Here is a 134,765-nt window from a genome sequence, read left to right on the forward strand (position 1 = left end):
CCGGCTGCTGTCTGGATCAGTGTGACTGTCTACTCTGACTTTGATAGAGCGCTGTTTGACTGGCTGTATCAAAAAAAGTGAATACCGGAAACTTAGCCCTTATTTATATCATTAGGTCCTAAAAGATTTAAAATGCCGAATCCACGGTTATTCTCCTTCCACCGTTCATGTGAATGAGCCCGAGAACGAGGCTGGACCGATGGTTAGGAGGCGGGGTTAAAGGAAATGCAAGTTCACTTGCTCTATGGACCCCATGGATGCGGATGATAGCTGTAAGATTCAGGTAATTTTATACTCAGAAGTCACATTTTTTTTGGTTCCATGCATCATTGAGCTACTTTGATAGGAATAAATGTGGCTCTGCCTCAGACCCTGTAACTTGTTGTCCTTTTACATCCATGTGGCACCATCATGAAACCCCAAAAATAGTAAATATAAATTTCTGCTTGAGCAAATACTCCCTGTAGCTATGTAGCTTCACAGACTTACAGTGTCAGCTCCACTTTTAAGGAGATACATAAGCTCAAAACAATGTTATGATGATGTCATTAACACAACAACTAATGAGCTGCCTTTTTGCTTCTGCTTCTATGTTATGAAACTGTTTATCTACAGAAAGAAACACCACTCTGTTGTTGTTTTTTAACAATAAAACGACACAGCCCCTCCACAATTTAAACCAAAAAACATAAATCTTGTACAGTGTTGTACCATTTTTGGTAAAGCTCAATACAGATATGCATATAGGCCTTTTTCACAGAAGACATTTTGACACGTCGCAGTAACAGAAGCAGACTTGTAAATATAAATAAGAAATGACTGAGTTCTATACAGCTTCTTCAGTTTCAGGGTCCTGGTTTTGTGCATGCTGGCTCGCTGTCATGGTTTACTGGGACACGTGAACAGAGCCATCGTTAGTGTTATTAGTAGCCCATGTTCTTTTCCTACTAATTACAACACAACACAACACGCCGGCAGTAAAAAAAAAGGCTCATTAACCCCAAACAGCCAAGACCACAACAGTTGTCATTAAGGCCTGTCACCAACACTTTCACCTCCTTGATTATGTCATTTTGTAAATAAAATTACAGCTCTTACATAGCAATTCTATTCAAGATATAATTAATTGTTTAGACAAAAATAGGATGTGATTTTGGCATTAATCTCACAGCCTCTTTAACTATTATGTTCTCTGGAACAAACCTTATTTACACTGACACAGATGTGAATACAGCAGAAGGTTTAGGCTTCAAACTGTAGACAAGCCAGAGTTGGAGAAAGAGCCAGAGTCATAGTAATGGTTCACAGTTTTATCTGTTACTATTATTGTTATTAGTAATTCTTTCAGAAGCAACCCTCCATTGTTTCAGTCTTCTTAGCCTTTCTCCCTCCCATCTAAAACATTATATACCAACGATAAATCTCAGTGCATATACATCATCTTATATCCTATGCATTATTCAGCTGAGGTCAAAGTCTGTTTATGACCGTCAATCACGCCTGCACGTCTCCTTTTTCCGATCAAGAATATCGAAGATGCAGACTATAAAAAGACCTCAGTATCCCTTTCATTTCACTTTATGCAACAGTATCAGATGCTCGGAGCATATTACAAAAATACATTAGCTTATTTTCTCTTACACTGCTGTGGACCATCACAAGAAGTGCATGAGTGTAAGTCAAAGCATGAATAATAGATGGAAGAAATTATCTTCTTCATAATGCAGTGTTTTCTTTTTTTACTTGGAGCTATTTTTGTGTGATAAAAAAAACAATACTGTGAAGGCTGTGAAGAAGAGAATCTGAAATTTGTGGTTAAACTGGGTGAACTCAACTGGGATTATAGCTATCATTTATTCAATACAGACTGATGGCTCCTCTATTTGTCTTCTAATGCAAAGCAGCTGCCAGTGTGTTCGTCACTGTGGAGGATTGATTCCTTCCAACAGTGTCATTGGGTAGACGTGTGTGTGTGTGTGTGTGTGTGTGTGTGTGTGTGTGTGTGTGTGTGTGTGTGTGTGTGTGTGTGTGTGTGTGTGTGTGTGTGTGTGTGTGTGTGTGTGTGTGTGTGTGTGTGTGTTGCTTTTAAGTGTGTGACCTGATATCACAGTTAAATAGTCCTTGAGCTGAAAGTACACACTGTTTTGGTGAGATCCATGATGCAGAGCTCTGGTTTGCACGGTGGCTTTAATTTTCCACTTAGTCTGTCCAAATAAAGCAAAGGAAATACACAACAAGGTTTCAAGGGAGGGTTGGGATTCGTCCATGACCACAATGTATTTTTCCGGGCTTTGAAAAGGAGTCATAGACCTGATTACATATAATTCAGCTTTTTTTTTTAAAAGTAAAATCTTTTTGTGTTCACCAAGGTCAGTACCTTCCAAAGACCTGTTACTGTTCCAAACATCTTTTTTTTTCAGTATGTTGGTTTGGTTGTCTGTTTGTCAGCAGGATTATGGAAAAACTACTGGCCTGATTTTCATGAAACTTGGTGGAAGGTTGTAGCCTGGACAAAGGAAGAACCCATTCAGCCGATCCAAAACATAGGTTGGATACACACTTTAGTTTTCACTAATGGAAATGGCCTCGGCGGAGGTCTGCGCCCACGAGGAGGGACTTGGTCTCTGTGAAGGATCTGCACTCTCCAAGTGCGCTTCTAGTTATTAATTTATCCCTAGTTGTTTGCAAAATTTATGTACAAATGTTTTTTAACTCACCTTGAACTCTGAAGCGGATACATACATTTATTTAATCAAATGTGATTTGAGGTGACTAAGTAACCACACCCATCAAATAAAACCACACTTGACATGTAGCTAGCAGAAAAAGATCATAGAAGGAGTTTGTTTGGATTTGGATTTCAGCCGGTAAAATCTTCCCTTCATTTTCAAAGGATGTGGTTGAGGTCTAATTTATCGATTCTTCCCTTACCCTCCCCCTCCTGGTCTAACAACGTGGGAGAGGGAGGTGTGTGTGGAGGCCATCAGCTCTCGGCAGCTTTGTATCTCTCCACACCTCCATATTGTTCTGTATTCATTAAGCTATTCACACTTTAGGGCTTTCCTGCGCAACGGAAACACAATGTTACGCTACTTCCTTGTGGTTGTTAAGTGTTATGTTTCTCTTGTAAATAAAGTTCTAAAGAACAAACAAGTAACAAATATTTTTGGGGGTCTGAGAGAGTAAAATCTATACTATTTAATGTTAGTAAGCACTGAGATTTTTACTGGTATACGTTCACTGAAAACAAACCGGTGGTAATGCTACTTATAATTTTGGACTAAAGGGCATTTTGGAGCAAATACAAATTGTATTTGTTGATGAAATCTTTTTGTAAAATACCCGTAGAAGAACAGACGAACAGCAGATTATGCCATTTTTAAGTTGAGTAGCATTTTCTACACCCAGCTTCCAGACTTTTTTGAGTGTAGTGTTACATACTTCATCACATAACCTGTGGGTGCACGATGAGGTATGTAACAGTTGGCTGATGGGTGCAGACTTAAAGTGGCAAACACTCAAACAGGAGTGACAGAGAGAGTAGAAAAGAGAGATTACAAAACGGAGTGATGAATGTGAGGGGGGAGTGCAGGTTATGACATGGATGGCTGTATGAGAGATGAGAGAATGGTTTGACAGCAGGGTACAGGATGTTTCCATTAGATGAATATATTTTCTCTGGATAGACAGGAGGCTGCGCAGACGCCGTATAACTCATTTTATTCATCCCCTGTTTTCAAGGCACATCAGGGAAAAATTGCATTCCATATACAAGTCGTTTATCTTACCTGAGTTGAAACAGGCCACTGAAAACTGTCCATGGTTATGTATGTGTGCCTGTTCTGTGCCTGTACCTTTGCATGTGTGTGTGTGTGTGTGTGTGTGTGTGTGTGTGTGTGTGTGTGTGTGTGTGTGTGTGTGTGTGTGTGTGTGTGTGTGTGTGTGTGTGTGTGTGTGTGTGTGTGTGTGTGTGTCTGGGACAGGATGTGGCGTTACAGCAGCAACAGTGGTTAGTAGCATTAAGCTTCTAGGATCATCATAATCAGTGTGGGAAATTAAAACCAGGCAGTAGCCAAAAGCTGCTGAATTTGCAAATTGAATTTGTCCTCCAGCTTCTTAAGAGGATAACAAGGCTCCATATATACATATATATGTGTGTGTGTGTGTGTGTGTGTGTGTGTGTGTGTGTGTGTGTGTGTGTGTGTGTGTGTGTGTGTGTGTGTGTGTGTGTGTGTGTGTGTGTGTGTGTGTGTGTGTCTGTAAGGGATAATGCCTGTTAGGTACACGGAGGATGGTTCTGGCCTCCTCCACGTCTATTCATTCCTCATAATGCACACCTCAATGGGCATTATCCCACTTATACTAAAGTCACTGCAATTTTTTTCGACCAGCAGCTACATTTTTTAAACAAGCCATTCACTACATTTCTCTGGTAACACCCAGAGGATTTGCGAATTACTCGAACAATCATCACCACCCCATAAGGTTCGTATACAATGGAAATAATGTCAACTTAGATACGACTTGGCAACATGATATTTTTCTTGTCAGCTCAGCTCATAGAACTCTTTGGCTCAACTACGAGAACATTTTGCCAGCTCGATTTAAAGTCAATAACATTGCGTATGTTTGACAAGCAGTAAATATAAAACAACAGTATGTTTAACAACACATAAGCTAGATATTCTGCCATGTCATTGATATATACATATATATATATATATATATATATATATATAGAGCCCTATTAAAATCGCATTACATCAATAGAAAGTGAGTACAAATATGCTTGTATCAGTGTGTGGCCCATTTGAGCCCTTTTTCAGCAGTCAGGTGTCTCGGCTGCAGGGTATTTTTCTGCACACACTCACAAACATACTCACATGCACAACACAATAACTTTTGTAGATATATGATGCAATAAAGAGAAAGCTGCACATGAAATCAGCGGGCTATATCTGACTGAGACCACAGCTATGCTCTGTCTTTAGCCTCCCCTAGGGGCAGCACTAATACATTTATTATTGAACGTGTTACAAAAATCAAAAGACAAGCATGTTGTATGTGATATGAATATGTTTTCAGTATTGATTTAATAGTCATGTCAGTTCCAGTGCTGAACAGAATAAAAAAACAATATTATAGTAAGAAAAAAGAACAAACTGTCCGTAAGAATGATATGTGTGATTGTGAGCATGACTATGTGTGTGTCTGTGTGTGATGTATTGGGGCGTGTGTACATATCTGCATATATACTATCTATGAAGTTATAATGGAGTTATTTTGATTTTAGCAGCATGATCAACCATAAGAATATGCTACATTTGAAAGAAATGCTGTTTGTATGCTGGGAGTGGGGCATGTTTATCATATGTATGCGACACAATGTTAAAATGAAAAATAAAAAAATAAAGAACTAAAAGGGCACTCGTGGGCGCAGACCTCCGCCGAGGCCATTTCCATTAGTGAAAAATAATGTGTGTATCCAACCTATGTTTTGGATCCGCTCCAAAATTGAATGGGTTTTTCCTTAGCCCATGCTACACCCTTCCACCAAGTTTCATGAAAATAGGGCCAGTAGTACTAAATAGAGAAATTCTGCTGTTATCACTTTTACTATAAACAAATATTTGGTAGATTAATTACTGTATATAAGTTGATTTTACAGGGTGTTGTTAGTTTCAGTTACAGTGCTCCCGCAAAGCAAAATGCTATCACTACTATTAAATCTACTGATGCTACTGTTACTACCATTAATACTACCACTTTTCTTGGAAAGTAACTAAGTATGTTTACTCAAGTACTGTGCTTCAGTAGAGTTTTGAAGTTCTTGAATTGTACTTGAATATTTCCGTTTTATACTACTTTATATTTCAGAGGGAAATATTACACTTTTTACACCACTACTTTTATCTAACAGCTACTACTGTTACTATTTACTTTTCTTCAAAGCATACTGTATGATCAGTTTATAAAATATGAGGCATTGTTAAAAATATGGCCCAGTACAATAAATACAGTAAAGCAGTAAAAATGAGCTTCACTGACTAAAATATCTTAGTAATTCTTCCACAAGTGATGTCTACTATAATAACAATAATCATAATAGTTAAAGTAATGAATACAAAAAGCCACATTTACAGAGTTGCATAAAGTATAGGAATAGCATAGAGAAGTAAAGGCCATGGTTTAAATTCCCGTTTACACTGTGTGCGTTTCACTTGTTACTTTATGTTACTTTTCCAGCTCATAGTGATTGATCACTTGTACGGGTTCATGCCTTGCTTCCTGAACGGCAGATGAAGCCACTCATTAATTTCAGTCACCATTAACCAGCAGAAAATCTATAGGCTGTAACTTTCAGGTTCCCTATGGCTTTGATTTTGATCGCAGTGATTCATTAGCTGTTTAAAGACACGCGGCCCTCTGCGTAATGACAAGCTCCCTATCCCTCACGTTAGCTCATCACCATGCATCTCTGATGACAGGCAGGAAGGGCACGCAGGATCAATGTTGGTTCTACAGATGAAGCCATGATCTATGACATCCACAGCAGCAGCCTGTAAGTGAGGAAGCCTCATTTTACACAGGGTCGTATGGAACAGTTCACATGACAATAAATTAAATGAATCAATCACTCTTGGTTTGTAGGGGGTGTGTGCGTGCTGTGTGTGAGGTCTTAGCTGATGGGATGCCCGGCTGCATACATTGCAGGAAGTGTGTCTTCATATTAGTATGTTTGGTGGTCCTCTGTCCTCTGTGTGATATTGATTGGTCACATTAGTGAGTCTGCAGGTCAGCATTTTTCAAACAGGGGCAGAAGAAGGGGGCAGTTAAGAGGCATGGACGAATAACTGGAGGGTACGAGCAGGTAGGATGAGAAATGAAACAACAAGGGGAGATTGGAGGGACGGAAAATGAAAGAGAGCATAATGATGGGAAAACTAATTGAAGGAAAGTAGCAGTATTGGTGTTATTTAGCTCACAGGCCACAAGCTAAGCCCCCCCCCCCCTTCCCTGCTCCATAGTATTGATTAAACGTGCCTCGGCTGGTTAAAGGTTAAAGATGACCTATTGTTCTCGCCCTTTATGCCTTTTGTTTACGTGTTTGTTTGCAGTATATTAATACTCATTTTTTGCTTACCACCACGATGGTAGCTGTCAATATTGAATGAATAACATTAAGTAGCGCACTTGCCCTGCGATGTTTACTTAACTGAGCAGTGGAATTCATTTTATTGATCAAAGTTGACCCGATTACTGTAGCTCCGTGTTGCTTTCCCGGAATATACATCACCAAATGTATGCAGTTTATTTATAGCATGTAAGTCTCTTGTTAGACATTTCACAGACATGTTCTAGCCCTTAGTGACTGACAGTGTTTCCTCAGTGACTTTCAGTAGTTCTAGTTTTTTGATGTAATTTTAACTTTGCTTTCACACAAATCTCTGTTTTTGTCCCAGCTCCATTTCTAGCTCAGGTCTCAGTGCTGTAATGTTTTTCTCTGAATAATTTATAACAGTTAAAAGCAATTACGACACCTTGAAGTGTGGAGGTTTGTTTTTTTTGTTATTTTATTTTTGGCTGTGGTTTGTGCACTGTGACGGAAACCTTGTTGTGTCAGTTGTGAACATTACAGTCGTCGGCTCATGCATACGTTGTGAAGACTGGGTTCATTTATGACTTTGGCGCTCATCTGCCACGTGGCGGCAGCAGCCTCGTCTAACGAGATGGGATGGATTCTCAGCAGCTCTGAATTTAGGCCCTCTCCTTTGTTTCCATGGCAACACAATCACTGGGTGTGGGAGGTGAGGCTGATAGGCTCATAGGTTAAAGTGATGTGAATCGCCGGTTTTATGTTGAGACGGCAGGGAGAAAAAACAGGCTGTAATGTGTGGTGATGTCAAAAAAGATTATTTCAGTGAATCTGTTTTTTAAAAGTCTAATTTTATTGTAGCTCTAGAGGAGAGTTTATTTTCTGCTCTACAATTAATTATTCTAGATATTACCATCTGTTTTTAGCCACTTTGTTATAGTCATATGTAACTGTTTACCAATATTTTGTTGGTTTCATTCAACTCACTTAAGATTCTCAATGAGATTAGTGTTTAGCATTCATATCAGCAGAGAGAAATGGTGTAAAAGTAATCAGAACACACAATGTAAGCATTAAGTTAATTTAAAAAGCAACATTTAAACCATTACATTCACCATGTGAAAAAACATTGTAGAGCAACAGGCAATGAAGGAGTCAAACTGCAAAGACCCAAGACAATCGTATCTTCATTAATGAATTCATAAATCACTGGGTCTCAGAAAACACAGAATACAAGTTGGACAGTTCCTTTTAAGATATTCCTATTCTTCTCCAATATTTTTGTTGATAAATGTGACTATGTTTTTTTTGACCAGGTGCATTTTTCAAGTGTTTTTAGTACCTCTAATATTCTTCTCATCACTATTCACCATCTAAAGAAGCATTAAATTTGCCATTTTACTATCAAAGTCTTTGTCTTCAGCAGCTCATGAAGCAGCATCCCGAATTCCACTTCAGAGATTTAGCTGAAAGTATGTTGAGGAAATATTTTATTCTCTCTGTGGCAGTCTTCCTAGGCAGATAAATCTTTAAAATAATACAATCAAATTTTAAACAGAATATACTTCATACTCATCTGATGTATTTTTCCAGTGGAAGTGCAGACTCAAGTGTCACCCCTGTCCCTGTACTTTATTTTATCACCTGTGTACTTTACCCTCTTTCAACAATCTCAGTCTCCTTGGTTCTGCAGGTGTACACAAAGATCTCCTCCTCTCTCTCTTTTTCTCTCTCTCTCTCGCTCTAACCTTTCCCTCTGTGCATGCACCTCCGGGGGCTCTCATTTCATGTTTGACTTTTATTTTCCCTCTCAACTAAATTGACCACCAGAAATGTGAAACTTTGTAAAGTGAGACGCCGCCGGGGGGGAAGCCATGATGCCAACCTGCAATCTGGCTTTGTGGCGTCTGTCTGCAGAGAGAGTAGAGCAAATGGTGAAAGAAGGAAAAACTGAGAACCCAAGAGGAAATGGGTTAATGAGAGCTGACGGGTGCATGGAGATATGTGTGTGTCTTTCTGTCTGTCACTGCATGTGTGTGTCCGTGTCGGCCTGTGTGTGTGTGTTCATGCCTCAGGAGGACTACTTGCCCGGGGACAGGGGGGCTCTCAGGATGGATTCGTCAGATACCAGGGGCAATGCTGTGCACCATTAGGATCAAGTTTGCTATTTCAGGATGCTACCTGCTGAGGGATGTACTCTGCTCCCAGTTTTGATGGCCGCTCCGCCCATGTCCATTAAGCAAGGCAGAGATGGCCTGTGCTGCTGCTGGGTACCCATTTTCAAGAAACTGACCAGTTATTTTCATTCAGATATTTATATCCTTACGACATCAGTAGCCAAATATTTTAATTTGTAAGAATCATTGGGGTTTTCTCTTCATATATATACCTTATCAGTGATCTCCAACCGGGCTGATTACAACACTGACACGCTTTTGGTACAATTTGTCCCAAAAGCTAAACTCGGATGTCTTTATTGTAGGTTTGGCAACAGAAACAGCACAGAAAGTGAAGGTATATTCTCTTGTGCTAATGTTAATAGTGAGATTAAAGAAAACAGTGTTTGTCTGTGTGTGTGTGTGTGTGTGTGTGTGTGTGTGTGTGTGTGTGTGTGTGTGTGTGTGTGTGTGTGTGTGTGTGTGTGTGTGTGTGTGTGTGTGTGTGTTTGTGTGTCAGAGGGAGAAAGAGAGAGAGATCGTGAGGAAAATGAGTCAGCATTCTTTGCCGATTGACTTCCACAGCACAGAGACACAAAGTGACCTCTGGGGACTTCGGGGTTAAAGGTCTCCTCTAGCTTTACATTTGCTGAGGATTTATATGTGTGTATTAGCAGGCATGAAATTGTTTGTATCATTGCTTTAGATTATTCAAGTTTTACTTATAGGAGACGTGTGCATTCATCCTAAATACTTGCGTTTGATTTTCTTGATTTTCTTTTTACTAGATAAAGATGTACTGCCCTCTTAAACGTGGAGTCAGCGATTCTGGAGAAATATTGTTCACTCAACTCCCAAAACATACTGCCGTCAAGCTTTTCTGTCCGTCTCGCACTGCCTGTCTCTTTATACATCTTTGGCCTTTCCCATGTGCTGTGCATGAGCACCAACGCCCCCTGTTGCTGATTGACTGAAATAGTGTTGTGTGACTCGGCCCGGACCACTTTTTGTATTTCTCATTTACAGTTGCAGGACTGATAATGAACACCAAAAAATGTAAACCTTTTTTCATGCACACACAGAATGGGCTGCTAGTGGGCCGTGTGGAGATATTCACTGAATTTGACAAAAGTGTGCCGGATTGGAATTGTTGACTGCACCCTTAAACGTGTTTTTGAGCTGTAAACTAAATGATATGACTGCACTGTGATGTAACACAACAATGCTGGTGTTAAAATTCAATTTGCAAATTCAACATTATATTATTTTATGTTTAAACCCATTTCAGAGGTTGAAAAACACGTCATCTGCTCTTTTTAATCAGCACTCGGAGACTGCCCCGATTCCCCCACTAAGCCCCATGCCCATTTTTTCAGCATTTTCAAAATGATGCAGTGTGTTGAGTTAGGGGGTTGAACCTGGGGGAAACACTTAAAGCCCCCCTATTAAGCAGTAAACATGTAAATAATATAAATTCTAAAGTAGTTTTAACCATATATACTGACATTTACAAGTGTCTATTAATGTACAATATTACCAACAATTAAAGCCTCTCCTATGAAGACATGTTATATTACATTACATTACATTACATTACAGTCATTTAGCAGACGCTTTTATCCAAAGCGACTTACAATAAGTATTTATATAATTTTACTAGAGTAATACTGTGTTTTACTATATAGTCATTCATTATATTTATACAGGTATATTGATCAGACTACTACAAGAGCAACCAGGGACTAGCTATAGAATAAGGCAGAGGAGATTATTTTGGTTGATTGAAAGACAGAAATATTAGTAACACTCAGAAAACCTTTTCTGTGTTACTAGTTTCAAACCACTGTAATGCTCTTTCTGTGGAAATGTGGAACATAAAGGTGCTTTTCAGCATCTTAATAGTGTTATTTTCACATTCACTTATGAATCAAAAAAAGGAACTCCAGGCCTTGGTAGACTTCAGTATCTATCTCTCCGCTCTATTCATTGTTTTTTAACAACTATGTATCAGATGAAAACAAGAACTATTTACTGTTTCTCTAACACAACTCCGCAGTACACCTTTGTGACCACTAATGGTGCTGTTGCTACACTGACAGGATTAACAGAGCGCTGAAGCTCCCCTCCAGTCAAAATGTCTGAAAACAGGTTAAGGAGAGCTTTCATCCTGCAGAGGGCAGAGTTTCACCACTAACCATCCTGACACCGCCGGTGAGCGGACCACTGACCTCCTCAGCTCTGGTCTCCATTTTAACTGTCTGAATGACACAGGATGCTTTTGCTCTTCAGCATAAGTGGATATATTTCATATTTTACACACACATCTTTACACTCTTACACACTTTTCACGTATGTAACATATATTTCAAATCATTTTAAAGCAGTATATGTACTGATATTCAGGTGTGGAGAGAGACAAAAACATGGATTGTAAAGATGAGTGGACATTTGACCAGTCAAAAGCAGGTGTACATTTTAATGGACATTTGACCATGCGGTGTGAATTTCTGCAGTCGCTGAATTTAAAATATTCATCGACACTATTTCCACATGCGGACTAAATACATATATATCACTTAGTGTGAAACTCATGGTGATGAGCTAACTCTTCTGCAGATGCCTGTACGATTGCGGCTCCCACTGTGACTCCATGGGCAAAGCAGAAGCCAGAAAATGTAATTAACTGAAATCGACATTCCAGAAAGGCTCACCAGGGATCTCACTGCCAAGCATAGTGGCAGATCTGTGTCTCATCAGAGAGAGAAAACAGAGAGATGGGCACACATTCTTCTACACTTTGGTGTTCTCTTATATCTTTGCCAATATAGCAATTTGAACATCATATCTTATCTCCCAGCTGATGAGAATGAGTTAGAAGGTCTGTTTTTAGCATTACATTAAACATCTGTGGTTGGCTTAAATCCGAATGTCGTTGTCGGAGCCAAGCATCAGCGTGACCCCTTGAAATGAAAGTGTTTAGAGATGTTTGTGCAGGGAGCGGCAGAAGACTGCGTGGACGACGAGTACAAAATGTTCCGATGTTTTGTTCTTGTTGATGAAACAGAATAGGGAGATATGAGACTCCCCAGCACGTCTGCTCATATTTACGAGGTGATGTCGGGTCTTAGCTGGAGATATTTCATTAAGGATAAGAGAGGGGGGCAGAGAGGAGGGCAGCGGGGGATGACTGATCAGTCAGGTGATAGGGATTTTGTCATCCACGGGTCAGCGCCTTTTCTTGGAGCCTGAAGAGAGTTCTAAGACAAAAACAATCCTCTACTCCTTTCTATTCTGTCTTATTCTATCCTATTATAATGTATTATAGCCTAACAGAATGTAGTCTGCCTGGTGCCATCCGTTTAAGTGGGGCAGCAAAGGATAAAAGTGGTGTTTTATTTCTAGCCTCAACCAATGACCCTCTTTGTAGGAGTCCTGTTCAGTGAGGTACCATCAGACAACATATATTTCTGGCTTGTTTTCAGTGGAAGCTCCCTCAGAGCCCCGGTGTTGTTGCCAGCAGATTAACTGTCCTCATATCTCTGCATCCCGAGTCATTTCTCCTGCTTGTTTTCTTTTAATAAGGCTGGCTGGCCTCCGTAGTCCTGAAGCCGGGCTGGCAGACAGACAAGGAGCCGGGCAGGTGGGCGGCAATAACAGGTAGAGATGGCGTGGTGGGAGACAAACTGGGCAGAGAGGGAGATACTTGTCAAGGTGCTGGAAAAAAAGGTTGAAGGAGAGGTCGCGGCACTACAAACCCCCACTCTTTGGAGCAGTCAGAGCGAACGTGACAGCTCCGTGACGTTGTCGCTTCTGATTGTCGCTTCTCTGTGTGAGGAGCTGCATTCTTGTCAGTGACACTGGCAGCCAGACACACTCACACGAGTGGGCACATACACAAGCACACATGCACACTGAGAGTCAGAGCGGGAAACATCACCTGCCTTTGACTTCCTCAATACCGAATCACAAATGCACACTTTAAGACCACGGAGGAATTGGGAAGCCTGGTTGCAGCAGCCTTAAAATTCAAGTGCGCAACCTTAAACGTCGTTAGCTCATGTGATTCTCAAGGGAGGCAGCTGGACGTATTGGTGACAGCAACTCAGTCATCATAGCAGCTGATGGTTTATACCTAATGGTGACCCATAAATAAAGCAGCAACCAATGGAGAGAATTGATTTCCAGAAGCGCTGAGGAGTGGTGGAGATTTATGCTCCGAGTCGGACTCCGCTGCAGCGCCGTATATCATCACTCGTTCTGATATGTTTTGCCCTTCATCTTTTTTTCCAGCTCATCACTCTGCCTCTGACTGTAACACCGAGAACAGAGTGTTCCCTCATATATTTTTTTTAGATCATAACATTTGCTAAATCTCTTTCTTTTTCCCTTTGATCTTGTTTTGTGCTCTGCTCACCTGGCCTGTAGCAGCTTTACTTTTCTCTCTGCTCTTGATCCCCCTGTCTCTCTCTGTCTCTCTTTCTCACACACCTTTAAGTTGTCCGAGGGGAAGTTGACTCTAACGGACTAGCCTCTGACTTTCTGGAATTTGCTCATTTTGCTGATTTTCTGTTTGAGCGGCTCAGGCTACAGATCAGAGTATTCTCAGAGTAGAGCTTCCTACTTCAGGTTATGCATCTAGAATCGTGGTAACAGCACTGTACATCATTAGAAAGATCATGTCACAGAAAAGACTGTCCTAAACACTATTTCAAAGTAAAACATTCTCATGACACACAAACTTTATTCTTTATTTTATTGGTGGCATTCTCAGAAATTCATTCATATGATCGTGCCTGATCTTCAAGTCGAAGACAAGAGATCCCATCATTTCCTGTAATCCAACCCTCTGTTTCAGTTATATAGTTAATCCAACTACAAAGCTACATATGGATAGGCTTGCTCCAGATTTGCACATTGTATGGCAGATGTTCTCCCTGCTATTCTGTGTGTATCAGAGTGTGTTTGTGTGACTGTGTGTGTGTGTGTGTGTGTGTGTGTGTGTGTGTGTGTGTGTGTGTGTGTGTGTGTGTGTGTGTGTGTGTGTGTGTGTGTGTGTGTGTGTGCATGCATGTGTGCCTGTCCATCCTGCAGTGGATATGCAGATGCTTCGAGCACCAGCAGCCATAACAGACCTGAGTTTATTAATGTTGTTCATTTCCTCTCGTCTGTTCACCTCCAGTCGCCTGGCTGCTCGGCTCTCCAGCCCAACATTCCACACACTCTGCTGGAATTAAGGGAGAGGCCTGCGGCAAGGCAGGGAAGGAGCTCAGGAATGTCTGTGTTATCACAGGGAGAGAGGATGGAGGGAGGCAGGGGACAGGAGGTCAGGCCAGAGGGCCTCGCGTTGTTAGGCTGACTTTAGTCAGGACTGCTGGAGTTGTAGGGTTTCCCCCTCAAAGCTTTGATCACTTCTCACATCGCTGCCCAGAGGCTCATATTGCCACCAAAGTGCGTGCCTCTGGCCCAATCGGAACACATAGGAATCTAATTTTAGAGCTGCCGCTTTTTAAATCAATATCTCCACTCCTATCAGTGGCAGTGTCATGTAGATTATCTCACGGCCTTCACAGATGTCACACCAGGTTGGCTCTGCTCTCAGTCCACAGTGTGAGCTGCTGAGGATCACCACACACTCACTCACTTGCATGCTGCTCGTGCATGCGGAGGGACACATACACAGGCTAAAGCATCCCTCTGGGTCAAGCATAGCTGGAGTGAGACTGCGTGCCGGCATATGCTCGCATGTGTGGTGAGTGAACAAGAACGAATGTATGATAAGTACTGAGTTAATTAAATACCAATTTTTGAATGGTTAGCGTTAAGCTGGTTTTATGTTGCAGGCTTGATTTATTACAGTATTTGTGGTTGTTTGATGTTAATATGTTTCATTTATGCTGGTTAGGTCTAAATGTTTGGTCCTCTGCAGAAAGATGAAAAGAGATGTTTTTTGAACGTCGATATTTATTGCAACATCAAGGGATATTTATTTTTGGTTGCTCATTATCTGCTATGAACAAGTATTACAAAAAGGGCTGTCAGTGTTCTGTATCTCTATAATTGTAACTTTAAATCAGTATGTCATTTTGTGTGCTGACTGATTTGCATCATCTTTAAATCATTGTTTCTGTGTTGGGGGATTTGGTGATGGCAGTGATTTAGATTTGTGTAGAATCGGAACTTATAAAAAGTTACATTTTCAACTGACAAAAATCTAAATCTAAAAAAATAAACCTAATGGTTTCCTGTTGGACCTTTACCACTGAGATGTTAACAGGTTTTTTTTCTTTTTTGATTCAAGAAAAAGCATCACTTCACATAACTATAATGCAGAATGTGTGTTTTTCTCAATGGCAGTTCTTTCCTATACAAATGCTCACAGTTAACTGATTTCATTTGAACTTCCTATGAAGGGATTTCAGAGTGAAATCCATTTAATCTTGTCCATGCATAATGTCGTGCCGCCTATATATAAATACAAAGGGGATTATTTTCATCCGTTTACTATTCCTGTTGTAGATTTTAGACAAGGCTTGCCACGTAACATGTCAGTCCGAGACACCTAAATATGATCTGCTGGCAGCAATCCTTTTCTTCAAAGACGATAACCAAACAGTGTGCTAAATCTGGCTGGATTTACTAAAAAAAACAATGAAGTGTAGGTGAAGATTAATGATTAATGTTACATAAAACTATGACAAGAGCTAGGTCAGGTTTATACCTATGTTTTTCCCTCTCTGAGTCCAGGGTTAACTGCAGTGATTCAGACACATTCTGGTCTAGTGTGTCATACGGTCTGACCTTCCCTCGGGACTGCTGCTCTTGCACATTACACACTGACTAACAGCATGACAACAGAACTAATCACAGCCTTGTAGCTGTGGTTTGCATAATGTTCACTCAGATACACTCTGTAATTAAATAAATGCATGTTCCATTAGTTGTATAGAGAGGATGGAAAGCAACGAGTCCAAATGCTTATTTAGGTAATGTTTAATATTTGATTTTTGTCTCAAAAAAACAAAGATCAAAACAGTCATAAAATCTAAAATGAAAGGTCAAGATCTATGTTCATATAGCTTACATATACTATTTACTTTTTAGAACAAGTTTATTCAAAAATGATATGTATTTAATCTTCTTAAGTGAAGATTCTGTCATCTAAATAAATCAGGATGTACTTAATTAAAGGCAACTGCAGCACATAACTAACAGTATTTTTTAGATGAATATTCATTCATTTTTGAGATGAATATTCATATTCATTAACAATATTTTGCATACATTAAAACCTTACATTCCTAGCAGCTACTTACTAGCTACTGTGTGTACTCAGCTGCAGTTACCCAGCTTCTCACTATGGTTTTTAACATGGCTGCGATACCTGTAATCATATCTAAATATGCCAAGCTTCGTCAGCTTTGTCCTGTGTGGTTGACTTTGGCTCGGCTCAGCAGGGTATATAACCTGTAATATAAATGGCAGCACGACTACACTGCCTTAACTGCCTGGTATAACCATAAGTAGAGCTGTAGTGCAGCGTGAGATTGTTTTTCATTTTACTGTGTTCCCTGGTGTTCTTATCCCAGCAGTGTTGCTTCCATATGCTGTTTGCTGTACATGTCACATGGTTAAACCAGTGGCACTAGTTCAACTGAGGGGGCCCCAGGTGATACAAGAGCTGTAGGCAAACACAGGCAGATAACATCTCTACACAACACTCTGCTCCCTGTTGGTGGTGCAGCAAAGGCAAATACAACATACCCACTCTGCATTTACATGTTTTCTCTGTTGTGTCAATCTTTTTTATTTTTTTACTGTTATTATGCAGTTAATATTAATACACAAACTGACATTACAGCTTAATCTAAATTTTGGATGTGCATGTAGCACGGTTTGTGCCTCAGCCAACTAGGGACATCCTGTTTGCCACCATAATAATGGTACTACCATGAGTCATTAAACAAATGAAGCAACTTCAGTTTGCCTTTCATTTTGCTTTTGTCACCTTTGTGGTTAGATTAATGTTATACAACCTCTAGATTTTCTGCTATTGTGTGGATTGAACTCCATATATAGTAGCCTATTTTAATTCTATCACTACTCTCCATAAGCGTAGATTTAAGTAGGGATGAAAGGAATACTTCTGTTTAGTCCTTAAAGACAAACTAAAAATGTAATGGTTTGAAAGTGAGTAGTTTGGAAGGATCTGCTGCAATTTTTTTGTCTTATGTTACAGTAAACTGCATTTATTTGGGTCTCATATCGTTCATCAGAAAAAAATATATTCAAAGAAGGAAGCTGTAATTGTGAGAATTTATTTTAGTTTTATTTTAGTACTTCCTGAATTTTTTGTAGACCAAGGAATTAATCCCAAAAAGAATCGTCAAATGAATCAGTTACAAAAATAATGTTAAGTTGCAGCCATAACATTGTTGTACATATATATCTCAACATACCTTTGTTACAACCTTTTTGGTAGTTTACAGCAAGCCATCTAAATTGTTTACAAGTCATAACCAAACCACCATGTTCTCTGACCTTCCTGCCTCCTTGACATTTTCTCATTCAACCTTCTGTCACCCCCAACTTTAGAATCAAACCTACACCATTGCATCTCTGTGCCCGGCATGCAGAAAAGGTCTGCATGTGCACATTCACTGTCTCCTCACGTATCAGCTCACAGGAAATATACTGTAGAATAGGGCGCTATAAATCCCTGCCCACCGCTCCAGCTCAGTCCGGACCCAGCTCAGGCCCCACAGTGCCCACACTGAGAGAGGCGGCTTAGACTGGCTTTTGGGTCCACTCACTTTCCGCTGAGTTCATCAGGCTGGTCCTTTGAGCAGGGAGCCAGCCCACAGCCTTGTGGCTCTTTCTTTCTTTTCAGGCAACAAATGTGCTAAAACAGCACTCCGTAATCACTTGGCATTAGGGGCCGTTGTATTGGGCATTAGTGGTTAGAATTGACCAGTGGGACGTTATAAAAATGAGTCTGACAAGAGAACACCAAAGCTGATGAGTCTGGATCCTGGCACTGGACGGCTATAGGATTAGTCAGCTAACACACTGGCTGGGGCTTCTGCGGGGTCGGGTCCCATCGCATCTCATCACCACCAGGCTTGAGGCAGCCCCTTTGGCTGCCGTGTCTCCATCCGCCACTCTGGCTGGCTCTGGTTCCCATCCTCCACCGCTTCTCCTTCCTCCGTTCTACCCAAAAACGCAACATCACCTCCTCTTGTAGGGTTGTGTTTTCATGGGAAGAGCATATGATGTCATTCACTCAGGACAGGGTGGGTTGAGTTGCCTAATTCGGGACCCAATTCAGTGGCGTTCAAAGAAGTGTTCATGCAGTGAAACATATCAGACACATGCATTTATCTACATATTTTCAACATAATTTCAGCTGCATACATGTTGTCTGTCTACTGGAACTCACACTGACTTGACATTGTTTGATGACTGTATACACAACAAGCTGTTCAGTTCCTATTTCCTTGATCCACTGTGTCACATTAAACAGTGCAAAAATCCAATTGAATATAGAGAGAGCACAAGAGGTGTTTTCACTGACTGACCCCTCTCTGATCTTATTGCAGGTATTGTATACCAGCAACAGTTGCCAGTAAAACATTTACCTCATTATTGCTGACCTATTAAAGAACATTAACTGCACAGCAAATGAACTATGCTTTTGCTTTTGGAATTAATATGATATATAATGTGATTTACAGAACTACAGTTGCTTTGGTCTGACATTTCTCAGCCTGAGCTGTTCAACCTCCCTGTTTATGTGGAAGCTGTTCCCACTCCTTGGCCCAGTGAGAGCAGCTTCATACTGTTGGTATTTAGCGGTAACAGGCAGTACCATGGGAAGAGTCACTGACACAGGGGGGGGGGGGGGGGCTGACACTGAATTGAAACAACTTAGTGAAACAATATACTGTAGTTTAGCTCATCCCTCTTTACCCTTCGTCTCTCTTCCTTTCCTCTGCTCTGCTCTTTTTTCCTCTTCCTGTTTTTTTATTCACTGTTTTCCCTCTGTTCTTCTTTTGTCATCTCCTTTGCTCCTCTAGTTACATCTCTGCATAACTTTTACATCACCGTGCTGTGGAGGATGGAGACTGTCCTGACCTCTGTACTGTTATTTTGTTGCTATTGACTTTTAAATCTACACCTTTGGGGTTTTAGATCTGCCTCTAAACACATCAGTGGGCAAAATATTTAAATCTGTTAAATACTATACAAGGCTTTTGTCTATTTTATTGAGATCTGTAATGCACTATTCAAAAACCCTGTAATGTAAATGGGATCTGCAAGGCCGTTTTCAGTTATCTCAACCAGAGTTACACACTGTACGAGAAAGAAAACATTTATCACTTCATGAAAAATTATTGAGTCTGCTATTTCTCCTACGTTATACTTTGTATCTTGTCCTTGGATAACAAGGACAACAGCACAAACAAAAACCTCTTGTTCCTTTTTGGATATAATGGAGCTTTGATTTGTAATGCTGTTTGTCCTCAAGATCAAGAGAGAAGATTGATGTGTCACACACATGGTGTAGAGTTTTAGGTTGAGTTTTCGGGAGTGTTCACATTCACATTGACTGAACGGTGTAGGACTCCTAGCCCTTTTTAGACATAGTGTTTTCCAGTTTTAGGATATTCAGCATGAATAAAAATCCTTTATATTTATAGGTTTCTGAAACACGCTGGATGTGAAGATGGCTTCAGTAGACAGTTACCAGAGAAGTTACGAAGTGTCTGCTGGTGACTTATGGTCGCACACACTAGCCAGTCATTGACTGCGAAGGGTTTTCAACCAACTGATAAACATGATGGCATTAGTTAAAGTGGCCCTATTATGCTTTTCCACTTTTTCCCTCTTCTTTAGTGTGTTATATATATTATTTTTTTTACATGTAAAAGGTCCGTAGAGTGTAAAACCTGAAGTCCACGCCTAAAAGGAGTTCCCCTCCCCCTCAGAGTCACTGCTCCTGAGCTGCCTGAAACGGCTCCATTGAATTCTCTCCTTCACTTCCGTAACTTTATGAGGTCATAATGTTACAGAAGTCACGTAAAACTCTCCGGACAGTTTAGCCCTCAAACAACAAAAGAGAGAGACGGAGCTGAAGCTCACATCTACCATGGTGAAGTGGTTATCAAAGCAGTCTGTCACCCAGGAGACCTGGATTTGAATCCCACTGGGATCTGTCACTCATTTGTCATTCTCTGGAGGGAGAGTTTTTGAAATGTGAAAAGTTGACCAATCACAACAGAGCAGGCTAGCTGATCAGAGCACACTTTGCTTTCTGGAGGGAGGAGCAAGCGCTACAACGGAGCATTTCAGAGAGAGGGTGAGAAGAGGTGCTGCAGGACAGCCAGGATGAGAAAAACAAGGAGGATTATGAGCATTAACGCATGTAAACATGTTGTAACTGTAACTTGAGATAAAAATATGCACCTGGAAAATAGCATAATAGGGCTTGTTTAAGTTAATTTGTTGTGTTTATTTTTATTTGTTTCCCCTACAATTGACAGCGATGGGTCATGTGTACAAAGGAAAAAAGAAATCCTACTGTTTGTCTCCATGAAAGTGAGGACCCATTGTAGTTATTTCATCTCCAATCTTATGTGCTGGACTTGTAATAATAATAAATCATCTCACTGTCCTCCTTTCTGACTTAACTTTATATCTATGTATTTCCACAACACATAAATGATTCATAGTGATTCATAAGATATGCTTCAAAGTTTCCTCAGCAAACTTTCATAGATAGTGTTTCTGCACTGTTATGATTATGTAGCCTCAGGTATACTCTAGGCTATAATATTGCATCTGCTGCCAGAGAGTTTAACTGCTGCTTTTATTACACTCTCTTACTCTGTCTGAGATGCAACATTAACCTGTGAGAAGTTACAGTGCGGTTTAATTACTGTATATTTATATGGGCCTGGCTGATAAGTGACTGATAATGTGTCTTTGCCATCTGTGTCAGTGTTCAGTTGTTTTAGTTATTATGACTTTGCACTGGACAAAGAGTGACTGAAGGAATTCTTTTTTGGGGTTGTACATACATACATACATACATACATACATACATACATACATACATACATACATACATACATACATACATACATACATACATACATACATACATACATACATACAAAAGTAAAAGCAGCGCTGAAATGACTGCAATAGAAACTTATCAAAGACTTGATATTTTCCTTTGTATTCATGTCTGCTAAACTTGTTTTCACTGTTTTTTACCACATTGCTTACCTCCTAACAAGTGCAGTAAGGCAACGCAGCAGGTTGGAAAAAATCCTATAGCATATTTGCTAAATATTTCCATGCACCCACCAGTCACTTAATGGCACCTTGGTGTATTTGGATGATACAAATCACATATAAGTGCAGCCTGGGTGCAAGTTATTTAACACATCCCTGCAACAACAACAGAGTTTCCCCTTTTTCTTACAGCTACAAATCCCTAATTTCTTTATTGCATGACAATGATAATTGTTGTCTGTCTGTTGACCATTATCAGAAAAACATATTTGTTTATGAAAGTTTGGAGAACAGTTTGTTCCGGCACAGTACAGACACACTGTAATACATGTATCTTTATAAACAAGTAGGACTAGGCAGTGCCAAATGGTTCCTTGAAGTTACATTTGTATTGCGTGCTTTGCTATCACAACGATGCAGGGAAAAGGTAGAATTGTTTTTCATGAAGTATTTACTGGTGAAACACACACACACACATGCAAACACTAGATTGGGCTAAGTGCCTTGTGGATTGTATCTTGGGATTTGCGATATTTTTAATTTACAGTCTCATTCTGCAGCAAACAATGGGGTCGTCACGTGGATGGAAAGAATGATGTAATGGCTAGTTTTTCCTCACCAGTTTTACACAGTATGTAGACTGTTTATGGGTGCAGGTCTTAAAATACACATAAAATAGTGATTAAATATTCAGTATTCAGCTTGGTTCAATGGAATAAAGTACTTACTGCATTTTCTTAAATGAGAAATAATCACAGAAGTAGGAAAGTGAAAATAATTTTAAGTAGACCTGCTCTGGTGCTCTCTGTAACTCTCTGTGGGCCATTCCTTGTCAAGCTACTTGAGATACCGCTGAGACGTAGAGTGGAGTCAACCAGGTTCACTGCAGCCTCTATTCTCTGGCTAAAAAGGGCTCAGCAATCCTTGTCTGTTGAGGAGAGAATGAAAAAAGAGAGAGGCAGAGACAGAGGAAAATGAGAGATTTGTTTGGTTGGTTGATCACAGGCTCCTTCTTGGAGTAAACATCTTCAGAAGATTAAAAGTAGCCTAGTTCACTATCAGTGACTGAAAACCCTCTATGGTAAATTTAGTACTCCAAAAGCTTTTTTCTTTATCAAGAGAATTCAGTGGAATTAAGTGTCTCTCCAAATAACAGCACTTGAGACTATTCTTACACACATTTCTGTGGCTACTAAATTAGGGAAGAACAAAGCAGACAGTAGCAAGATGACCAACTCCAATAACAATAAACTGCTTTTAACTTTTAAAAAAATATTATTTTTTATATATTTTCAATATTTTCATGAAACATTTTGCATAGTGCTTCTTGGCCCGCTCCCCACAGCTATATAGTTTGACATGCTTGAAATGAATAGCAAAGAAAAAAGGCGTGACACTAGACTTGGAGAATGGCCCATTTGTTAATAGCTAGACTTAAATATCTCAACAACTGATAGATGGGTTGCAGCGTTCACAGTGGTGTTATCACACCAGTTTACATCAGCACTTTGCAGAGGCTTAAGTCTTGTTTTTCAAAACCTCTTTTTTAATCCACCAATATGTTGACCATGCAGCGCTTGTCGCTTCACAAAGAGACTGCTCAACAGCTCACCTGCACCGGAAACTGATGATCTTGCTGTCCGATGTTAGAGGGTGTGATTAATGAATTGCCTGTGCTGTGACTGAATATTGAAATGAAAGGACTTTAGAGGAGGATCAGGTTTCTGATGGGATGGAGACCTGAGTTATGATTATAAAGATATATGTGTAGACTGTGTGCGTCTTGTGAAAACCTTTTCTGCAGCGGTCAGAGTAGATATTTAGGTTGATATGGGGAAAGTAAGATGCAGGTTAAAGGCTCTGAGCAGTATGGTATTGTTGAAATGTCTTTCAACCTTTCTATTTAATGTTTATTGTGTATTCAATATAGTTTAATCTTGTTTTAAATATATGGTTTTATTTTATAGGTATTGATGTACTGCAGTAATCAGGATATTACAGATGGAAAATATAGCCCTGATTTTATGGATAAATAAATTGAACCATGTCTGGGGCTCTCACATCCAGAAACCAGATTTGTGTTTATTGTTTAAGTCCGCACAAAAGCCTTAACAATATTGACCTGGAAGGCAAGGGGGTGAATTTGAGAGATGCCTGCTAATCCTGTCATATGATACTAATCTGGTCTGAAACAGTTGGCCTCTTAAGAAGAGGTGTGACATCTGTACACTGATTATTAGCGGGTTAAACCACAAACCTTTGTGGCCTTTACTGAACAGACTACAATTTCTGTAAGTGAAAGTTTCTAAAGTTTCTAAAATTCAGGTGATATTATGTTTAAGTATAAGTCTGATGATATTTTGTATTTTTGTTATTGTTAACATTTCCATTTAAAATACCAAAACCAACAATTAATTGATCCTAGTAAAATGTTTCGTCTGATTACACACATAGTCCCTTCTTCTGTGCAAAAGTTCTACAGCACTGTAGTTTAGTTTAGTTTATTTGTAAATTGAGTTATTCTCACAGACACTTTTCTGCTTTTCAAAAAAAAAAAATATTTTGGCCACCAAATTTGTTGCTGAAAAGTAGTATTAAAAGTACTATTTGAGACATTTTGATAAAAACTACAGTACCCTGCTGTTCAAGGCAACTACCTAAACCTGTTTGTATGTTTTACAGAAAATGAAACAGCAAGTTTGCCACCTTTTTTACAGATTTATGCCTTGACTAATAGCAAATAGTTTTGATCTTTAAACAGGTTAAGACAAAAAAAATGAATAACACCAGCTGTATCATTAAAGTTAGTTATTTCACTACAAAGAACATCTACACAAATCTATGTTTACCAATGCTCTCCCTCTAAAAAATATAATACAGCTTCTCGTTGTAGTGTACCTGGTATACCAAATGTGACAAGGATTGATTGAGAACTTCATGTCTCCAGAAGGCTTTCATTAGTATGTCGAAACAAAGAGGCTTTGTTGGAACTGTGGGGCAGCCCTGAGTCAACAGGGCAAAAGAGGGATCACACCGCCTCTCACAGACACCTAATTCAGGACAGATGAAAATATAAAAACAACATCTTCCTAAGAACTTTCCCCAAATCATAACAAACGGTTCACATCAAACCTTTCACATTCTTCTTTATTCTTCATTATGTAATTGTGTGCTAGTTTACGTAAACGCCTTTATGCGCATCAACAGCCAGCTTTACATTTTTCGTGTGCGCACATGATGCCGTTTCACTCTACATTAGCCTTTTTCGCTGCAGGAGAAGATGGGTTGATTGAACCTTGTGATCCTCTCCAACCAAATGTAGGCCTGGATGTTCGCCTTTGTTTTCCATGTGCCTGCTCTTCCATGAGCGCACCTGAGCTTTGAAGCTGCCCAGTTTCCTGAAAGAACTGTATCTGTGTGTGTTGATGTGTGTGCGTGTGTGAGTGTGTGTGTGTGTGTGTGTGTGTGTGTGTGTGTGTGTGTAAGGGAGAGAGAGAGAGAGAGAGAGAGAGAGAGAGAGAGGGATGCAATCATAGAGGACAAAGATAGCTTTGATCACATTGGAGTGTCACTAATGTCTTGCTCCTCACTGCTAGAACATCTGAGGTACCATCACAGGTGTGGATGAGAGTGAGGAGGAGGCAGCAGAGGAAAAGCCACTGTTTTATGGTCATTTTTAGAGGGGATTAGCTCAATTTTGGTTATTGTTTATTGTTAGTTGACACCCGAGTGACCATGTTAAACATCCTGCTGTCCGCACTGTTCGAACCTGAAAGGCGTTTGAGGGGTTTCAGAAGGAGCGAGCGACTTGCATCAATACTAGTATGTATTATCCTCGGGGAATGTTAAACATTGTCGGTTTTGTGTATGCATGTTTTTTATAAACGTTTTGGTGAATCCTTGTGGTAAACAATGTATGTTCGAGTATTTTTTCAAACATACTTTAGAAACTAGTAAGTGTTTCCCTGGTTTTAGAGTGGTTCATCTGTCTTGATGCTATTATTATTATTTTTTCCGGCATGACCTGGCCTCTCTGGAGGTCATCCTCTGCTTGCAACCCTCAATACCTGTGTGCTACTCCTGACTGGTGGTACTTTAGCCTTGTAGGATTATGTCTGCTTGGAATTAACCCCCTACACTGCTGAAAAACACTCCTCCACAGTTGAGCGAGAAAGACTCAGAGGAAGTCATCATTAGGGGAGCTAGATTGAGGGAATGTGATTACTCAGTTTGTTTGGAAAAGACAGGGTGTGTCTCTGTGTTTGTATTCACATGCACTGTAACCATGGACACTGCAAACTTTATTACTGTAATATCACGATTTTGTGTTTCTCCTTTGACCCACTTTTAATATTCCATATATCGTTTGCTGAAAACAGAGGTAAACTGGGAAACAATGCAAGCTGAGATTGTTGCATCCTGTGGGTGGGGTCAGGTTTAGGAAGTCATGGAACTTAACTGAATGGATTTTGTGGTTTCATGTGGAGTGACTATCAGCCACAAACACTGCCAATGTCTCTGTGCTGAGAAACATTTACAAATAAGGAATCTCTGTTTGCTTTATTTATTCATTTTGTTCTCTACAAAAAAAGCTTTCAATCACCAAGAAGGGAAATAGTTAAGCTCAATTCTTGTGTAACCAACTAAATATTCTGCTCACATAGTCTGCTGCTGTAATGTAAAGACAGGCTTCCGATTTGCGCTGAAATTGCGCATTACAACACAGTGTTTTTTTCCCTTCTAACTTGACATTTTAAAGGCTACTATAGTGGCACTCATGTGACCTTAAACACCAACCCAACATTAGCCATCATCATACAGTGAAAGTGAGCATTCAGCATCAGCAGGGACAGCGGCGTCTCTTCTCCTTATTGTATCCCGGACTTTTTATTCCTTGGGATAACAGGGGCGGCCACTTTTTTTAGCCGCGATAAAAAAAATACATTATGCACTGAAAGTAAACAAAATGACACATAACAAAGTATAATCACTTGCTGCTAAACAAAAAAAAATCGCTATAGGGGGAAAAAACTAGATAAATGCACAGTGCCCCCGTTTTCCCAGAGCCGTGCACCCCTCCGTGCTTGTAATGGTTCGCTCCGCCCAGACACGACACGGCCGCTGCTCGCAGAGCGGAGAGCAGGGAGAGCTTCACTCAGCCTGCCATTGCTGCTGCTCACCGTCCGAGTGATGCCTACTCTTCACAACTTTTCATCCAGAGGTTAAGCGACGAAACGTCAAAGAAAAGGTGGTCTTATTACATTTTTTTCCTCCTCCCCCCCCACCCCACCCCAACTCGCGTTTCTTCCATGACTCCATACCTGACCGGACTAACGCGCACGTTTCAGGCCGATCAGATAATGGACTTTGGACTTTGCTCGGGGCTTTTCGTGACACGGTCCCCGTCGTCCTGGATCAAATAGAATAACAACGCAGCCCGGCGTGGCGGCAGCTGGGCGGACATTCAGCTGCAAGGGAAACATACCGCTCTCACCCCAAGTGATTATCAAAACAAACTTTTAAACCTGCAACTTTTAAACGGAATAAGAGTGTAACATGTCCTCCAAAGCGTCTAATAAGGTGTGTAACCTGGCCGGATGAAACTCAAGCGTTAGCTCAGTGGTTTTGTCCCAACACAGAGCTGCTAGCTCCTGGCTAACGAGTGTGATCATCTGAAAGGCCAACTCTGGCTCCAAGGGGGTCAACTCTGCTGAGGCTGGGACATGCAACTTTGTAATCTGTTGTTGTTGGTGGTGTTATAGTGGCCTATGTGTGTGTGTGTGTGTGTGTGTGTGTGTGTGTGTGTGTGTGTGTGTGTGTGTGTGTGTGTGTGTGTGTGTGTGTGTGTGTGTGTGTGTGTGTGTGTGTGTGTAAGAGAGAGAGAGGGAAAGTGTGTGTGTGTTTGTCTTCATTACACTTAGTACAAACATGTAGCCCACAACCTACCATGTATGTTTCTACTGTGACTAGTTTCATAATGATCTGACTTTTACTGTCTTTTGCTGTTGTTAAACCAGCACTGATGAGTCACCCAGCTGTGTTCACACCAGGTCTCAGCTCAGCTACCTGTTGATATCGAAAGCCACAGGCTTAATGGTTCATTATTAAAAAAAGGGGCAGAAAATCCCAATGGATCTATGAACTACCCGAGCCCCCTTTTGACATAACCTTAAACTACATTTGGTCAAGTTTGCCCTATAAAAGTCAATTTTAAGAATATTTTTGTTTTAGTTTGTACTTACTTAACTTTTGATATCACTTTAAGTTAATTAACTTACATTAAATATACTTAAATGTATTATTTATTTATTTATACGTTATTACTTAGGAACTATTCACCATTTTTGGCACTCACTTGTCAAATCCCAGTTGAGGTCCCTGAGGCCCATTATTGAAAACCTCTAGTTTACTATATCAGCTTTGTATGTTGATGTCTATTCACCAGTCAAAACAGCTTGATGAATATCTGTCAAGCCGAATGTATTTTATATCACCTATGAAGTATTTCTGCAGATGAGTTGAAAACTGTGTCATGTCAGGTGTTGACTGACAGCATAACAGTCTTGAACATACAAACGCACATAACTTTAGGCTTTCATCATTAGGTGACATCTATCATTACCTTTCCACACATGTCCTGTGTGATTGCAATGTCTTTATATGCATGGATTACATAGAAAATGATAATAGAATAGAATGATCTAATAAAGATCTAATAAAAATCTAAAAGTTTTGGTAAATATAATTTAAGGAGGCCAATCTCAAATTTGACCTATGAATTTTTACAATGCATTCAATAGTAACTCTCTATTTATTTTTTTCAGTTTGACAAGTGAGGAATGTGCTGTGTTTGTCTAACAGAGTTGGTAATATTCAGGTTTGGTCGGTTGTTCCAGTCAGACGAAACCAGCTCTGTCATGTCAGCTGGTGACGTTATTCTCTACTGTATTTGGTCACACCTTGGCATAAAAAAAAACCTACTACTACACTATGCTTGCAGTTGGTTATCAGCCAAGGTTATCTAACCCTAACCCTGGTTTTTACTCTTAAATTCATATTATTCTCAATTTCTTTTCTACAAAAGCTAGGACTTGGACATTTGAGCATTGTTTGCTTGAAATTAAAAGTAAAACCATAAGAGCTGGATTAGATTGATGTGAATGCATTTCTTGGGACAACATGAGTAGTGATTATCAGAGCGTGGACAGATAGGCATGTGTGTGAATAAGAAGTGTTAGTTTTGTTTTCGTATTAGATTAACAGCAGCTTCAATAACACTACAAATGAGAACAGATTAGGCTTCTATCATTTGGATAAAAGTCAAAGCAGATATGTACGGGTGAAAGATGCCATGTGCATGATTGATGACGGGCAGTCTTGGCAGCTTGGTTGTGATTAGTGGACAGTGCTTACCAATTTTTATTCATATAGTTCAGGTGAAGAATTTATTAATTTCTCTCTTTCACAACATTTTTTAATGATAGGAAAGCTATATGTTAGCTTTAGCCAACTTTGCATACAAGTATGTTTTTTTTTTTAATCGGGAAACAGAAGTTCTTTCCTCTTTTCAAGCTAACCCCTATTTCTCTAGTCTAATTTATTCAATGTTTATTTTCCAAAAGGGTTTCTTTTATAAATTTTTCGAAAAAGCTGAAACATGATAGGACAATTTGTTTTCATATTCCAAGCTAACCTATTATTGTTAGAAGTGGGAAATATTGTCTGCCCGTGGAATCATAACTTCATAATACAATTTTATTTAGTTATTGTTTTACTAAATGACTTTGCCCAAAACGTACCACAATTAAAGCATTTAACAAAATATCAGTGAGTATTTTGTTAGCATTCAAAAACTACAGCCACAATGTGGTTTTCTTGGAGATTTTCTTACATAAACAAATATCCTGAAATATCTCAATATTGGAAGAAGGTCCTCAAGGTTTTCTACTTTCTCTTTACATGTTGTCCAAACCTAAAAGCCTAGTAGAGCTGTGTCTCCTTTAACACACAAGACAAAGTGACTTCCTTTCAAGGGTCGCTGCACTGATGAGCTCACAGGGCAGACAGTAGTCACATTAAGCGTCCAAAGCTGCTCCTACTGACTAAGACAGCCTTACCCTAACTAAATTGTGTGGTAACAGATTCCTATATGCATTGTCAGCAATAATTAGTGAAACAAGTAATGCTTGCTTTATTGTGTTGGCCTTTCGTTCATCACTCACTGACCAAACATGAACTCCCACTTGATGAGTTGTTGTAAACTGACGTTACATCGGTATGAGTCACATATCATGTAAAGCTACAGTTAATGATTAACTGGAATAAAATGTTGTAGCACTGTTTTTCAGGAATAGAGTATCATCTAGGTATGTTGACTTCATGTCCCAGAGGTAATTATTCATTTTATTAAGCAACCGTGTGTCATTAGGTTAGTATTATGTGTCAGTACATAGATAGCATTCACTCAATTGTGACAACACTGGCAAGAACAGAAAGATGGCACTTTGTCTAGCCTAATCTAAGTTGAAGCTGCTTTCAGTGGCATGTCATGACAGGCCGACACTACAAAATAACAGTTCATTTTAAATGCTGTTTAGAGGAGGATGTGATCCAGGGAAGACGGAAAAGGAAAGATCTTTCTGTTTGTTGCTAGACTTCCTGCTCTGGCACCAAGGAAGGAGGGAAGACCAGTGTTAGAAAAGCTGTGAGACAGAGAAGACGGTCTGGCTGTGCTTTAGGGCTGCTTGATTATGGAATAAATCATAGTCATGATTATTATGGTCAATATTGAGACACAATTACTCACTTACTTTGGAAACACCATGCATTTAGAAAGACAATGTTGTAGCCTACGTTTTAAAGTTAAATGCATCAATCTGCACTTTGGGAGCAAAATGAAGAGGCTAGATATATGAAGAACTTAATGTTCTTGTAAATGATTTAATCAGAAACAAATTGGCGGTATAGTTATAAAAAAAAAAAGCGTCACACCCGCAAAGCATGGTAAACGAGATGGGGTCCGTGTTTCTATACGAGTCAGGTGGGTGGATTACATCACTGCACTGAGGACAGTTCATCCCGGTTGACAGTTGCGTTGAGAGCAGGGAGGTCCGACACTCCCCGAATGGAGAGATGATATAGCGAACACTTATCGGCAAGGTCTGGGCGAGGGGTGCTGTAAAGGGCCTCCTTCAGCCCGGGCCTTTCCAAGCAGAACTAGAGCCAGTTGCAGCGCACCACCATTGAGGGAAATACGCCCGGCGAGGGCCTGCGTGCATCTGGAAGAGTTACCACGAGTGGACCCTCCCACACTGAGGAGCCCCCTGCTATGCATTTAAGGGGTTGACTGGATTTATAACACAAAACCAAACGAGAGCGCCATTGCAATGTAGAAAACGCAGCAATAATCAGTTCATTGTGTTTATCTTGTTTTCATTATCGTTGGAAGCCAAAATCGTAACTTCAATTGTAATTCGATTAATTTCACAACACTACTGTGCTGGTTGGAAAGAATTTGATGACTCAGCAGTGGAGTAACGTTTTAAAAAAATTTTTTTTTTGATTGTCAACAATTTAAAGACAAAATAATACATTTCACCTTTTTACTAATGGTAGTGATACACATGACCTCTTTACCAATAACTTTATAGTGTGATTTAAATCAGAATTTGATCGACCGTTTTATTCATTTTTTTCAAAAGATGACTAAGGCTACATTTGACTGTAGTGAAGAAGAGCTTCACTACAGTAAATTCTAGCCTCATTCATCTTTGTGTTTGGCCTTCAGCCATTCCTGTTGTCACTTGTGTGAATGCTTCACAAAAAAAGAAACAGAATTTAGAGTATCAGCAGTCCCTCTAGCATTTAGACTTTCTGAGAAGACAGACGGAAACAAGTGGAAAATGCAATTGGATGAAGGAGGTTGTATTAATTAGAGTTGCATAGTGGGCCAAGAGCAGCCTCTATTTTGCTTTGATGATTACACACTCCCATTTACATCAATGAAGGAGGGAGATGTAATTAGAGGACCGAGTGCTAGGGAGAGGAAAAGAGTCCTGCTGCTGTTTTTGTTCTGAGTCCTAAGCTCCCCGTCTTTATCAGAGAATCGGGGCTGATGTGGCCACTGATAAACACAGTGTGAAACAGCTAGTGTCTGGCGTCTGTGCCCGCCATCCAATCATAGATCATTTACCTAATCTTCTGTTGACACACTCCCCAAAGGGCTTCACATGCCTACATTTTAACACGTTAAAAATGTAACCTTTAAATCTTATAAATTCGTCTTGCATAATGTTCATGCATGCAGTGGGCAGTATGAGAAGGGTTATTGATAGTAGATGTCACAGGGAATCTGGGTTGAAAATTTCCCAGGGAACACTGTTGGGCACAATCAAGGTCATTTTGAGAACAGCACACGGTAAAGGGCGATCAGTGAAGTCAGGGTCACTGTAGGCAGCGTCTACTGCCCAACAGTGTGAAGAGGGCTGAGCAGCCTCAGTGGAGAAATATTAAGACACAAATTACACCACATGCTCCACATTTACACTATCCTGCTGACACTAACAGGCCATTCTTATATATATTGATGATTTAGGCCTTTGATTCAAAGCACTCGCAGTAAGGAACGCAGGTGTAGGCTGTCTCTGTGTATAAGAGAAGAGGGCTGACAGTCATCATATCATCAGCCAGGGGGCTGTTGCTTCAGCTGGGCTTCAGTTTCTTGTCTTATTTTTAGGCAGTTGTAACCTATTTGGACCGTAAAACATTTTTGGCCATTTACTTTGTCAAAAACAAATGTTAAGGCACAGGTCCACAGACCACGAGAGACTTACACTTACACAACACATGCAGAGTGAGCTTTATATAAGTATGATTATGTCCAGATGCCCAGATTCATTGTCGACCACTTTTAAGAAAGAGAAAACAGTGGACTGCTATGATCATAATGAGCTACTTGTTACTGAAGTATCACCTTCTATTAGTCTGGATACAAACTTTGAGAGAAAGCAGCTGTTTGTGTTGTTTCACTTCCAGGAGACTGGAGTGCGGCAGTTATCAAGGACATCTGACCTGCTTATCCTTTCATCCCTGGAGGGGAATCCAGGGCAGATGCACACCGCAGAGAGAGAGAGAAAAAGAAGGAAAGCACAAAATCTTCTTCTGAGGGAGGAGGTGATGTGAGGAAGGGTTATTGGAGGGGTGAAATGGAGAAAGGAAGGAGTGGGAGGGAGAGATGCACCCGCTATAATCTGAATCACATGGCAGATCTTAAAAAGACTGCCTCTCTCCTATAATCATGGCATTATAGCTCTGGGATTTTTCTTCTTAAAAAGCATATTGTAAAGCACATTCATATCTATTTCTATTTAATTCAAATGCAACAGGCAACAGGGTGGAGTACGTTTCCTTGCCCAGTGGAGGTCAAGACTTTTGTGGAACAAACTACCACTAGTCTTGCAAAACAATCCACAAATATTATTTGGCTCATTGTGGTTTGGCACTGCCACAATATTTGTGGATAGTATATCTTAAGGAGGGCGTTCAAAGAAGGCTGTGAAAAAGACGATTGACCGTCATAACATTGGTGTGGTTCTGAATTGTTGTTAAACTTTCAACTTGACTTTTCACCAAAACCAGTTTCTGGCAAACATGACACAAGAAGTGGACCATGTTGTCAAAATATCATAAATGATTGCTTAGAGGTTTGGAAGTCTGTTGAGGCAGAGGTTCATGTCATTTTCATTTGTTGGTCATATTTATCTGACTGTGCTGACAGTTTTCTAGAGGTTGTTTCTAGACTTGAATACATCAATAAAAGCTGAGCTTTCCAGATAAAGGTTGGCTGGGTGAGGCTGGTCCAGCAGCACATGGGAGTCCATAAAAGCCTTTATTGTTGTGTGAGTGGCCAGACAAAGTCTAAATATTATCTCAGGGATCCCTCAGGAAGACCAGCTTGGGATTATCCACCACCTTTCGCTCACCTGCTGATGTTGTTGATTGAGTTGGGTGGATGGAAATGTCTTATAACCCTGAGCCTTGGTCAGTCCCTTTCCTTATCAAACAGCCAGCCTATCAAAGCCAGGACACTCCAAGCCAGCCCTGCATCCTCTCTGAAAAGGCAGGTCTCTGCAGGGATTTGTCATTCCCACTGCAGGCATAGGGGATTTGACACAGGGTGTTTTGTGTGTGAGACAGGGAGAGAGAGCAGGAGAGAGACGGTGAGAGAGAGAGGGAGGGCGCGGAGGGATGAGAGAGAGAGAGAGAGAGAGAGAGAGTGCATGTGGCAGCCGTGGCTCAGCTGGTTAGGGGAGAGAGAAGGAGGCTGGAACAGATTCATCCCAAGGCTTGTTGCCCTACATGCCTTCTCACACACACAAACACACACTCTCTCACTCACACACACTCACACACACACTGCTGTGTGTTCATTTGCTTATCTTTTGCTGTGTTTGTCAAAACAGCAGTGTCTTTTTTTTGTCTGGGAAACCTTCATCACGCTGTGGGAGATATTGTCCGCTGCTTTAGATGAAATATGGTGTAATTATCAGTATCTAGTGTGTAAATTTCCCAGAAATCAGACTTCTGTCAAGGCGTTTGCTTCTCTAACAGACCTTGCACAATTTAATTGATACACTATGATCTTTAAGGTGTTTATGATAAACAACTCTGGGGTCATTCTTATTTCCTGTCTCTGTCTGTTAGTTTCAACATTTTTGAACAATTTTGAAAAATGAAAAAGTGGGCGAGGGACTGAGAGATGAAATCACGGCCTTTTCCTTAAAACCTTGACACAGCGTAGACATAAATGATAATAGCAATATGGCATGGGGCACTGAATTTGACGAATTAACTGACCACACATTAGTATCTCGCCCAGCGTTCCCTTCGCCTCACTCCATTCCACTGGGAGACAATTTCGGCGGCAGGAAAGCAGGCACCAGCTTTGCAGACTGACTGTCCCAGCTGTAGCCACCATCCCATTCTTCTTCTCATTTTTTGTAACCAGTGTAACGTTAGCATGAAAACGTGACAAATAGCAAGCTAATGTTAGCTCGCTAACTAGCCAGCTGCTAAATGAGAAAGCAACAACTTAATGCTCTTGTCACAGCATAGGAAAGCACATTGCTATCATCAGATAATCATTAGCACTGATTCACCAGATTTTGTAATGTTCAGGTAAATTTCCAGAACACAGAAAGGAGAGAACAGGCTGTGCTGTGCTGTGCTGTGCTGTGCTGTGCTGTGCTGTGCTGTGCTGTGCTGTGCTGTGCTGTGCTGTGCTGTGATTGTAATGCTGTGTGGAGAGGCAAAGCAGGGGGTCTGAAGGGCGTTAACATTCTTTTATTTTATGATGTAGATTAGTCTCAAATTTATGACTCCATCTCAGATTGTTTGTATTTTATTATAGGCTAAAAGTGTTCCCTAATGGAAAAAGTCTCAGTAAGTGCAGTTAGCATAGAGCAGGGATTCCCACAGTAAGGTGCTGCAGTATCTTGGGGTGCCTTGAGAACAGGCCATGGGTGCAGCGTACTTATCATATCATTCTTCATTTATTGTGTTTTTTTTAATAGCGTTTCACTGTATCAACATTTTTTTAAAAAGCCAAGAAAAGAGGAAAAAATATTTAAAAAATCATATTTAAAACTTAAATATGCAGGTGTGCCACAGCTAATGACATGACAACTCACGGTTGCTTATCGTCATAGTAACACACTTTCTGACTTAAGGCTTTTCCAGCAGCTCAGTGGTTGCAAAAATAGTGACCTATGAAAAGATCTGACACATCAAATAGATCTCAAATACATCCTTAAACATCTCAGCCCTCAATACAGACCAATCAAATTATAGTCAGACTGAGCTGTCACTGTCTGTTAGCACATTCATGGTGGTATTGCCCGTTCCTGTTGATGATAACTTTGCACTATGCAGCTGTCGTCATAAACAACGTTCCGACTTTGTTTCAGATACTGTAAAGGATGTGGATGTGTTCCCTCTCATTCCTCTGGCCTTCAGTTGCCAGCCTTCTGAAAATAGCATAATGATTTTCCCTCACTGTATGTACACTGCTGAATAACAAGGCTTCATTACAGATTTTTCTTTGCACATTGTAATTAGTTCATTAGGTATATTTGAGCGTGTATGCTTCCTCTCTAATAGGGGTGCAGAGGAGTTCTTTTTTTAGATGCCATTAGAAGTCATTTGTGTGTTATCTCTCTGTGCTTGTGCATCTGTTGAACAATGAAGGCATCCCCCCCCCCCTCCCTCCCCTCCCTATCTATCTCTCATCTCTTTGGGGAATGGTAATTATGTTGCCAGTTAAATGCTGGGAAAATGGCGGCTTCGAACAGTAACTCATTAATTCACCATAGATTCTGCCCCACAACATGCCTATTGTAGTTAAGTCCTCAGAAGGCTTGGGAATGCCATTGAGTGGGCTTGGCCCCTTATTTTATAGCACCATGTGATTGTGCAGACTATGAGTTGCGGTACAGAGTTGCGTAGTTTGAAATATGTTGTGCAACTTGAAATTTGAAAGTCATAAATGTTTTTATTTCTGTGTCAAATCTTCCAACTGCCTGCTCCAAGTTTATGAACATTCAAAGTCTGCTCTTAATACAATAATCATGCGTTGTCTCTACAGTCAGACCCCTTGCTGAATCACCCTCTGTTTACCATGTGTGTGTGTAGTGACTGCTTTTCTGTGTGGTACAGTGAGGTGGATAGCATCATTTACAAACCTCAAGAATACCAATGTTTTGGTTTTGCACACACCCTCCTATAACCCTCTGAACCCAGAGCGTCTTGTCTTATGTTCTTTAACAACTTGTTATGCTCACTTGGTGTAGTATCTTGCAATGAAAAGTTAGCATTTCCATGAGAGGTTCCATGCCAATACTAGCTTTAACTTTTATTTTACTGTCAATTAAATGCCAATAAACGACACACATCCAGGATTTGTAGCCAACCGTGGGTGTTGCAGCATGAGGATTGAGGGGTGTTGATGTATCATTCTTTATTTTTTTGATTTGCTTTGATGGTTAAATGCTACTGTGGCTGTGTTGGGGCATGACTTGCATATGATCGATAGATGCTGTACAAGACTGTGGGGGTAATAAACCCTTCTGGTGAGATGTCAATAGTTGTTGTAGCTAATGAGTTTAATTTTATGTGACTCAATTATAGTTCATTTAGGCCAGTAAGGGATTCATAGGGTTGCTAATTTGTTCAATTCTGTTAATTTACAGTCATTTACGCTGCAGTCATTTCTCTGAAACGTTATCAGCCACATGTGGGTAATCACTGTAATTATCAGCCAGACCGTGAATCCTGACCTTCACAGTGACTGATAATTGTCACTGATACAGTCACTGATGCTTGTTTATTTTGGTTCTCAGATATCAAATCGTCCCAGTCACTTTATATTATCAAATGTAATTCAGTTGTTGTGTTGTTCTCTGGCCTTGCTCTCATTCCCATCGAGACAAACGAAGGGAGAAGGATTTAAAGTAAAACAGAGAGGGAGTTGAGGCAAAAAGATCCAGAGTCTGAGGCGATGAAAAAGTGAGGGAAACTGTTTGGAATGAGAATCCTGCAGAGTGAGAGAGCTGGGCCATGTCTCCTTATCTGCACATTCCTGGAGAGTGTATGTGTGTGTGATGGGAGGAGTAGGGTGGGAACACTGATAGTTGTGTGAGCGTCGATTGGCTGAATCTAAAGGTTCCAGTGCTGGATCTGGTTATCTTTCTCATTGCTTTGGCGTACAGTCTGTTTCCACAGGCACAAAAACAAAGTTGTGTGTGTGTGTGTGTGTGTGTGTGTGTGTGTGTCGATACGAGTGTTTGTGTCACTTCTCTATGCACATGTCTAGATACAGTCCACCAGAATCAGCAGTGAAAAACAAAGGTGTATGCCCCATATGCACTCCTCATCAGCCCACATATGTACTGATACCAGTAAATAAGTAAAAGTTTGATAAGCCAATAAATGCTAATAACAGTGTCTGTTGGATATATCTGTCAGCCGCGACTCATGATGCCATTTTCTCCCACGACGTTCTAATCAACCAAAACATCATCCAAATGTGACGTCTTTTTAGTTATTGAATTTGATTTCATTATTATTATTATGAGGAGGAAAATAACCATAGTTGCACAAGATGATCCCAGTAAGTGGAGACATATTCATGCGTTAGTTTATTGTTTTTGGGTATCAGATCCAGCCTTGGAGTTTAATCATCTTCACACCCAAAGGAGAAAAAAAGAAAAGCGTTCCTTTTAGCAAAACATTTTCCACCTCTTAAATACACTCATCGCTCTGGTGAGGGTGGGCCCTCAAATCCAAAGAGCGGAGAGAAGCTCTGCCCAAGAGGCTATTTGAAACTTTGAAGTTTGTGAGAAATCCAAAGCTAGAACTAAACCAACGGGAAGGATTTAGGAAAAGTTGAAAGTCAGAATCCCAGCAGAAGTCACCACTGTGTGACCTCCACACTGCCTGTCTCTCTAGGCAGAGTACAGTTGGTGTGGTTGAGCTCGGATGACTTTGCTGCTGGGTAAGCTGCACATGAGAAGTTAGCTAGCCTAGCGGTGTGTCTGGGTCAGTGAATAGCAGAGAACAGCCCACTGAACATCAGCTCTGAGGAGCTGCACTGTTGTCAGTGAAGATAATCAGAGCCTGCACCTGGACCAGAGGCTCCCATGAAGCTTTCACTTTATTCAAGTGGAAATAAATTACCTTAATGATTTTCATAAGATTTCAGGGATCAAGCATGGGAGTTGCAAATGGACATTATACATTATATTAAAAGTTTATGCAATTAACGTTATGATGAAGTAAAATGTTGATTGTGTGCTTCCCCAGTTTAAACGTAGCTCATCCAAGCAGAGCTGTATAAAGTCCCTCATGTCTGTTATTCTTAACATTAAGCATAACACACAAAGAACATTAAACTAATTGATCTCCATATGATCAACTGCCAAGAAACAGGAATGCAATTTTTCTTAGCTATACTCAGTGTTCTGAGCGAACAGATGCAGAACAAATACCAGTGCTCTTTTCATTTTTTCAAAATCTGTATATCTCACTATGAAGCTGATTTGGATCAGTAATTCCTCAAAGTTTGGATTAACTCATTGATGGAGGCCATTTTAATCATAGTCGTTAACATTTATACAAAATCTTAATGGCATCTGACTGTTCAAATCTCATCCAGTGGGACAAAGTATTTGCACCATGTGGACCAGCTATCAGCTCTTGCAGAGTTCTATACCTCAGGGACTACTGGTGGGTTTTGCCTTAAGTTTTACAGCAGACACAAACATCATAGGTGGTGATTTAAGTAAGAAATACCTAGAGTTGTCAGCGGCAGATTTGACAACAATCACATGTTATCACAGGTTTGATAAATCATAGACGGGCATCATCAGCTATGTTGGACCTCCGCTATAAGAGTATAGATAGTCGAGTGTAAAACAGATGCTGTAAGAAACATGTTCGCTGACATCACACTGGTCTCAGTTCTACATCCTGCTATTGTCCATCCAGCTGTCCATCCGTCCATCCGTCTATCCATTTCACTTTGTCTGCTGTCAGGAGACAGCAGCAGTAGACTTCATAGGGAAGCATGGCTCAGATTAACGTTTTAATCCAAAAGCCTGGATTATAGGTTTTGTATTTTATTCCTACCCTCACTATTCTAGCAGTGACTCTGTGACAGATAGTTTTCACTCAGAGGTGTATGTGTGTCATTCTGTCTGTCTGTCTGTCTGACTGTGTTTGTTTGGTGTGTGTGTTTGTGCATCCTGTATGTTATATTGAGGAGAGTCCTGATGGAGGGGTTTTCAGGGAGCTGTATGGCAGAGTATAGCTGCTGTTTGAGACTAATTAAATCAAGCATATTTGAGCATGTCAGCACAACAGTACATCGTTGCTGACTGAGGCTCTGCATCATCATCATCATCGTCATCTGCCTATTGGCTACTCGCCCTCATCTGCACACCCACACTCGCAGCCCTCTCTCCTCCCATCACAGTAATAACCTGCTCTAAAAATGGCTACTGCTGAACTCATCTGTTGACTGCTGAAAGTGACGACAGATATTTCGTTGGGTTCGCTGTTTCATGTGCACTTCACAGGATAGTACAGTAATCCTGAGAGACAGAATGTAAAAGCTTACATTAGAGCCTTTAATGCATTTGCATGTGTTTTCTGTTGAGTGCTTGCCCTCAAGAAAGAGCTTGTGCGTGTGTCTCTAATTATGTGTTAGTTGAGCGTGCTGCTGCTCTACTCTTTCCTTTGGGTCCGGTAGGAAGGGAGATGCGGTTACCACGGATGCAATTGCCCCAGTGACGGGGTGAGCTGCTGGTACAGGGTGGTGGTTCTATGAGTTGCAAGACTAAAATGTAGATCGTTAATCTCAACTTTACTCATCTCCTCTCCTGTCCTCTAGTACAAAGAGGTTTTGTTTCAGCGTTTTGACCTCTCTGCAGTTCACCATAATGACAAGTTCACATTGAACTTTATTCAGGTGTGTGATTAAGTGCTGAATTTCTACCTTTTTACGGATGCATATTTGTAGTTGAGCTTATGCACGTGTATGATAAAGGGAGTGCCTGATAGCCACAATGGGGAAAAAAACCTGTTTGACCTGTGTGTATTTGAATAACAACACAGTGAGATTATACACTTGCCCTCTAAATCTGTAGTAAGACTTTCTTTAGGTTGCAAGTCGTAAAATGAGGTAAGTATACTAGGAGGGATTTTCAATAGTGTGCACAGGGATTTCTTCTCTGGAAGCTGAAGCTATTTCCTGCAAACAGGAAGTGAGTGTTTTCCTGTGGGTGATGTGGCTGCTATTTCTTACATCCTGCCTCGGGCTATCAGAGAAGAGCAGGCACACTGACCTAAAGCTTTGTCAGGATTTTACCTCACACTTGTCGTCATCGAGACATTTGCTGCTACTATCACCATTGCTTGTTATTTCTACCTTTACCTCAGAATAATTTGATGTGGACAATGAATTGTTCTTTTTTCAGTGGCAGAAATGTCAGTCCTCATGCACTCTTTAATCTTTGCTCTTCACTTCTCCTACATTTTTAACCTGTGTGTTTTTGTCGAAAAACTGCTTCTTAGACTGTGTTTGATACGCCCACTTTGTGAAGTATTCCTTTGATTCAGATGAAGGGAAGTTAGATGGAGGGAGGTGGTGAGTAATGGGTTGACGGACAACAGTTTCATTGGTGAAGCACTGATAAAGAGCTTTTATCATGCTTCTTCCATACCTCCTCTCCGCTCATGACATTCCTCTTGAGAAGATGACCTCATTGTCACCTGCTCCTTTGTCAATTTCCTTTTTAATGGAATAAAGTTCATTCTAAATGAGGGGGGAAAAAGTTGGTAGAGGTAAGGATGTGTTTGGCTACAGACTTCTCCATGGTTTTATTCTGTGCTTAATGCTGCCAACTTGGGTATGTGACTCAGGTCAACATGTTTTTGGCTGTTTCTGGCTGAGTGCCTTCATTTCCCAAAAACTCCAGTGATGCTTATCAGCTGCCTTTTTATTTGGTTGCAGAATGGATGGTCTTACAGGGCACAGATTCTTAAGATGTTGGCAGTATGTGCTCGGTCTGTGTCATATCTTTGTATATGTGAACATGTTTGATAACTATGGAGACTGTGAGGCATGTGTGATGACCTGACCCTGTGTATCAAAGCTTTCTGCAGCAGGTTATTATTGGCCGTTTCATCGCCCATTTTTCCAGTCTGTTCATCAGTATGCCATGTCCCAAAGAACTGGATTAGTCTCTGCCTTTGAAGAGCCTGAGTGAGCTGTTATCTTCTGTACTGGACTCTGTGTTATAGTGGGCAAGGCAGGGCCAAGCCAGGCTGGCTCTGGCTTGAACAAAGAGGCCCTTTAGTCTTAGATCATGGTTGGTGTTTGTGTGTGTGTGTGTGTGTGTGTGTGTGTGTTTTTGCACAGACGAGTACACATGTTTGGTGGCTGCTCTTTGTTTCCCAGCCCTGGGCCTTGCTGGCCAGAGCTCAAGCCTGACTAATATGGATGTATAAATACACTAGGCTGCCGTCAGTTTGTGCTACATCAAGCACACCATTGTTTCACACAACTCTGTAACTTCAGAGATAAACCGCATCCTTTGTTCCCGTCAGTATTATTATTACTTTACTCCAGAAAAATGAGTTCTTGTTTGTTTTGGCCGGACATGTTCTGTGATCTTTGCTTTTGTATGATGTGACCTGGTCCTGTAACAAAATACATGAGATAACCAAATTACCATTTGACACTGCCAAAGCTTTTCCACGTACAAAATTCCTCTTTGTGGATTTTTGTTACTGACAGATGAGACCACAGTGGCCTCCGCGAATCACATCACATTTGATGTGAATGACTGTTTGAGTAAATTGTTTTGTCCATGATGGGGTCATTGTTCACTGCTCATTAACTTTTCAGCAATGTATTATATGCACAAACAAATTATAATTTACCGTGAAGACACCGCTTGACTTGTCAACATGTCTTCTCGGCTGTGATGCCGACTGCACTCTGCCAGTACTGAGTATTGTAGCGATAGGGACGGCCAACTATTCCCATCATGCCTGCCTAGCCCTGAGGGCTGAACTGAGTAGTTTAAGTTTGCTGTTTATGTTCCAAAATGCAAATGTTAAATGCGATAGTAATGTAATGTGTCTGTTCAGAACATGGTGGGTTATGTCTGTAAAAAAAAGAAGTCATTGTTAGACGTCAAAAGAGCGGAATGATACATTGGTTGGGTTCTATTTTCTTCCTACGTCTCAGTAAACTAAGATTAAGCTAACACATCACTTGTGTTCACTCTGTTTTTACCCTGCATATACCTCACACTCAATCAGCCAGCCTGTTAATCACCACTTCACATGCTGTGATTAATTACTGTAATAATCTTATCTGAGAGACTGAGCCGTAGTCCCAGTGGAGTAAATATTCTAAGCAGCCTAAGAGACAGACAGGTTCTCTCTCCTAAACCGTTTAGCTTCTACCAGTTCACATAAAAGCTCTAGCCTATATCATTCTTTTGAGAACCTCTTCTTCTTTTTTTATATAGACTTTCTTGCAATCCAAAAATTAAGTTGCATAAGTCTCAGTGATTATTTTGACCACACAAACATAGCCAAATGTGAACCGCCACAGTTTGCCAAAAATATTTTTACTCCTCAATGGACACTGGCACTCACCAGTTGCAATTCATCAATGGTCATGCACCCGGACTGGCTGTAGGTCAACTTAGAAAGGCTTGGTTGAAAGTGGCTCACTGCTTTAGCAATGAATCATAAGCAAGCAATTCAATATATTATTTTCAGCCCTTTTAATGTGATGGGAAGTGCAACTACAATGCTACAATATGCAGTATATTTAACACAAACATCACTCTTTTCTGATACAACCCAAATGTAACATAGAAATTAAATTGTGCTCGCCATTAATCTGTAAGTGTCTTTTTACTCTTGTGACTCGTATACCTGATCTACTACCTCTGACTGGTACAAGCATGTCTCCGCCTTGATGGCTCATACATTCTCACTTACTGGAAGTCCTCCCTTGGACGGCCTATGGTCAGTGTGTGGGGGTGTTTGGGTGCGTAGGAATTCAGTAATTTCAGAGTGTTTTAAATCTGGCTGAGCAAAATATGTTGAACACAAAGATTTACAAGTGCTTGATTGTCCTAGCGTGCTTTTAACAAGGATTAAGTTGAATGGTTTGCATTCATTTGTGACATATGAGGTACGGTTAGGAGACAAGTGAGCATAAAATAAAAGGAACCTGTCATTGAACATGTCAGCCTCAGTCAGATTTAAGTGCCCTGTCCATTGGTATTGTATATGTAAGTTGTATAAGCACAGCCTTGCTCTCCTCCTCCTCCCTCTCCCTACCTATCAGTTCAACCCACAGTTCAAGGACAAGGCCACCTGCCTGCCTGACCGCCTGGTCACATGACCCCAGGACACTGTTTTTTCTCATGGTGTAGCCCCCCTCTCTGTCCTCCTGGACTGTTGGATGAATGAATGGATGGATGAACGGATGGATGAATTTATCACAAAACACTTTGGAGGAATGGATGTGTTTGGGAATGTCGGGGGGGAGCCGTGGTTAAATGGGTCAGGTCCCTTCACACAATAGTGGCATAACTGTGAGAGTCGTAGGGGCAGACAACGGAGAGGGAGGCGGGGAAGGAGGGTAAGAGAGGGGCAACACCAAAGCCCTTTGCGCCAATTATGGACATAAATAACATCCACACAGAGCTGACATGGAAATTAGGGTCAAAGGGTTAACTGTGTATTCAATAGGTTCAGGCCAACTGAACTGAACAGAGTGAATGGAAGAGCACAAACACAGAATAGGAGACCTACAGTAAGTCCAACATAACTTACTGCCTACAGGGCCACATGCCTACACTTCACTGTTGGATTCCGACTGAAAACAGACCTGTGTTAAATGTTGTTTAGGTACCAGTGAGACGATGATATATGATCCAGGTTGTCCAGTTGTAGTAACCGATTGATGCATTTAAACGCGTATCAGATGTCATAACACTACACAGCAGTTTGTGATGCTCACTGACTGGATCCATCTATCACGCCTGCAACTATTTTATCTTCCATAAAGACAATCACAAAGTAAAAAGGAGAAATACGACATTCATGTTACAAAGTAATCCACCAGGAATGTGTGCTTACATTTATGTGATTTGTGACTTGTACTTATCCTTGGCTTTGTCAAATGTCTCTCCAGTCTCCCCACATACAGAGCATTTACATAAGCTGTTACTACCTGTACGTCAGCACACATCCTTCTAGATATTACCCCAACAGTTTAAATACCGTAACTCATGCAAACCATGGTTATTTGGAACCAATTTAAAAGCTCAAATGACTCATAAATGATAAATTTACAATAATCAAGTTTAGGGCTGCAAATATGGATCGTTTTCATTATATGTTTTTGGAAGAATCAATCAATCAATCAATCATTCGATCAATATTTTTTCTATAAATTGCCATAAAATAGTAAAAAATGTGTTCTATTGGTAGTCCAAAACCCAAAACGTATTCTCTTTTAATATAAAGAAACACGGATCGCTTTTGAGAAACGGAACTAGCAGGTGTTTGGCCTTTTTGCTTGGAAAAAAGACTCCAGTGAGGCTAATCAAGTATTTGAAATAGAAAATTGATTTACGTTTGATCGAATAATCCACTAATATTTTATTTAAGCATCAAGAAAATCAGCATTTCCTTCTTTGTGTTCGTTTGTGACCTCGGTGTGTGTCTTCATCACATGCAGTTGGCCTTATTACAATGTTGACCTGCTGTGAACTTTGTGCTTAGGTTAAGGGAAGGTGATGACAGTTATGACCATGATGATGTTACAGATGATGGGGGAGTTGTTTTGGGGATTAGGGGATGATTAAGGGGTGTGGGAGTGAAATTATCACAACTGCAGGGTTTCGGGTGGACAGATGACATGGTGTGTTATTTTAAAAAGCTGATAATAGAAGTTGAAGTAAATGAGCACCCTGCCATGAATGTGGTGTTGGTCTTTTCCTTCCTCTGCCACGTTGGACTGTGCTCAGCACTCTGCCACAGACAGCTGTGCCATTACTCCCTGCAGGCAGACAGACAGGACAGCAGTGTTGCTTGATCAGCTGGAGGGAAGCAGAGTAAAGCTGTAATTCAAAGCTGGGGACATCGCACTCTGGGAGTTAAAAATATCTAATAGTAGTAAAATGATCACAGTTTTATAGTTTCTTATAAGACGTTTTCTTGAATTTTCCATGCTTCATATTGAGTAAACAAAACCAAAAAGCCCATGCTAAAAGATGAATCATGCATAGAGAGTAACCTGTGGGATTAATTGGAGAATGAATGAAAGCAAAAGATGCATGCCTGGCATCAGTTTAATCCAGTGTGGCAGCTCAGGGGAGCAGCTAAATATCGTCTTTGCTTCAGCTCTCTCAGATGACCCAGTCAGGAATGATATACGAATGTTCACTCGGTCGTCTGAGCCTCAGTCAGTCTCTGCTGGCTGTTTACTCATGCCGCTGTCATTCATAATCTTTTCACATGTAGACTTTTAGGACTTAGTCGTGCAAATAAGCAATAGAGTCTACCTTGCTGGGAGCCAAACAACAACAACAGCTCTGACTGCTGAAACTGAACAGGATATAGAAACATTAAGCATGCACACAGTCACTCTTCTCTAAAGCTACATATAAACAATGTTTTCTGAGCAGAGTTTCATGAGTCATTGACATTTTGAGTGTGTTATGTCTTGCACGCTGAACACTGGTTAAATGTGCACTCACTGAGTTGGTACAGGCACAGAAGGATTTCACAATAAAAGAATGTTTAAAAACACGGCTAAATACATACGCATACTTAATCAAAAGGTCCTAAAGTTAATTATTATTTAATTAAAATTAAATAATTATTGTCATCAGTTGTAAATGGTTGAATTGTGTTCATACCTGTTCAAAAATGTGAAACAGAGTTGGAGACTTAACCCGTATCTTTTTTTCGGATTTTCCTAGAGATGGTTATTTAATGGACTGCTTACAGGTGGGTATTTCTAATACCTGTCATGTATGTAAAAGACAAGGCATTAGACCCTTCAGTACAATGCACTTCCAATACATCACTACCACTAACTAACTACTGCCTAAAAATCTGAGTTGTCTTAAAACCTTGCAGACTCAAAGTCTTCCTAAACGGAACATTAAAAACTTCACAATGACAATATTTGTTGCATGTTATTTTGTAATGGACTGCCTTTGGATAAAAAAAAAAAAAGTACTTATAAATTGACCCAAAGATATTAATCCCTCTTGTTTCTTGCTTTGCAGAGTGCAGCGATGGAGGAAACGGTGATATGGGAACAGCACACAGTGACCCTTCACAGGGTAAGTGTTTACAACTCTTTAATCCACTCGCCTCTTTCTTCTCTTTTGTCTTTTTCCCTCTCTGCCTGTCTCTGGTCTCCCAATCCTGCAGTATGTCTTGTGTGTTCTTCACTTTTTCCTCCATGTCTTTCGCTGCCCATCCATCTTTCTTCTCGCTCTGTGCGAGAGGGCCAGCTGTAGCAGCAGGATGTGTGCTACTGAAACAATAGTCAAGGAACACAGATGGCAGGAAACAAGGCTAAGGAAGACAGAAATCAGCATCCACATCCTTACTACTTCATTTCACTTCCTTCCTGTTGGCAACATTCTCTTCTCCTTAACACATCTCCAGGGAAAGAGAGGGATGATGGCTTTAGTCCCTGTGCTTTTTGTCACATAGATTGCACCGGTGCATATAACTGATAACCCCTCTGGCACAATCAGCATCATCGGGTTAACCATCAAACTATTCAAAACCAGATTAGAGATAGCTGATAAATAAATATACTCATTATCTTGTATGCTGAATTTCTGAATGTACTTGCTCTGCGACAGTAAAACAGTAGTAGTAAGTTGATGCGGTTGTGCAAGTGGGATTGTATAGAGCACCTGTCTAGACTGGCTTGCTTGCCTGTAATCTAATTAGCAGCGGCTTTATTGAGTCTGAAGCAGATGACCAGTGTTGCCTGCAGTTCTCTGCCTTGTGGTTAACCTGTGTTGTTGTGGTTGTAGGATTACATAAGATGGCTTGCTCCCTTGGTGCTGGCTTTCGCGTAGTCAAGAACACAAGTCCTCAGAACCTACATGGAAACCTCTTGTAAAATTATCATAATAACTCGCAAAAACATAGATTTGTGCTTGTCTACAGTAAATCTCTCAGTATTTTAAAGCCATCACATTATTTTACTTAAATAGCAATTTCACTGATAATTAGTCTACAGAGAGCCCATTAGCCTGTTTTTGTTTACAGCAAAGCCTGGGAGAAGTTTTATGTAACTGCCTCCATGCTGTATCAGTCAGTGTGTAAGTGTTTTTTATTTTTGTGTGTGTAGGCCCCAGGATTTGGGTTTGGTATCGCCATCTCTGGTGGGCGAGACAACCCTCATTTCCAGAGTGGGGAGACGTCCATTGTGATATCTGATGTGCTGAAAGGAGGTCCTGCAGAGGGACTATTACAGTAAGTCTTTGATTATTGTCATCAATATTGTATGGGTTGGTGGAGCTCTGTCATTTTGACCTTTTTAGAATTAGACAATGTAAGCTCTTATTAAATATTTCTCCTGCTCCCTTTTTATTTTCAGAGAAAATGATCGAGTGGTGATGGTCAATGCGGTCTCTATGGACAACGTAGAGCATGCCTACGCAGTGCAGCAGCTCAGAAAGAGTGGCAAAAATGCAAAGATAGTAAGTTGTGCGACACTTTGCAAATCACAAACTCTTCAATTACACTTTCATGTTGATCTCAAATGTGAGGGAGACCATAATAATTGCCATTAACACTCGAAACTTCCTGTCTATTCCAAGACTATACGTCGTAAAAGGAAAGTGCAGATCCCTGTTTCTCGGCCCGGGGACAGGGAGACAATGTCAGAGCACGAGGAAGAGGACAGTGATGAGGAAGATGGCTATGACCACCACAGTGGGCGTGGTAGCCAAAGTGCCTATGCAGGAGCGAGTGGCGGCACGGGCACCGGCAGGCGTCCCGATCGTGAGCGTAGCAGCAGCAGCAAGCGGGATCACAGTGCCTCGCGGGAGAGGAGCGTCTCACCGCGCTCTGATCGCCGATCACAAGCCTCCTCTGCTGCACCAAGGCCTGCAAAGGTCACCCTAGTCAAGTCCCGCAAAAACGAAGGTGAGCACCACAATGTCCAACCACCTGAAAATGTATATGAATAGTGTGGATACAACAAATTCCAGAATTTCTCAAGTTTCTGCTACTCACAGTCAATCAGAAGTTAAATGTGGAGAGCTGATTTGCAGTGATGAGTTAAATTGATGCGCCCTGTTAATATTAATTTGTTATGCTTATTAACTCTGAAAGTAGAATATGGACTGCGGTTGGCCAGCCACATCTTTGTTAAAGACATCTCTCCTGAGAGCCTTGCTGCCAGAGATGGAAACATCCAGGAGGGAGACGTTGTGCTTAAGGTGAGAAAAAAGAGATTAGTATCTGCATGAATAAGCCGATGGATAAGATAGTGATTTTAAAAGTGGGTAAAACACAGTAATGGGGGAATGTATTGATAAAAGCTTATAAGAATAAACACAAAAGGGAAATATCTTTAAACAACTTAATTAATAGAAGGAATGAAGGTGGGGTGAAGGAGAAGTGAGTATCAGCCAGTTTTACTGAAACTAGTCTGCTGTGGGAATGTTTGAGCTGCTGAGAAAGTGGCTGGCAGTGAGGTCACAGTTCATTAGTATGCAGGCTTACCCGCAGGAATACCACACATTCCATTATTCCTTTGAATTTTTATCCACTCAATCTCTAAGGAGGGTAAAATCCTCATTCACAATACAGAGACGCATTCAAAATCCAATTTACTGTATCAAGTGTTCTGAAGTGAGGCAGAGACATTTTCAATTTGAAATGTGATTGCAGGACAAAGACCGAAAGACATAAATACTTGAATGAAGATAATGAAGTTTTGCTTTATACAATATATGATTCAATACTGTTCAGTATATTCAGACTGCTTGTGTCTTTGTGAGCACTAAAAGCATTGTAATCCTAATTATATACATTTTTAAACATATGTATAGCCTCCTCTACATTCTTAAATGTTGATGTGAGATCAATTCACAATTCTGCTTTGTGATGCTCCCGTTTTTAAAAGCGCTTTATGGGGTCTACAGGAAAATTGCGCAGTGAAGATGACTTGTCAGCTCTCATGTCAACCCTCTCCTCTCCCTCCGGCAGATCAATGGCACAGTCACAGAGAACCTATCACTAATAGATGCCAAGAAGCTGATTGAGCGGTCAAAGGGCAAGTTGAAGATGGTGGTGCAGAGAGATGAGAGAGCCACGCTGCTTAGCATTCCCGACCTTGATGATAGCATCCCATCAGGCAATAACTCCGACAGAGACGGTGAGACAACAGACATGTAGCGGTGCTTCGTTGGGTGCAGCTAGCAGTTGATAGCTATAAGTTGTAACCGTGTTTTTACAAAAGACAAATCTGTATTTTATTTTTTTTAAGCACTGAGAATGAATTGAAATAAGTTGATCTTGATTTACATCATTGATTAAATGCTACTACACATTTAATTTCAATTTCACAGACATTTCAGAAATACATTCGCTGACATCCGACCATTCCAATCGATCCCTTGGGCGAGGTAGTCGATCACGCTCGCCTGACAGGCCTGAACCATCAGACCTTCTCCGTCACTCACCCCGGCAGATCAGCAATGGCAGGTAAGCGAAGTGCACATGCACACACACGCATCTGACTGCACATCTGGTGATGGGACACAGCTGTCCCACGTGTCACAGTCATACATCCACTCTCCCACCACTCCAACTTCATACATCATGTTCACACCAACGGGTTATCGGGTGCAAAGTCAGTACCTTGCACCACTAATGCATAAATCAATAGATAAAGTCATTACATGCATAAACCATCACATCACCCCATTACTGAGTTTCAATAAAGCCTTACTCTGGGAGAGGACTGAGAAATAGAGGAGGGATTAACCCACCGCCTCCTGGTGTCCAAGGTCTTGTTTTGAAAGTATACTAGATAGTTTTAACCATTTTCTGTCCAAAGAGTCACCTTCAAACTGTATAAGGTTGTCTCAGCTTTATATTGTCACTCTCTTAAATAATGCAAAGCTAGGTTTATTTAATATTCAATTGCTCTCCATTACTCATGCAAATGACCTAGACATTAGTGCTTGAAATAAAATCTTAATTTTATAATGCATACTTGATTAATGCAATGCCATTTCATAGTTTTTTTTTCTGCATATACTGTACACATGATGTGCTTTTCTTTCACTACATTTTAATGCCCTTAATGTCTCTTTGTCCTTCTCTTTTCTTCATGCCAGTTGGAGCTTCCAGTAAGTTATCTGTGTTGTAGTTTAGTGGTTTTATAGCTTCTTGTAGCTGACAAAAAATAGAGCTAGAGGAAGTCATGCTAGTGACTATTGTGACTCTGTCAGTGTGGGGCTTGGGCATTGCATGCTTATTAGGTAACACAAGATACTGAGTGTAGTTGAATGGGACAAGATAACTAGCTCTTGCAGACTTTAGTTAGTCCAGTTGATAACAGGATTGTGAAGGGAAACAGGTTTGGCACTCTTTGGAGCAGACCTATGCTAATTAGAAATACACTGATAACTGATATCTGATATTGGTCCAATACTGACTCAAATCGCTGGATCAGGTATCGGTGACAATAGGCCCATCTGGTATCAGATGCCATTATTTTGATTAACAACAATTCAGTAAATAATATCTGTCTTTATTTTTTACAAAGTTTATAAAACAATGTTTCAGTCGAGCCTAATGTTGCCTTTCACATTAAATAGTAATTAATTAAACACTGGTATCGGATCGGTTGTTGTTATCTGCTAATACCCAAAGCCCATGTATCAGTATCCATATAGGGACTGAGAAATTTGTGTCGCTGCCTCCTCAATGCTCATACTATCATTGGCTGCAATAGAAGAGATAGATGCTATGTTGCTGGTTTCTAATCTCAGTAAATAGCTGTGTTTGACACTGTTAAGTAAGGGAGGGTATTCAATCAGGGGCCCAAATCCATGCAGCCTTTCAGCACAGAGTTTGGTAAAATGAGACCTCCATTTTTATCATATTTATATGGGCCTTGAGTCGCAGACAAGATAGGCTGTCTCCACTCTTAACCATTATAAAAATATATATTACGGAGAACATGTTTTTGAAGAGATAGAAAAATATCCAAATGTGCTATTTTTTATTCTATGTATAATTTTTCAAACTCATTGCTAATCAAATAGTGTTATCGCTTGTGTGATGTTGATGAGATGAGATTCTGATTATGTGAAATAGGGGTGCCAAACCTGCTGTTTATAACAAACTCTCTTTCTGAAGGGCAACATGTCTCACTGGAACAGGTATACAAAACCAAAATTTAGCTGGAAAACCAAAAGCCGTATAGAGATATTTCTTGCATTACTTGTTTTACAAAGACCCGCACGTACAGCTGTTGTAGCTTCAGGATGTTAGATCACTAACTGCTGCTAGTTTAACTTTCCTAGCTTAGTTCCTTGTCACTCATATCATTTCATAATAACCTCCAGTGCTGCTAGTTCATTAGATAGTACATCATGTCAGACTGTGCAGTAACCTAAATTGTTTCAATGCAGGATAAGGGCAGGTTCACTGTTGCACAGATTACTTCCAGTGTAAGTGAATGCATCTTCTTATAACAGTTTTGAGCCCTATCAATATATACACCCTATACTTCTGTTGCTCTCTCCCTGATCCCTGTTTCATTTGTGTCTGTCCAGAAGTTAGAAAATGATGTCATATTTGTGTGCCCAGGAATTGTCATAAGAGGACTTGCACCTGCTTCCCATGTTTGTTTGTGGCTGAAGAAGTTAGTGTTGAAGTAACAGTCTTGTTGTCTCAAGCCTGTGATGTCAGGGAATTTTTTACTATCTTCTAGTTCAGAAGGGTGAAAAGGAATTTGACATACTTCCCACAGTGCTTTGCCCCCAGACAGATGGTTCGCTTAACCTGATTGGCTGTATGGCTTAGAGGCATTCTTCTCCCTAGGGCACGACGCTGTTGCCTGTTTTTGAATTAAAACATATCATCAAAAATGCATTTCATCCAAAGTGTCTCTTAGTGAGCATAAGTATAGGCTACTTTGCACATTGGATCTTTCACGGAATTAAACTCAAACTCCTCTTAATACTCGTCATGGTTCAACTTACAGATTCATTTATGTGAGTAATTAACCATTTTAGTTTTTAAAATGTTTTTTGTTTATGATATGCTTCATTGTTAGATTGCTATTTTACAAGAATGTAGCTATTGCACATTTTGTTTGTTTTGCAAAGAGATGTCAGTATATCTAGTACATTTTTTAATATTTTGGAGCTTGTGGATGGGTGAAATTAAACAGGCTGTGACCGTTATGCAGTGTAGAGATTCTGGTTTGGCAGCAGCACCATATTTTGCATTCTTTGTACATATCTGTGCAGCCACGTCTCTCCTGCTCATTCACTTTTTCTGTCTCTCAGTTCTCTTGCTCACTCTTGCCTGCACCCATACTGTAAGAAAGTGTAAGCGAAGGGATTGAACAAAGGCTTCTGTCAAATGGAGTTTGTTAGCGTGAAGGCTTTTTTAGCACCATTCTGCAGCAAGGAATAACAGATTTAGGTCACAACAGCCTCTCTCACTTCTCTCTCTCTCTTTCCATCCCTGGCTCTTTTCCCCCTTCTCTCACACTCTCTCATTCATCTCTTGCACACAGGCGCAAATACACTCTCTCACTTTCTCTCTCTCCCCCATTACAATTCTGTTATTTATCTCTCTGTCTCTCCCTCTGTCTCTATCTCTTATTACAATTCTGTTATTTATCTCTCTGTCTCTCCCTCTATCTCTGTCTCTATCTCTTATTACAATTCTGTTATTTATTCTTGGGCTGCAGCTCTCATTTGCCATTCCCCCTCCACAACAAAGTCCCTTGCAGGACTCACTGACGCCATGTACATGGTTGTACATGTTCTGGTTTTACATTTGTGTTTTACTGTGTTTCATGTATGGGTGACTACACTGTACTGAATACTTTCCGTACACTGTATATTTTCATAATGCATGAGCAAAAATGGGAGACTGGGAGGCGTTGCATAGTCTGAGCTGGTGGCACAGTCTGCACCTTCACATTCTTCTACTAAAGCCTCAGAAAACAGCTCAAGTACTGTGCCAGCAGGCAATCATGTGACCACATTGGAATTCAACCATTGTTTTAAGCAGCAGAGGCCTTTCTCCTCTGTTAGTCATAGCCCACAAGACACACTCACACAGTTTCCTCTTGTTTATTCTATCCAGGTTAAACAGGAACTTGGACTGAAAAGTATCCTACCTCAAGAGTTTATCTTGGGAGACTTGGTTTGATTTTTTTCTCTGCCTATGTGCTTTTATTGGAATGGTTGATAAAATGGTTCACATCAATCATCCAGTAAAATGTAGTTTGGAAATTGAAACATTTATGAACCCTACTTGAGACGCACATCCTTCTTTTCATAGCTTATTGTCTTCTCATTACATTTTCAGTCCACATGCCCTTATCACGTCATCCATGGCCAATGCTATTTCCTTTTGGGTTCATCTTAGTCTATGTATCTTTCTGGTGATGTCAGCACATGTCAAAACAACATAAACATTCACAGAAAATACAGGGTCATTCTTACACATATAAGCAAAGATTTACATAGTCATATAAGTAATGCATTAATGGAAAATGTTATTGTTTACAGCATGGACAGTCCACGTGTACTGAATTTGTGTTCTTTTTTGTCTATTTCAGCCATCGGAGTCGAGATGAGGAACGCGTATCCAAACCGGGGTCCATGTCCACTCCAGTCAAAAGCTCTGATGATGGCGTCTTGTCACAGGCCAGCGACCAGGCCAGCTCCAGAGATGACAAACAGTTACCCCCGCTGCCTGGTACGGAAACCTCTGCCCATCACCCGTCAGCTCTCATGTTTGCTTCAGCTTTTACCACCTTTTGAATTTTTTACATTTCATTGGCATTAGTACAGTTCATTTCCAGTTAGGTCTTACAGCAAAGAGAGTTTGACTAACACTTAGTTTAGTATAAGTTTATTTTATTTTATTTGAATCAACTCTACGGGTATCCTTATTTCCTGTAAAGATGTGCGCAAAGACGTATTATTAGAAAGTCAAACAGCGTGTCAGGGGTTAGATACACCTTAACTCTAAAATCCACTGTTACTGTTCAAAACCACCATAACTTATCAACACACCGTTGTACATGTTATTATTATAGGTCACCATCTGAGAGAAATGTCTATGTATGATATTACAAAACAAATATTCATCACCACATCTGTCATGGAATAAGGTTGATGCTTTCACTTTTCAATTGTTTTTACTATTACAAAACACTTGGCCAACTTTCTTTGATCAAACTGTACCGAATGATGAAACTGATGCTGTTCAGCATAGAGTGTTTACCAGTTTCTTTGGGAGTGTGTGTGTTATTTTACTAAGTTTGGTTGTATTTCTCACAGAACCAAAGCCAGTTTATGCACAGCCTGGTCAGCCTGACGTGGATCTACCTGTCAGCCCCTCCGATGCCCCGGTACCCAGCGCTGCTCATGATGACAGCATCCTCAGGTAAATGTCCTCGATGCTCTCGTCCAACGCACCTTACAGTTTTGAATGATTGTATCATATATATATATATCCAGTGCATGTATTATTCACTTTGTTATACTCTTAAAGACTTACCCTTCCTGCCATGTGCTTAAAATTTAGTTGAGATATTCTGATCAGCTTTTTTTGTCTTTGTTGTTAGACCACACTCTTCATGCTGAAATAGCTGGCTGTGTTTTTTGTCTCTTAGCATAATTGTTTTGAGATCCATGATTTGCTGACCTTTTCACTTAATTCTGTCTGTCTACCTGTGTACTCCTGCAGACCGAGTATGAAGCTGGTCAAGTTCAAGAAGGGAGAGAGTGTCGGTCTGCGGTTAGCAGGAGGGAACGACGTGGGGATTTTTGTGGCAGGTGTTTTGGAGGACAGTCCTGCGGCTAATGAAGGGCTGGAGGAGGGAGACCAGATTCTCAGGGTACGCTACACTCCATCACTTAAACAGCATGGATTTTGTTTGCTTTCTGCAGTAACATGTAAACATTAAATGTAGTTTTTGAAATGGTGGCAAAGGATTTAAAGAATCAAACTTGACACATTTTGGCTGGAGAAACCTGATTTGTTTCCCACGTACTGTTTATGCAACATCAGTTTTTGTCTACATGACAAATATATCAGTTAGGCAGCTTTTAGTGGGTTGAAAGGAAAAATCATCACTCTCCCAAAAAAATTGGATAAAACAACTGAAGCTGATCTAAGTTGGTTTTCACAGCTGAAGTGGACTATTTATAAAATCTGTCTGTCTGAGAAAAATAACTCCTTAGACTGCACTGTCATTTATCAAATATGCTAGCCTTGCTTTGAAAAATGGAAAGTGATGGTGAAGAAATCTGCTGCATGTAAACAAAGGTTTTACAGTATTCAGGGCTGTTTAAATGTGTTCTCTGATCTCCTCCTTTAACCAGATTTCTCCCAGCATGTTGATTTTGTGCACATGTAAACGTAGTGTATATGTTACTTATTTCTTCATACTATCATGTTTCATGTATCATGTTATTTAGGCTTTTGTTTTTAGCAGATTTAACTGTTCTTTTCTTTTTTTATTTCACATGTATGAAAGTGGGAAGAGCATCTGGTGTTATCGTCAAAATAGATGAGCAGTAGCTGCCCACACTAACTTAGATAATCAGGGGTGAAACTATGTGATTCCATGACCACAATAGTTTTATTTCTCTGTAAAGTGATCTTGGGAATACAGTACAATGAATCTGTCAGTCTATGAGTCATTCTGAGCTCTGCCCCGTGTCAAAACTCGCCTTGTTTCCAATGTGAAGACACAATGGTCGTTCTTAGACTCTGACCTCGGAACAGTTGACTCTTTGTTTTACTGAACACTAGAGTAACATTGTTGATGGGATGATGGAAGCCCTCTTGATGTCAGTGTTGGATCCATTCAGACTTGTTTATACAACAGCCAAGCATTACATCTGCTATGTTTAATGTATAACTGTGAATCTGTGTAGTATTGCACTGCACAGAAGAGGCTGAGTACTTAGCCACACAGTTTTTCTCCCCAGGACATAAACATTCATGGACTGCATTTATCTTATAGAAAAAGCTGTCTCCTTCTCTTAATGAACATACTATGTCTGGTGTTCCTCCCACTCCACTGCATAGATCTCTCTTTGCCCGTGTGTGTGTGTGTGTGTGTGTTTTCTCTCCACTGTACAAACACACCTCAGAGACTTCCAGGACATTGTTTTCCATCTTTAGATGGTTTCCCTTTGGTCATGGTGTGCAAGTGGAGATAAAGACGTCCAGCCCTCCTATTTCTGGGAAGGATAAAGGTGTCTTTCTGAGGTTCAGTGATTCAGTCCATGTGTTTCTGGTTCCCCTGCTGCCCCTCAAGCAGAGTCAATAAACAGCAGTTATTGTGTTTGGGACAGCCGCAGGAGATGAGGGGGAGGCTGCTCGGTTGAAGGGGGAATACATGGCCCTGCTTCTGTTGAGGAACACTTTCTACTTTTTGTTAAGAAGAAAGTTGATGAAAAACAGAAATAGAGCACACTTTAACCTAGTAGCTTTCAACAATGTTTATTTTTTTCATTTAACAGTCACTATTTAAAAATTTATTAGGATCGATTTAGGGACATAAGATTAAGATCTTACAATTTGCTCTCTTGTGTGCTAGTACACTAGTCCTTTGATGGTACTCTAAGTACATTTTTCTACGTCTTCTGTTTTGCATCCGTAGGTGAACAATGTTGACTTTGCTAACATCATCCGGGAGGAGGCTGTGCTGTTTCTGCTGGATCTGCCAAAAGGAGAAGAAGTTACTATTTTGGCCCAAAAGAAGAAGGATGGTGAGTGATGGCAGTATTAAGTATTGCGTTAGTAGTATAAATGCATCAGGTATCAAAACCAGCACATTTCAAAGGTTGCTGTAATCGTTTTGCTATTATCTGCTTTTTCTTTAGTGTATCGGAGGATAGTGGAATCAGACGTTGGCGACTCCTTCTATATCCGGACACATTTTGAATATGAAAAAGAGTCACCGTATGGGCTGAGCTTTAACAAGGGCGAGGTGTTTCGTGTAGTAGACACGCTCTACAACGGCAAATTAGGCTCCTGGCTCGCTATCCGGATTGGCAAGAACCATCAGGAAGTGGAAAGGGGCATCATCCCGAACAAGAACAGGTAAAAGAAGATTCGGGTCACACCTTTTAATGCTTGTACAGCTTGTTCAGGCACTTTATGAATGGACGAGGGTGGAGACAAAGGAAATAGGAGTGTGGTTGCTCTGCGGGTAGCAAGGAAGGATTCGGGTGTATATTTCCATTTACTTATTTGTTTAATCAGCTGTATTTTACACATTTATCATGATTGTTAATGTTTATTGTTTTCATATAAGAAAAAGCTTTAGGTCTCTGTTATAGTCAGTTATGAGGTGGAAATGTTTTTAAAGTAGGGCATATTTAACACATCTTGTGCGTCCGGTAAATGGTTTTATAAGGATAACTGTGTGAGGTTTGTGATGACTTTATGAAGTCAGTGTGTCTGAGGATATGTAGTATAGATGGTGATGATCCAGCCAACAGCATCGTTTTATCTAGGCCCTTCTTCACAGCCTTCAACAGCCTCTGGCAGTGTTTACACAGAGATTCCTCTCTGTTCTGCTGACTGAAAAGACTTAGCTGTCCATATGCTGCATGCATTTATATTACATACATAAAAGCATTGTAGCCTCTCAGCCAAGATAAACATGCCTCCCTGGATATTCTTTCATAACATAAAAACATAAAATCACGCTCAGAATTCAATAATATTGTTTTAAAAACATCCATCAAAGGAAGACCTCTATTATTCAAAGCCACTTGGAATGAGTTTCCTCCCCATAGGCCTGCCTTACTCACCTCACTGCTCTCCTCTGTTGATTTATATGTAAAATCTTATTGACCTATCTGCAATGAACTTTAGGAAACAGATACTGCAAAGGACGGCCTTTATCTTAAATTTGTGGTTTGTAAATCTGTAATGCTGGAAAGTGTGTCAATGTTTTATAAATAAGGGTTGTCATTTCACTGCAGTCTTAATTTCTGAAACACATTCTCTGTGTGTATCTGAGCATCACTGAAATGTGTTAAATGATATTTCAGCTCTTCATAATGTGATTATTAAGCCATAAATTATATTTTACTAGTCCTCAAGACAGCATATCAATTACCCTATATATAAAATGGCCTCTAAGTATTTTATCAGCATTTCTACGGCCAATAATGCACTCAATAATCATTTGACAGCTATTACAACTCAGTACTGAACAACGGTGTTGAAGTTGCAGTGCCGGTATATTACCACGACTTTTCGCTCCAAACAGTAGTAAGCTTAATGCTGAATACCTGAACTGTCTTAAAGTGTCCTTGATTGAAGTCCTGACCACTGACCTTACTCCAATTACTCTTCTTTGTCCAGAGCTGAGCAGCTATCCAGCGTGCAGTACACCCTCCCCAAAACACCAGGGGGCGACAGAGCGGACTTCTGGAGATTCAGGGGATTGCGAAGCTCCAAGAGGAATCTTCGTAAGAGCAGGGAAGACCTGTCAGCCCAACCAGTTCAGACCAAGTTCCCTGCTTATGAGAGGGTGGTGCTGAGGGAAGGTAAGAGCACATTGGCCAAGCCAGTTACCGCAATAATCTCCCACCTATCCTTATACTTCATTGTAGGAACAATTTACAAAGTAGTGGACGGATTTCAACCTTGTAGCTAAAAGAAATACAAGGTCCTCTACGGCACTTGTGAGTCCTAGCTAACTGACGTTTGTAGTCGTACATTTCTATGCTTTGAAGCATTGCAAAGTTGTTAATTTGGCTTTTTCTGATATATTGTGAAAATACTAACAAATGTATGATCTGATTTAGTATTGTGTTTGTAAGTGATACATGATGCTAACCTGTGGTTCTTTCCATGACTCGTTCCTGTTCTTCTAGCTGGGTTCCTGAGGCCTGTGGTTCTCTTTGGGCCGATAGCAGACGTGGCCAGAGAGAAACTAGCCAGGGAGGAGCCAGACATTTTTGAACTAGCAAGTAAGTGATAAAGTACCCATCACCCTCTCTTGTGTGGTGTCCTACTGTGTGTCTTGCCTTGATAGATAACCACACTCTTAATGTATGCATCACACACTACAGCTGAGGGCTGTTTAACATCCCAGCATCAATCAAATATTCACAGTAGTGGTCAATCCTCCTGTAAGTGATTTGCAACAGTAACTCTCCTGACTTGTGTCCAGTGAAAATAGAAATTCCTCATGCATTACTTCTGCCTGAGACTTTCTTTTCTTCATTTAAATGTGTTGCTCTGCTGTTAAGATTTCCTTAACAATGTAAACAGCTGGTTTAGGTAGCAAACCCGATTTGATTTACCAAAAGTGGTATAAAAAACCCCCACACCTACTTCATTTTTTTAGGTGTTTTTTTTTTTTAAACCAGAATGAGAATATGGCAAAGTCATTATAAAAACAAAAAGATTGTAGGTGGATAAATGCAACAACCCCTGCTGTTTCTATGTAGTTATAACCCACAGAAGGTTAGAAACATTAAAATTTGAGCATGTAAAAATAACCACTGCTGTTGGCCGTTTACATCTTTAGATTTAAGTACAGCAAGTGGTCGGTAATCACTGGAAACTACGAGATAACACCAATTTAGTTGGCCAGTCAGGGAAGTGTGTGTCAGTTATTTCCTCCGTTTATTTATAGCCTCTCCCTTTCTTTATCTTTCTTTATCTTTCCCTCTTCTGCACTCCAAGCAGAGCTGCATACACTCATTCATTTAAGTCCGCATACACTGCCTCTTACTTCATAGATTGCAACCTTCTTTAATGTGTATTTTTTATTTCAACACTCAGTATTGAATTTCAATATAACACATGCCAGTGCAACCACGGACACATATTCAGTACACAGCCACATTAAAAGTGATTCCATTCCTTGATGTTTATTTGCGTAACTCCAGTGATGTTTGTGTAACTGTATTTTCTTTTCAGAAACACAGCAACAACAAGGAGGGGAAAGTATGTCACTTAGTGCATCAACTTTTATTTGTTTTTATTGAATCACTGAATGGCAGTTAATCTTTTAACTGTAAACCTTCAGCATTGCGTATAGGGGAATAGCACTTGATTTAGAAATTCACATTTGTCAATACAATTGGCAATAACGATTGTTTTAGGATATATTAGCATGATTGTTAAACAAATCACAAAAGACCTGACACTGAAGAAATGCAATATCATACTTACACACAGCTATTTTTCTTTTTGTTTCCATGTAATGTTCTCGTTGGAAAGAAAATCTACCCTTGATATTGTACTTGACATATTGACTGAAATGCACATAACTCTGGCAAAGAAAATAGTTGTCAATGAAAATATATATTTCAGATTTTAAAAAGCTCTGCTGCATTAGCATGGATCACATTCTGCACATCTAAACACTTTTTTTGTTAAGAATTCATTTTTGTTTTCAATTCTACCCTTTTGGCCCAAATTTAAATCTCTAAGAAGCTGTTTGTGATTGTGGTATTGCATGTTGATCATTAGAGATTAGTATACTTGTATAAATGAATACAGTAGTATATTTTTTGTTAAATTCAGTGGTATTCCCCTCTTAATGTATCATGTAGAAAGACAACAAGAAGGCAGCATGTGGAGCTGTGCAGTTATTATGCCATGAAAACTGAGAAGTGTGGAGTTGCTTTTCAATCAAATCATTAGGAAATGATCAAATAATGTAGAATAGAGTAAGAATGTTATTATATATTATTATTATTATATTATATTAGCTTCCAAAAGTTGTTGCCCATTTGTATTATTTTTCTACTACAGTTTTCCCAATTTGCCCATGAAATATCACATGCTTAAATGCACCAAATTAACATGGCATTCACTCACCAACTTAAAGCTTTGCCCATGAAAATGAAATGGATAGATTTTCTTGAGAAAATGCCCACAATACCACCCAAAAATAGATCTCAGCTGAATGATGTGATCATGTTAAAACAGTCTCCAAATACTTTTATACACCGGGTTCATGTACGAGCTGCACCAAAAATGTATCAGTATGAAATCTGATCAAAATGGGTCATTCTACGGCTCAAAACTCAGACTGCAATTACACCACCACTGTGATGATACTCGATACATAGAGCGTATTACATATCATACACAGCTGACAGTGGTGTGGGTTTGTGTGTGTTTCTATCTAACTTTTCCGAGTGCAGTGATGGTATAAAGCCCCTACTGTCAATGGATAGACATCCTTATACCGAAATTGGTTTTGCACAGACATAACTAAATCCCAACATAATTTTTTTAACATTAGTGCATACGCTTAAATCTTGACTTGTTGCATGGCTATTTGTTTCATCTGCTCTCCGTAAAATGTTTTTGGGTAGATCAGAGCAGTGTTTTCAGATCATAGATCCTATTAGAAATTAGAAATGTTAGAAATTAAGCCCTGTGCTGTGATGTGTTTGAGTCATTACTATACTGCACCCTGGAGAGAGGACTGCCCTCCTTTGAACCTTGTGTGTCTGGGCAGGAAACCATTGCTTATCTTTTTGTGAATCATAAACCCCTCTTCACATCCTTGTTTAAATCCCTGAGGCTTACAATGACACTGTATTCTCATTAATCCCAAAATGACCCTCATGCTCTTGTATGCGCATATTTCATGTCAGTGTTTCTCACGTAACACATTTTTCTGCACCATCATTTAAACTGTTACATGCAGTTGCAAACACAAAATGTAATTTCCCTAAACGTAAAACCCAAAATGCCTAATGACTATTGCATGAATCGGCTGCTACTATCTAGCTTTTTTCATGAACGCACACTTGTCCTCTCCTGTACAGAGATTATTATTCTGTATTTAACAGCTCTATTACTGGGAGTCGACAAATGCACGCTACAAGAAAATCTAATTGGGGCACAGGCAGGTGTTATTGTTATTTGTCAGTTTTGTTGATATGATGCAATAACTGTACGTTTGTCTGTCTATAGGGAGTGAACCCAGGGATGCAGGAACTGACCAGAAGAGCTCCGGCATAATTCGCCTGCACACCATCAAACAGATAATTGACCGGGTAAGAAGCAAGATATGCACACATAATTATATATACCGACAAAAGGTCGAGACATAAACACCTTTTGACAGATTTGTTATTGTAATGAGAAGATGGCTTGAATGAAATGTGCAGCTCACTGCTGCCTTCTGGTGTTTTGTACTCGTTACTGCTATAAGGTTCCCTGAACTTCAACAAAGTGGTTAATTATACCATTTCATGTTAACTTGCAAAACTAATCCAGACTGATGAGCTGTCGTCTAGATCCACTGCACACAGTATTATGAAAAAAAATCCTTATGGTGTTGGCCATATAGTATTCATAGTCTTTTAAAGTCCTTAGGTTGAATTCAAACAGGGGAAATACTCACTATATGGAAATAAAACAGTTCTATTTTTGACTTTTTGTTTTTTTCTGTGTATAAAGGACAAGCATGCAGTGCTGGACATCACCCCTAATGCAGTGGACCGTCTGAACTACGCTCAGTGGTATCCGATTGTGGTGTTCCTCAACCCAGACACAAAGCAGGGGGTGAAGACCATGAGGACCCGCCTCTGCCCTGAGTCTAGGAAGAGTGCCAGGAAGCTTTTTGAACGAGCCCTCAAATTAAGGAAGAACAACCACCACCTCTTCACCAGTGAGTCTAGTGGGAAGGAGGGAGGACTAGATGGGGGCTCCGAACAAACGGAGGGGAATGGTTGATCTTTTACAGGCAGCACAGGCACATTTCAACGGCAGTTGACATTTGAGTGTCGCAGTGTTAGAGGCTGTGGCTACACTGCACTTGTTGTGCCTGGCCCTGTTCTGTCACACTCCTAACAAATGCTTGTTCAGCACTGACCGTCACACAAGAGAACCCACAGGGCCCTTTTTCAGCAAGCACTCTTTCTTATTATTTAAGAGCATTCTTCTTCTCTGCAGTACACACATAGCTTCTTCCCTTAGTCCAAATAACTATTGCACTACACGCTGCATTTGTAGCTCTACGCCTTTTATCGACCGGATTTCACTTGAAAGTTATTCTCAGAATCAAGCCTCATAAGCATGTTCAGCTATAATTACTTTATATAAAACTAGGAAACCGATAAAGCTGGACTATTTTTATGTTAAGAATCTGGCACATGGGACGAGGCAATGCGGAGGGTTACCTCAAACCTGCCTTGTCATGTCCTCGGGAGTGAGGGAGAGCAATTACCTAATTTTGCATTTAAAGTATCTCTTCCTAGTCTGTTTCGATTGGTTTGCACATTTTATTCAAAAACGATATACTTGCTTCTTTACTGTCATTATGACTACTATTATTCACTCTTAAAATCGTAGAAAATATTACCTGGGTCTGAAATGGGAAAGAACACCTTTAAAATGACTCTGTTGTCCTTTACAGACATGATGATCATTTTGTAAAAGTGGCAGATCATTTTTGAGTGCATATCTAAAAGGAACTTTAAATTATGATGCTACTGTTTTTTGGGGGGGAATTTGGGAAACATTGTTGTTACTTATTTGATTGGAGAGATGTTTTTTTTTCTTCTTCTGCACTTTCCTCTCTGTGTATTCAGCGACCATTAACTTGAACAACATGAATGATGGTTGGTTTGGAGCTCTGAAGGATACAATCCAGCAGCAGCAGAACCAGCTGGTGTGGGTTTCAGAGGGCAAGGTAAGACATGCGGCACACCCAAAAACACACGCACAGACACACACACACACACACACACATTGGACTAGACTGGAAATGGTCTTTGCTTGTTCCTCTTCTCACTTTACCTTTTGTTTCCCAGGCTGATGGGGCAGCTGAGGATGACCTGGACATCCACGACGACCGCCTGTCTTACCTGTCGGCGCCAGGCAGTGAGTATTCCATGTACAGCACCGACAGCCGCCACACCTCCGACTACGAGGACACGGACACAGAGGGCGGAGCCTACACCGACCAGGAGCTGGACGAAACGCTGAATGATGACGTGGGTCCTCCCGCGGAGCCTGCCATCACCCGCTCCTCTGAGCCTGTTCGTGAGGACCCGCCGGTCATCCAGGAGCCCCCAGGCTACACTAGCTACCAGCACACAGTGCAGCCGGACCCCCTGAACCGCATCGACCCGGCTGGATTCAAGGCACCAGTGCCGCAGCAGGTAGCGTTTCTGAGAGCTGCACGTCTTCCCTGTTGTCTGGAAGACGTGGTGTGCGTTAGAAGGGTTTTCTGGAAGCGCTATTGAAGGCACTTTTTTTATTTTTGCAGTTATTCTGTCTATCTACTGTTACCAAACAATATCAGTGCGAAAGTGAAAACTTCTGTGGTCAGGTATTTATCGCAATATATAAATATTATATAATATATATATTTATGATATTATTTATTTTATCTATCCACTATAACTGTTTGTCGATTGATGTTTGTGAGCGTGTGTTTTTTATTTTTGAAAGGAGAAGACCTTGATAAGGTTTACTGTTACTCTTGTACTCTATATTACCACAAGCTGTCTTATCGGTGTGACTGTTGCTGATGTCACTGGGAAAAGAAACTTGTTTGTCAAAGTGTCTGTACCAGTACTCACCTATGTGCACTTCCTACCTTTGTTTTACCTGTGATCAAGATTGTTACTATACGACACAAGAAAGTATTATGTGCATGTTGGAAATGCCAGTGTTAAACCAGTGTACCTGTGAAATGTACTTATCAACACCCAATTGGCCGTTGTGACACCCAAATCTAAGTGTTTGTCGTCTCATGATGTGTTAATGAACATAAAAGGGGAAAGAAAAGAAACTACTGTATTGTAACCGTAGCATTAAAATCAAATTAGTATACTCTAACAACGAAAACTTGTCCTGCTGCTAATTCCTAACTCTCACATGACATTGGTTGATCTACAGCTACTGTTAAATGTGGAGGAGGGTGATTGGCTGTTTGATTCGTGTAAGCTGTAGGCGAAAGGGAGGAGCAGACCGTTGTAGAGGGGCTGTGGAGGTAGAAGCACTTGTTGGCTCTGCACCGTAGTGTCAGCGCGTGTTATTAAACATTTCTGAACCACTTCACAGAAAGCAGAGGCCGCTGCCGTCCCTAGCATCCCCCAGCAGCCTGAGCCCCTGGCTGAGACAGTGCCTCCTGCTGTCGACGTTACTGTAAAAACTGTAGGGGGCCTGAGCCCTGACGAGGCTCCTGCAGCTCCTCACAGCCAGCCAAGCCCCAACCCAGAGGCTGGCTCACTTAGGAGGCCCGCCCCTGAGCTAGCTCCTCAGAGCATCACACCAGAACCTCTACAATCTGGACTGGCCAGTCCAGAACCAAAGGTATCCATCTGACCGTCCCTGGACGCACCGTGAACTGACTCAGCCCAGCTCGGTCTGACCCGGCTGACCTCCTTCGCTGCTGCTGCCTGTCTACCTATCTACCTCCTGCTGCCACGCTTCTCTTTCTCTCTCCTTCCGCCCTGCATGTCTGCCGACCACAGCGCTGCCCAGAAGAGACAGAGATGTGTTTGTGGCCTTTATTGTGTGTGCAAGAGTGCGTATGTGTGTGCACGTGGGAGCAAATGCTGGTAAACAACAGTGGGCTTGGAGGTGATGGCTGCGCTGATATGCCTACATGTGGGGGAGCAGTGGAAATCCTGCGGCTCTCACTGTTGCTTATCCTCTTTGCATGGCTGCAACATGTTTGCCTCATTCTCTGTTAACCACTAAAAGTAGATCTCTTTGCGCTGTTTTTATCAGTGCACATTGAATGGATTGTTTCCTTGTAAAAGTAGCCATTAATTTTCTATTTTATTTTTGTCCTGCATTTGAAATGTAGCCATGGCCAAGTAACAAAGACCAGCTAAACAAAAATCTACCGCTGATTAGGATGGATAATTAATGGTTACTTGTCGATGATCAGGGTTGTTTTTGTACAATAAGTATGTGCTTGTAATGTTAAATATTATTGTGGATCTTTATGTTGGCTTAATAATTGCACCAAGACAGTGGGTGACATTTTCCCTTGTGAATACAGCAGTGCACACATTATGTGTGAGAAACCCCAAAGTATTAGTCAAATTATTAATAGGCATTTTAGAAGTAGTTTAAGTTACATTTTTATACCAAATTCACATTCTCTCAGGTTAGACAAGACAAATGCATCCCATTGTTTTGTTGCATTTTTTTTTCTAAACTTTGTTATTTTTTTCTTGATTTATTTTTAATGTTAATTTGGCGTTGCAGTGGTACATTGTGATGTATTTTAAGCTACAATAAGTGTTTGGCTGTGCTGCGATATCTATTTTATCTAGTTTATAATCTGACCAGTAACCCTCCCTCTCAGTTTCTCTATTTCAGGTCTTTCCCTTCTTGTTTCTTCTTCTGCAATTAATTTGTTTTTGGTTTTTTTAAATATTCTCATTTTCTCATCTTTTAACTGATTTTTGTATGTCCAGTTTTTTCAAATTACATATTTTCTGTCAATATGTTAGTGGATCCTGTGCAGTTTACTAATCCTATTCTTTGTTGTGTATTTGTTTGGTAGATGTTTCAGAAGGATCCATACAGCACAGACAACACAGGAAGAATTGCTCACAGCATGAAGCCTGTGACGTACAACCCTCAGCAGGGATATCACCCTGACCAGCAGCCATACAGAGATTACGACCACCCACCCAGTCGGTATGATGTCAGCAGCAGTGGAGTCAGCAGCGGAGGGGGATACCCAGAACCAAAGTACAGAAACTATGACTCTAACCCGCCCTACGAGAACAATGTGCCTCATTACGACCAACAGTGGAACCCCTACAGCCAACCGCTCTCTACTGCCAACTCCCAGGGCTACGATCCCCGTTTGCCGTACAGTGACGGCCCTGACTCCCAGTACACCCCCCCTCTCCGCTACGACGAGCCCCCACCTCAGCAGGGATTCGACGGACGGCCTCGTTATGGTAAACCAACAGGTCCAGGTCCTGTCCGCTATGATGATCCTCCACTTCCTGCTCCAGGGCATGACCTGCATTACAACCAGGATTCTCACCTGAGCTCGTACCCTTCAGCTGGCCACTCCCCAGACCCCGCTGCCCAGCGGCCCGCGTATAACCAGGGACCATCGCCGCCACAAAAGAGCTACAAACCACAGCAGTATGACCCTGTTCCTGTGAACTCTGAAACCAGCCCCACACCGCCTCCCAAAGCAGAGGCCCCGTCACCGTCCCCTGCTGAGGCTCCAAAGCCTTTCCCCGCCAGAGATGAGCCACAGGATGACCCCGCCTTGCGCCCACAGTCAGTCCTGACCAGGGTCAAGATGTTTGAGAACAAACGCTCTGTGTCCGTGGATAGAGCCAGAGATGCAGGGGATACATCTGGGAACAAGGTAAACTGTTTAGCTTTCTGCCGTCATAGATGTTACTCGTGTACTTAACTTGTACATTTGCTCTTTAACTTCTTGAGAAATAAGCACATCGGACGTTCATCTTCTTATGAACTTTTATCCTACTGATAAGGTTAATTGTTTTTGCTATTACAGGCAGCCGATTTACCTTTGAAAGCAGGAGGAGTAATCCCTAAAGCAAATTCTCTGAGCAACCTGGATCAAGAGAAGACCTTGAGGTAAGCCCATGTTTATGCAATTTTTCATAGAAATATTGAAATGAAATTGTGTAATTAGTCACTTTAATTTGCTCAAGCACCTTTTTATTTTGGCCATTTGCCATCGCTAACTCCTCTTCTCCTGCTCTGCCTTGTTTTTGACCTGCTTACTTTTTTTATTTCACCAACCCAGAGCCCCAGGGCCTCAGCAGCCTCCGTCAAATGTAGCTGACGACATTGTGCGCTCCAACCATTACAACCCTGATGAGGACGAGGACTACTACAGGAAACAGCTGTCTTACTTTGACAGGCTCCAGACCGGTCCCAGCAAACCCCAGCCACAAGCACAAACCACTAACAACTACCCCAGGTGAGGCTCGTCATCCACACTCCCAAGCATATAATGTTCTTATGAATCATCTTTTTCCTGTTAGTTGGCAGGAAAGTTGGAAAAGACGCATTAGTCTAATCTAGCTTTAACATCAGTTATGTTTTTTTATGAATAATGTCATTTCTACTGTGAATCTTGAATTGATGGGTTTGGTCTTGTGATTAAGGGCGGAGTCAGTGGAGAAACCCAGTCCAGTGGAGAAGAAATATGAACCAGTTCCTCAGGTGACGCCTTCGCTGCCACCAGCCATACTGCCCAAACCTGCACCTGAAGGTAAAAATGAACTGTCTTCTATCAAAGGAAAAGAACTGGAGTGGGGATTTTATTATTTTATACAAGATTGTAATCACGTGAAGATGCATCTGTATCACACACCGTACTACTGGGGGACACGGCCCGCTGTGTGGCCCAAAATGTACATGATCCCATTCAAATAAACACACTCTCTTCCACAGCCAAACCTCCTGGCCGAGACGACACTGTCCACACCAACTTCCTGCCTCACAAGAGTTTCCCTGAGAAGTCTCCGGTTAACGGCACTAGTGAACATCCTCCAAAAACAGCTCCACCAGCAACCAGCTACAACCGCTACGCGCCCAAGCCCTACACCACCTCAGCCAAGCCTTTTGCTCGCATGTTTGACAGTCCTAAATTCAACCACAACCTTCTACCAAATGAAAAGCCTGACACTGCTCCAAAGGTAAGCAGTTTTTTAAGCAGCGCTCTAAAGATGGTCGAATAATTAGAAATACAAGAGGAGATTACACGGTTAAATTCAAAAACATGTTGCTGTATTTATTAAGCTGTTGCTATGAAAGCAAAGATTATCTCTTAGTAAAAGGTTCCAGTTAAAACATTTTTTCATATGATGCACAATTGATGGGGTCACTTATATTTTTTAGTAATTCTTGCTATATTTATATAATACTGACCTCACTCTATATTTACAGTTTATTAAAATAGTTACAGGCCTGTCTTTACTTTAAGTTCACTTCATCAAAACGTACTGTAACTGTAATCTCACACTTAATTGCATTTTACAAAGAGCAGAATGATCTGAAATAATGCTTATGTAAGGGTTATTAATAGCCAACAACATGATAGTAATGGATGACTAAAAACCATGAATCAGAGTGGTTTTGCTCTCACGCTCTCTTTCCTCCTCTGACCGTTACCTGATTTAGACCTCCTGGTTGATGTAAATTTACACTGAATCCACTCAGTTCTCTCCTGGAAGCTATGTTTTCTATATTTTTATTGTTGTTTGTTGTTCCATTAATAAGTTCAGTTCCAAGTTCTTAGCCTCACTGCTTCTGTCTGTGTTTGTAACAGGGTCAAAGCTCCAGCCCAGTGAAGCCTCAGATGGCCCCACAGCCCCCGAACACAGACCCCGACAGCGGCCTGGACACTTTCACACGCACTATGGACCACCGCTCCAAACACCAGCACAACAACATCAACGCTGTGCCCAAGGCCATCCCTGTGAGGTATCAAACTCCGTCCGACTACACATTCAACTTAAAGTGTTCTGGTGAATATAAGCGTGTGAAAGTAATTGTTTCTTCCCCTTCAGTCCTAGTGCCCTGGACGATGATGAGGATGAAGATGAGGGCCACACAGTGGTTGCAACAGCTCGAGGTATCTTCAACTCTAACGGTGGCGTCCTGAGCTCCATTGAGACAGGTGTCAGCATCATTATCCCACAGGGTGCCATCCCTGAAGGGGTCGAGCAGGAGATCTACTTCAAGGTCTGCAGAGACAACAGCATCCTGCCGCCGCTCGACAAGGAGAAAGGTATCTCATTGAAGACGGACGAATCAAGAGGCCAGAGGGTTTTCTTGAGTCCTATTTAAATTATTGGATTTACTAAGCCAGTTTTTTAAAAGTTTGTTGGTGCATGTTGTCCTTTGGGGAGATGAACCGGATTGTACCGACTAACGGTTCCATGGCACCAGCACTGTTTGCATCTGAAACCACATGCTTGTATGTGTTTTCTTTTAATCGTCCTGAATTCTGTGTTTGTGTTTACAGGAGAGACTCTGCTCAGCCCTCTGGTGATGTGTGGACCTCATGGCCTCAAGTTTTTGAAGCCTGTGGAGCTGCGCTTACCTCACTGTGCGTCTATGACCCCTGACGGTTGGTCTTTTGCTCTAAAATCCTCCGACTCCTCGTCGGGTATGCTGTGCTCTCTCTGTTCTTCTGGGGTCGTTTGGGCTGGCTTTGTGACAATTTGGGGGTTGTGGGTCACTGTTTAATTATAATTATTTGTAGATTTTACCCCTAGTTTTGGTTCTCTTTATCAAAAAAATCAATGAAAAAAATTTGAACAAGATATTTTGGTCACTTTCATGTCTGAGAATCAATCTAGGGGGAAAATGTATTAGTTTTTTTCACTATTTATTGCTTTGATTGATTCATTCTCATCATTTATCCTCGTTAACTCACCCACTCAATCTCAAAATCACTGTATCACTGGTTCTTCATTTGGTGTTCAGATCACAGTCTCTCCTCATTGTTTTCACATGCTGATACTGCAGTAATTCCCTCTCTCTATTTTTCACCTCTTGAGTCATTTAACATAAGTTTCTCTGATTTTATTTAACATTCATGCATCAGACACTTGGCTGTATAATAATTTCATTTCACCAGGTAGAAGAATAATGCATGCTGCTCTGCTTGGATAGATTTTTCTCGCATTGCCACCCAAATCCTGACCTGAAGAACAGCTTTTATAGATCTCTCTGGAAATAGGGACACTGTCATAACCAATTATGCCTGTTTTTATCCTGCAGAAAAGGAAAAAAAAGTCACACAAAGATATCTTGTTTCCGTGTCAAAATATAGCTCTCCAAATTTAGCTTCTGTCTAGCTAAGTGTTGTTCTTGTCGAAGATATTTCTCAGGTGACAAGAAATGTAATTTTCATAATTAATTGGTCTTTCCGACTGGCTTCGGCTTGTTTACTGAAAGGAGTCTTGTTGTGAAATTGGATCTTGGAAAAACAGGGAAGCGGAAGAAATCAAATAGATAAACGACGCACAGATCTCATCTAAAGCAGATAATTGTTACACCTCTGTTAGTGATTGGTTTCTCATCGATGACACTTGATCATTTACTCAACCAGCTTATAAAAGAAGTTCCTTTGGAAGTCCAAGTAAAACCACAAAACAGAATACTGTTTGTGATTTACGTGTTTTGAACAGAAATGAGATAAAGAGAGAATATTGCACAAATAATTTTAATGGAAATTAAAACCAAGACAAGCTACTTTAAGTAGGACATCATTTAGTCTATCATGTATTTGAGCAAACAAACATTTGAGAAATTACCTAAGCTCATAGAGAAGTTGAGCTCCTGCTAAGAAAGTAAAGAAAAAACTAAAGAAAGGATCTAATTCCTCCGTTCCCTTTTCTTAACACTGTCCCTCTCACGTCTTCTAAAACAGTGGTAATTTTGGCAGTGGTCAGGATTAGCTGCTAATTAGCCTCATTTTAAGGATGAGACTTGGAGGGCTGAATGAGATGTGAGCTCACTCCGTTGTCCTGCTGAATTGTGGGAGGATTAACGGTCTGAGTCCTAATCCTCTTATTGTAAAGCGAGGCCGCTCTCTGGCCTCCTCCTGTCCCTTCTCTGGTTGTTCTCACTTTGCTTCTCCTTTTTCCTCCTTTAACTGCATCTGACTGCCTCTCCTCTGTGTTTACTGTGTTCAACTACTGTGTTTATTGTGTGAACTGACAGACTGAAATCAGAACCACTGTGATACAGTTAAAATGGTCTCAGTGTGCAACAGAATGAAATGAAGTGGCAGACATTGACATCAAATATGCAACAACTCATCTTCTAGGCATTCTTTAGGGCTTGACCACGAATGATATTTATATTGTTATTTAGCTGGGGATCAAACCGCCAACCCTGTGATCAACAACCAGCCGAAAAGGAAAGAAGGAATCAGTTCTGAGAGCCCAACAATATGAGCCTACTATTAAACCTAACACAATACGGGCAGAGTGAAACAACTTCTCACATCTTTAGAACTAAATATGAAGTATCTGCCTTTTATTTTGCATAACTGAACAGGAGATGGTCCTTCCCTGTCACCCAGAATTGAGCACAAGCCTGACAGTTTACAGACTGAGGGTGAGGCTGTATTAATAGTTAGTCTGGACTGTAACACTGGACCTCTGCCGAGGCGGCTCTGTTTACTCTGATTGATCACTGGACCTTTCCTCTTGGCACAGACCTGAATGTTTATAATTGCAATTACACTCAGGCCCTACAGTGACTGAGGCCGGGGACATTCAATACAAATAATAGGCCACAAAACCATGTGATATTACATAACAGGGCTGACAGACAATAGATACAATCAAGCTCTGCAGTGAGTGCGGTTTTAAAATGAGACTTGTAATAGATTGTTGTGGTGTGAAGGGGAGCTTGAAAGTGTATAGTGCTTCTGAAATGCATTAAAGCTTGAAATTGGCACCCAAAAAGCAGCTGTTATCACTAACTGTGCCGCCATCTGTCCGTCCGCAGGTGACCCAAAAAGCTGGCAGAACAAGTCCCTCCCTGGAGACCCCAACTACCTGGTGGGAGCCAACTGTGTTTCTGTGCTCATCGACCACTTTTAAGGACCAACCAGCAGGTGTGATGTTACTGAATGTTGAACCATGGGGCGTAAACTGAAGAGGATGGACACACATATACTTAAACACACACACAAGCACACACACACACTGACAGATGCACTCCAAACACACACACAACATATAATGGAGTATGAAGAAGATCCAGTCAGTGCTGTTTACTGCCCCCGTGGATGAAGGCGATACACTGATGACGGTTACAAGCTGTTCCTTAAACTCTTTGCCCATTTTGAAGTTTTGATGTGAATTTGAACCATGGATGCATGCACCATGCCACTGAGGATTGACACTATATATGAGGCGAGGTTTAATGTAATTTTTACATGAATATAGATGAGGCTTTTGAGGCAGCATAAATGCCTCAAAAGTCTGTGTTGGTATATTTATGCTATATATGCATACAGTATATATAGTAGTATAGAGAAGATTTACTAAAATGTAACTCGTGAAGTCAACATCTTGTTATTTTTCAGTTCAGGTGACTGAATACAAACATGTATATCCAAGTCATTTTCCACATTGAGGACATTTTAATGAAGGTTTGAGACAGAAGTGAGGTTAAAATGAAACCAGTGACGGTGAAGTATCGGTTGAAGAAGTTGGCAGAACATGAGCTGGACATGAACCCAAGCAGCACACTTTTTAAGAGACGTTCTTCCTGTATTCTTCCTTTTCCTGCAGAGATATCTTGTAGCTTAATTTCTTACAGAGAAACACGTCTCTCCTTCCAGCCTGAGGGAGATCTATGCATGTTCTTAACTCAGGTCCAGTAGCCTCCTCAGTTTCTTCCTCGCATCTATTTCTCACACACACTCTCTCTCTCTCTCTCTCTCTCTCTCTCTCTCTCTCTCTTTTCTCTCTCTCTCTCGTCTTCTCTCTGTGCACTCTTGCACTCACACACAAATAAGCAGTGATGCCTTATCTGCAGATTATTCACTTTTCATTAAAAAAAAAACAAAATAAGTTATGATAAATTATGGTATAATGTCATTTGTTTTGCCATTTTTTTGTGAACCCACTGTATAAATTAACTTGGGTTTAGCACACAATAACAATTTATAAAGGATAACAAAGGTATGCTCTTCTTTTATCTGCTATGCATTGCTCAAAAAAGAAAGGAAAAAAAAAAACCAGAAAAGAAGTGGCTGTAAATAAAGCTAGCATATTGCCTTGTTTCTTTTGTTTGTAAATGAACTTTTTGTATGTCTTTCTTTTTTGTATAAAACTTAGAGAAAACATGTTTTAAAAAGTGGAAGACAGTGAACGTGGTTATCTTTGTATTCTGGATATAACCTCGAGCCTTGGAACTTGTAACCTAACAACAATACATCACATCTTTTCTACCGATATATTCACACTACGTTATGGTCGCAAACAAAAGCTCTTTTTATGGCTCTTTGAGGATCAGGAAAGTGCTTCGGCTAAAATACATTTAAAACATGTTCTTTTAAAAAGGGTGTGCTCTCAAAGTGTCCCCCTCACTGATTTGTGATACTGGATGCTGTATTGTGTGCCCCTTAAATGTATTTTTGTACTAATAGACAATATATGATGTATGGCACACCAGTACCATTTTATTTTTAGATATAACACGGCTTTAATTGGATATTAGCTCTTCACTTGTGGCTGACTTTTTTTTTTTCTCCTCTGCAACACAATTTTAAGTATACCACTGTATTAATAAATAAAATCATTTTTAAAGTAAAGACTGTGTGTAATGGGAGGTTTTTTTTATGATTGTGACTGCTGTTTTCTTTCCTTTTACCTCTGCTGATCACAACCTCTCTGTCTTTCTGTTATTATATACTGGTTTCATTGGGACTGCAATGAACGATAACTTAATCTCACATACTATGTTCTTGACTAAATTGATCGATGGTTGCATCAAGAAAACCTCAGAAAATAGTGAGTGAAATCAAGATTTGCCAGAGCCACCTTCAAATTGCAAGTTCTCCCGACCAACAGTTTACTATCACACACAACAAAGAAAAATGGCAAATTCTCATCTTTCTGGTGCTAACTAATCAATTAATCGACTGTTTATTTCAGCTCTGAGTGCTATATGGCTGTATATCCTTTCGTTAACGGATATTATGACACCATGGCTCAGGTTTCACAGCTAGATGGCGCAGTTGAGCTCTGTATGAACGCTGCACAAGGTCAGAAATAAAAAGCTGTGATTTTAATGAATTTCAATATTTCAGTTAGTTTTAGTCCCTAGAACCTAGATGTTGTAAGTAGCCTAGAGTATTCCTTTAAAATGTGCCTTTTCATAAGAAGCGTTCAGAAAAACTCCCCATTCTCGGCCTAGGTGGTAGAAAATAATGGTTATGAAACATTTGCACAATTAGTAGGTTACCAGTGGCTCTAAATCTAGGGGTCGGGACTCCAAAGATGTCCCAAGAACAGTTGGGTGTGTTAATAATTGAAAAGAAAACCAGGAAGAAAGGCTGTTAGGCTGTGTTTTTACTCTTTTCTCTTATTCCCCTTGTGAAATACTGTAATCTTTTCAAGCCTCTAAATTTCCTTACAATGAAACTGAGAAAATAAACGCTCGAATGAACTGCTCACAGCACTTGTTCACAAGTAGACTTTGATTCCCTTTTAATGGATCGCAACCAGTGATGGAAGAAGCACTTGGATCTTTTACCTAAAGAGTAAGAATACTCTGTTACAATTAACATTTCAACCCGATTTCAAAATCTCAAGTAAAAGTACATAAGTATTACCATCTAAATATATTTAAAGTACCAAAAGTAAAAGTGTTCATTAAGCAGAATGGCCCTGAATAAGATATGATATCACTGGGTTATAATATTAATTCATAATATTAAAGCATTGTTCATGTTGCATCTGGTAAATGTCGCTCTACTGTCTTATATACTGCCAGGTAGCTTCATCTATTATAATAATACATAATGCTTTATCGCATTTTGATTTTGTATAAAGTATGGGGTAATTGTACTTAAAACAAAAAAAAAACGTCCTTAGTTACTTTCCAACACTGGTCACCAGCCAGAAACCTCTGAGTTACACGAGCCTGTCAGGACATTTTCTAATGAGTCTCTAGTGATGTGCAGCCAACCTGATTTCAAGGAGCTCTTTAGATAAAACCCTCTCCAGGTGTGTCGCATCCACTACCGATACAGAGTCAGTGTTCAATGACAATGCAGTCGATGGTGCCCTGATGCTGCGGCTGGAGCTGATGTTAAAACAGCCACTCTGTTTTAAAAAAAAAGAAAGAAAAGGGGTAAAACCCACCTCAACTTAAAACAGATACACGAAGAAACTGTAAGACTGGAGGCTTCATTTCACGCAACACAAAACGAGCCTCGTTTCTTGGTTTCTTGGTGATACGCTCACGATGATCCACGTTTTCATCACCAGCAGCAGAGTAACAAATGTCTTTTTCCTCTTCTATGTTATGTTGCCTGATAGTAGCGAGCCCACCACCCCTCCTCCTCCTCCTCCTCCACTATCGTAGTAAAACACACTGCGCGCAGCTCGCCGCCATGCAGACGCAGAGTGGCACATCTCCAATGCGCAGTGTGCGTCTCCTGTCCTGGCTGCTGGATCTGCTGTCGCCTACAGTGAAAAAAAAAAAAAAAAAAAAAAAAAAAAAAATCACTGCTGGTGCCGCACACAAAGAGGAAACGCTGCTCGCATCAGAACTGCGGATTCGTTTAGACTCCCCAAAAGAAGGAAACCCGACATATTCTGCGTGAAACCAACCATTTTCTTTCTCTGTTTTATCTTCAAGGTGGGCACCTTCTGCTACACGCGTCTTGACCACGCGTCGTAGTGTGGAGAGCCTGCAGAGAGGAGCAGAGAGGAGCAGAGAGGAGCATGACAGCGTGACGGTGGTGCAAGGCTGGCTGACAGCAGCACGATGCGGGTTTTGTTTTGTTTTCACCTTTTTGCGTTTTGACTTTTGAGGAATGGGCTCTTTGGCGGAGCAGTCGCCAAACACTCCAGAGGTCTATTTTCTGTATTTTGACTTGGAAAAAAAATCTTCATAGTTTCCGTTGTGCGTTTTGCTAAACATCTTGTGCCTCGTCCACCCCGCTCTCCCCTCTCCTCTCCCTCTCCTCTCCTCTCTCTCCTCTCTCCTCTCTCTCCCTCTCTCTCTCTCTCCTCCTCCTCTCCCTCTCCTCTCCTCTCTCTCTCTCCTCTCCTCTCTCTCTCTCCTCCTCCCTCTCTCCCTCTCCCTCCTCTCCTCTCCTCTCTCCCTCTCCTCTCCCCCTCTCCTCTCCTCCCTCTCTCCCTCTCTCCTCTCCCTCTCCCTCTCTCCCTCTCCTCTCCTCTCCTCTCTCTCTCCTCTCCTCTCCTCTCCTCCTCCCCTCCGTCGCAGCGCGTCTCTAATTGGAGCGACTCGGAGCTTCTTAATTGATGGAGCTCCTCCACACCGGACGCTGACCTCGAGTTACACCGTTTTGAAGCAGCGCACTGCGGGGCGGACACACAACGACTCTGCCGCTTGTGGATGTTATTGTCCTTCCTCCACTGCTGGCTTCGTCGTACTCTTCTTCAGTGACAATGCCTTTGAACGCGCTGCACCGCGGCGGCGTAAGCAGCAGCGGGATCGGCGGCCCGGGGTCCCTGAGCCCCGCGTCGCTGTCCCGCAGCCTGTCCCGGCTGAGGGAGTACCGGACCCGGACGAGGATCATGCTGGCTCTGGGAGTCTCTCAGATGGTCCTTGGGAGTCTCATCCTGGCCGTCAGCTTCGCGGCTCTGGCTCTCACCACATCACCCAGAGTCCGGCACTCGTGTCCCTTCTGGGCAGGTTTCTCTGTGAGTATACAACAAATACGCAATACTGGTAGTATTTGATGGCATGACTTAAGCATGATGCAAGTTTTCATCACCTAAATAAGAATACAGATGGTATAGTAGCCTTTTAAGAGCATGATACTATTGAGACACTATAGCATGGGGATACTATGTAGCCTACTTTTGTATTAATTAGCAATTATGTAATGCGAAAATAGGCTTTTTGTCACCTGCCACTACATTGGTCTCATGGTGTTTTGTCTATAGTCTTATAAAATGTTGATATGGTCACTGACTGAATAGGCTATTTGAGACATATGACTTGATTGTGTTTCTTGGATTTCAATGACATGAAGCTCTTTAGTCTCCGGGAAAGAGCTGAATTAATATGTATGCCATTGCCATGAAAAGGAAGAAATCTGGTTTTTGAATGGATTTTGGAGCCAGTCTTTGGAAATTAGTTGTGAGGATGTAGAGCCTCTGTGGTAATCAGTGATACCACACACAAAAAACACACACACACGCACACACACACCTACACACATACACAAAAGGGAGATAAAGTCAAGGAGGAGGATACAGTGCTCCTTCCTCTTTGTACTGTGGGATGTGTTGTGTTTGAGATGTGTTTTTCTTCCTCATGTGAAATTTTCATGGTGGTTTCCGTAAATATTTATGAATGCACACATCCCTGATTTCCTGCCAGTGACCCGGAGCATGGCTTCTCCATTAATTATAAAAGCAGCAGGGCAGAGTGCATGGGTGAGGGGAGGTCTGTGGCACAAGGGCCATCTCTTTGTTCATTGTTGTGTGTGTGTGTGTGTGTGTGTGTGTGTGTGTGTGTGTGTGTGTGTGTGTGTGTGTGTGTGTGTGTGTGTGTGTGTGTGTGTGTGTGTGTGTGCATATCTAGCAGTGATGGAAATATAAAGTGTCAATGGGTAGATGTTCTTGTATGATATGAAAGAAAGAGAGGACATGTGTTAGTGCCCGTATGTGTGGGAGTGTTTAGTTACAGGGAATGGTTGGTAACCACAGGGGTCAAAGGTCACTGCACATTCTTCATCATTGCCTCAGGCTGATTTGAGGTCTGTCAGCCTGTTGTGCTGCTTCTCACCTTCTGTTGTGTTTGTGCACCAAACCCTGGTGATTTGCCCACAAGCAATCAGACGGTGGAAGTCAGTCTTTGTAGTGACTTCAACCGTTAAGTTGAGAGCTCAAACCTGCGGAAAATAAGTTAAATAAGTTTGAAATCTTCTTATGTAAAATGGCTCATTACATTTGGTCTTTAATGTTAACTTATGCTAAAACAAATACAGCAGCTGTTTGCATTTAGGATCTGAGTTGATGCAAAAACTGAGTCCTTGTCTATCAAGAATTTTGTCTGGGTAATGAGACAAATCAACAGCATCTGAATTATGTGTTATGCTGCTGCTTTTTTCAACTGCGCTTTGAAATTGAGCCTAATAAGACAATTGTATTTGTTCACAAAAGCTTTCCTTGTGTAGCTTTAAGATTCTGTAGAGCTGCTCTAGTCCTAATTTTAGAGAAGGAAAGTGTTCTTTCTCTCTGTCTCCTGTGTAACGTGAAAGACGGTAGTAATCCTGAATATCTATACCAAACGCTTTAGTGCAGTGTATCCATGTTTGAGTTGTTTATTTGAACCTCTGATATCCTGCAGACAAGTGTCCCTGTCAAGAGGAGTGAATCAGATTCTTGACATGATTCTTTTTGCCTGTAAATGTAGTTTAGCATTGAACCTTGAAGCCTTTGTTGGGGTTCCTGCCATTTTGGTGAACTGAGCTAATGAGGAAAGTGACAGCAAAGAACCCTCAAATTGTGTGTGTGCGTGCGTGCGCGTGTGTGTGTGTGTTCACAGTGGGACGTCATTAAGGATCTCTGTGTGATTACTGGCATTGTGGGATTTCATCATGGTCACAGCGAGAGAAGGCGTAATCTTTACTTCCTACACAGAGCAATCGCTACAGACACACACACACACACACACACACACACACACACACACACACACACACACACACACACACACACACACACATATAAATCCCACTTCAGAGTTGTGCATATCAATGGATCTGTCTCCTTCATCCTGATTTTCCTCACTCTGGAGAAAAACATGTTTTACAGCTTTGATGTTAAGAATTGCATGTTTGAAAGGATAACATTACACTCACACACACACATATATATACATATACATACACACACACACTTGCCTGACCAACAGAGACGAATCCTACAAATATCTTTCTCGCACCCAACCCTGGGCTGTGACTCTTTAGCTTGGCACACAAGCAGCCTGCCGCAGTCCCTTCAAGTAGATGTCATTTTTGTAGACATAAAATGACGCAGAGCCCCAACGATATACAGTCGCCTCCACTCAGCTTCCCTGGCCAACAATACCTGCTGGTCTTCTTGTTGGTTTACCTGTTGGCTGTGAATCACGCCGCCCTGCCGGGTTTGGCTAATGTATGAGTAGATGTGGCCAACGAGCCAAAGGGACCTCTGCAGCCGTCAGCCGCTGACATGCAGAACAAATTACCGTTCACCTCGCATCTCCATGAATTAAAGCTCTGATGTGATCCAAGTGTCCAAACACACATGCACCGTTACACAATCCGCCTCTCTTCTCCTTTCTCATTTCCTGTCAAGGAGAATAAAATAATTTATAGACAAAATATGTGAATATGTAAATCCATCAAAAGCGGTTACTGCAGGCATCATTCACATATTCACATTAGATTTTGATGCTTCCTATCTTTTTCTGTATATTGGGCTCTCTGCCTTTTGTTGATGAGTTTGTTGAAAGAGGACAAGGTCCACATTAAAGTAAAGTTTTCAACAGCTTCTTTTTTAGCTGCGCTTGAGGGAGGTTGATTAGTTCGTCAGGTCTCGACATTATTTCAGACTAAAATGTTTTAACTATTGTTGAATGGATCACCATGGCGTTTTGTACAAAAACAAATGTGAGCATTGTGAGCATGTTAGCATGCTGACGTTAGCATTTAGCTCAAGCACTGCTGTGCCTACATGTCATAACACTCCTGTTACTATCATGAGCATGTGTGTTTTGTGACGTCTTGAGATTGGAAAGCCAAGAACATAAAGTTAAGTGCTACTCGGGCTCTCATAGGAAAATGGAAATACTTTAGATTCAGGCATATCTAATCTGGTTGTTCTTGTTCGATGTTGTGGTCTTGAGAGGTTTCAGTGAGGAGTAGAGAGCAACATTAAATGAAGACAAAGGGTGAAATGTTTTTTATTTGATTGTTTAGTTGCTGGGTTCTGCTTCTTCTGCATCAAGGGAGTGCGAATCATCATTAATTAACTGGCTTATTAGGCTTTGCTGGTATCCTGGCAACAGATCTTTAGACACAAACACAGCAGACACACACACGTGAACAAAATATACTCATACTTCAGTGTTGTTTGAGAATGAATATAGTAAATTCAGGTGTTGTCAGCAAAAATGAAACACTATTCATGATTTTTTTCAGACTCATGAAAATGAAGTGAAAGTGAAGTGTTTTGTTACATTCAATCAATCACTCAATCAACTGTATCTCTGCCTTCAAAGTGCATATCAATACTTTCACCACAGCTTCAGCTTCAAAGAGTGTGAAGCTTTTGAAGACTTTCATTATATGATTTTACAAAGATCGATATGAGTCCTAGTTTCAGTCCAATGAAAGTCCTAACAATGTAACGTAGTGCTCAAATAGCAAATAAATATTCGTTTGAATGTCTGGTCTTTGAGGTTTTTGTGAATTAGTGTATTATTGAGCTTAGACTCACATTGATTTCTATTTCAATTAATTTATTTAAGTTGTACACATTGTGATAAAAAGCATTATTCTATTATTCTGGGACTCAACACAGAGCTCCGCAGGGCTGGTTGTTGCTTTGATGCAGCCTTTTAATCCCAGCTGTCAATAGAGGCCGTGGCTCCTCAGCCGCTTCACTCATCCTGTCAGTTTAGATTAAATGGAAGGTGCAGTCAGCACACATGCGCTCAGACCAGACCACTCACGGCCGGACCGACCCGTCTTAAGTCTCATATTGATCAACTAATTAGATGGATTCCATCAATCATCACACTGCTGTTTACTGACATTTTTACTTGGTGGTTTTTTAACATCTCTGCATTGAACTCACTGGTGGTTAAAGCGGACGTGATGATGTCATGCTTAGCGCTCGGTCCGTGCCGAGGTGTCGCCGAACAGTTGTAATTCACTTTCCTGCTGCACCTTTTCCATAATAAGTAAGTATGCACTCAGCCTGCTGCTACTCATTACTCTGAGGACCCTCCAGTGCATCCTGCCCCCACTCCAGTGCTACCAGTAAGCACCATAATGGTGGAAAGAACAGTTTGTCCTTGCTCCCACTTCAGCACACACACCCAGAGACACAGTGTTTTAGAGAGGCTCTAATATTTCAAGTTGTCAACTTCACTTAATTCCCTGTCTCGCTGTGCTTTGCTGTTATAGCTGGAGACACATCCAGACTTTCTGCCTCATCTCGTTCCTCCGCTTGTGCTCTGATATTTTGGGGGGTTTTCATGAACAATGTTCAACACCAGGTACAGGATGATCTGGGCTTCTTCGGTGTGCGGCGTGTTAAAAGATTCTAGTCTCTTTGTTACATTCCATCACCTCTTTTAAGAAAAAAAGGTGATGGAATGTAACAAAGGGACTAGCTCTCCTCGCTACAAATTACCTAATGAAGCAAAGAAGCAGCCTAGCTGAAAACCTGGCATTGCACTACGCCTGATTGGCAAAGCAGTCATTGGTGAAATGCAAAGAAAAAAACATGAACGATGAGGTCGTATTTCTGTGGAAGATCAGCAGTGACACCGCAAAGGTTCCTGATGCAGAGGGCTCTCGGGAAAACATACGTAGGGTCATTGAAAACTGTTGCAGCATGGTGGTGTTGCAGAGGTTTGTGCTGGCCAGTCAAACCAATGCAAGGGCATTTCCCTCCTAGATTACTTTATAATGTGAACAACGTAGTTCTGCTGTTTATCTTGTGATTATTTGAGAACGAGGACAAAATTAGGTCTTTACCTCACACTTATTTTCATTATTGATTAATCTTCTGATTGTTTTCTTGTTTAATAGTTCATCTTGTTAAGCTAGAGCACAAGGTGACATCATCATATATCTTGTTTTGTCCCAACATTAGTCCAAAACACAAACTAATCAATTTACTTAAACAATGGGGGATTCTCAAATGTCAACCATCAATAGACTAATTGATGAATTGTTGCAGCTCGGCTCAGATGATTCTGTCTCAAAGCTGTACTTCTCATCAGGACTCTGTGTTATTGTGCTAGTGAATGTTTGGCATGGACTTCAAGTTGACAATCAGTCAAAAGTCCTCCTCCACTCAAACACGTGTTTTGTTTGTTTCTTCTCGTGGATGTTTGAGCTTCACTGTGCAGAGTGACGTGTGTCTTTAACACCAGAAGTCTGTTTTCATCTTCATCTGCTGAAGAGAGAGGGTTTCTGTGTGCTCCTTAATGAGTTTAACACATGTACGTACGAACATGATCATGTGACATCTCAATTAGACTGGAAGCCAATCGTGGTCCAGTATTTATTCATAGTAGTTACACCAGTGTGACGTAGAAACAGGAGTCTTCCACTGAGAGAGGACTTTTCAGTGAAGTAGAAGACCATTTGTTTGTTTTTCTGGATGTTTTCAGACCAAAACTGACCCTTAAAATACATGTAGGAGGACAGAGAGAGATATATATTTTTTTATGTGTTGAATGCAAGATATCTTGCATTGTGCATACATCAAATATCTCTCATAAATCCTCCTTTTCTTCCCTCTGCCTGCTCTTGTTTATTGGATGTCGGTGTGTTGGTCTGACCCGCAGCCCGGGACGTGTCTGACAGAATGCTTGATGCTGCACTTCTTTACAAACAGCCCCGACCCGGCCGCCAGCAGGTCTGCCTGCAGACTGTTGAATAGAAAAGGCCAACAGGGTTAAACTGAGCTCACAGGGAGGGAGGGAATCCAGAGCAGAGACCATAGAGCAACGAGGGAAGCAGAAGACGGCCGGAGACAAACGTCTGTCATGAGCTCTTGTTATTTGAAGATGAGCGTGTTGCGTTGAGGAAAACACTCACACAGGTGCTGCAACTGTACAACACCTGTGTTCACAGTTATTCTGCCTTTGTGTGTTCATGTCAAATCCAACAGGAAAGAGAAGCTTTGTGCAGAGACTCGTCTTTTATTTGGACTGTATTGAGAGTTTTAGTTTCCAGTGAAGAGACAGACATCCCCCTCGTCCTTCTTTATGATATAGATGATAAAGTTAAGAGCTTTTCAGTGACGTGCCGCGACAGGCCATCCTCAGAGTGACGGTCGGATATCAGCGCTCCCAGACAGACAAACGGACCTTTGTTGATGTGTTTGACTTCCATCCTCTACCTGCTATTGAGCTGTAACTTCTTCCTGATGTAAGAAAGCTGACTGTCGTCCCTCCCTACTGCTTTCTACAGCCGATCAATGGCAAAGCCTGCTGACTGGAGCCTCCCTTTGTTCTATGATTAGCAGCTGTGTTGTGTTGGATGGTGCTTTTATGTGTGTACACATGTTGGAGGGCAGGTCAGGGGGGTGTGATTGTTTGCTTGTGTGTATTTAATTGTATATATGGAGCTGGAGTAGACATAAAGGTTGGTTGTATAGCCTTGACATCTGAGCAACAAGGTGGTTATTTGTGTGTATTGAGACAGATAAACACATTTTGTAACAGAAAGCAGGGGAAGAAGAAAGAAGAGTGTAACAGCATTTCTTGTGTTTTCATCTTACTCTGGGTTTGTCTCCCACTCCCTCTGCTGAAAGCTCATTAAGAGGTTAATCAGGCGGTGAGAAAGATAAATAAAGAGCTTCAAGACAAATCTGAAAGGCGTTTTAGCTCTTACATAAACAATGTTTACAAAAAACTTTACAAAAAAAATATTTTGATATTTAGTGCCAGAGTGAAAGGAACCTCCAAAAGGAGGAAAATCACTTTGACATTTGGGAAAATTTCAAATTAACTAAATGGAAAAAGATGCCCTGCAGCGTAACATTGCTCAACAATATGTGGCAGTCCAGACAGGGATGATGAATGTTTTCATCATTTCATATTGTTGTTTTCATATTATTTATTTAATATTTCTATTTAAAAATCAAACTCCAAACCATTTGCAGACTTTGAGTGGCTGTTGCAGTGAAATGGAGAGAGACAAAAGGAGAGTTGTAGACATCAGAGAATATAGTTGGAATCAAAAAGTTGAACGAAGAGCATTAGCTGTTATTATGGATGATGATATTTTATAGGAGCTGTAGTTTTCTAAATGCTAATAAATTAATCTTTGTTTAACTTTGTCAAATCAGGTAAAGTTTTCAAACTGAATTAGCAAGAATTGATACTCGTTTAACTTAGAATATGGATAGTAAAGCCGTGAGTGTATATATAACAAAGTGCTTGTCAGATATGTTGGATTCATTCATCTCTCGAGATGTTTCATTTAGGCCTCGCATTGATTCATTCTTTAAGTCTGTTTCATTTTGTTTCATCAAAACAACAACTTTTTTCGCTTCAAGCAAGCCTTAAATGTGCATTTGCAATATTAAGACTTTTAATTTAAATATATGGCGTTTCCACTTAAATTGAAAAGGCTTTCCCCACTTACCTTCGATTGTGAAATAGGTATTAACACTTTTACCTTAGACGTCAGACATCACAGATGTTATGCAACCTAGATTGTGTAAAACCACTGAGGCCTTTAATACCAGGAAGGTTGATGAAAAGGAAAAAAAAAAAAATGTAATGTGACATTTCATTGAATTAGGCTACGTCAAGACTTAGTCTTTTTTATATCATCTGAAGTACAGTGACAATACCACAGTATGAGAAAAATACACCAATTTCACCGTAGTAGTGGGTAACGAAGATGAAATGTCTTGTTTGGATAAATGAGCCGTGATGATAAACACCCAAGGTCAGAGGTCAAACCTTTACAGCAGTTAATGGCAGACAAAGGTCACTAGTTCTGTAGAAAACACATACATATCACACAGAAACAATCCTTCAGCTTCTAGCAGTGATCAGATTTGTCACCTGTAATGTAGTCGCTGTTGTCTCCTGGTGGAGTGCAGCAGCATAATCTTAAAGTCATTTTTCATTGTTAATAGCCTGAATGATGCATTTCCTGTGGTGTCCTGCTCTGCCTGTTGTTTCATCGATACAGACGGGACTGGCAACGGGGAGACAGGCCAAATAGTTAATCTCTGGACAATTTCCAAGCACTTTGTATGCATATGCATGCCCCTCTATGTGTGTATACGAGTGTGAGAGACATAAAAACGATGGCTGAGAAGGAGAGAACAGAGTACAGGACTGATGGATCTGACAGTCTAACACATCTGCCTTTTAGAAGAGCCTCAGTGGGAGTTTTATAAGTGCAACAAGCCTCCATTAAACGCATGAGGGGATTTCTTTTTATTATTATTTATTTTCTCTCCACAGCTGAGGCCCCTCTGCACTCTTTAGTGTGCACACCTCGCTTGTAGTTTTTCTTAATTATCACTACATAATCAACAGGGATTGCACTACTGTTTTTTTCAAATTTAGAAAATGTCAATATCAATTCCCTTATTAGGTGCTTTACTCGCCACGTTTTGCATCTTTCTTTATCTGTTATCTTTGCTGTGCTGCATTGGAATGATATTGCAGAGAAATCAGCTTTTCCTCAACCTTTCTTGCTGAAGGAAACATTAGTAAAAGCTCATTTATTATCAAACTGTCCTGGGGCCGGAGTGGATTATGGGAGTTTCTGTTGATTTTTCTTCTCTTTTTTTTTTCTGTTTGGATTTTATGAAAAATGCTTTTAAAAGAAAAAGAAGAGAGAATTTATGCAAAAACTGAGGCGAGTAGAAAGTAAGAGGGACATTGCTGCAGATTTGGACCCCGCACTGCAGGGTGTGATGGGTAATCAATGGGTGTTTGCTCATCACGAACCCCCGGGCCATCAGCTCCTCCCTCAGATATTTCAGCTCCGTCTTCCTCCTCTTCACCTCAGAGTGTTTCTTTTGGCATCGCCCTCAGCTTGGTTAGCGTGCATCATCCCCCACCCACCCTCACATAATCGGCACTCTTTATGTTTCGACTCGCCCGTTTCTGTCCCTGGAGGTTGCATCTCTGCGGGATCTATGTTTCAGCTGTGACTCTGGTAGAGTCAACATCTCTGGGATTTAACTTTCATGTTTCAGGAGTTATTTTGGTTTGTTCCCCTCTGAATAGTTTTGAGTTACTGTCTCACAAATTGCACTTTCTAGCTGCCATTTATATTTGGTAAAACATAAAAGCCACATCAGCAAACCATTTGTATTTTATTACCTCCTTTTTAAGCGCAGGCCCCAGCACTGCAGTGCAAAACCCAAAATATGCTGTATACAAGCTTTTTTTTGCACTGATCAATACCCAACAACTGTGCTGAGCCCGCTGCATGAAAACTGTGTTTGTGTATTTATAGAGCTGAAAAGCTCCGCTGATCGACAGAGGATCAGTCAGCTGCTGTTTTGATAATCGATTAGTTGTTTCAGTCAACAGTTCCTGCTCCTCCATTGTGATCTCGTAGAAATGGTTTTGAGTATTCTTTTCAGATCGTTTTAATATGTTGTACATTAAACGATTGATTAAGAATAGAATTAGCAGATTAACGATAATTAAAAAGTAAATGTTTCATAATGAGAACATTATATCCCAGAGTGTGCTAATGTGCAAAGTTGGGTAATAAATTGTTGTCTTTTGAATGTCTTTGATGTGATAATAATGTTTCAACACCTGCCATGATACATCTGACAATAAAAGAGCCTTTTCAGCAAAGAGGTTGAAATGCTTCCAATCACTGAAGATAGCAATCACATAACAGAGCATTTTTAGTGCTTCAGAAAATAACACTCAACAATCAGCAACAGAATGAAGACAGACAAGAGGCCTCACACCTACAAAATAATCTGTTGCATTCTCAAAAAAATTAAGCTTTTGATCCAGGAAGGAAATGGAGGCATCTTGATATGATTACAAGCCATCTCTGTCTGAGGAAATAGAAGCCGTATTCTTATTCAATATCGACTTTGATTAGGACCTCGTCATGGTTGGTTACTATGGCAGCCAGAGACAGCTTGTTACCAGTCAGCATCAGTTGAGGGAATGAGGGGGGAGGGGGAGTGTCCCTCCCTCTCTCTGCCGCCTAATGAAACAAGCTTTAAGGGGAAGAAGAAGCAAACGTAAGGGAACGAGCTGCAGCACATGAGGATAAAAGCGTCGTCATGGGTGAGATGACTGACAGGCTGAGAGATAGGGGACAAGAAGTATGAAAGCACAGGAACAACAAAGGCTTCAGAAGAGTGACTTCTGTTAGCAGAATGAGGAGGGAGAGTGAAATGTTTTGGTTGAAGTCGATTACAGCTGCGGTTGTGGAGTAATGAGTCTGGCCATGGAGGACGAAAAACTGTGTTTTGACAATTCTAGTTTAAATCTGTGTTTGTGTGCAACAGCTCAAAGGCTTCTCCTGCTTTTTTTTGCAGTAAGACTGGACAGGGAAATAAGTGAGAGGCCATGTCTGTATTCTGCACCATCTTTGGAGCCGCTACTTGTTTTATGACTCACTCTGTTTCTCCCAGTTCCCAGTTCCTTGTATCAGTTTCTTTCTGCCCATGTTCATCCTGTACAGCTTGTTCACCATCGTCGTTAGGGAGGGACTTGGTGGTTGCCCCCAGCAACATGTTCAGACATTTTGTAGGAGTGAGATACTGCTTAAAAAACACGTCCCTCTGTGAATTACATTGAAATTTGGCACAAACGCATGAGACTGAGGTTTGCATCCTGTCACAGACAAATCATTTGTTTTATATCTATTTATTCAACCAGGACAACAATCCTTCTCTGACGTACGGTGGACCTGAGAGCTCAACTCACTGAAAACACAACACTTAAGGAAATTAAGGAAACATCTTCACCAATTTAACAACCAATGTGCAGCCTTGTTTTCCCTAAATGCTGCAGAGTGAAAAAACAAAACCAAATATAGAAACTCACTGCAAGTCACAACAGAAACCGATTCCGAGGAAAGTTCTGTTGTTTTCTAATTCATTTTTGTGTTATTTGTCGGATCTCATTTGTGCTCTCCGTTAATGACTGTGATTTGCCCTTATATCTGTATTTTCGATGGGTTTGGTTGCCAATCTGGTGAAGATGTTTTCTTTATCTGTTTGTGTTTTGTTGATTTTCACGAGTTTTCTAGTACATTTAAAGTGAAATTGATCTTACTTATGTATGAAGAATATTCAAACAAGATAAATGGATGATATTTTGACATGCAATATAAGAAAACAGGTGATGCTCAATGAGCAAACATGTCGGTCAAATCTAAAACATGATAAAGTCTCGTTTTGTGTCCTTTGTATTTTAAACTCTGGCTGTTTGGGCAAAGTTTATCTTGCAGTCTTTCATTTGTGCCACAGAGACTTATAAGTAACATCCATGATACTGATAATATAGGAACAATTATATACTATGGTTTTGCATAATCGTCCAACATCAACATTGTGCTGGTCGAGGTTCCAACACATGAAAGGAGACCTCAGCGTGTTTGATGGGTCTGTATTTGTGTGGACGATGCAGCCTTCGTCGTTGCTGGAGTTATAAAACGACAGAGAACCTGTGGGCTTCAAGCACGGCAGCAGTCCTTTGAAACATGACAACTGATGATTTGATCCAAATGTCACACTGTCAGAAAGAGGCCGAGCAGAGTTGAACTATTGAGTATAAAAGCATGTTGCCGCTGTTGTAATCTGTACAAGCATTACAGTAAATTAACTAATAAACAATTCTAATATGATTAGGCATGAATGATTAAATTTGCTTTTTTCTTTGCGTTGTCATCTTTGCTTCTGGGTTTGGAGAGTTCTTTTCACTTCTGTCTGCACTGCAGTCCTTGTTGCTGCAAACTCCCACCACTCTTGTCTCGGGGAGGGAATAGACAGAAGCAAAGGGTGCAGACTGACCAACCAGAACAAGTCGCTAGCGCTGCAGCACGAGCTTCACCAGTGAACAAAAGTAATTGAGTTTGATGAGGCTGGAAGCACCACTGCCAGGGACTGAACACTGGTGTCTGCAGTGTTGCACAACCCGGGCCCTTCAATCAACGAGCTACCGTTAGACTAGTATCTGTACCCACTTTAAATTCAGGCCGGTTCAAATATGAACCTCTCAAGTGGATGAAAATGTACATACTGTATGTACATTGTGAATCTGCTGTGTTATATATGTGTAAAATATACTTCTCAGTACAACGTTATGGATTTAATTTTGAAGTTTTCATACAAATATCCAACATTTAGAACTTAAAAGAATGATGCTGAATTCAGTTTCACACAGGATGGGAACGATAATGAAACCTCCCATTATTCCTGGTTGGAAGTGTTTACGCCTTATTCCAACATGGTTACCAGTAGACCGGTCACAACATTGTCCCAGAAAAAGTTGCAATAAATGTTATAATTGTCATGTTTTATGCTACTGATATAATGGTATAACAGCATAATAATACAAGTTCACCCTTTAAAAGAGCAATGAACTTAATTCTTAAAAAATATACACATTGAAATTGAAATTAAAGAATATTTTAATATCCTAAATAAATAAAACATAAATAAAATAAAACATTCAACCTATAAAACAAATACAATTGACCTTCTGTTTTCTTTAACAAAAGAGTTGCAAAGTGCAAGGGGTTCGCAATGTCCAACTATTATACTAGTTGGGAAAACCCTGACGTTTATTCTGGCATCATGTTTACTAAAATGTGACTTTCTTATGTTAGCAAACAAACACGTAAATGCAACGGGCAATATCGAGGTCAGCAAAAATGATGGTCACGTCCATATATCATATGATCAGTTGCTAGCTTTAGAATGATCGTGGTCATATCCATACATCGTACGGCAAGTCCATAATCTATCAAAAATGATGGACTTAGTCCATGTCCGTAGTCACACCCTTTAGACACCCTTAATTACTTTTGCTGTATTACTTTTGTGTAGCAGTTTAACAATAAAAAACAGATGAATACTGCACCACTCCTTTTTACTTAGATGAATGGATTGTAATTGTGTTAATATTGGATTTTATTTCGATGTAACTGCCAGTGACGGTGGCTTGCTTGACTCTTTATTTCAGATATGGTTGCTTGTAATTACGGTCTGAACACTATGAAACCAATTTAGCATTAGGAGCTTAAACTTTGCAGATCTCACCTTCCTTTTACTTCTGTTGCAGAACACAGAGCACATTTAATCAAGGCTCTGTCTGCGTATTCCTGCAGTGCTTTCTCCAAAAGGACAAATTCCTCAACAAAACTACAAGAAATTGTACATCTCTGCTGTGGAGCAAAACCCAGAGATCTGTTCAGTCCAAGCAGATAAATACCAGGGACCAATGCATTATGTGTTTTATACATGTTTGACTGTGTGTGACTCACAGGATTTTGTGTTGACAGTTGGGTACTAATGTTTATAAGATGGATAAGACAGTCAAACATTGTGGTTAAGAAAAGATGGAAAGTGACACTGATGGACAGTCTGGGCTGACCCAGGAGACATGAGGGGCCACCTTCAGCCATCAGCCTTCACCCATTTCAGCCTTACCTATTTATATCACATAAAATTATACATATATATATTTTCTGCTTGTTCAAAGGAGACAAATCACACCTCTGGAAAAACAGAATGGCGCAAATCCTCAAACATCTTGCTCTGATTCTTACATTGGCAGATGAAACATGAAAGCAAGAATGAAACAGTGTTTAACTTCTGGCAACATCCATCGTAGGTTATTACTCATTAAAAATGAAGCTTAAATGATTTTTAACCAGAGAGGACCAAATGTGTGTTCATGTGTGAGATGAATAACAGGAGAGCATAAGACGTGTTGACAGGACTCCCATTATTAGCAGCCTCGCCTCGCAGTGTGTGTCTGACTCTCACACCCCCTGCTGTGTCACTTTCCAAGGTCTGCTGATGTTTGCATCCACAGTGTTTTATAAATTCCCAGTAGCTCTCTGTTTCTCTCGAGCAACATTTTGAAATTTGCTCTCCACTGAACATCAAGGCTGCCTTTTTCTTTCTACCCAGCCTCAGTCTGAAGAGTACAAATGCAGAGCAGCAGGTCTCCAACATGCCCGCTCAATGCATCGATTCTCTTCATGTGGCATTGACTTGAGCTTCATCCAAGGCTGTGCTGGGGTTTCAGAAGAACTACCCCTCCTCTGTTTTAATTGAGTTTAGCACTGAGGAGGCTCCACGTTATTTAAGTCGGTGTTTGTGTTAGATAGTGAGATATCAAGGTGAAGAATATTTAGGTAGTGCATACTCAAAAAACTCATGGGTTTAATGTGATTAACCATGGATTTACCTTCCCAGGCGATTAGAGGCTGTAAGGACAAGGGGAGATTGATTTTAAGATTTTTTTAAGGGTTTGCAAAGTAAGAGAGAGAAGATTGATAACACTCTCCCAGAGTTGTGCCAATCTTCCATCTAACTCAGAAAAAGGGAATTAGCAATTTCCCAAAATGTCAAACTATTCCTTTAAGGCTTAAACTGTATACATTTAAATTGCTCGCCTTATCTGAAATTCCCAGATGGTTCGAAGTTTTCTGCAGACCGACGAATGCACCGACATCAGAAAAGGTCACACCCACTGCTGTGGTGGAGGTGTTGTTCACCATTTGGATTACAGGGATAATCCTTTTATTATTTGACAATATGTTACCTGAGTCTGGTCTGACCTCTACAGTGATGTGATTGTGCGCTCAGGATCCGTTTGTGCAGTGCAGAGTGTGTATGCGTACCTGTGTTTATATGCTGTTTTCCACACAGAGATGATGGTTTTGCCTTTTCTCCGTATTTGAGTTATTGCCTAAACCAAGACACGGTTATATGATCTTTGCCTGTGATTTGATCAATATACAAAATTACCACAGCCTCCCAAAAGGCCAATATTGTTGTGTGGTAATGGAAATGCACTGTCACATGAGCAATGCTCTCTCCCAAAGTAATCCACATTGATTTGTGGGGCCACTTTGATAAATTGAGGGGGTTTTAGGTTTAGTGTTGGTCCATTGCACAGTGCTCTGTTCCCTCTGTGTTATGTGAATGGTTGTTTGAATCTATATCTATCAGTCTACAATACAAAGCTCTTTAGGGCCCTGTGAAAGTACCTAATGCATATAAAATGTTGTATTGTAGCAAAACTTTTTTCCGGCCAAGAACATTTGAGTACTTGCTGAAACCAAGTACTGATATGCGTACTTAATGCTACCATTACAGTTCTAACAATTACTTTGAAAACATCTTTCCATCTCATGTTCCTCATTTTGACTGTAACAAATGAGATATACAACATGAAACTGATGCTGACGATTTAGCATTCAACCTTGTGTTTTCCTGATACAAACAATGGACAGTTTGCAGTATGGATGGTAATAATTAACCCTTTAACCGTGCTATCAGTTAAACAGTGAAAATAAATATTAAAAATGAAAAAGCAGAGCAAAACTCAAGACGAGCAGCTTGTCACGTAAAGGAGAATAGCGTTGGTCCACCTTAAAAGCGCCGGAGCTGGAGCTGATGCTAACTTTGGGGCTAATTATCTTCGCTCTAATCATTAGGGAAACTAAGCTTGGGTCTCCTCACAAGTCTTAAGGAGTAGTAGCATTTAATCATCCACAATTAAACTTTATACACACACTGCACTGCTTTGTACGCAGCTGTAACATTGCTGTTAACTTCATACTTACTTAAATACATTCACTAACATTACTGACGTAATGTAGTGGAGACTTATTAAGGAGAGCCTGCTTAATGGATTAAACCTTTTTGTGATTCAGGTTATCTTTGCAGATTTGTGGCTGAATTTATAAGCGGTTCACATCAGGTTGCCGTCTTAGTGCAGTTCTTCCAGGGTAGTTTTATGACTAAGGGTACACGTGCACAGCAATGGACCCGGTGGCCGATACTGGTATCAGTATCTTTGAATACCTAATTTTAACCTTTTTTGTTTGGTTTTTGTATGCTGAAACTTTTGACTCTGAAAAAGAGAGGACGTGACTGTTAATCAATTATTTTCATATGCTAAAGATTAGTGTGGGGGGGAAAGCCCTATTAATATTTATGAAAGTGCGGGGGCTCATTTGTGCATTAATTTAGCAACATGCCGTTCATAATTCAAAGCAGCAGGAGTACAAACACATGAATTCTTTGTTCTTTGTTTTTACAGCGATTCAGTCGGAGCTCCTGTAGGTGAGATATATTAGTATTTTCATCAGTGCAGCTGCAGCCAACTGCTTTTTCTCTCCATTAACAGCGAGGTGTTGATGATATTAAATTACTCATGAATGCAGAGTATGTGTGCAAGTCAGGTGACATTTACCTTTTACATTTAGTAATGCTTTATTCAGGTGTTTTGAGAACAACATTGTGGTCGGACAGAAATTAATAGGGGCAGTAATGCCCTTGAAAGTTAATCACAAAGCCGTGAAATTAAAAATGAGGGGGCCAACAAAGCACAACTGCACAGAGCCAGCAGTAGAAAACAATGCTGACTCAACACAATGCACGGCACTGCATCAACTACAAACAAAACGGCTAATCTACTGAATCCAACTAAAAGCGTCAGAGGTGGAAGGTGGGCTGGTCTGGGACAGAGAGAGGGGAAAACCGAAGCATCCTTTTACATCAGGAGTAGCTGTAAATAATTCACCAAAGTGATGATACTTTTGATTACAACCTGCAAATCACAGTAAAAATATTTTACACACTTACTAGATAGTACAAGTGAAAAAGTTCAATGAATAAGGAAAGGAAACAAACATTATTTTACAGTCTGCACAAACTGTAACGATACTTAAATTACAGTGAAAAGGGGGCCACTTAATACAAAAGCCCACATTGAAACCCCATATATACTGAATAATTACACTTTAATTTGCGGGCTGTAACCTTAAGTTTTACCAGGAGAACAAATGTCAGCAGTACAAATGAGAATTTGCCAAAATGTTTTTATGCTCTATAAAAACTGCCCCTGAGAAAAAAACATAAATCACATTGCTCGGCAAAGGAGTTTTGCCCTCAGGGTGTTCTCAAAGCATAGCAGATTTATTAAAGGGATGTATTTCTTTGTAAATCTGAGAGCTTTGCAGGATGGTAAAATAGAGATGATTCCAGTTAGTGTCAGAGGACATTGCGTAATCACATGTAGTGTATAACTAGCGTTGCTGTGCGATAATTGTGCTCGGCCACACTGGCCGCACATCTCCAGCGAGTTGGGAGTCAGCGTTGCTCATTTGTTCATGCTCTCCATGATGAAATGATGAATGTGCTCTGTGGACAACTGCGGTCACATGAGGCTGAGTGTGTTCATTAGTGGGATGCATGCTTTTCTTGGGTGTTGTCGTACAATTATTCTGGTGGTGAGCTGGGAAAACTTCTCACATCCCCCTCTGTTAGAGCTGGCTGATAAAACTCTGACAACATTTAGATCTGCTTCTATTTTGTGTCTATTTATGTTTGCAAAAACGTATAGACGCAGGCTCCTTTAAACTGATTTAGAGGATTGTCCTCACTTTTTCCTTTTGAATTTGATCTGTTTTTCAAAACATTTGAAGTAAAAAACTGCAGTAAAATAGTCACATCAGCTATCTCACCACTTCAGTGTGTGTCTGTACAAAAAATGTAGCTGCTTCTGATTTTATATAAATATTTTTAAAGATATTTAGAGAGCATCCCATGGGGGTTTGTAGCTTCCTATTTAAAATACAAGGCAAGTGTATGTATGGGGGGGGTTGCAGCAAGGTGGCAACACTTATTATACTGTATATAGCCAACAACCAGGCACAACATTTCTTTGACAGTTTTTCGGTTTGCCGTTTTATATTCTGGTTTTGTTAAATATGCAACATCCATTGTGCGGACATATGACTAAATACACTTCTTCTGATCATTGGAGCTTTAAAAAGGTTATGAGTGATGCATGGATTCTCACAGTAGCTATTTATGATCTAATGAACAGCAGATTATAGTTAGAGAGGTTTCTATAGATGTTCTCATGTCCTAATTAACATGATTTTAAGCTGACCACAGCGGGGATGTCATCCATAAAATAGGAAACTATAAGGTTTTTACGCCCACATATCATGCCTACAGGGAGCAAGTGTTTGATACTGAAAATATTGCGCAGCTTTAGTTCACTCCCTTTATTCCTGGAGAGGAGACGTGGTTGCACAGTAAAGTCCTTGTGGATGCTGCCGCCTGTCTCTTCCACTCTCTTCAAACCTTGTGTAAGGTTGTATCGTATGAACGGCTCTCACCCCAGGCCACAGCGGCCGGCTGATATGTAAGTGAGAACATTGCCCACTGACAGGCTTGCATGGAGAGACAAGACTTCAGGGTAAATATAAAAACAACCACGAAACCGCTGTTTAATAAAAAAAATAAACTGCAGCAGGTCCAGATACAGCATAAACTGAATTACTAGTAAGTCCGATAGTGACACCTGAAGGTTGCATTCTTACTTTTCTAAAGTTTCTAGTTGATTTTTCTATAGTGTAGTGTAACCAACACACCACACGTGTGCTCATAAAGGCCTTATTAACTGATTAAAGAGGCAGCCTGTAGCTTTAATCATGGTTAAACAAACCAACGGATGCCAGCTGCCTCAGTTCAGTACAGTCATCACTATTTAGATGTGTTTACTCTGTAGTGGGAGCTTTGTGCCCAGAAATGGAAGCATCTAAAACAAACTAGTCATCCTTTAAGTGTCACCCGAATTATAACCTGGCCAGTGACACTCAGACAGTCAACCTGGTTTAATGAGCTTAAGACAAGTCATGAAGAAATCATCTCTGTGTTTCGGGCAGATCTATCATCGTCATTAAAAGCCACTGAATGGAGCTTGTGGTCGTAATCGTTTACAGAGGCCTTTCTCAGCTTTAATTGCCTCTTGACTTGAAAGTGTCGCTCAGCTGCCTCGCCCTGAATGACAGTTTGGTGTTTGTCTTAGTTTGTTCTAATGACTTGCAGAGTTTTGTGACTGCAGAGAGCTCAAGGTTTCCCACCAGCACTGAGAATAACAGTTAAGTGTCTGATGAGACGGCCTCATCAAAGAATTTGTAGCAGATGGGAAAACCTCTTTCAGATCCTATAGAACATAGCTAAGACTGAGCATTGTCTGTTTTAATTCCTGTTATTTAAATCTGTGAATATACATGCTTAAAAAAACGAACTACAGTGTGACTTACAGCAGAGACACAACATCTTGATGAAAACCACTTCCATCAATCCTTTCCTTTTTATAAAGTTTTTGGGGTGAAAATTATTAATTCCCTTGAACTGTCTGCCCGAGTCAGTATCCTCATTTAGTCCACCCCCCATACATACACAGTGAAATACTATTGTCTCTTAATGTTAATTGTGAAGTTTTCTGTTGTTATATACCAAATCTTTTCCATCAGCTAATGGGTCATAGTAGCTAGCGAAGCAAAAATCTAAAAGGTGAGTGTTTGGATATCAAATTCTGGCAAATGTCAGATGGACCGGCCCAACAACCGAAAATTGTGGGGAAAAAACTGACGTGCCGTCCGCTGCCCACTAGATGTTGGAACAGCCGCTCTGATTCTGGTTGTGAGGCCAAATAATTGTCAATAGGCTAATGTGACTGTACTGTAAGGCAGGATTTAGGGCAGTACCAACCGCAGTCGCCCCCTCCACCCCTTCAAGTGGATCCGTCCAACATGTAATGTCAGAGGTCAAGCGAGAAATACTAAGCACAGAGTTGAATGAAAATACGAATAAAATGGATAATAAATTACCAAAAAAGTGAAAAGGTGAAGCTAAAAAGGTCCATGATAAAAATAAGAAAAGTTTATTATTAAAAAATAACTTTACTCCAAACTGACACCAAATGAAGAGAGGTGGAGGAGGAAAGAGCAACGGACCGACATATGAGCAACAGCAGGCTGATTACAACTGATCCAGCTGGGAATATCGAGAAGAGGAGGCCGAGCCCAGGACCTCCCAGCAGTGTACTAGCGCTAGGCTAGCTCATTTAGTGACGGTGTTAACGGAGCTAGCCAGTTAGCACCACCGCTATCAATGCTGACATTTTACCACTCAGGTGGCTTAAACATATCTCGTATTCGTAGTTGAGAGCTGTGTATTTTGTTAATTTGCTACTGACTGTAGTTGAGTGAATTGTTATCTGTGTTGAGATACAGGTACATGTATTTCTAGTTATCTGCTGTTGGCTTTGAGTGTTCCTATATGGTAACTTTTATACTATAGTGATGCGGGTGAATCTATCAATACTTACACTACCATACTTTTTAGTATCCCAGAAAAATATTAAGTATATCCGATTTCTTTAGTCAAATATTTACAAAGATTTGCAGCTGCACTCTGGGACACAACTCAGTATACAGCAACAATAGTTTGAAATATTAAGTAAAAGACACACACACCCTCTCTCTCTCTCTCTCTCTCTCTCTCTCTCTCTCTCTCTCTCTCTCTCTCTGTCTCTCTCAGTCCACCACGCTCTCCTTTCAAATCTGGTTGGCTGCAGGGCCAGATTATCCTGTCAGCACAGAACTGAAAGCCTGATTCAGCTGTTGGTGTCACTGCAGCTGTATCCAGGATGGATGCGTGGCTGGTTCACTGCTGCACAATGCTGAGAAACGCAGCCCTTTTACTACTGAATTATGAACGCTGAGGCCCCAAAAAAGTGCCCGTCCACGACTTTGAGCAGAAGATTAAGGTTGGAGTTTGGTTATTAAGTGTCATATCCAGGTGGATCACCTTCTTCTGCCTTTGTCTCTCTCTTACATCCATGCACTTACACACTCACACACATACATGCTAAAGTGAGTGGGTGGTGACTGTTGAGGCCTGTGTGTCCCTAGTGCATCGGGTCATTTCCAACAGCAACTGTCACAACAACTCGCAAAGAAAATAAAGTTCCTGCATTATAGCATCCTAATCCTCATGCATGGGACAGACAAACAGCTTTATGTTAACCCCTGAGAGCTACTTTCAGTGGCTACCAGGTTGGAGAAATATAGCAGATAAATCAAAAACGTTTCACTCTCTCTGAAGCTGAGCAGTGCATCATACCATCAGAAGGGAAGTCTAAGATATTGTCTGTCTGTCTGTCTGTCTGTCATTCAAAGTATTCTGTACTTAAGTATCTACACCCTCTCTGTGTAAATATGCTGAGTCCTCTAGTTGATTTTTCTCTGAAGTGTGAATTTAACAACCTAGCGTTCTGTCGTGCGTTGATTTTCATTCCAGTGATGCAGCCAGTAAGGTCCCACGGTGCAAACATATCTGGATAATTGAAAGGAAGACATTGATGTTTTTGTCGATACTCCATATTCATTTGATCCTTAAAAGAAGCTCTTGTGAAATGAGAAGTGGCAGTCCATATGTAACTGTGTTGTGCTCATGCATGTGTGATGGGCCTGTGTGCAAGATACGGAGAGTCTGCTGGTGATCTAAATCAGGAAGAGAAGCCAGAGAGTCAACATGCAGCCTCTTATCCTTTGTCTCTCTGCAACACAAGTGGCACTGTTCACATCAGCCCTATGCACTTGTGTGTGCACCTGGAAGATCAATAAATGTATACATTAGGGGCAGATTAGGGCATACTCATCCTTGGCCAACAGTAGAATATATTCCTAGAGAAATTCAGATTTTGCAAAGCATAAACATGAGGGTCACTGTATTGTTAATACAACATATATTAGTTTGTCTTCTAGTTTCCATTATGGCTGGTCCTGTGATCGTAGAGCCTTCAGAGGCAATGTTATCACAACGTCCCTGCTTCAAGTCAGGCTGGGGACCTTTGTCGCATCTCCTCCCTCTCTCCTATTATTTCCTGTGAGCTACCTACTGTTTATCTAACGAACGCAAGAAAAGCCTGCCAGACGTGTGGGGCAGTATATCAGGGGTTTCACCCTCTTATATTCAAACCCTGCCTACAGAGGCCACGTAGCAAAAGCAGAATGTCGGTAGAGCAGCAGCAGCAGCATCATTGTCTACTCGGGACACATAATCACTGTAAATACGCACATAAAACAGAAGGAAAAAAACCCTGAAGACAGCTGTATTGATTGAAATAGAGCTTGCATGAAAAACGTGGCTGAAACATGTTCTATGTAGATGAGGTGGATGATGATGACGAAAGTTATAACATGGTCAAGGGATACTTTCAGGTTTATCCTGGTGAAGTGTGAACCATGCATTTTTACGATTTTTCCGTCCCTTTCCAGTGAGGCTGACATTCATTCTTATGAATTTAATGAGTATCTACATTATGATGGCAGGACCGTTAGACTCCATCTCATGGAAAGCAAGCATGTATATTTCCACAAGGAACTCACCTTTTACTTGCCAAATAAAAATGCAAAATTCACATTTAATTGCCATATCTTTTATTTATTGGAACCTTGTAAATATTGTATACTCCAGTATATGTCATGTTGAACCTTCGTCTTGTTGTCAAGGCTGCAGCCCACCACCTCTGATAACTACAGGTCATGTTCTCCCCTCTGGTATGTTGTTGTTTAGTTGTGATTCACATTCAGACAGACGTCCCTGTCTTGATTCATGGATTCAGTAGAGGTACTACAGACCACTGTGAGTGAGAGGAGAGGAGAGGAGCGAGGGGTGGTGTAGATGCCACGCCTCCAGGCAGCAGCAGTAGCCAACCTGCTGTTGTTCCGCTGTTTCCATGGCAACGGTGGTGAGGTGCTGAGCTCCAAAGCGAAGTGATGATATACAAGATGGGGGGGAGGGGGGTTAGGAAGGCGGAGCAGATGGGTGGGTGGAGAGAAAAGGGAATACTGTAGGAAACGGATGTTGGGGGAAGAAAACTGCTGCTGTTGTTGAAACAGCGGGAACACGAGGATGCCAAACGCACATGTCTGTCTGTTAGCTTTGTCAGCAGGAGCTCCAGTTAGACGGGCCGCAGTGCAGAGACTCTGTACAGCAGCATCAAACATCTTGTGATCTGAACAGAGTGGTTCACATGCTCTCTGAGACTCACACTTACTGGGTAACACGGGTCGTTTATGATCACACATAGAAGTTAGACACACACATATGTATGTATACACACTTGCATACACATTTTGTCCTGCTCATTCATGGCCATCAAAGGTTACTTGAAGGTTACTTGAAGCTGATATTGCCACACAGGCATTAGGAGTTCAGATCCCCTGATGCTGCTTTTCACCTTCATTTGTCTTTCATTTGGGGATATCCAGACACAGAAAAAAAAAATCCTCAAGGTGAAACACAAGTGACTTTCATATCTAATCTTACCCACATTTGGAGCTCAATTATTAGAGTATACCATCAGACTTTAAATTTGTGGACTTTGATGCAGTTTCACATCACCAATGAAGACTTTGATGGAAAACTAAACAGCCCTTTTTGCTCAGAGCAAAATTTAACAACTAGATTGTCATTCTTAATCAATACCATTCATTCTAAAAATAAGAACTGCAGTTTTTTCCTGTTTCAATGAGAGACACGAGTATGAGCATAGAGAAGCATTTAGAGCATAAGTAATTATACAGTTTTATTAGGTGCTCCTCTAAATGAATCCAAGCAGCAGTGCAGGAGGATTCAGCAGGGAGAGCAATAACATAAATCCCCAAAGTGCTGTAGATAGTAGAACCCAACGGACACACAACAGAGAGAAATGAGATGCACAAAATTCACAAGGCAGGAGATGGCATCACCAATTATATTAATATGTATGGTAACAGACTAGAACAGGAGACAGAAGGGCGGTCGACTTAAGTATTGGACAAATTAAAATTTTGACCCGGCAAAGTCTTTAGGATTCATCATCTGGGGAACATTAATGTGTGCACACAATTTCATGGCAATCCATGAATTCATTCTGGACCAAAGTGGTAGGCTGACTGACAAATCTACTTGATATCACCTTGATTGGCGTTTGAAGATGATTATCAGACTATAAATGAGATGTTTCATTTTTAAAATAAATTTATAAATAAAAACAAAGCCATCTGAGCGGGAGATAAATCTTTATAACACTCTACATTCACATGTAGCAAACTCTTAGATGACCGATCTCTTATAGACATCCATTTAATCGGCGGCTCTTCATTTTATTAAAGGGCAGGATGGTGAGCTTCCCCCGACATATTCTGCTCAGCCTTATTCTGAAGATTTAACACATGCCTGCCCCCAAAAATGTGCAAACACTCTCACTCATTTTTACTCTGTGCTAAAAGGCTGCGGAGAAGGAAGAGCTCAGACAGAGACGGTTGACTCTGTGGAAAGGACTTTCATCTCTTGACCAACATCAAGCACAAGTGAAAGGACATAAAAGGGGATGTTTCACTTGAAAGAGAACAGCAGGAGAGGAGCTGACTGAGTGGCAGTATGAGCAGCATTTGTGTGTATCAATGTGCATCGGTGTGTATCACAGAGGGCTGCTTATTTTGGCTCCAGTGTTTAGTTTTAGCGTGTATCACAGGGTTTCTACAGAATATGCGGGTGTATAACATATCTGTCAAAGCGTGTCTGTGTGCGTGATGCGGGGGATTCATGTGCAGTCAGTCTGTCTGAACCAGCGAGGGTCCCTGCCCCTCTCAGAGCAGCAGCTGATGGGAAATCATTATGGATCCTGGCAAATGGCCAGTTCGTGGTTACCAGGGCAACCACACTGGCTCCATCCATCTTGGCAATGATGATGTTTGAGAAACGGCCTGCTTTCTAAACCCTCACTCTCAGTAATGGCTTCTTTGATTGGCGCCGTGCATAAATGAATAAGAATAGGTCAAGACTGTGATTTAGGTAGAAACCAAAGCAGTTTCAGCACTCGCATATCTTTCTTTCTAATCAGGGATATGGAGTCACAAACACCTCCTCTGTCGTCTGGTTATTATGGAAGTCTTCACTTTGGATATAAGGAGAAAGAGGCTGTTTATTCATCTATTTGTAAATTGATTTTTCAGAAGAAACAACACGTAATAAGACGTGTAAATGATTTAAACAAAAGCTTAGAAACATTATTTGAATAAAAATGAATTGTTTACAGTTTGTCTTGCTATTTGGGTCTATTCTGAACACAACATTTACTGCATGTCTGCACATCTGGAAGAAGTCTGCTACCTGCTCAGGGTGGACTTGAACCAAATTAGGAGTACAGGAATTAAATATTGCATGCTAATAACTTGCTGTCCTTATGTGGTGAGCTAGGAGATGCAATAAAAAGGAGATGCAATAAAAAGGAGATGCAATAAAAAAATGACTTCAACTCACTGTTTTTATCTCCTTCTTGCAGCAAAACAATTAATGCTGTATTTTTGGCATACTGTAGCTGTCGGTCTGAATTAAGTTTCTGTATGTCATTTGTGTATAAAGAAATACAGTATGGATTAACAAATACACAGTGAGCTGCACTTTATTGTTTATGCAAGATCAGCAAGTATTACATGAGAAAACAGAAAAAGAGAGCTAAGACAAAATAATCAGTTTTTGTGAAACAAGTCAGCAATTTGGAGATGTCAGCACTATTGTCTGACTCTGCTGCCAATTAGTGAACTGTATAATTGCGTAAGTGTAGACTACAGAGACATTGTCTATTTGAAAAAGAGAAAAACAACAAATGACTTCCCATAGTCGATAACATAAATTTGCACCAAATGTAAATGAGAATGTTTAACTAATAGAAAACACAGTTCTGAACTTCTGTCTTTTCTCTAATCAATATCAAGTTCAGGTTCTTACAACTGGGCAGAGCAGAAAGGCCCAAGTGTCTTTCTCCCTAGAAGCTCCTCAGTGGTCTCCTAAGAGCTCATCAAATGCAAAACCCTCCACTGTGTCTTGAATCTGCCCTGTGGTCTCCTCATGGTCAGTAGTGCCCAGGACACATTCTAAGAGAGGTGTCCAGGAAGCAGCCTTAACAAGTGTCTCAACCACCTTAACTGACTCCTCTCAGAGTTAAGGAGAAGTCCGTCGATATCAATCTTCTAAATCACTGAGCTCCTTACTCTAAACTAAGACCAAACACAAACGCAGCTCATTCATTCGGTACTATAAATCTTTGGGTTAGTACACAGATTGAAGACGACAGTGAGAGCTTTGTTTTACCGCTCAGCTCTCTCCTCACCAACGGGTGGTCAATCTTGTAATCTTTTATCACTTAAAATAACTAAATCTTTTCTTAAGAGAGGACTTGGAGGTGATAATCCTCATTCTGGTCACGACACACTTGATTATAAACCACATCGGTGCACTGCACATCAGAAGTAACTGTCTGAGTGTCATCGCCTGCAAATATTTGAATATCTGTAACATAACCAAAGTCTCCAGACTAGATGACTTTAATTTAAACAGAATTGTAATAATCTTAAATCCTTGTTTTGCATTTTAGTGGTGCGATTAAAAACATTAATCATTACCCCAAATGTAACTGTGTCAGAAATGACTTACCGTTATGTGGGATAGAAAACATCAATCATTCATACAAACAAATCTTGTATGATTTTGATTTTGATTTTTGTACTAGTTTCCATAACAAATACTAGTTTGGTAATGTGTGTGTGTGTGACTGGAATTTGCTGCTGCAGCTACACAGCCTCACCACTTACTGGTTTTCTCCCATCTAGGGATCCAACAAGCCTCACATGTCTTTTTTTCTGTCATAAACCAGTTAGAGTTCAATCCTTTTCACACATGCTTGACGACGAATTTCTAGTTAAGTTGTATTTCTAAAAGTTTGCTTTGTGGTCGGCTTCAAATGACATCCCACCTCTGGGTTTGTCTGTATAGTTGTGTGTTAGTTGTCTCTGTCAGAGTATCAGAGTGATGCATTTTTTCATGTGACTCTGGCTCCTCTGATCCAGTCCTGTGAAAAGCCAAAGCCTCGCTTTTATCTTGCCGTTCCATTTACACTGGTCATTACTGTGTGTGTGTGTGTGTGTGTGTGTTGAGCTACCTCAAGTTGCATAATTATGGAAATCTCTGCTGAGATTGAAATAGCTGGATAAGTAACCAGGAACTGCATTATGATAGGAGCTCAGTTCAACCTTGGTTGTGCACAGTGCAGTACATTTTTCTCTCTGCTGCAAGAGAGAGAGAGAGAGAGAGAGAGAGAGAGAGAGAGAGAGAGAGAGAGAGAGAGAGAGAGAGAGAATGACTTGTAATGGTGACACAACATCTCTGAACTCCTTGTCGCAGATGTAGCACAGGAGTGACACAGGCCTCTGTTGCCGGCTGCTGCAGAATTTGTTTGTTGCTGCTGCTGTGTGTGTGTGTGTGTGTGTGTGTGTGTGTGTGTGTGTGTGTGTGTGTGTGTGTGTGTGTGTGTGTGTGTGTAATTGCCTAATTTGTTGCCCTGTGTGTTGTTTGTGTGTGTGTGTGTGTGTGTGTGAAAGATGTGTGTGTGTGTGTGTGTGTGTGTGTGTGTTCGCTCCAATGAAATATCGACATCCCATTCGCCAGGTCCTCTGGGGTTCAAGGTGAGTGAAGAAGTGGAAGATTGACTAGAGAGTGGAACAAGATGGAGAGGGAAATAGAAGTGAGAAGTCTGGATAGTGAGTGTGTAAGTGCAGAAACATACTGTGATTGTGTGGGCGCCGAGCAGGAGCAAGAAACACAGAGATGGAGTGTAATACAGGCAGAAATTGGAAAAGAAAAGATGGCAAAACTGGAAGAGAGAGAGCGGATATCAGGAAATGGGAAGGGAAAGAGGAGAGCAAGATGGGGGAATGGGGAGAGCATGTTGGTGTTAAATGGAGGGTGAAAGGCACAGAGAGAGACCATGGAGGAATAGAGCGCTGAAGGCTACGAGTACCCTTTGTCCACACACATTCTGATGATACGCAAATTCACACCTACAGAAGCAGGCACTGTAAAAATGCAGCAACACGCCCCGAGTGAGGCGTGCTGAGAAAATCAATAGTTGTTTTTTTTTCAAATCTAAACTAAATTAAATCAGGCATCTCCTTTAAAAAACATCTGCTGTTTAGTGTGACATAGTTATAAAAGACAAACAGACAGTGATACGTATCAGAGGGAAGCACAGACATCACAACAAGATGAGTCCAGATCGCTTGAATTGTTTCATTTCAGCCAGCGCATCAAGCTGCGGGGTAACTGGTTCCAGGTAGATGGAGCACAAAATCTAAAAGCAAATCAGTGTTAATGGAAAAACTTGGAACACCAATAAGTCCTGAGAGACGGTCTGATGAAGTCGCCATGGTAGTAATACAAGAAGTCCTCCAACTAAAATAACAAAATACACCATGTCGTCTAGACGTCTCATGTGAGTGTTTTCTGATCTGACCCCCTATCAGCAGGACAGCGTCATCTGTCTGTGGCTCCCCCAAACTGGTACAAATCACTGTTGGAAAATTATGATGTTTATTATGTCACTTTGTTTACTGGTTGGTTAGATTTAGGAACAAAAAAAGGAAATGGTTAGGTATAATGTCTGAAATTTTTTTCCCAGTTTTGTTTAAAATATCCACTTAGTTAGGGAACTTTTGTCGTCATGGTTACAATAACCACCTCTTGGTTGAGGTTATGGGACGATTCAAGGATTCAAGAATTATTTATTATCTTTATGCAAAACAAAGATGCATAACCAAAAACAAAAACAGCAGTACATTCTTGTTTTTTGAATTTGCATTATAAGTAATGTAAACAGCAGAAACAAAAACAATTCTCTGGGCAAATATAAAAATTCAACATTAGGAAAACATTGTAGAGCAACTTTGATTGTGTTTGAGCACCAAGCATCATGATGTAAACACAGAGTTTGATTTTTTATTTTGCGAAATTCATGGGAGCCACCGGCCGGAGCATGTTCATACGGCACCGTTATCTTTTGTTGTCACGGTCAAAAGAAACCCACATTGACTGTGGATTGTAAACAGGAAACGAACAGCTGTCACCTTGTTATCTTTTGTTGGCACATCATCCACCTCCTCCCTATGTGGACTTTGTCCATCTATAGTAACGTCACCTGACTTCCTCTTTTGCTGCCTTCTGTATCACCATGGCTGCTAGAGGGATTTTCCAATGAAAGTAAACAGACGACTTTTGCATGTCAATTTTCTTGGGAGAACATTATTGTATACTAACAGGAATTCCTTGACATAAGTTGCTTTTACAGTAAACCTTTATTATTCTTTTGTATCTATAGTTTAAGTATTCTTACAGTAAACGTTTTGCCCAATGTGTGCAAGAATAGGCAGGAGCCTATAGATGTGTGGAAATATCTCATAGAAAACTATTATAATGTACAGCTGCTGTCACAATGGGATCAGTCATGGACTTTTTTTTCTTTCTACCTTTCAACTGAGATGAACTGCAAAACAAACTGAACTTAGAGACATGCATACCTCTCGGGGTTAAAATGAAGTAAAAAAAAAAAAAAAAAGAAAAGATTTGTGTGTCTGTGTGTGGGTAGATTGCTTTGTGGGACTGCGTTGTATTGTTGTGATGTCTTGTGTATAAATGTAGATTTGTTTTCATGTCTATCTTGTAACAGAACTATTGATCTCAGTGAGACTTACGAGATGGATAAAGCTTCCTGTAACTAACAAATCATATTGGAGGTTATTACTACACAGGTTTTTTATTCCATGTCCAAACTGTGGCTCAAGGAGCCTATTAGTCTGAGCTGTGATGTGCATCACAAACAAATGACATGTCAGTGAGTAAATAAATACATAATAAACATGATTTCAACACTGGGACTAAACAGTTTACTTTTAGCAGCTTATATGATTATTTTAGGCCCTGACAGCAGTCACATGAAATGAAAAGTACGTGCAGAGTTTCCTGTGTGGTGTATCAGGTTGTGTGAGGAGTGAATCACACTTGTAAGAAGCTGGAGACACTTTAGAGGAGCTAACCAACTGTGAAAAGATGTAACATGGCACTAAGACACATTACAGTCCTACAAAAGCTCACTACATTCAGTTTTCAATAAGCACCTCAAACTACATGATGGTATTGTTCATTTGTTCCCAGCTAAAGCCTAGTTCACACTACACGACTTTAGCCCTGATTTTTTCACACTCCAACAATTTTTGGAGAGCTCTCTGACAAAAGCCCCAGAGCGTATGCAAATCCATGTTGGCTCTGCGCTCGCAAATCGGCAATTGTACAAAGATGTTGGGAGGCACGCTGATGCGTTGTAGACACAGTCTAGAAATCTAGCATGCTAAACATCTGGACCTGTAGGGAGTCTGACGGTGAAATACAGCCAATGAAAGCGCGCAACACAGGTTTAGGGGTTGCCTTTGACAATAGCAACTTTACTGTATGTGTTGCTTTGCAACAATGAATAAAGTTGTAGTTGCACATAGGGTGTTTTGGATGAATAAACATAACACATAACACAGTTATTAATCTACATGGGGGAAATAGTAAAGACGTGTGGAAACAGGCTTTTATGTGAACATTTATGGCGACGAACGTCACTTGTGAAAACGACGACGACTAATTGTCTCTGGATTAGAAAACAGCATGTTGTGTTGTGTGAACAGCACAGCGCTCTTACGTCTTTGTGTAGTATGTAGTGTGAACTTTGCTTTAAGGGAAAACAAACTGATGGAAAGTGAGACTGTGAGCAGTTGACAAAGATAATCCACATCCACACTGAGAAACGGGTGACAAATCTGGCAGCAGATGGGCACAGAAATGACAATCAAGAGCGACAGCTCCCACCTGATCTGTGTTTTACTTCACGTATCATGTAGAAGATGATCTCTCAAATCCGAGTGTATTTACCAGAGAAACCACAGCAGAAGTGAATCCTATAATGTTTCTGTGTAGCAGTGAACAAGTGACTGAAGGACTTAAAATAGATCCAAAATTCATTGTTAATTGTGTTTACTGTTTTAGAAATCCCAGTAGTGGGCAAAGTGAAATTTTGACCAGATGGTGGCGCTAGATGAAAAGTCAGGAGATCACCAAAGTCAGTAGCGCACATTCTCTGGGAATGATGAATGTCTGTACAAACTTTAATGTCAATCGATTCAGACCAAACTGGTGGACCAACCGCCTGACAGACCAACATTAGCATCCTGAGAGCTGTGCTGCTAGAACAAAATATTTGGAACCTGTAAGATCATCTGACTGCTCATTTTTCACCATCAAACTCATCTCCCAGAATTATCTTGGTGAATGCAATGTTATTATTATTGACAGAAATGTATCTCTAGACACACCTATCTTTGTTTCCACATACTTGTCGGTATCAATCACGTCTTACAACATCTGTTTTGGATCTTCTCTCCCAGGTGCTGCTCTCTGGACTGATTGGAGTGGTGTCATGGAAGAGGCCGCTCTCTCTTGTGGTGAGTGTCCGAACACCCACACTCAGCTGCTAATCCGACAACTTTGAACAAAGCAATGGTACTCAGGGGGGAGATGTGACGTCGTACGAGACCCATCTTTAAACACTGAAACAGATACTTTTTTTATTTTCTGTTAGAATCACTACATATACTAGTTTATGCACTACCCCAGAATACAAATCATGTCACTGCATAAGACTTTATGAACTGCTGTATTTTATAACCTGGGATGCTGTAGCAACACATGGAAACATTGATAACTTAACAATTACAATGTCTCATTGATTTAATATATATAGTATCTCTAAGACTATAAATAGACCTCAAGTTGTCATCTCAGTTTATTAACACAATGTGACAGAGTGCTAAAAATGTCTGAAAAACATCCTTGTGACTGGTCACACTTTAGCAGCCGTAGAAACTGTACATCTCTGTGAACACAATCAACTTTAGGGCATGTTCAGGTTGTGTTAAAATCCCTGGATCACAGCTCCAGTGTTGTAAGTTTTCACAGCCACTGGACTGGAAACTACAGGAGCAAAGTCAGCTAGAAGTCTTAGCAGTTTACACGTTTCTTCTCTGTGCTTTGAACAGATAAAATAGAAAGAAATGTTGAACTGTGTTACTGATTCAGAATAGTGTTTACAGTGTATCTTCAGCTCACCACTTGCTTTTGATCTGACATCTGATGTTACACCTTTTTTTTCCATTTATCATGGGTGAAAACAACAAGAAAGCTGGCAGTGATTTGTATGCGATGTGGTACTAAATTCTCCTTTCTACATGAAGTATCTGCTATTTCTCTTCTACTAGCAGACACAATTTCATATACCAGTTAAAATTAAATATCACTACAAAATTGACAATTCAGACAGTGAAGCTCTATGGAAAGTGACACCGTTCTTGTTTGCACTCCTTATCGAAAAAATAAGAAACATGAGCAAAAATCTAGTGCAAATAATAGTCTATTTTGAATCAGACATATTTCTTAACATGTTTCAGAAGATGTCTGTTAAGCTCCATTTCTGTTATTCAGACATCTAGGATCTACTCTCAACAGGCTTAAGAAACCTTTTTTTTGTAAATTTAAGTGTGTTTTTGTAAGAAAAGTCGTACGAAAATGTAATGGCGGGATACAGCGGGTCAGAAGATAGAGCAGGTCGTCCCTCAATTAGAAGATCGTCGGTTCAATCCCCGGCTACTCTAGTCCATGTCGATATGTCCTTGGGCAAGGCACTTAACCCCAAATTGCTCCTGAAGGCTGTGCCATCTGTGTGTGAATGGGTGTAAGTGTTAGATAGTCCTGATGGACAGGTGGCACCTTGCATGGTAGTCCCTTGTCATCAGTGTATGAATGGGTGTGAAAGGGTAAATAACAAGTAGTGTAAAGCCCTTTGAGTGGTCGAAGAGACTATAAAGGTGCTCTACAAGTCAGATTAACATTAATCTTAAATTTGTTAGGAGTAAAACTGAAGGCTTTTTACTCTTGATAAATAACCAGATAACTTGATCTTTCCCTGATCCTGCTCTGTTTCTTTACATCTGAGTGGTGAAATGTTTCTCTCCATTTCTCTCCAACATTTCCAGGGAGTCATTTTTCTGCCACAATAGAGCCAGAAAACCTTTAATTGACTTTCATGTAGTGCATGTTATAGCCCACAAACCCCAAGCTTGCATGTGTGATACACTGCAAGACATAAATCATCCTTTTCCCCTCCTTTGAACTACAAACAGAGATAAAGGTGCATTGTGGTTTACTTGTGACTGAAGATGATCACCACTCTCTGACTGCATATCTTTCAGTCTTTTTGTCCTTTAAAGATCAGGATTTCAGTAGAGCAAAAACAAAACAAGGCCCCCCCCCCCCTCCCCCACTGCATCTCACTTGTCTCGCTCCCTTTAGTTTTATCACCTTGCTTCCCTGCTACACATTTCTGTGTCCCTTCACATTTCTATTCCCCTCCCCCCTCCATGTCCTTGCTTTTGTGTGATGTTACACCAGAGAAAGAGACCTGAATCATTTCTGCTCTTGTGGATCAAAGGATATATCCCATCATTGGAGGTGTGAGCAGAAATTGGTCACACATTGTGCACTGTAAAACAGTTAAATCCTCTTACCTCTCTTTCTTTAAAAAGCATTACTAATTTACCAGAATAGTGTTCGCCTGCTAGAATACAGACATGTCAGTCGGTGGCCACTTCTTTTAGGGTAATATCTGGTGTAGATTTTGAGAATGTAGCATGTAATGTTCCTGCTTACAGTCAAGCTTCTACATTTCTGGCCTAGACCCAGCGCTGACAGGCAGGTGACTAATACACCGGCTGGATGCTTTCAGGCCTGGCAATCCTGCACCAACCCACCTGCCAACTGTGGGTCCCCATGCTCTGCAACGTGATTCGTAATAGCTGGAGTTTCTCCAAATCAGTTCTCCAAACCATTTTGGAAGACTTGGTTTTCTTTGCCGACAAAATCCTGAATGATAAAACAAGGTCCAGGGGCTTCTTCTACGATCTGAGCAGTTTAAGATTTTATACACTAGCTTGTTTTTTTGATTATATTAATTTGCTTCCTTGCACAGAGTTATATGAGAGGATTCATACCACTACCATATCTGTCAGTTAAGTAGCGTAGTTAGAGCCAGACAGTTCTAATCAACATGTTTTGTCTTTTTTGTTTGTATAAGTGTAAATACAACACATTGTGGCAGACTATTTCTTTGCCCGGTGCACGGACTTTCTTGGGTCACTACTGGTTGCCGGGCAACCTTACGGACACAACAAGACTCCAGTCTTTTTGCTAAGCTAAGCTAACCTGCTAATAGCTGTATCTTCATATTGAAAAGATGGGTGTGATAGCGGGATTTCTATTCTTTTCTATGTCCTTATGTTTTTTGATGGGCATGTTTTATTGTTTTATGCCATTTTATAGAATAAAGGATTAATTGATTCATCAAATAACAATAATAATCTTTAGTTGCACTATTTAAACAATTGGTATAAAATATTGAAATAAAGATTCTTCTAACTTGAGTGGTCTGTCAGTATTTTGAGATTATTAAAAAGTGTTTGAAGCACTCTGAGTTTTCTGTTATACTGAAATATTAGAGACAGATATGAGTTAAAAATAGAAAATGCGAGACAGGCTTTTGGTTTTGACACATTGCAGTCAGCATATGACAACCTATGAGTGCAATATTTGGATGGCTGGAGACTGGATGTTTTTATGCCAGAGTGGGAAAAACAGGTGCACTATTGTGGGGAGAGAAGTATAGTTTTCTATCTAGTCAAGTGTGTTGTGTTAATGCTCTGGCAGGTTTACCCCGTATCACTCTGAGGCAGGAAAAAGACAAGACTACCTGCAGTCTGCTGCTGTTTGTGACTGTGATGGATTATGTGTTTAGAGAGAGACAGAAAGAAAGAACGAGAGTTAAAGGGCATTAAGTTATTGTCATCCCTGCCGGGATACAAGACAGAGATGGTCTGCAGTGTGGAGTATTGCATCAGTGGGCCCTAGGCTCAATCACCATTGTGTTACCTTCGTTGGTGATAGTGACTTAACAGACATTTATTTCATAGAAAATCTTTGTACGGTACACACAACAAATGTCTCTATTATATATATTTTGACCTCTGCAACTCCAATGAATCACGTACCAGCCGTATCAGAACATCATGTTCTTGATTTGCTTTGCTATTGTACAATGTGTTCTCTAACATGCCGAGCATTACATGAGAAGATAGTACCAAGAGGCAATTAGCTTAGCTTAGCATTAAGACTGGAAGAAGGGGGAAACAGCTTGCTTGGTTCTGTCCGCTGTTCAAAAATACACATACCATACCAACAACGCTAAATTAACTTGTAATATGTTGCATCTCTTTTGTTACATCCATACTCAAACATAAATGTTAAAACAAGAGCCAGGTTCATTCATATCCAGGAGTCTAAGTCTCAGGAGGTTATCACACGATGTGAGCTCAACTAGAGCTGTAATATTTGAAATGCGACCATCATAAGTTAATAGTGATTTTAAACACAACCTATTGTAGCTATAGGTTTAGTAATGCATAGACATGAGGGTCTTATTCATCTTTCTAACAAATTTCCAAAAATGTTTAACTGTTCCTTTAAGAATATAGACCCAGTTTTAGTTTATGTATATATCTGGGTGGCTGTTTCATTCATAAAGAGAAAGCGATGTTTACAGTGGACTGACACAATACCTCTCTGGACTGAACTGAGCGTGGAGAGATTTAAATAATGGAGAGACCCAGCAGTCTTGAGGTGAAACGGTCACTGCACTTGTGAGGTGTCAGGCAGTGAGAGAGACTAACATGAGCAGCTACTTCATGTTTCCACAGGGATGTGAGTGCAAGTTGTCCTTTAGTGTTGGAGCAGAGCTGTGTAGCTGAACCATGGCCTGAATGTCAGACAGTGCTTCTCTGCTCCGCTGGCTTTGTTTGCATGGACTGCGACTGTTGAGCTTATTTGCAAAAGGACGGTGTTTTTGATCAAACTACTCCAATGGCAAAGGAACATCGATGCAGTTTTTTGTAAATATATATTTTAGCATATTTTAGCCAGGCTATCATACAACCTGTATGAGAGTCTTAATTTTTTTTATTATAGTTTGATTGAGGTCTCGATTTCATTATACTTACTCCGACTTTCACCTTGTTTGGGATAATCAGAACACATTGTTTACGTAGCATTTCTTATTCACAGTACTGTCTTGATCAGAACTGTAACTTTGAAAGATTTCCAGACTATGTAAAGGTATGTATGTCACTGAAGGCCAACCTACCAGCTGAGTAGAGCATTATTATGATCTCTATAACCCTAGAGGGCGTTTCATTTTGCTTTGCATTATAAACAGAAAATGAATCCAGGTTCGTGGCTGCTCTTGCCTTCCACTATAATGCATTAATCAGCTGAGCTACAAAGGTTTATTTCGACGCCAGCGTGTGCTCGACCTATACCGTACGCCCCGAGAATATTAAAGCTGCATCTCTGCTGGGAAAATCTCTTTTCAGTGCTTGCCCCTTTTGTTCAGTTTTATCAATGGAAATTAGATGATGTTGTTCGTTCCCAAGAGTGTTTCAACCTGCATGTTTTCAGCTCTCATAACACCTGGACCCCTTGAGAATACTTTAATTATTGCCATAGCCATAATAAGGCACTTATTGAACTGAGAACTGCTGGCCAAAAATAGTCCAGTAGTCAGAAAGGGCAAATCTGTCATCCCCTCGGTGTGCTGTGACTCTCTGAGAAACTTTATTTAGTAAAGCCTCTGCTTCACAAGAGTAACATCTTTTATTTTTACTGTTTTAATGGTCTTATTTTTAACAAACACTGAAACATAAGCAATAAGTAGACCTTAAGGAGGTGAGACCAAACCAGTTTATAGCTGCGTGGGACAACCAGTAAGCCCTGATTAGAAGAACCAATTGAGCTACCGGTGATATAAGGATGGAGCAGCTCAGAGATATAAACACGTGCCTGACCATGAAGGTTTTTGAAAAACAGAACCTTAAAATGAACTTGAAACTTGAAAGAAAGGCAATATAAAGATCGTTGTGATGTGCCTCAACCTGCTGGACCTGATCAACAGCCTTTGCAGTAGCTTTCTGGATCATTCATCCATCTTAACTGTATTATTGATAAATGCTTTATTTCTTTATTTCGAAGGAATGGTCACAAAGTCAATCAGTCTTTTAAAAAAAATCACGAAGTGAAAAAATGTTTTTCTAAACATATACACCAAATAATATATCGGTATCTTTCTTTAAAGGTCTTCTTAAGACTCTTTTATCATGTGGCTTTTTCTTATAGATTTTTCATATCGTCATTAGTAACTATTAAATAAATTTCATTAAGGTTTTATGTAAATTACTTTGTGACTTTGTTTTTTTAAAACGGTAAAACAAAAATAAAACGACAAATACTATTTGTCTCTCCTCTGCCACACATTGCAAGTTATAGCTATATATCCACCATTACAAATAAAAGGATGTCTGTCTTCTTATCAATTGTGAAATTCTTTTGGCAAACATTTGCGTTCATTTGACTGTAAAAATAAGTGAGCTCCTAGTTATAAAATGTAGCTGCACCATCTCCAAAAATAGTCTAAATGACTGATTGGTCGCAGTCTTGAGCCCTGTTTTAGGACCCAAGAGAGAACCCTGTGGCACACCACAGAGGAGAGTATCAGCTGCAAACATGTATGGACCAAGCAACAAAGAAAAACTTCTATCTAAAAGATGGAGGAGAACCGGTCTAAGGCGCTCCCAGAAACACACACCCACGGCTTAAGCCTTTCAGTAGGATGCTGTGATCTACAGTATCAAACGCTGCACTAAGATCCAGCAGCACGAAAACAGAGCATTCACCCACATCAAAAGATGTGAGTGACAGGTTGGACCTGGAGCATGTTTCTGGCCTGATCCAAGGAATATGCTCATCCCTCTGCTCTCTGCTCATACATGTCTGGGACACTGAAAACAGTCATTCATGTTGGATCTGCAAAGATTAGAGGCTGTCATCATGTTCTGTTCCCCCCATATTTCTGAAGCCATTTATCAATGTTTCCTCCTACTGGAAACATTAACATGCACATGCTGTTCTTACAGGCCCGTAGCTACCAATAGCGACATTTAGGACCTCTGTATTTTTTCTGAGATTTTACAGTAAGCTGATTCAGTTTATCAAATAAACTATCTCAGTGTAAGTTAAATTACTTATAATCAAATCAATCAGTGTAAAAACTGTGTTAAAATCTTATGTGCATAAGCAAAATTATGCACATTTAATCACTTAAAAGGCAGTAAGTAACACAAATGCACATGTTCTGCCAGTCTGATAACAATCCAATCTTCTGCAAGTGTTTGCTAGAATACAGCATTTTAAGAATAGATATCCTCTAAATAAGCATACACAGGGGTATTTTTTAGCTTGGAAATATGTTGCCACTATGTTGCCACACTGCTGCAGCGTTTGTCAGGCAACAGCTCGTATAGTCACCAAGGCAACCCCGAGGCAAAGAGTTTTCCACACAGGCAAACAGTTTGGCTTCAAGTGTGAGGCATCCCAAAATAATGCCTTGATCTCACAGTGGAACTCACAGCTTGAGAAAGAAACATGGGGATATATATGATTCAATGATCAGCCCTTTTGAATGACAAACAAGATGATATATTACAGGTTATTTTAGCATATACCAGCCTGGTCTCACCAAACTTAAGTAATTTCCAACACAGAAATAGAAGTTAAAAGCAAGTGCTCTGGAAATCAGATGTTTTTGTATAAAGAGCGAGAGAGTTTGTGTAAGGAGGAGGTTAGAATGGATGGCTGGGACAAACAAACACTGGACTCAGCGAGGAGAGGGGTGTTTGTGTCCCGTGTGAAACCAAAAGTCAACTATTGAGTTATTTGAGTTGACTACTAATTAAGGTAACAAACGTCAATATTTGAACCTAAACCATCGTGTTGCATCTGTGCATCCGAATGTGACGAGAACTGCGTTAATGACAAAAGCAAAAAAGCTTAAAATGCTGACATGACACGCAAAACAGCGGTTTTGCTGGTTATACCTGCCAGGGATTGCAGATGGAAAATTAGCCCTAATGGCTAAATCTGGCACTTTAAATGATTGACTCAAGTGCTCATGTTAATTAATGTGCATTGTCCCTCCTTGAATAACATTAACATACTAGCTATTCCCCATGAGATCACATTGCTCAAATGCTGTACTTAAATTGAAATTTGAGCTACCTCCTGTAAGGTTGGAGGTTAGTTTCATGTGTTAAAGGCATCGTATTTGTATATATCTGTTCCTTCCAGTAAACACCTTTGTTGTGTGTTGATTCCTCTATTTCTTTGCAATGTTTCCTACATTTTGATAAAGGCAAAAAACTAAATATATAATCATTTAAAGAAAGGGATGTATAGTAACTGATTCTGGAATAAACGCTGGAAGATTGTGGATATAACTGACTGGCTTTGGAGAAATATTAAGCATGTCTTTGTGCAGTGCAAGGATGTGTCGGCCCTCCTGGTTGAACTTCATTTGACAAATGCCTGTATGTGCCTGTTTATCTTAGATGGGATACAAAAGGAGTGCGTGTGATTTACAGGACTATTTCAGTGACATGAGGATGGCTGAAGATTTTCTGGGGATAAATCTGAGTCCAGAGCACGTCTGCTCAGCACGCCACACTGCTGCCTGCCTATAACACACACACAAAGAGCTCGCACTGTGTGGTCAGCAGGATTACAGCTTCCCTCTTTTTTTAACAACCATGACACACATATACACACACACACACATGGTCCCCACATCTCCAAATATCTCACTAACGATGCACACAAATCACCGACAGCACATACACATGATAACCGTAGACTTTCCATTACGATCACATAACTACAGCAGGGCCGGCAGGACATCGGTGAAAGGCTTTATGAGGTGTTCTCTGTGACAGCCTGTGACCCTGACAGGCCATAAATATTAATGCAGCTGATGAAAGAGGGAGGAAAAGAGAGAGAGAGATGGAACGCTGACTGATTGCGACGAGGAAACTGAGATGTCTATCCTGCTGGAATATAGATTTATGGTCAGACACCACAACAACAAAAAATGAAAACGACACAGTTTGTTAGTGCCCAATTTTTAATCATATAATTATTGAGTAAATTGATTGATTGATTGTTTAAAAGGCTGTCAATCAGACCAGTAAAGCTGGAGACGGTAGGTCTGTCCATCCCAGTTCTGCCCTCCAATAATTGAACATTTTTCATACAGGCCTAAATGGACAAATTAATCCTGTAATTAGGAATGAAAGTAGCCCATTAGCAGCCTCTGTTCGTGGCTCTGTGGCCAGCAGATTGGTGTGTGTGTGTGTGTGTGTGTGTGTGTGTGTGTGTGTGTGTGTGTGTGTGTGTGTGTGTGTGTGTGTGTGTGTGTGTGTGTGTGTGTGTGTGTGTGTGTGTGTGTGTGTGTGTTTCTGAGCTATAAGTGGTTTAACTTATTGCTTTGGGCCCCTGTTTTTTGGCCCCCTAGACAGACTGTTGGACTACTCCTTAAACCTAAATCATTTTGATGTCCTTCTCAGCTTCTGTTGGCTATTTCGATGAAAGCCAATTTAATCATTTGTGACTTCTAGAAATCTCATCTAAACAAAAGTACAACTATGGAACCTAGTGCTTGGTGTTAACAGATACGAGTTAGACGCAAGGTACATAATGTCAGGAAGTATTTTGAAAATATATCAGGCTGGATGTTTGTGAACATAAACAAGGAATGTTCTGTGGTTTATTGTATACACCTACCACTGGCATGCCCTCTGAGGCTAGTATTAAATATTCAATTCATGAATAGCTTAGAGGAAACAGAAGCACAATGATAAGAAACTGCAGCATTGAGTCTTTTGATCATAATGCTCCCGTAGCGGATTATTTTAAGTGGTAATGTTTATAGTATGCTGTAAACATACATGCAGATGTGGGTGGCAACATGGCAGTGCACATGTGTGAAAACTCGTTTGGAGCGGTATTTCCATTGTCTGCAGGGGTACAAGTGTGAATATCAAAGATGTTGGGGCTTTGTATTTTTTCTCAAAAAAATAAATTGCACAAGTACATGCACAAATATTTTCCATAAAACATGTAAAAGAAAATTGTAACACCAGCTAGAAGTCAGATGCTGCTTTTGTCTGCCTCAGTCTGAAACCATTATTCCAAATATTATTACAAATGTCGCGTGGTAAAGCTGCTATTGTGTAAACTTCAGGTATTTTTGGAGAAACTGAAATCTTAAGCACACACAGTCATGCATTGTCCAGTACCTGCAGCACTGCATAAGGTGGGTGTGGGGATAACCAGTTCACTAACCGAGTGATAGGTATTGTGTACGGAAATCTACTGTATTACTGTCGACGAATCCAACTCCAACCAGCCACAAGGTAAATGCACACTAATTATGTATCACTTACCTGCCAAAACATCTCTTTGGTTCCTAAAACATCCAGTTTTCTAAACACACAGAAACTCTCATGGCTGAATTCATTTAGATAAATAAAATTCAAGAAGGAATGGATAATAAGGCATTTCTTTCTTCATATTGTTATGCTAGTCAGTCTAGATTATAACTCCCCCAATTTTGCCACAAGCACACATACAACATGATTGTGCTCCACTGTCAGCTTTTGTTAAGCAGCACAAATAGGCTCCGTTCTCCCCTCCCTCTTGTCACATTTGTGCCACTCTCTTTCTATAGCAAACAGTTAGAACTATGTGTGACTTCGCAGTGATGGTGTTTTGCTCAAATGGAGGCATTAGAGGCAGGGTCCACCAGTTTATTTTCCACAGTTGACTGAACAACTAGTGCTCTGTGGTCACTTGTCAGGGACTCGAAACGTAATTGTGGTTCGCACACAATCATGTCAGCTGTATTTCACAGCTGAGTGAGTTGATACTGCGGCATGACTACAGCCACTATTGTACAGCCATGCAGGCCTCATCCAAATACTGAGGTAATTGTTAAAAGGGACAACAAAGAGTTCACCTGTTGAGAATGCTGAACTCTTTCAGTGTCTCAGTTATTTTGAGAATTTTTTACCAATCTTTCATTGAGAGTCTTTTAACTCTTTTCATTCATATGCTGGACTAAAAGTCTGTCAGTGAAGGACAGTTTAAATAAAATTGGAATCTGCTTATAGCTGCTGAGGACTCACCCAAGATTGTGAACCATGTATCCCTTTAAAACATTAAAGGAGTAGTTTGGAATATTGGAAGTTAAGTTGTATGTTGTATTGCAATACAATAATTATTCTGTCTGTATATATAATATTTTAGTTATTGTGGATTTTCTTACTTATTTTACTTATTTAATATTCTTTACTGTTTTATTACTTATTTACTTATTTATAATACTTGTTTTGATCTTGTTTGCACTATACTCTATGCTGCTGTAAATCCTGTAAATTTCCCCGCTGCGGGACTAATAAAGGATTATCTTATCTTATCTTATCTTATGAGGTACTTATGCATAATCAGTGTATTACCTGCAGTAAATGGTGGTCCGCACGCCTGGAGTTTGGAGAAGTTGACAGGAGGACCAGCACAGCAGCAATAGCACCAAACAGCCATTTCCATCATGAAACTTATCTATGACCTCTTCAAAGCCAGCAGCCTCCATTAATAAAAACAGTACAGATATGTTTCTTTTGCAGTTCAGTTCCCTGACAGAAACATATTTTACCAGCATTGTGCGTAATACAACCGTCTTAATCAGAATGAACTGCAATGGTCATGAACATGAGCCTCTTTCTTTGTTACTATAGTGCTGGCATCAGAACAACCTAAAAAAACAAAACCCAGCAGATATACTACTTACTGTTACTGCTGCTTCTTGCGAAATAAATTATATTTGTACTGTAGAAACATCTAACATCTAACATAGAAACAATAAATGCATTGGACAATTGTTTTTCACATTGACCTCTGAATAAAATAGAGTAATTAAGTGTTCATGCAGATACACAGTTGCATTAGCAGACTGGCATCAGTTGTTTCAATCGCTGACTCATTCATCAGTTCACAAATACGGTCCCACCATATTCACACGTGTACAGCATGGACAATAAAATGTGACACGTCTCACTGTTACCTTGCTGATACCTTCATTCAAACTCTGTTTGATGCTGCAGCTCCCTTCACCACCCAACCTCCTAATCTGTGTTTGGTATTTATAACTAAGATTTAATGGTTTATGTATTTGTATTAAAAGAGGATTTAAATGGGAACACCCATTGCTGCTCAAATTCTTTGAGAGCTCCCTCAAATACTTTTTTGCCAAATATATAACATATAACAAAAATGGGATTGTGTTCTCGTTTCGGGTTTAGAAGGTATAATAAGGATGTTAAGACCGAAGAGTATAGCCGTGTTTGCTATGTTGATGGAAGTGTGTGCACATGTCTGAGCTCATAAATGTGTGCATGCATGGTTCATGTCTGCACAACTTGTTGTGAATGAATGGTTGGCTGAGTCTGTGTTTGAGAACACCAGACTTTATTATACAGCACTTCCAGCATGCCAGACTCAGAAGAACATTTAGCTCCAGAGGGAAATCTCTCAAAGTAGACACAGAAATAAAGTAAAAAATTATACTAACCACTGCTACTCCAGGAGGACAGCTGTGATTAGCAACATTGCTTTTTTCCCCCTCCTCTATCTCATTGACAGGAGAAAATAAAAGCTGAAAGAGTAAATAATATAAGAGCTGAAGTTTGTTTTCATCTTCCATGAATTGATTGTTTGTGATGAATAAAGGAAGAGCTCCCATGAGACTAGTAAGAGTGAAGTAGTCTGCGAAAGCTACAAACAATCTTGAAGCCATTGATCTCTTTGACAAGTGAAGGTGTTCAGAGATATCAGAGCAAGTCATAAACATCTCCCAGAATACAAGATGCAATGCATATCATTAGAATGAATAATTTAAAGAAGTATTTCGCTACAGGAAAGGTGGAATTTTTTAGGCTGTCTATGTCGTAGAAAGGTGCATTTTTTTTTTTCATTGGTGCACATGACAAGAGGAAACAGAGGAATAGGGCTGTGGAATTCACTTTTGCTCAAAAGGTATCAGGATTTTTTCACAATACTGATGCCTATCGTTGATGATCAATATTTACAGATGTTTTTGTTGTAACCTTGTTGCAGCTGGTATACACGCCCCAGACTTTATTTTCCCAAAAATGATTTCTACTGCTCTGAAGTCAGTGTAAGCCGTCAGAAACTCTAAATGTTACCTCTTTACTTTGTTAGAGTCTTTGTAATTTGCATCAAACCACCAAATTAAAATGTTTTGGAATCTTTTTTTTAATTAATTAATTTAATTCCTTTTGTTGTCACGCATTGTCTCATTTGATCATGAAAATGTAATGCAAACCACCTAAACTATCTCATATTGTGTACTAAACTTTCCATGTTGATCATATGACCCCACAAGAGCTAAATCAAATCCTCACCCTGTGGGAAAACAGGAAGGAAAATGGTAAAAAAAAAAATGGCAATTTAGTCTGAAAAGACCATGCTTTTTAATTTGGATTTTGTTAAAAATTAATTAAAAAGCACTCTGAGGAACAGGCTATAGCCATTTCATTTATATTTGTTATCTTGAAAACCTTGAAGATGATAACAGCAAGAGTAAATGGCCATAGAATTCAAGCCGAGAATTAATGATTTATTATGTGATTGGCAACAGTCCAGCAACAGATCTTCTGAGACTATTCATCGCCAGTTTGTATTGTGGAGCATCAATACAGCTCTGTTAATTCAAGCCACTACCGTCTGCCATCCTGTGTAATTGAGCGGTTAAGAGACTGTTGTTGCTCCAGGCTCTGGCTTTTTATTACAACTGTAAGTGCACATGTAGACCCGCAAATGCACAACACATGCAGACATACAATACAGCCAGAGACATAAAGCCAACACTCAAACCCACATGTCCATATGCACAGATGACTGGCACACACCGGCTCGGCCACTGCGTTTGCAGTTTGTGTGTGTGTGTGTGTGTGTGTGTGTGTGTGTGTGTGTGTGTGTGTGTGTGTGTGTGTGTGTGTGTGTGTGTGTGTGTGTGTGTGTGTGTGTGAGTGAGCTTCTTCTGTCTCCCTCTTCCTAAGAGGCCTGTTATTCTCTGACTTGACCCAGATGGAGAGGCTTTTGTGGGAGATATAGCCTACTGCCAACAGAGATGGGCCCCGCAGGACCACCTGTCAGGAGCCGCTAAAGGAAAACAGAGACAGGAAGTGTGTGTGAGACAGACAGACAGACAGACAGACAGACAGACAGACAGACAGCCAGACAGAGATAAAAACAAAAGTGCATACGTTTGTGAATGTGTGAGCTGACGAAGACTGAGAGGAAGGTGGTGGAGAGGCAGTCTAAAAAGAGCAAATCTGCAGGAAACGTTGCACTACTTCAAACAGACGGAGAGCACTCAAAAAATAGCTTTTGGAGGGGATTAACTCCTATTCACATGTTCTCTGAAGGATTTTCTGATTTTATGGTTAGATTTTCTGTTCTTTGGGTTATTTTACAGAGCAGGCAGGGGACCAGAGAAAGGAGAAGCCCTGAAATAAAAGCTAGCCTGAGGTGCTATATTATGAAATGTTATCTTTTGTACTCAGGAATGGGAACACAAATGGGGGAAGCTCATTGATATCCCAGCACACCTGTAGATAGAAGCGTGTTTCTTTTAATTTAGGTGCACAATTGATATGGAAACATAACAGTGAGAAAGGAGCTATCCCTTGCCAGATTTCCATTCCAAGAAAGTACAAATTGTAATGATGTAATTGATAAAATGGCATGCAGTCAACCCTCAAATGGTGGGGAAGAATGTAGAAAACATATATGTGGAATTTATTATACAATTGTAATAAGCCCCCACTTTCTGTCTATATCACAATAGTTAACCATGCATTTAATCAAACAGTGTTTCACATTTTGGACAGCGTGACAAAAGAAGACAAATGGAACATAACATTACCTGTAACTTTTGTGAGGTAGTTTCTTGAACAATATTGGTGTGTTTGGATACGAAACAATCCAAACAAGTTGACTAATAAATAACCAACACCGACCCACTTACACACCCAGAAAGAAATGGCTAAAAAGTCATGTAGATCCACAGACTTGAACAAACTTTTCCTGTAATTTTTGCACTGTGTGTCCCCGTAGATTACAGTATTTTAGTTCAATGTTAAAAGATATTTATGTTGGTTTAAATCAATTGCTGGAATGGCATATCTTTTCAGCTTGATACCCTCTATAGTTTAAAGTATAGACTATTATATAGCAACAACCACCTGTTTGACATGTTTGATTAGTGACTTTGATCATCATCTTTTGGAAAAACTGAATCTAGCAGCCAGTCACAAATGTGAGAGTGAAGGAGCTGCATCTGCAGAAACAATTAATGTGGGACATAAAGAGGCACCTAGTGACAAGTTGCACAACGCTTGATATAAGATACAGAAGATTTAACCCTGTAGATTGTTTATTGAAAAGCTTGCTAGTCCTCATTTTCAGTATTTCTTCACGATTTTATAACTTAGATATTTTAACTGTAACCAAACACCAAACTGAAAGATTGCTTTTTCATTACATTTATTCAGCATCACTGTTGAATTAGTTTGTGTAGTAAAAACCACACAATCACCCCCCTCCCCATAAAGCTGCTATTTCACTAAAGTTTCACTAGCAAGCCCACACAGAACTGTGTAATTGGTGTTTTGGCGCATTTCAACATTTTAAATAGAAAAGGAAAAATAAACACAAAAGATTTATGCCATGAGGTAGTGGCTCTGCTGTGATGTGTCTGCAGGCACCGGGACAAAAAGGCAGAGTCAGAAGCTCTGGGTTTGTTTGCAGAAATTTTCTTCAGTCCTCTGCCAAGTAAAAATATTTTCCCGTTGCTAAGCAACCTGTTTTTGCATCTTTCCAGCATCCTTTGTTAAATCTTAAAGTGCATTTTGGCTCAGTGTGTGGATGTTGATTTGAATGTGTTCAAGTACATCTAACTCCAACTGTGATTCAACCGTGTTTCTAGTGACAGAAATGTTAGACGTTATAGGCAGATTTAGTTGTCATAACTACCACAAAATCTAAATTCAGATGCAATCCCATGTTGTCTGCAGACAAATAATACATTTGGCTGTTTCTTTGTTGCAGTGGAAGCTGTTTGGCAAGCACAATTTCTATGAAATTGGTTAGTTAAGTGTAGAAATAACTCAGAGACCTTGCTCAAGCAGGTACACACACTGTTCTTTAATTATAGGCTCTTATGGAATACTTCCCATCCAATCACAATGCAGGTTAAGCAGTAAATGTTGTATACCTAACAATAAACATTTGCTGTTATTGTGAGCTGTGGTAACCTGGTGCACAGGGCTGTAATGCCTTGCTCAGGAACACTTAGGCAGGGTGGATGTCTGCCAACATGGAGTCTTCACCCCGAGTCCTCCTGTTGAAGAGTGGCCTCTCTAAAGCAACCTCGCTGCCAGCCCGAATAAAGAGTGTGTGTGTTATTTCTTTATACACCAGGCAAGCTGACAGAGAGAGTGCAAGGTTGTGCGTACGTGTGTGTGCTTCAGGAGTGTTTTCTCTCTGCTCTGGTCACAGTTTGCCTGTCACCTCTGGTCAGTTTGCATTAGCACCTCCACTCTGCGTCCCCGTTGCTCCTCAGATCACCTCCTCTCCTCTCATACTGTGTATCTGCAGAAGGCATTCAGATGAGAGTAAGAGCAGAGCTTCTTCGCTCTACCAACCAACTCCACTGTTAACAGCTGAAAGAACGAAGAAGCGGGTGTCTAAAGAAGCTTCTTTGTGATTCCCACTCACTGTGAACTGTGTCAGCTAAGTGGCTCAGCTTCAGGCCATGTGGTGCTACTTTGCAATTTCCTTACAATACGTTCTTAATTTCATTTTTGATCGTTGCCCCTGTACTCTGAGCAGCATGCAGAATGTGCCGGATTTCTGCAGGAATTTCTGACTTGTTTTACTATGTCATTGTTCCTTTCCTTTTGTATCTAAATATACAGTATAGGTACTGGAGTTGCAACTTTGATATGGATTATTTCAGTTTTTTCCCAACTGACTGACCTTAACCAACCTAAATGTAACCATGACGACAAATATCCCCTAAAGTGATTCAAACCCAAACCTTAACCACAGATTGTTTTTGTGTTTCCTCATAAAACTTTAATTTCTTATTTAGGTGTTTTATTCATGTTGTCTTGTTGTCTTGCTGAGAACATATAGTCTTTGAGTTTTTAGTATTTTTACTGGGAAGATATCATCTTTAGACTCTACATTTAGACATTACATTTCTACTCCGTTTTCTATATTTTGTATTCTTAGATCACATCTGACAATCTATATGTGTGCTTCTTGTTGAGCATCACATGTCCTAGTAAGAAGACCATTTCAATTCTTGTAGATTAGAGTGTGTGTGTAGGTTTCACTGCAGGAGGGGCACTGCATGGTGCAACTGCCCTGTGAATTTTCTCAAACCAATCCCAAAATTCCAAATGGCCATGCTTTATTTCTTGTGGCTGTAATTTGGACTACAGATACACATTTTTTGTGTGTGTGTGTGTTTGTGTGTGTGTGTGTGTGTGTGTGTGTGTGTGTGTGTGTGTGTGTGTGTGTGTGTGTGTGTGTGTGTGTGTGTGTGTGTGTGTGTGTGTGTGTGTCATGTTTAAATGCATCTCAATGTGCTTTTTCTTATTTGTGTTTATTTGATTGTGCATCTAGGCCGTTTCAAGCAATGACATTGAAAGAAACAAATTCAATATGAATAAAAGGAAAAAATATGAGATGTGGTTTGCTCCACGCATTAAAAAAAAAGATGTTTACCACATAGACTAAAAAATGTCTATTGAGGCAATTTGGGACGACATTTGAATCCTGCTGTTCTTTCCTCCTCTTGATTCATCTCCTTTGCATTTATGCCACATTGCTTCTCTCAGCATATAAAAGCACACACCTATTGTTACCATCTTTGCGTCTTTATTTCTATTTTCCACATGCTCTGATATTGTATAAAATGACAGGAAGTGACAGGTAAGGGATCAGACAAAGGGATGAGCAGATTGTGAGAGAAATCCGGGCTGATTTTCAAAGAGAACGGTTGGCTGGGTGAACAGGAACCTTCCGACTCGAGATAATACCGGATGAATGATGTCCTCCCCTAAGGCCCCGAGAAGCAGGAAGTGTGGCTCCATATTAATTAGAATATGAATTAGACAGACTCCCTTATCTGATGGCTCATAGGAGCGAGAGCGGCATGATCCAGGCAGCAGCATTAGAGGTGTTTGAGCAAATAGTCACGTCTCAGGTCGCGTTGCTCTCCTGCAGTCATTATGACCACTTTCAGCCTAAAATAAAAAAATCAAAGGAGTTGTTTAATAGCTCTGTTTATGGTTTTATTATGCTTTTTAAAACATGCAAATATAGGTTCATCTCATTTTTGGGGAAAAACACAACAGAAAAAAAATCCCTTTGCACTATAAGTACATCTACTTGTATCTCAGTGTGATGCTGTTCGCCCAAAGATAACAAAATTGACTATTTCAGTTTCATTGGAGAACGTTCAAACAGTGTGCAAAATATAGGGGGACCTCAGGAGGTCTGTTGCCCTTCAATTAATATTTAGTAATATTAGAAAGTTCATTTGCATGTTGAAATGTCAAAAAAATGAAGGGCAGCACAATAATTGGCACTGACAGATAGGAGACGGCTGATGTACACTGGTGCCACAGCTACTGGCATAGATATAATACTGACTCTCATGGTTATTTATGCATTTAATCACCTTGCTTTAAACGACTCTCACTAAACAAGACTAGGGCCATGGCAGTGGCAAATTAGATCAAAACACAAAGTACAACGGAATATTGTTAGTTTTGCGAGTATTTAGTTATAAACCAAGTACTGGACAATCCAATGAATAGTTGTTGAGATCTTTCATTCTGGACTAAACTGGTTGATCAACAGTGCCATGCTGCTATATAGATATAGCTACTTGATCTATGTAGCTAACAAAGGCCTAGTCTGTTTAGAAAGTGTCAATCCATAAAAAGTTTGTCATAACGTATAACTTGAATATATTTTTTAACAAAGAGCTGATCACATGACAGACTGTAATGTCTTGTGTGTAATGTAACATGTTTGACAGCATTTTACATCCTATCGAGACTTCATCCTTGATTTTCAGTGAACAGCCTCAAGCAAGCAACATCTTTTACAAAGTTCCTGCTGTACTTCTGTGTGGTGTGAGAGTCTGCTGGGACCAGGTTCATTATAGGCCTGTCTCATTACAGCAGCCCCCCCACCAAGAGCCTTGAGGGGAGCAGAGAAGACAGAGCCTCCTTGTTTTAGCTCTTTAGAGGTCAGTGGATTGAGTTGATTAAAATGTTGAGGAGTTGAGGTTAATCAGCCACTGACCCTCAGGTTGATGCTGCCTTTCACGGTCTGTTTTAATCAATAAGTGCGAGCACTGGCACAGATGAACTCCTTACACAGAGCAACCCCACTTCCCTTATAGTACCTGTCCGTCTGGCTACCCATTATCTACCTGCTCCTCATGTGGATGTTTGCCGGTAGAGGGCTGAATTCACATTATTAAAAAGGCAAAAGGTTAGATTAAAAAAAGTACTCCCAACATGAGAGATGTAGTTCAGCTTCTGCAGGCTTGATGTAGGTTTCACGGCTCATCTGCCAATAAAAGGTGTTGGAGTGCAACTTCCACATGATGTCTGTAACCACAGGAACTAATCCATCACATCCTGTGGAGATGCAGTCTGACATGCTGTCAACATGACTGCACATCAAAGCCAAAGAGCAAAGTCAGGAGGTGAAGTGTGTTTTTTTTTTTTTACTTTTACAGTCAACAAGAATAGAAATATATAAACATCTGGTGTTCTTTCAAGATCACCTAAAACAAAGCTTGTTTTAATGGTTTGATAGCATCTTATGTTCTATGTTAAAACATAATTTCCTATTGCTGCTGTACAGGACTCCACTGTCTTACTTTATCGTGCACTCCATAAACCCAGTGTTAAATAGGAAATACATCAATTTATGGAGACGAGGTGCTGGGAGTGAATTTAGCCTTCATGTGATCCCTCTACTGTGCAGTGTAAACAACACCTTGAAGTACCGAGAAAATGCAAATATGTATGCTGCAGTGTTCAACTGTGTTTATATTTTCAGTAAATTTGCATTTCGGCTCGCTGTACTCGCTTCTGATTCCCATCATTGTTTTTGTCGAGTTAGAGTTCCTGCAAATGTACATGTGTCCAGGTATCTCTAAGCACATATACTATCATGAGTGGGAGTTTGAAAGTGATGTGTGCTCCCGGGATGAAGCTATTCCCCGGCAGGATTAGGGGTCTGTGGAAGTCGTTACGTCTGCTTTAGTGTGACGTCCCCTGTGTTCTTCTGCCGAGAGTTAGTATCAACACCTCCACTGTTTATTTGGACCGGCACTGAACTCAAGGTAACTCAACTCCTATCACAACTAATCCTGGTGATGTGGCCTAAACACACACACTCACACACACACACACACACACACACACACACACACACACACACACACACACACACACACACACACACACACACACACACACACACACACACACACACACACACACACACATGCATATAAGTATAGACACCACGACCTTCAGTGGGAGGAGGGAGCAGGAAGGTAGAAAGGTATTTCAGTTAACAGTGGGAACCAATGAGAACCAGCTGCTGCTTGCTTTCTCTAGTGTGTTTATAAAGTGAGTAGAGGAGACACCAGGAGAATACATTGTTTTCTTTGCTGATTGTGGTTTAACCCCAAGGCTGGGGTGTATTTTAACATATTTGAAATTACCTAAAGATCTGGAATTTCCTAAGGCTAATACATGACAGTTTCTAGTCAATCAATATTCAGTAATGATCTCTTATTCGCCTTAAAGAGTAGTTTGTACCCAGATGTTTCTGAGCTCTGCAGGGCTTAAGGATTGATATACAGTGTCAGAGGGAAACTGAACCAGAGGGTTTGTGATCTGCTGAGCAGGAGCAAAAACAAATCAACATTGCCTCCAACTCTCATGGCTCAGGGATGATTTAAAATAAATACCGTTGTGTCGCAGTGCTGCTGCACACTAAATACTAATTTGTGCTCCAGTCAAAGGATGCTAACAGTGTTTCAAATTCTTCTTTTACTATAATTCCCATCTGATCACAACTGCCCATTCTTTAATTACTCTGCCATGAGGCTCTTCCACAGGGTTAAACCCCAGCTCTGCATCATTATGTCTTTTTAAAAGGCTAATTTGAATGTTGTCGTATCCAATAGTGCGGCCACTATTTAGTGAGCTCATATCACATTGTCAAACCACGTTAGCATTATCTACTGCCACGGTCCTAGAGGGCCAGCGTTGAGCAGACTTTGTCTCTACAGACATAAATCTCATTTATGTCTGTAAATATTACAATTATTTCCAAGATTTTTTATCTTTGAATTATTAATATTTCAGTGATTTAAATCCAAACAGTGAACTTTCAATGAAAAAGGCACAAAAACAGTTGGAATTAAATCATTTAGCATGTAAATAGACTGTATTATAGTTGTATTGCTCACTCTTTTCTGCTGTATTTGTGCAAATAAAAATAATATTTATAACCTTGAATAGTACTATAGTAACTAGTCATATTTGGAGGGATTATCACTAAAGGTTTATACATTTGTATATGCACCTGTCTCATTTCCCCTTGCATTTCTGGGTTTCTGTAAAGCTTTATACTCTTTGAAGACTTGAAAATGTGACCTGCATATGTAATTACAAGGAGAAATATGAATGAAATGTTACCAAAGAGATTTAGATGTTATCAATGAAGACAAAAGTTTTTTTCAAATAATTTTTACTGTACAACATACAACTCCTTTTATCCTTATATCCTCAATTCAGATAGGAATGCACTAATTTGTTCCTGAAATTAGGAGGTAGGTACTATGGCACAAACATAAAGTTAACAGATAGATTCCCTGAGGTTGTCATGCATTTTAGAGATGCAGCGCATGCATGATAATCTGTAGAACTAACACACGTGTGAAGGTCACTATTCACAAGGTTATTTTTATACGTCTGTATTTTAGTGAATGTTTCAGTCACAATAGTATGAGCAGACAAAATTGCACATGCACTTTGCATATTATCAGATTTGTGCCACATAAGTGTTTTATACCTTTAAGAGTAAGTAATGCACTTGGCCTAATCTGCACATTCTGAACCTGTATGTAGATTAACTTGGAATGTGTATGATGTCTTGTTATAACCTATTATACATCTACATGGCAGTTTTGGGCATATATGTGCAAGCTTCAGGGCATATACTCCAATAATGAAATATTCATACATTGCTGCTTAAAATACTGCTGAAATTGTCAGTTGATGATATATGAGCCCCCACTTACCTCTGCTCCTATAATAGTTGTCTTATAATGAAACAATGAATGCGTATTATTGTTTGCTGCTCCATCAGCCCAGTTTCCCCACTGAGATGCTTATCTTATCGCTGATTTGTGTTTCTGCAAATAAACAGGGGTGATGATGAATGAGCTTGTTTTTTTTGTTGGTGGCTGTGCAGATAGATGAGGAGAGCTTTACAACAGAAAGACGAGATGTGTTTGAATTACAGCCATGCCAGCATCTATTATTGTCTTGGATTTAGACAAAGGTGAACTATAAATGTTTACAGTTTGTGTTAATTGTTGAATTGACATTGTTTAAAAGAGATTTTCCAATTCCATTCGAACTCAACATAAGGACAACATTTTGGATGGCAGTTGGATTAGAGGATTGATACCACTCTCATGTCTATCCTTCATGTAAATATTTAAGGCCACAGCTTGCAGACTGTTATTTTAGCTCAACAGAAAGACTGGAAACCGCTAAAATTCACCTCAATAATTGAAATGTTATCTTTGTTTTTTTACAATTAACCAAATGTAAAAACATCCGTTTACCTGCTGGCCTTATATTTAACAGATAAAGTGATATGAATCCCCTTATTTAACTCAAATAAGCCTATTATCCAATATCTAGAACTTTTGCCCTGTAGAGTTTCCTTGCAAAAAAAGTTCTGGTTTACATTCAGTGTTACCAAAACCCATTTTATGAATCCTTCGGATCTAACAATGGTGTTGAATCAAGTTCCTTTTTAAAAACACATAGACCAGTTATTTTATATCCTGCATTGTTATCATGCATAATTATTACTGACTAGCAGTCTTCTTCTCCGTTGATACTTTGCTCTGTTTTCCACCAAAAATCTAACAAAAGCACCACTTTCAATTTTGTTTGTACCAGATATGTGCTCATTATTTTCTTGGAAATAAGTCATTCAGTATGAATAAAGCATAAATAAACAACTAATTGATTAAAGAGACCTTGGTCGACTACGACCAAAACGACCAATTGGTTTACTAATCCACTATGAGGAGGCAGACATAAAAAACTCCACAAGGTACCTTTGAGATTATACCCCTTTAGATACAGTCTACCAAACCACACCTCTCCAGTGTACAAAAGACCAAAGCTCTCACCAGTTCTTTGTTTTTGATACATATATGGTCCATCTTAAACGTCATCCCTTTCCTCTGCAGTTTGAAAAACTACAGCAGCTGGATGAAGGATAGGAAGAGGCAAAGCTAAAGCCAAATGATTTTCACCTCACTGACAGTAATGGAGAATTACAGTGATACACCTGAACCTTGGGTCTTATATTGTAATCTATGAGTGTGTGTCATGGAGATGAATGGTGATTATATTGTGGTGTATTGTCCTCCGCAGTGAGCGCTAAACGATGTGAGATGACACACAGCGTAAATCTGCCTCGGCTGTTACAGCGACGAGTGGCGCGGGCGTAGCTTTGTGTGTGTGTGTGTGTGTGTGTATGTGTGTTTACCTCTTTGACATGCAGAGGGCAGCGCAGCAGTAATTAATGGCTAGTTGCTAAATGGTGCTGTGTGATCCTACATGGTAATGAGAAGGCATTGGTGTGGGGCCAGGCGTGACAATCAGCTCAGCAGAGAGACACCACGGGGGACGCACAGGTGACACTAGGGGCCTGGAGACTGTTTGGGTATCAAAAGGATTTCATGTGGACGATTTTCATCATTGTTTCATGAAAACACACAATTCAGTCGGTGTGTTTGTGTGTTTGAATTATCAGGATAGAGGATGTTTCACTTTGTTGTCTTGTTATTGTGTGTTAGCTGCAGATTAAAGTAAAGACTGAGTGGAAGATCTGACAGATTTTTATGAGAGTTTTGCACCTGCAACAAAACAAGAAACTAAATATTCTTTTAAAGCGGTATGATATTATGCTGGTTATTATTTGAGGTGCAGCATTTTATCCGACTGGCTCAGCTGGCAACAATGCAAACCCCGAGAGGTTTCATTCAAATACAACTAACAGTCTGTGTGTCAGAGAGAGCTTTTACTGTCAATGGTTTGTGCATTACAATATCCTCTTTGTAAAAGTTGTTGCCATGGCAACATTCGAGTTAAACGCTCCTGCACTTCCATGTGAACTAATGAAGATGCTTTCTGGAGAGCAGCATTTTGAAAAAGTTAACTATTACTGTCACACCCTGTAATCAATGATATAGAGCCGGTCTGGACGTAATGACCAGAGTCTGTCCCTCTGGATAATATAGAGCCAGCGGTAAAAGTTTTCCTTTGCAATACAAAGCTAATGTTCACATTTAAGACCATGCAGATTTGCTTCTTAAATCCTGCGAAACTTTACAAAATTGAAAGTGTAAAGAAATTCTACAGTGATCTTTCTGCTTTTCACAAATCTCAGGGAGTTAAAAAAAAAAACATCACTAAAAATGAAAAGAAACACTTCATAATTTATATGACCCATCTCTGTTAGCTTTTTCAACTGTAAATGGTAGATGCCATCAGTTTGGGTGAGAAACCTCAGTTCTTCCAAACTTTATCACAGCTTACATAAATTATCATATCTGATACTTACAGCAGCATCAAGGTTGCAATGTTTCCCACAAGTCCTTATGTTTTTGATTCCATATGCAAACAAAATTTACTTGAAAGAAATAATTCAGTAAAGTTGGTGTGTATACAAAGCAAAATCTTTTTTATGTTTCAGCATTTGCTCTGGTGTTTTTATAATTATGCTAAGCTGTAAATCTTAGATGTATTCATGTATATACTAAGAAATGTGTGTGTATATATATATATATATATATATATATATATAGTTATACTAGCAAATCAGATGCAAAGTAGGGCGGTTGGGCGGTCTTAGACTTGATTAGATTTCCGCGTAGCTGATCAACCAAAGAACCAGACAGCTGATATCACATTCAAATGAAATGCCAATTAATCACATATCACATCTACACATCATCACCACAGATGAACCATGGGATTACAGTCTTGTTCTGTCTGTCTCCTTTTCTTTTCTCTCTCACTATCTATTAATAATTTCACTGTTCATTTTGTTCTAACTGTGCTTTAATTTACCATCACTCTTTTTTTCTGATTTGTCATCCAAAAAGGTGCTTGCCCATCAGCCTCTCAATCTTTCAATTTTCTGCCCTGGTGAAAAGCACTTAAACTTATCACTCCATCTGTTTATTACATGCCGCCTCCAGTTCCTTTCCTTCTCCGCCCCTGGTCCCTCTCTCCACCTCTCCATCTGTGTATGTGTGTTCTCAATAACCTTTATAGCCGTAAGACTCCTCCTCCTAGTGCCCTTTATGTCCTCCACCAACACAAGCTTTGAAAATAGGCTATTGTGATTTTTAATTAAATTCATCAATTATGAGCTGGTGAAAAAGTTCAGAAATGGCTGGTTCCTATTTTCCAATTTCCTGGACAGACTGCCTGTTGTCAATTTTAAAACTCTTTTTCG

At 40.3% G+C, this 134,765-nt stretch overlaps 1 protein-coding gene across 13 annotated transcripts; it reads left to right on the forward strand.

Annotated features, from left to right (window-relative positions):
* Positions 1-14,987: 14,987 nt before the first annotated feature.
* tjp1a (tight junction protein 1a) lies at positions 14,988-74,713 on the forward strand. Of its 13 annotated transcripts, none has more exons than XM_054620537.1 (30): positions 14,988-15,001; positions 46,437-46,493; positions 47,525-47,649; positions 47,774-47,876; positions 47,997-48,324; positions 48,514-48,620; positions 49,393-49,561; positions 49,755-49,890; positions 54,002-54,141; positions 54,729-54,834; positions 55,138-55,288; positions 57,065-57,173; positions 57,288-57,507; positions 58,783-58,967; positions 59,298-59,393; positions 60,352-60,378; positions 62,368-62,450; positions 62,857-63,067; positions 63,990-64,090; positions 64,212-64,562; positions 65,470-65,721; positions 66,929-67,759; positions 67,913-67,995; positions 68,168-68,344; positions 68,532-68,638; positions 68,821-69,065; positions 69,698-69,852; positions 69,939-70,159; positions 70,397-70,540; positions 72,898-74,713. In XM_054620537.1, the coding sequence occupies exons 2-30, from the start codon at positions 46,446-46,448 to the stop codon at positions 72,990-72,992; spliced, it is 5,106 nt and encodes a 1,701-aa protein (XP_054476512.1). In that variant the 5' UTR covers positions 14,988-15,001; positions 46,437-46,445; the 3' UTR covers positions 72,993-74,713. The 13 variants fall into 13 exon arrangements, with proteins under 13 accessions (XP_054476512.1, XP_054476468.1, XP_054476519.1 ...); XM_054620493.1 differs by lacking the exon at positions 14,988-15,001 and adding an exon at positions 26,629-27,129; XM_054620544.1 differs by lacking the exon at positions 14,988-15,001 and adding an exon at positions 26,629-27,129 and having other exon boundaries at positions 70,397-70,501.
* The last annotated feature ends 60,052 nt before the right edge of the window (positions 74,714-134,765 follow it).

This window comes from Anoplopoma fimbria, chromosome 2 (assembly GCF_027596085.1).
Source record: "Anoplopoma fimbria isolate UVic2021 breed Golden Eagle Sablefish chromosome 2, Afim_UVic_2022, whole genome shotgun sequence".
Taxonomy (NCBI): domain Eukaryota; kingdom Metazoa; phylum Chordata; class Actinopteri; order Perciformes; family Anoplopomatidae; genus Anoplopoma; species Anoplopoma fimbria.

Excerpts from the sequence above, each read along its gene's own strand:
- tjp1a (XM_054620493.1), top strand. The coding sequence starts at position 27,106 with ATGTCCTCCAAAGCGTCTAATAAG. Across the intron at positions 63,068-63,989 it reads CAACCACCACCTCTTCACCA|CGACCATTAACTTGAACAAC; the intron begins GTGAGTCTAGTG and ends CTGTGTATTCAG. Across the intron at positions 69,066-69,697 it reads AGCCTGACACTGCTCCAAAG|GGTCAAAGCTCCAGCCCAGT; the intron begins GTAAGCAGTTTT and ends TGTTTGTAACAG.